At 42.5% G+C, this 143,815-nt stretch overlaps 5 protein-coding genes and 3 pseudogenes across 10 annotated transcripts; 4 read left to right on the top strand and 4 right to left on the bottom strand.

Moving 5' to 3' along the window:
* Positions 1 to 1,849: 1,849 nt before the first annotated feature.
* SHROOM1 (shroom family member 1) lies at positions 1,850 to 10,140 on the bottom strand. Of its 3 annotated transcripts, XM_070417172.1 has the most exons (9): positions 10,059 to 10,140; positions 9,487 to 9,645; positions 4,526 to 5,528; positions 4,380 to 4,432; positions 3,936 to 4,145; positions 3,201 to 3,740; positions 2,975 to 3,101; positions 2,595 to 2,867; positions 1,850 to 2,511 (listed from the first exon to the last, which is right to left on the bottom strand). In XM_070417172.1, the coding sequence occupies exons 3-9, from the start codon at positions 5,486 to 5,488 to the stop codon at positions 2,179 to 2,181; spliced, it is 2,499 nt and encodes an 832-aa protein (XP_070273273.1). In that variant the 5' UTR covers positions 5,489 to 5,528; positions 9,487 to 9,645; positions 10,059 to 10,140; the 3' UTR covers positions 1,850 to 2,178. The 3 variants fall into 3 exon arrangements, with proteins under 3 accessions (XP_070273273.1, XP_070273274.1, XP_070273272.1); XM_070417173.1 differs by lacking the exon at positions 10,059 to 10,140 and having other exon boundaries at positions 9,487 to 9,974; XM_070417171.1 differs by lacking the exons at positions 9,487 to 9,645; positions 10,059 to 10,140 and adding an exon at positions 7,609 to 7,755.
* Positions 10,141 to 26,909: 16,769 nt separating this feature from the next.
* On the bottom strand, positions 26,910 to 32,590 carry GDF9 (growth differentiation factor 9). Of its 2 annotated transcripts, XM_070417170.1 has the most exons (3): positions 32,188 to 32,590; positions 30,090 to 30,288; positions 26,910 to 28,247 (listed from the first exon to the last, which is right to left on the bottom strand). In XM_070417170.1, exons 2-3 carry the CDS (start codon positions 30,223 to 30,225, stop codon positions 27,286 to 27,288), a joined length of 1,098 nt encoding a protein of 365 aa, XP_070273271.1. In that variant the 5' UTR covers positions 30,226 to 30,288; positions 32,188 to 32,590; the 3' UTR covers positions 26,910 to 27,285. The 2 variants fall into 2 exon arrangements, with proteins under 2 accessions (XP_070273271.1, XP_070273269.1); XM_070417168.1 differs by lacking the exon at positions 32,188 to 32,590 and having other exon boundaries at positions 30,090 to 31,679.
* A 153-nt stretch (positions 32,591 to 32,743) lies between these two features.
* UQCRQ (ubiquinol-cytochrome c reductase complex III subunit VII) lies at positions 32,744 to 34,161 on the top strand. 2 transcript variants are annotated; one of them, XM_070417167.1, is made up of 3 exons: positions 32,744 to 32,842; positions 33,009 to 33,176; positions 33,959 to 34,161. In XM_070417167.1, exons 2-3 carry the CDS (start codon positions 33,023 to 33,025, stop codon positions 34,051 to 34,053), a joined length of 249 nt encoding a protein of 82 aa, XP_070273268.1. In that variant the 5' UTR covers positions 32,744 to 32,842; positions 33,009 to 33,022; the 3' UTR covers positions 34,054 to 34,161. The 2 variants fall into 2 exon arrangements, with proteins under 2 accessions (XP_070273268.1, XP_070273267.1); XM_070417166.1 differs by having other exon boundaries at positions 32,750 to 32,851.
* A 1,346-nt stretch (positions 34,162 to 35,507) lies between these two features.
* On the bottom strand, positions 35,508 to 37,300 carry LOC139011677 (ubiquitin-conjugating enzyme E2 C pseudogene; annotated as a pseudogene).
* A 3,844-nt stretch (positions 37,301 to 41,144) lies between these two features.
* LEAP2 (liver enriched antimicrobial peptide 2) lies at positions 41,145 to 42,077 on the top strand. Its single transcript, XM_070417165.1, has 3 exons — positions 41,145 to 41,269; positions 41,457 to 41,596; positions 41,898 to 42,077. Exons 1-3 carry the CDS (start codon positions 41,213 to 41,215, stop codon positions 41,932 to 41,934), a joined length of 234 nt encoding a protein of 77 aa, XP_070273266.1. The 5' UTR covers positions 41,145 to 41,212; the 3' UTR covers positions 41,935 to 42,077.
* Positions 42,078 to 43,762: 1,685 nt separating this feature from the next.
* Positions 43,763 to 128,397, bottom strand: AFF4 (ALF transcription elongation factor 4). 2 transcript variants are annotated; one of them, XM_070415009.1, is made up of 22 exons: positions 128,048 to 128,397; positions 105,388 to 105,479; positions 104,845 to 104,971; positions 101,700 to 102,494; positions 100,599 to 100,643; positions 96,714 to 96,800; positions 76,842 to 76,878; positions 72,401 to 72,449; positions 69,872 to 69,926; positions 69,083 to 69,120; positions 68,801 to 68,963; positions 67,204 to 68,121; positions 64,372 to 64,460; positions 63,535 to 63,775; positions 59,825 to 59,919; positions 59,174 to 59,237; positions 58,919 to 59,055; positions 58,021 to 58,092; positions 56,541 to 56,634; positions 55,659 to 55,702; positions 53,970 to 54,190; positions 43,763 to 49,520 (listed from the first exon to the last, which is right to left on the bottom strand). In XM_070415009.1, exons 3-22 carry the CDS (start codon positions 104,965 to 104,967, stop codon positions 49,393 to 49,395), a joined length of 3,495 nt encoding a protein of 1,164 aa, XP_070271110.1. In that variant the 5' UTR covers positions 104,968 to 104,971; positions 105,388 to 105,479; positions 128,048 to 128,397; the 3' UTR covers positions 43,763 to 49,392. The 2 variants fall into 2 exon arrangements, with proteins under 2 accessions (XP_070271110.1, XP_070271109.1); XM_070415008.1 differs by lacking the exon at positions 105,388 to 105,479.
* LOC139010495 (small ribosomal subunit protein eS26-like) lies at positions 78,476 to 79,328 on the top strand (annotated as a pseudogene).
* Positions 128,398 to 129,634: 1,237 nt separating the features above from the next.
* Positions 129,635 to 137,260, top strand: LOC139010118 (phosphatidylinositol 5-phosphate 4-kinase type-2 beta pseudogene; annotated as a pseudogene).
* The last annotated feature ends 6,555 nt before the right edge of the window (positions 137,261 to 143,815 follow it).

Here is a 143,815-nt window from a genome sequence, read left to right as displayed (position 1 = left end):
ACAGACCTAAGAGACCCTGTTCCACCCTGGGGGACTTTTTTATACTGATACTCGAGATCAACACCCCCGGCTTCCCTCCTCTTCACTTCTCATTAACCAACAACTAAGGAAAGCGAGACGGCCTTCCCAAGGGCTGCCTGGCCAGAATTGCTTTCCGACAGAAGCAAAATAGCCTAACCCCAGCCTCCAGGCCCAGCAGGGACGCTGCTCCCCGCGGCTGGCCCAGAGGGCCTGCTGGCTGGGAGGCTGCAGGTGGTCCAGTGAGGGTAGCAGCTTCCATCGTAAGGAGAACAGTGCCCTCTGCTGGCAGCGTCCTGGAGGTGAAAGTCACCCGGCTCCTGGTGCTTCAAGGCTGGGTTTGTGGTACCAACAGCGCACACCATGGTGAGCTCATTCTCGCTCTCTGAAAGAATAACGGTGTGGGCGGGAGAATAACTGGGGCAGGAGGGAGACCGGGACAACATGAAAGGACGGGCACAGTTGGTGTCCACCTTCTTTGGTGGCTCCCCCGATCTGTAGGGAAAAACAGAGAAGCCTTGTACTTCCCCATGGGGAACCGCAACACAGAACCAAAGTGCAATTTAACTGGACAATGGCAGACGCTGCTCCCCAGGCCCATTCCGGCCATTCCGCCCTGGAAGTGCTTTCCCTGAAATACACAATTTCCACGGGTCTAACGGACCCGTTAAGTGTGTTTCTAAGACTGCCACAATGGGATAGTGCAATGGGACCTGTACAGGGCAAAAGACAGAAATAAGTAGATCCCATCCAGAACGCGTCTAGAAGCCAGCTGCCCTGCTAGGCTGAGCCGGGGCTCCACAGTGTTCAAAGCATAATGTTAGAACCCGCAACTGCCTCTGCAGGAGCCCCATATGTTTTTTATAAAAAGGCACAATGTGAGCTTTGTTCTGTGCTCAATAGCGCCACTGTTGTCACTAACGCTTCTGCTATGAATGCCACCATTCAAAATTCCCACCCAGTTGCACTTCGTGACAATAGGCATCAGAAAACAAGCCCAGCAGCAGCGATTTCTCACTTTGGGGTCCGTGGCTTTAAATACACATGCTTTCTAGTGTGCCCAGCTTCCAGAAATACACTGAGAGTTTGCATGAGCCATGCTCTGAATCTCCCGGGTGTTTGCAGACTTTCATAGGTGTATTTGAGAACCTAACACCGATTCTGGGTACACTGGGCTGATGCACAAATGGAGGAGAGTGCCTGTCCTGTTTCAGCCCCTCCAACCCCAGCCCACCCCCCATCCGAGTCTCTAGCACACAGATGAGCTGCCTCCCCGGGGCCTCAGCCCTCACAGGTAGGTCTACAGGTCTTCCCATGCCTCACCTTCTGCTCCCACCCCCAACTGCCTCCTCAAGCCTGGCTGACCCAGGGGACTCTCCATAGGAGAGTGGGATAAAGTCAATGTTGATAACATAATTGGAAGAGGAAGAAAGCTCTTGGAATGACTGTCCCCAAATTTCCAAGTGTACTGGGCATCGTCAGGGTTCTTAGGCAGCAAAACATTGGAAAACATGGGGGACTTTATCCATATCCGTGGGGTCCTGAAGGGAGGCAGTACCCCACTTCCACGACTGAGGTTGGGGGCTTGGGTAAAACCAGCAAAGGAGACCTGACTCAGGCAGTCAGGCCTCGGCTTTGGTAGTGATACCGTTACCAGAACAGTTAGGGTTTGCTGGTCCCTCCTGTTTTCAAACCTGGTTCTCGTCTTCCTGATTCTCAGACCTCCCTGATATCCTCCAACAATTCCCCCGTCTGCTCCGGTCAGGTAAGGGGCTGTCTGTAATCAGTAAATAACACCCTTCCCCCAAACCATGCTCAGGTGGCGTCACACTTCTCACGTCCATTTTTATTGAGAGGAGAAAAAGGCTGTTTTGCATCTTAAGTTGAGACTCTGACTTGTCTCCTGGCCCTCCACCCAACCCTGACCAAGCCCATCTCTCATCACAAAAAGGGGGAATACTGCAGTTTGTAAAATCCCTAAGTTAATTACCACATAATCACACGGCTTGGGTGAGGCCACATGACAATTCTCTGAAGTATCCTGGGAGGGCCTGGCTGGGTCATCCCCACCCCACGGGAAAAGCACCGAATAAACCAGCGTCAGCCCCGGCCTCGTGAGTGAAAGGCAGGGGCCAAGCTCCCCACCGCCACCGCTGACAACTAAATAAGCAGAGGGGAGAAGGGCGGTTCATCCGGAGGACTGGCCCGGGGGGAAGAGGCCAGCCTGGGAGACGGGGGTTGGTGGCCTAGGCCGCTCCTGACGGCCTCCAGTTGGTCCTGAAGGAGCCGGACCCGCTCGTCCAAGCTGCGCTGCTGGGCCAAGACGGCGGCCTTGCCGGCCAGGAGGGCGCAGTAGGCGCGCAGCTCCCCGGCCGGCAGCGCCCGCACCAACACTTCCCGGAGGGCCCGCTCGCGCCGCGCCACGTGCTCCTTCAGTTCCCTGGCGTCCTCCTGCTGCCGCTGCAGGAGCCCGAGTCGCTGCAACAGAGAGGCCTGGGGCCGCAGGCAGAGGGTAGGTGAGCGGGGGGAGTGCACTTCGCCCACTGCCCTGCTCTCCTGCAGCCGGAACCCTTTACCTGCTCCTCGGGGTCGCCGTGTGCTCCCGTTCGAGCCAGGGCACGGCGCACGCGGGCCAGGCGACTGCCCAGTAGCAGCAGGAGGCCAAGCACACGCTCTAGGTCGGCCATGAACCGGCTGAACCGCTCTAGCTCGCGGGGTGCACAGGCCTGGCCTACCGCGGCTTCCAGCGCAGCCCCACGCCTGGCCCAGGTCTGGGCTGTCCCCTGCAGCTGCTCCTGCTCTGCTTGAAGGCTCCGCAGCATCTTTTGCAGGAGGTCCGCGAGCTCCACCTGCAGGGAAGGCGTGGCTACTGAAGGCTGCGGCCAGGCCCCGGACATCTCAGGCCAAACTCAGGTCTCTTGTCCCACCCAGCTTCCAGCCACCCCACCACACTCACTTTCTTAGCTTGGATGCTGCTTTTTGGCTCAGGCAGACCCTGGCCACATGGCTGGTCAGACACAGGGGGAGGGGTAAGGTTTTCAGGCCTTGCTTCCTCCTGAGAAGTTGGCAGGACCTGGGTGGAACTAGATAGATGGGACACTCGGATAAAGGGAGCTCCCTGGGTTGTCCTGCCCCAGACTGCAGGGCTTAGAATCCCTGAGTCCCTGGTGCCCCTCACTCACCCTGGCTCAGAAATACCAGCAGCCTCCTCTCCAGCCTTGCCACCGGCTGGTCTCATTGCAGCCCAGACCTCAGCTAAAGGAATCAGCCCATCCAGCAGATCCAGAGGTGGCTCTGGGCTGGGATAGGATGTGAGAGTGTCACTCAGAGAGGGATCCAGTCTGGCAAGCTCCTGAGCCAGCTGCTCTAGGCGTGGACTTGGCCATGTCGGCTTAGAACCAGGCTGGACAGGGCCCCAAGCCCAGGCAGTGTCATCGGGAGGCCCTTGGGTATCACTGCCTGGAGGTCCCAGGGCATCGACTGGGAGAGGTTTGAGGGAGTCACACTCTACAGCTGCAGGGAAGTCCGTCGTCAGCAGTCCAGTGGAGTCGTGGGTTGGGACGTCACCATTTGCAGTCCCAGCAGAACGACAGCATGTGGGCCAGCAGTCACCTGTCCCTGCAGTCTCTAGGCACTCACGTAGGGGGTGCTCTGGGGAAACTGTAGCCCTGCCAGGCCTTTGGCCCAAGCCAGCTCCATGTTGTGGGTCAGAGGCATGGACACTGGCAATGGAAGAAACACTGAATCAGAAAAAGTTATGGCTGAAGACAAGTGGTGGTCTCCAAGGGCCACCTGCCACCACCCCATCACCCAGACTCCCAGGCTCCAGCTAGGGGCGGTTCCCAGCCCCTCCAGCCTTGTGTAGCTATGTATGTGAAGGGATGTCTCACTCTGCTTGGAAGCCAGAGAGAATTCACCTGGCTGGGAGCCCCGGCGGGGCATGGGAGTCTGGAGGTGCTCTCATTCTGACCAGCGGGACTTCTTCCAGGAAGACATCATCATCAGGAAGGGAAGGGAGCCGGGCACACACAATGTGCGTCTCTGGGACTCTGAGCTGACAGTCAATGGGCCTGCTCTGGGGACCCTCTGCAGGACACACCACTGCAGCTTCCTTCTGAGTCAGGAACCTGAAGGCAGAGACCCCACAGTGACCAGGAAGGAAACTCTTGGTCTGCAGCAGAGAGACAGTAAAGTGTTGGGGATGGGGATTGGCTGAGGGGGTGAGGGGAGGTAGTTGGGGATTTGGTTTGCCAAATACAGAGCCCCCGAGGCTCAGACTGAGGGTAGGTGGGAGGCCTTCTCTTTTCTGGGGCAAGAGCTATGAGAGCTGCCTCCTCCCAAGAGTGATCCATGTCTCTCACCTGGAATGTGTGGTCTGAAACAAGGGTCTGGGTTCTGCTCCTTGAGGAACAGCCTGGAAAGGCAAACAGGTTAGATGTAATGTGGCTCAAGTTTTCGGTCTCCCAGCTGTGCCCCACCCCGAGCCTGCAGCCTTTCTCTTCCCTACCTGGACGATGGGCACGGCCCCTCCTGGGCCTCCCCAGGCACCCAAAGCTTCCCCTGACGCGCTCTGACTCCGAGCAGGCCTGTAGACGTCGTCGTGGAGCTTCAAGGACAGGGGTTCGCGGTCCTCTGTGCCTCTCAGCCATCTGCTCTGGTGACCTTCGAACTCCGCCACCGCCTGATGCTGCAATTCCTGGGTCTCGGGCCTGGCGAAGCCAAAGCCGAAGCAGGCCCCGCCCGAGCATTCCCCCGCCATCCCAACGCCCCGACCCAGGCCATCCAGCTTCCCTGGCTCCGAGAAGCACCACTGCTGCTGCTGGTTGGCGAGGCGGCCCGGGCCGTCTGTTCCAGGCGCGGGAGCCCCTGAGCGCGCCGGCTCCCCTTCCCCGCCCGGGTGGCCGAGCGAGGCGGAGCGCGGGTGCGCCGCCGGGGGCCGCCCGGGGGTCGCGGGCCGCAGGCGGGCGGGCAGACTCATGCGGAGCTCCTTGCGCTGGAAGGACGTCTCCCGGAGGACTCGCCGCTGAGCGCCTTGCAGCCGCTGTCGGTAGGCGGCCCTCGAGGCCGGCGGACTGGGCGGTTCGGCGGCCCGCGCTGCGGCCTCCGCCTCGGCCGCCAGCGCGTACAGCAGCGGGGTGGCCTGCCTGCTGAGCGGCCCCGGCCGCCCCTGGACCTGCGGGGCGCGCAGCCCGTTGCGCGCGGCGGCCGCGGGCCGGGGCTGCGGGGAGGCGCGCAGGGCGGCGGCGGCCGAGGTGGGGGCCGGGCCGCCCCACACCACGCGCACGTAGTCCCAGTCTAGGTAGGGAAGAAGGTCGGGCTCTGGGGACGGCGTGCGCGGCTCGGCGCCGCCCGAGGCTGCGGAGAAGGAGCTGTAGGCCGAGTCGGCGCGCACCGACAGCCGCCGCAGGTCCAGGCTGCGCGTGGATGAGGCGGGGGAGACGCGGTCGCCCCCAGGACCCAGGGCCTCCATGGCTGCGCGGATGAGCGCTGGGCAGCTAGCTCCGTAGGGCCTGGAAGAACATAGATGGCGCGTGATGGGGCTCCGGGTGCTTACCAGTCCCCTCTCTAGTCACACTGTCTCAAGTGCTGGCATTACCCCAGGTTAAGAATGGCAGGGGCAGCCCTAGCTGGTTTGGCTCAGTGGGTAAAGCCTTGGCCTGCGGACTCAAGGGTCCGGGGTTCCATCCTGGTCAAGGGCACATGCCCGGGTTGCAGGCTCCATCCCCAGCGGGGGGCGTGGGGGAGGCAGCGGAGCAGTGATTCTCTCTCATCATTGATGTTTCTGTCTCTGTCTCTCCCTCTCCCTTCCTCTCTGGAGAAAGAAAAAGAAGAATGGCGTGGGCAGTAGGCCCAACGCCAGGAAGCAACTCTGGAGGTTGAGGGTCTCAGCCCAGGGAAAGGAATTGGCCCCTGGCCCATTCCCTGCAGGGGCGCTCCTGGCTGGTACCCCGGGAGCCCTGAGAATGTACCCATGCTCCTTCCCTCCCCGCCCTGCCCCACCCGCCTGCTTCCTGGCACTTTGTTAGCTTCTCCGCGCGTGTTCTTTCCCTGATAAACAATGGTCACGAATGTTCTGGGGGACAAGAAAGGAGCCTGGAAGGCCCAGGTCAGGTGGCAGGGCAGCTTCACAGCCGTCCTCCCTCCCCCTGCCAGTTATGTTCCAGGTGCTTTATATAAATATTTATCTTGTTTCCAACTGCTCTCTGCATTTTACAGATGAAGACACTGAGGTTCTGAGGGGGAAATCATTTGCCCAGGGGCACACAGCTGGTAAGAGGCAGAGCCCTGCCTGGAATCTGGGCCTGCCTCCAAGCCTACTGCAGCCAGATCAATTTCCTAGAAGCAAACCCTGCTGAAAGCCAGTCCCGCCCCCCCCCCCCCCGCCGCCCCCCCCCTCCCCCCCCAGCCCAGCTGCCTGAAGCCTCCAACACAGCCCAGACTCCACGGTGGGAAAGTCCCCCCACCTTCCCTCAAACCACTGGCAGATTCCCTGCTTCTGGAGACTGCCTTTCGTCCAGTAATGACAGGCTCTCCCCCTCTTGTCCTGCTATTCCTGTACCTCCAAGGGGGCTCAGCTTAGAGGTCTCCCGGCCTTTTGGAATCTCAGTGTGCTGACCTCCGCCCACTGCAGCACTCACCACCCTGTGTTGTAACTGTTGGCTTGCCTGTGCCTTCTTCCCATCTCCACCCGGCGCTTCCTAAGGACAGGCGCTGTGTGTACACATCTCTGGACCCCCAAACCCAGCATGGAATCGATGTTAAGGAAATATTTGTTGAATGGCAAGGTAAGGAGCCAACTTGTAAGGAGTAGATGGAGGCGAAGGAAGAGGGCTCCTCTGCTTCTGTTCCCTCTTCTTTCCTCCCTAGCAGTCTTTTCTGGGGCGCACTGGGTGAGGCAGTTGCCACCATGGACACTGACCAGGTTACTCATGCTTTATGAGGAACCCGAAAAGCAGGCAAGCACAGCTTGGAGCAGAACTGGCCAGAAATCTATACCTCCCGGTGCTGGTTTAGGGGGTGGGGGTGGGGGTTGGGTGGGTATGCCTTGGTCAGGGGTAACAGCAGCTTTGAGTCTTGGGAAACTGGGGCTCCTAATGGGCTATGGACTTGGAGGGAGGGCTTGCCTTCCCTGAGCTGCTTGGTGGGGAGTGCAGCAGAGGGTGGCCCCATCTGGTGTAGGAACTGAAAAGGCAGGCTCATCTGAGCCTCCTAGACCAGTGATGGCGAACCTTTTGAGCTCAGCGTGTCAGCATTTTGAAAAACCCTAACTTAACTCTGGTGCCGTGTCACATATAGAAATTTTTTGATATTTGCAACCATAGTAAAACAAAGACTTATATTTTTGATATTTATTTTATATATTTAAATGCCATTTAACAAAGAAAAATCAACCAAAAAAAATGAGTTCGCATGTCACCTCTGACACGTGTGTCATAGGTTCGCCATCACTGTCCTAGACACTATTTGGAGCTCAGGCTCACTGTCCCACCCGCCTCCCTGAGACCCCAGGTGCTACAGAATGCCGGTCAGGGTCGGGAGGGAGGTTAGTGGTGGGAGGATATGCTGTTTCCTACCAGGGAGAGGCAATACCTGCAATAATCCCAGGAGGGGCTCTCAGCTGACATCTTGGGACCAGACCATCTTGACGTCACCCACCTGCAGGCATCGTGATGCCCACTCAGGCCAGCCCTGCAGGCTGGGCCTCACACTCAGGCATGGGGACCTCTTCTGCAAAGGGTGTCCACTCTCTGGACTTCAGGAAGACAAGAAGCTACTCTGAGCAGCAGCCCTGCCCTGGGAGGACAGTTGCCTCCTCTAGGAAACCCATCCTCGCTGCCCAGACACTAGCCCTCTCTCTTCCTACCCTTTTGGGCCCAGCTTGGGAGCACCCTGGCTCATGCCACCCCTGCCTGCCCATGTTGGCTTGTTGAATCTACAGGCAGGGTGACTGTTCAAATACAAAGATGTTTCCTCAACAAAGGCCTTGAAAATTCTTATTTGTGAATCACTTTGTTGACAAAGAAAACTCTGAGTTCACTAAATAAAAACAGCTTGAATGGATAATAGAAGTGTGGGTACAGATCTATTTTCTTATTGCTCTTAACTTGTCTCAAGGATGCTTTTGCAGTGGTGGCCCTACAGGCTGATACCCATGCAGGACGCTCACACCTTTGCAGAACCTGCTATGCCAGGAGGGTCCAGCTCCTTTTGTGTGTTTTGGGGCCTCAGCACAAAGAGTAAGGAGTTCTCACACTTGTCTGGCTGCAGGGAGCCTCTTGCAGTCCCTGTGGCTGGAGGTGGCCCAGCCCAGGAGCCCCAGCATCAGTGTTAGTGTGAGTTGTGGGCTGGGCTGCAGAGCCAGTGCCTGCAGCGAAGTCCAGGAGCTGTAGCTCAAAGAGCTCTTCTGCCAAGCCTCGCCAGAGCAGGGGAGCAGCATGGACTCCCCGCTAGAAAACCCCCAGACTGGGGTCCTGTGGTGAGTGGAGGAGGGCATTTGCAATGTACTTACCACCTAAACCAGTGGTCGGCAAACTCATTAGTCAACAGAGCCAAATATCAACAGTACAACGATTGACATTTCTTTTGAGAGCCAAATTTTTTAAACTTAAACTATATAGGTAGGTATGTTGTTATTAACTTAATTAGGGTACTCCTAAGGCTTAGGAAGAACCACACTCAAGGGGCCAAAGAGCCGCATGTGGCTCGAGAGCCGCAGTTTGCCGACCACGGGCCTAAACAAATGAGCAAGAGAGGAAGGAGAGAAAGATGACTTCAGCATGCAGAGCTGGGGGCCTGGAAGATGCAGGTGCCAAGTTCTGAAAGGAGAAAGCTGAGATGGGGGTTGACCAAGGGGTCCAGTGCTCATTCAGTTTGAGGCCTGTGGGCTTTAAGGTGTTTGTGGCAAGTCTGGCAGTTGAGAAGTTGGGATATGGGTCAGGGACCTCAGTGGAGAGGTTGGTCTAGGCCAGCAGGCTGACCCAGGTTTTTAGTTAGAGGTTGTTGGGGAAATAAACGAAGACAGCTTCCAGGGGGTAAAACCGTACCAAGCTAATGGGAGCAGATCCAGATCAGGTGACCAGAAAGGCGGACAAGCTCACATGACCAACAATGGTCAGGATTAAGTGGTACCTCTCTCAAAGACCACCTCACCTCGGGCCTTGGAGAGGTTGTGCAGGCCGCCCCTCCCAGATGGTCACCCCCCAGTACTAGGCTCACCGAGTGTCACCGAGGGGACACTCCTGCAAGGCAGTCTCCCTGCCAGGCTGAGTTTCTGGGTCCCAGGCATGGTCTTGCAGTCAAGCACCCCAGAGTAGGTCTGGCCGGGCAGTCATTCTGGGAAGTCCCAGGGCTCTCCCAGTCCCCAGCGCCCCTCCCCCACTCTCCCCGAGACTCGCTCCGCGCGGTGCGGGAAATGCGGGATGCTGCGGACCCCTGGAGGAGGAGGGGCGGTGTGGTCGGATCACATACCTGAGTCTTCAAGCCCTGAGAGTCCAGACACGCGAGAGAGGAGAGGCACCGGCCTGCGGCCGCAGGGGGCGGCAGAGTCACGTGGCGTGGCGGCAGAGCGGGGTCCCCGGGACGCTGGGGCGGCAGATGGCCGCGGGCCGGCTCATGTCGCGGCCTTTCCTGTTGAATTCGCCGTCAGGGAGGGATGGCTCAGAGCGCAAGCTGGGGGCAGCGCGATCATGGACGGGAGAAACCTAGACTTTCCAGCGGCGCCGCGGCCGAGGGGCGGGGGCGGGGGTGGAGTGAGACGCTCTGGGGTCTTTGGCCACCAGATTGCTCCCGCCGCTCCCGCCGATCCGATCGGCCGGTCTCGCCCCCGGCCCCCAGCCTTCTGCGAAGAGCACCACGACTCGCAGGGGCCCCCTCGACTCGCGCGACCCACACCTCCTTATCCAGGGCGCACCGGCTGCTCCGCGGCCCGCAGACACCCCGCGCCGGCCCCCGCCCCTTCCCGCCGTGGGGCCCCCCTGCCTTCTCCCGGGAAGCGGGTGGCGGACCCGGCCGCGCGATCTGCCGCCCGGACTCCCGCGTACCTGCGCTCCAGCCGGAGAGGTGCTGGGCGCGCGGTGACCTCAGAGCGCGGGCGCGGGCTCCGGCTCCGGACCCCACCTCCAGGCTCCAGCCGCCGCGGGGGAGGCGCCACGTCCGGCCACCGGGCGGGAGCGCGGAGCTGCGGCGCTGCCCCGGGAGCTGCCCGCCCCTTCGTAGGGTCCGAGTGGTGGCCTAGCCCCAGGCCCGGGGGATGGACGCTAGTTTCCCGTCTGGCCTCTTGCTCTGGGCTGTGTCATGTACGGTTTCCAGTGGTTTATTGTAAAGGGCTTGTAAAAACATTTCTCCCCGTAGGTACTTTTTTCAAGAGGTTCTGCACCTTGATTATTTTTTTAAATCCTCGTCTGAGAATACATCTTCACCAATTTCAAAGAAAGCGGAAGGGAGCAGGAAAGCGAAAGAAGGAAAAGAGTAAGGGAGAGGGAGAAACATCGATTGGCTGCCTCCCATATGCACCCCAATCAAACCCTAACCTAGGTATGTGCCCTGATGGGGAAGAAAATCCGCAACCCTTGGGGGTACCCGACAACGCTCCAACCAACAGCCACCAGCCAGGGTTGATTTTTGTTTGAAATTATATCTTGGGGCTCATTCAATATCAGTCCATAGAACTGTATCATTCTTTTTAACAGGTGCAGTTATTCATTGCATGGACACAGACTGAGTTATTTCACCCAATCCCCTATTGATGGGCACTTAGGTTAATCTAGTCTTTTTCTATTACTAATTCTGTAATGAATATCCTTGGTCACTATTTTGTTCACATTTGTAGGATAAATTCCTAAAAGATGAATTGGAAGTGAATCCTTCAGTGTCAGCCACCCCAGCTGCCACCATATATGGATCTAAGAAGAACTAGCCTTTCCTCAAGTTCTGGCCCTCAAAATCATAAGCAAAATCATTGTAAATGTGCAAGCCTCTTAGTTTTGGGGTAATTTGTTACACAGTAACAGAGTAGGTAAATTTCCAATTTTGGTTGATATTGTCTAATTTCATACAAAGAAGTTTACCAATTTACATTTCCATTAGTATAAGAGAATGCCTATTTTCCTACATCCTCATTAACACAGTACATTATCAAACTTTTTTTAAAAATATATTTTATTGATTTTTTATAGAGAGGAAGGGAGAGAGATAGAGAGTTAGAAACATCGATGAGAGAGAAACATCGATCAGCTGCCTCCTGCACATCTCCCACTGGGGATGTGCCCACAACCTAGGTACATGCCCTTGACCGGAATCGAACCTGGGACCCTTCAGTCTGCAGGCCGAAGCTCTATCCACTGAGCCAAACCAGTTTCGGCCATTATCAAACTTTTGATCTCTGAAATCTGAAAGGTTAAAATAGTAGCTCACTGTTTTAATTTCCTTTTTAAAAAATAAATGAAATTGCACATCATTTTGTACATTTAAAAGCAATTTGTATTACCTTCTGTGATCTCTCCATTTCCTCTGCTCATTTTTCTATTGGATTATTAGTCTTTTTCTTATTGATTTGTAAAATCTCTTTATATATTAAGGCAATTAACATTTTTTTCCTACTTGTGGCAAATATCTTCCCAAGTTTATGCCTTTTAAAAGTACACATGTTTTTATTGATTTCAGAAAGGAAGGGAGAGGGAGAGAGAGAGAGAAACATCAATGATGAGAGAGAATTATTGATTGGCTGCCTCCTGCACATCCTGATGGGGAATCGAACCGTAACCTCCTGGTTCATAAGTCAACAATCAACCACTGAGCCACGCTGGCCAGACACCAGGTTTATGTCTTTTGAGTTTGTCTGTGGTAGCAGTGAATCTATAATCCATGGTTGAAGTAGATGAATCTCTCTTTTAGATAGCAGCTACTAAGCTGTCTTAATAATTCAGAGGTGGTCATGTATTGGTTAAAGTACATTAGAGGCAGAAATCTTTCAATGCAATCATTTCTGTTTTTAGAAATACAATAAAGCATGAATCATTGCTTATACACAAATGTCTACTTAAATTGTTAAATGTTCCCTTGGGGCAAGTTTGTTTGCTTTTTAATTATGCACTGAATTCACCACATTAGTTCTAAGAAAGGGCTTTACAGAAAGGCAGCCACAGAGGAAAGCACAGGGAGCATGGAGCTCACCCTCTCCTGTAGGGGCTTCTGACAGGCAAGATCTGTAGGGGAGGTTGAATAGGGACTGGTTGTCCCAGGGATTGAACCAAAGTTCCCTTTCAGGTCGGTAGTTCCCGGAAAGGAATGTTGGGCAGTCACACTCCTATTGGGTACACATATATCACCTTTTCCCTACAGACACTGGGTGACACCCCTGCCTCTGTTTTGCTTTGGTCATAATAACTCAGCTTTTCTCCTCCAGCCTCTGGCCACAAGGCCCAGGCCCAGAACCATTCCATCCTGCTGGTCTACTCGCATTCAGATGTTACCTACCCATCTTAGATGAGAGGATAAATGAGATAGATGGATACAGGCCCTCTCCTGCCTATGCCTGTGGACCCAGGACAAATAAGTGGTAGTTAGGTGAGCTTTTCTACTTTGTTATTCTGGTCTCTTGGTACCCAAGTGAAAAGTGTCTCTATGCTTTATTTTGGTCTGAAAGCATATAAATCAACTCAGGTTCTGAACTAGACTCCCACCCCCCAACACACACACACACACACACACACACACACACACACACACCTGTCCAGAGAGGGCAACAGCTGGCTCAAGGCCAGGACTGAACAGACTGCCCCTTCATTGTTCAGGCCTGTGCATATGGTCTCCCAAATGCCCTGCTCCTAAAAGTGCCCTTCCGTTTGAGCCAAACCGCCCAGGTCTCTGTTTGCTAGGGAGTCACCTACTTCGCATTTTCAGTGGGAGAACAATTCAATTCTAGAGCTCCAGGCCCAGGCCTGTGCAAAGAAGCTGTGCACTAGACGTGGGGCCGAACTGGCTCAGAGCATGCCACGTGCACATGGGATGAATTTTTTGGCCATTGGCTCTGGAAACAAATAATGCATGTCCTTAATGTTCACCTAGAAAATCTTGGTGATTTTAACCGACCTGTCTGGTCAGGTACTCACATGAAGGAGACTTTGTTCCACAACCTCTGGGTGCATATGTCTGGTGTCCATCATGGTCTGTTTGTTTTTAGGACCCTGCCTAAATGTGACCACACACACACACACACATGCACACACACAATCTAGCTGGCAGTTCTTTGGACTTCAGGGAAGCATCAAGAGAAATTGAAATAACAACAAAATAGAAAGTTACTTCTAAAAGAATTATTTGTTGATTGATTTTTAGAGAGAGAGAGAGAAACATCGATTTGTTGTTCCACTTATTAATGCACTCATTGGTTGAATCTTGTATGTGCCCTGATCAGGGATCAAACCCACAACCTTGGCATATCAGGATGGTGCGCTAATCAACTGAACTACCCAACAAGGGCCTTAGAAAATTACTTTTGACTTCCCTAGCAAAGCACATAACAAGAGGAAAGCAGGCTATGTATATTAGCTGGGTGACACCAATGAAATTTGGGGGCAAAGAGCAGCTAGTAGCAATTGCCTGGAAGGGGCAGAGATGGATTCACACAGCCTCGTCGGCCATCCTGTGATTTCTCACCATGGAACGGTATCCCGGGGAAAGGGAAACCAGCGTATGGAGAGAGTACGAACCCAACACCTGGCAGGCCTATGTGTGAATGCCGGTAGCTGCAGGACCCTGGAGAAAGCCCACCCTTCCTGAACCTCCATCGCCTCATGGGTAAAGCCGCCAGGGTACTACTGCATGCTCCTGTACTACTGTATTCAGCTCCTGGGAGGCCATCTGTAAATGAGGTCAGTTATTATCATTCCTCACCTCAGCATCCCCTGTGGAGAATATAATCTTGACTAAATCTCGGCCCCATTTTATCTCTAAGGATTGCCTTGCATACCAGGGATCTCCCACGAGTGTTGTCCCTGCTGTTGGTAGCCCTGCTCCTAAACTCAGCTCACTCCTCCCATAGACAGGGTGCAGTGGTCATCTGAACACTTCCTTGGGGTGGGGGTGGGGGGCTCCCATACTGTGTGGGAGAGACAGAGCCTTCCTCCCACGTTGAAAGTCAGCCCAGCCCCCGAGCGGGCGTGAGGCCTAGACTTGATGCTTCTGCCAGGGACTGGCACTCTCATGTGAGGGGCACAGAGGCAGGGCCAGGTGAGAAAGTATCAAGTCCTTACCTCAGTGGTGCTCCTAACACGTGTCCTGCTCTTGCTGCCCAGCCTCCTGCCTATTTTCATAGCTTGGTCCTCCTGCCTTCTAGTCAGTTCTGTGAACCACCAGACCTCCTTCCGATACATTCCTTTTGGAGTGACTCAGGCACAGCTGATGGCTGTTATTTAAAGCTAAGAAGTTTCATATATAGAACCTATTAATATTGAGATGGCAGTGTTAGGCAGGAGGGAAATCTAGCCAGATTTGGGTTCCAGAGCTACTCTTCCTTAGAGGAAGCAACCACCAGGCCAGAGGGCAAGAGAGCTCTCCCATAGCTGCCCTGACTTGGATGCGGCTGGCTACCCTCTAACAAGTCTTACCCAGTCTCAAAACCAGCAACGCAGGAAACAGGATAAAGCAGTGCAGGGGAACACCAGGAGCCAAGTTCCTGGTTCAAAGTCAGAAACATTGCTATGAAAACAAAAACAAGATGTCCTTAGCTAAACATAAAATCAAACGTTAGACAATTTAGAGATTGGTTGCTTTTTCCTATTCCTGCACTAAAGAGGGTTGGCCGGTTCTACCTGGTTTTTTCACACCAGCATTGGCCAAGAGACGAAGCTGGGGTCAGGCCAAGGTGGGCCGGCCTGCCTGGAGACCCAGAAGCAGAGGCTCCCACCCATATCTAGCTGCCCCTCGTAAAGGCTGGCCATACGCTGAAGTTGCCTCTTTTCCTCCCTCTCCCACTAGCAGATGTCCTTGGCAAAGGACCCACCGTGATCCTGTCACACAACCCCGAGCCCAGGATCACCTCCTTGGCAAAGCCTTTCTTGATCTCCCCGGGCAGAGTTTATTCGTTCCCTGTTCCACCTAGTACTACACACTGTACAACATACGGTTATTTACTGTTCTCTGTGCCCTATTAGACACGTTGTGAGCTCCTGCAGGAAAGGACCAAACCTGGCGGTACCAGGCTCAGAACTCCCATCAGTGCTGTTGAATGAGGGCATGTGGGAGCCCTGATCTCAGGGGAACAGCTGTGCGTTCCTCCAGTCTGTGAGTTCAGTTGACAGCAACATTCTAAGGATGGCCTTGGTCTCCCTGTGCCAGTGATGTGTGTGTGTTTTGGGGCGGGGGGGGGGGGGGGGGGGGGGTAAGAGGGAGTCTATACGAACAGCATTCTAGACACCAAGTGGCCCTCCTACGGAAGTGCTGTGTAAAAGGAATCATTCAATCAGCAAGCAATTATTGCGTGTCCATGTACCAATCTCCCCACAGCTTAAGATGAGAGACAAAGGACACATATCCTAAAGGCCAAGAGTTGAAGGGAAATCAGAAGCACCCTTCCCTTCCTGCTGCTGCTGGCAGCAGTCGCCCTGGAGGGCCTGGTGGCTCTGCCCATGGTCAGACTCCTGTCAGCCTTCGCCGGGAAAACAAGTTTAGAGCAATATTAGATCCTGCACTGCTCATCTCCTCCAGGTCTCTACAGTTCTTTTTTCACTTTCTCCTTCGGGTGGTTTTAGCGAAAAGATGTGACTTACCATGCTAGAAGGGACTACTCACTTTTCAGAACAGATGGCTTCAGTCACTTCCCCGGTACAGCAAACAGAGGTCTGGGGAACTGCTGCCATGGATGCGAGCAAGGATTTCCAAGAGAGTTCATTTGGATTTCCAAATCCTCAGCTTTGGTTCTGAGGATTAATCATCTTTATTAGCGATGGCCGTAGGTTCTAGTTCATAGTCTGTGACCACGGGTTCTTTTCAAAAGGCTTGTAAGTACTAGAAAAGAACTAAAAACAAAGTCAGCATTGCCCAGTGTGGCTCGGTTGGTTGGGTGTTGTCCTGTGCACCAAATGGTTGCTGGTTCAATTCCCAGGCAGGGCACATGCCTGGTTTGTGGGCTCAGTCCCTGGTAGTGGGTATGTAGGAGGCAGCCGGTTGATGTTCTGCTCTTACACCAATGTTTCTCTCCCTCTCTCCCTCTCCCTTCCTCTCTCTAAAAATCAATAAAAACACAACAAAGTCAAACTGTAACCTTCTTATCTTTCTAGAGCAGTGAGTGCTTTATTTAAATTAGATTCAACTTAATATGCTAAACAGCTTACAACTCAACAATAAAAAGGCAAATAATCTATTTTTTAATGGTCAAGGGAACTAGAATAGACATTTCTCCTATGAAGATGTACAAATGGCCAATAAGCACATGATAAGATACTCAATATCAAATACAAATCAAAACCATAATGGGGGAGTTGTGTGGGAAGAGATTAACCAAAGAACTTATATGAATATTAGTATATGCATAGCCCATGGACACGGACAATAGTATGGTGAAGGCCTGGGGTGGGGTGGAAGCCAGGTTAAGGGGGGAAGAGGAGGAAGTGGGGGACATCTGTAATACTCTTAACAATAAAAATTTAAAATTTTAAAAATAAAAACCACAATGATTGGGCGTGGTGAGCACACAGTATAATATTCAGATGATATATTATAGAATTGTACATCTGAAACCTATATATAATTTTGTTAACCAATATCACCCAATAAAGTCAATAAAAAACCATAATGAGATACTACTTTACATCCACTTGCATGTCTATAATAAAAAGGCAGGCAGTGTTTGTAAGGATGTAGAGGAACCAATCTTCATGCACCCCTGGTGGGAATGTAAAATGGAGCAGCTGCTTCGGAAACAGTTTGTCAGTTCATCAAACAATTAAACTGAGTTGCCATGTGACCTAACCATCCCACTCTTAGGTAAATAACCAAGAGAACTGAAAACATATGTTCATGCAAAACTTGTAAGTGCATGCGTACAGCACCGTTATTCATAATGGCCAGAAAGTGGAAACAACCCACATGGCCATCAACAGATGAAGAAACAAAATGTCACATTTCCATACTATGGAATATTATTCAGTCATAAAAAGAAATTGCTGGGGGGGGGGGGGGATAAATGGTGATGGAAAAAAAATAAATTCTTTTTTTTTAAAAATATATTTTATTGATTTTTTATAGAGAGGAAGGGAGAGAGATAGAGAGAGTCAGAAACATCGATGAGAGAGAAACATCGATCAGCTGCCTCCTGCACATCTCCCACTGGGGATGTGCCCGCAACCCAGGTACATGCCCTTGACCGGAATCGAACCTGGGACCTTTCAGTCCGTAGGCCGACGCTCTATCCACTGAGCCAAACCGGTTTCGGCAAATTCTTAAAAAATTAAATACTGATACATGCTACTACAACCTGGATTAATCTTGAAACCAGACAAAAAGACCACATGTCATATAATTTGATTTATATGAAATGTTCAGAATCAGCAAATCCATAGAGACAGAAAGCAGGTTAGTAGTTGCCAGGGGCTGGGAGAAGGGGGGATGGGGAGTAACTGGTATGAAGTTTCTTTTTGGGATGATGGAAATGTTCTAGAATTAGATAGTGGTACACAACTTTGTGATTTGTGCTAAAAATTACTAAATAATCAATGTTTCTCTCTCACACTCTATCTCCCTCTCTCCCTTCCTTCCTTCCACTCTCTCTAAAAATTAATGAAAAAAATATCCCCGGGTGAAGATTAACAAAACAAAACAAACAAAAATTACTAAATACTAAAGATCACTAAGTTGTACATTTTTATTTTATTTTTTTAAATATATTTTATTACAGAGAGGAAGGGAGAGGGATAGCAAGTTAGAAACATCGATGAGAGAGAAACATGGATTCAGCTGCCTCTTGCACGCCCCCTACTGGGGATGTGCCCGCAACCCAGGTACATGCCCTTGACCGGAATCGAACCTGGGACCCTTGAGTCCGCAGGCCGACGCTCTATCCGCTGAGCCAAACCAGCTAGGGCAGTTGTACATTTTTAAATGGTAAATGTAATGGTGTGCATTTCTCTCTCTGTATGTGTATGATGGAGAAACGTGCTGACATTGGCCCATTCTTGAAGATCTTCACATACAAAGCAAGAGATGGCCTCCAAGGACTCTAATCAGCCTGACATTTTAAGTGTGTGTTTCTAAATGCAGAAAGACAGCTCACGCATCCTCACACTAATTTACTCATTAGCTTAGAGCACCATGTGCCCACAGACCTAAAAGCATCTTGCAAGCCACATGATCTGTTTTACCTGTGAGCCGTATTTTTCGATATGCACATGAGTCACACGACTTTTGAAAAATTATTGAGCTCTGGCCTGTGTGGCTCAGTTGGTCTGAATATCATCCCATGCACTGGAGGGTTGTGGGTTCAATTCCCAGTCGGGGCACATACCTAGGTTTTAGGTTTGATCCACAGTTGGGGCATGTTTGGGAGACAACCAATAGATGTATCTCTCTTATGTTGATATTTCTCTCTCCCTCTCTCTCTCTCTCTCTCTCCCCCTCCTTCCCTCCCTCCCTCCCTCCCTCTTCCTCCCTCTAAAATCCATTTTAAAAAATTACTATTGAGGGTGAATTTATGTCTACTAATTATTTTAAAAATAACATTCTTTAGCAGCAATGCAAATGGAGTCCATTCAAAGGTATATAGCATAGTGCTACCTGTTAACCAATTTCGATCTGACTTGAAATCATAAGTAGAACATATAAATTATTCTCAGGACCCATCATGTCAAGGCATAGCCAATCCTGACACCACCTGTGTATCTACATGGTAGTTCTCAGCTTCATGGGTGTAATTTCATGAAAGATAAAGAATCTGGGCAGAATTGGGCTGTGTCTTCCTGGTGGGCAGAGTTCTATGTTCTATCAGTTCCTTCCGCTTGAGTGAGCAGATAATCAGACAGCGCCCCCGAGAACTACACTCCAAAGGCAGCGACAGCATATTATAGGCTGTTTCACTTAGATCTCAGTCTGTGCCTCACTCCTCCAACAGTGCCTGTTCTCTCCAGCGAGAGCCAGTTTGTTTTTTACCATCAGTGATCCCACTGTGCTTGGGCAGTTCCATAGTGGGAAAGAAGTACGAGTATCACTATTCAAAAGAGAAAGCTACTGCATAGGAGGAGGGAAATGTATCAGATTAAGTAATAAATATATAATGTGTGTACTTTAGAAGTGTCACGAGCTCTGCCTTGGTTGGGGGGGCGGCAATATCAGGGTGAAGTTTAGAGGGAACTCATATGAGGAAGAGACATTTATGCTGTCCAGCAGGAATATAATGTAAGCCACATATGAAGTTTTAAATTAGAGACTACGTATGTAATATATCCAAATAGATCCAATATACCAGAATATTACCACTTCAACATGTAATCAATGTGACAAAATGAGATATTTTATTCTTTTCTTCATACTCAGTCTTTGAGATCTGGTGTATGTTATATTTTACATTCACAGCTCATTCCAATTTTGACCAGCCACGCTTTACATGCTCTATCACCACATGTAACCAGCGACTACTATATTGGAGAGCACAGCACTTAGTGAATCTATTTGCTAGACTTTGTTCTAAGCTCTTTACATGTACTAACTCACTTAATCCTCACAACAACCCTAAGAAATAGGTTCTATTGTTAGCCCCATTTTACAGATGCGGAAACTCGCTTGCCCAAAGTTACAGACGGGGTGCTTCCAGAGCTCATGCTGTTAATTACTCTATTCCTCAGGTTGTGCCTACAGTTTCTCTCTCTAGTATGATCTTGATGAGCGGTAATAAGCCAAGTGCTGCTCCATTGGGGATTTCCCCCACCTCATTTGCATGTAGTTTTGTTGCAAAAGGATCTAGGTGAGCTGAAGCCATGAACCCTTTAGATCCAGGAAGCAGTCACTGTGTGGCATCAACTCAGCACCTCTCCGAGATCCCTTAACCTCCACGGCCCTGCTCTAGCCCTTTACAAATATTTCACAAACTGGTAATGTCAAGGCCATGAACACAATGAAAACCTGTGCTCCTGGTCACTTCTTCTCGAATCATGCAATGATTTGCAAAGTTCACAGCACACATTTTCCTGGCAAATGATGCAATGGAAGCTGGGCACATTAACCTTTATTTTGACTTTAATAAACTGTTAAGCCTGTTTATCCCTTTTCTAAAGGTAACAACTGAACTCAGTTTTCCTACATTGAGGCAAAACTTCAGGTTACTTATTGGCAAGTAGCTTGGTCCTGCTAGTTAAGACCATCTAATGAGGTACTTTTTTATGTTAAATATGGAATGCAATCCAAACACTGGATGTGCTCCTGCCTTAGATAGTTCTACCTTTCTTACCCCAGACTGACTGGACAAGGATGACACGCAGAAGTTAAAGGAAGCTATCAAACAGAGAGCATGTTGAAAGTTCTTTGAGATCACAAAGGGGTTACAATTTGCTATAGGCTTTTCTTACCCATTTTCTCTAAGCAGAGGTTTGAACAAGGACTTTCCTTGGTGCTTATAGCAGTACCTCTTTTTGACTCGGAGAACTGAACACAAATTTATCTCTACTTCCTCCCATTAACATTAGAACAAGTGAATATCAAATATGCCCACAGAGGCAAAGAACAGGTGATGAGAGCATAGACTCCTGGGAAAGCTCAGGAAATGAAGATGCCATGTACCCTGGGAGGCAGCGGTGCCAGCTAGGACTGTCAGTGGGTATTGGCTGAGTCTGTAGATGAAACCATTGTGCCCCAATGCGCACTCCCCCATCCCAAGCCGCCGGGAGACCACCCCTCCCCAACCCAGCAGGAGACTAGTGGTTGTTTCTGTGGAGAAGTTGAACAGACAAGTGAACTCCAGGTGTGGTGGAGGTTGGGGGAAGAGGTGCAATATTGAGATTGAAAGGGATTAAGGCAAAGCGCACAGCCCCTTGTACTGCTGAGCTCTAAGACCACCAGCAGCTAAGTGTGTATCTTTGCCCCCTCCTCCTCCCACCAGAAGATTGGATAGTAGTTCTGTGGAGAAACCTATAGATAATGATAGAAACCTCAAACCAAAGAGTCTGTTAATTAACACAGCCCACCCTCTCATGCACAGCTTCCAAGAGCTTTCTAGGCCTTACACGTTTAGATGGACAACAAAAGATAATTGAGAAAAGCCTCCAACATGAAAGGGAACGACCAGAAACAAAACAGAAAAGAACAGAACAAAGAAATGTGATGGCCCAGCTTGTGTGGCTCAGTGATTGAGCATGAACCTATGAACCAAGAGATTACCAGTTCGATTCCCGGTCAGGACACATGCCTCGGTTGTGGATTCAATCCCCAGTAGGGGATGTGCAGAAAGCAGCCAATCAATGTTTCTCTCTCATCAATGTTTCTCTCTCCCTTCCTCTCTTTCTAAAAAAAAAAAAAAAAATCAATAAAAACATTAAAAAAATAAAAATGGCCGAAACCGGTTTGGCTCAGTGGATGGAGCGTCAGCCTGCGGACTGAAGGGTCCCGGGTTCGATTCCGGTCAAGGGCATGTACCTGGGTTGCGGGCACATCCCCAGTAGGAGATGTGCAGGAGGCAGCTGATTGATGTTTCTCTCTCATCGATGTTTCTAACTATCTCTCTCCCTTTCTCTCTGTAAAAAATCAATAAAATATATTTTTAAAAAAATGATTAAGAAGCACCTCCTGTAGGTGGAAATATGAAACCAGGAAATGATGTTTTATCCTTTCCTTTCACCATAAGAACCTAAGTTTCTTCTCTTACTAGAAGGTTGCCGTTCTACAACCTCAGAGGCACAGGCCAAGTAACAGAGAAGAGCCACAAAAAGAAATCCCAAGTTCACTTCTCTGCATCCCCATCTCCATGTCATAGTCCATGACAGCATCATCTCTTAACTGGACCACGAGAAGAGCCCCCGAAAACAGTTTCCCTGTTTCAGACTAGTCTCTGCCAAACAACTCTACAACGAACACTCAGAGTGACCTTAAAAAATATCCAATCATTTCAGGCCCCTGATTCAACATTTTCAGTGGCTTCCTATTGATCTTGGCATAAAATCCAATCCCCTCACACTGGCCAATAAGGTCTTGTATCATCTTGTCTGTCTGCTTCTTCAACTTCATCTCCTCCCACCCCACTTGCCATTCCACTTATTCCTTCTCCTTTCCCACTGGCCAGTCATACCCAGGACTTTCTGATGTCAGATGACCAGTTTGTTCTGCCGGGAGGCGCCCGTACATGGCTGCTCATGTTGTTGACCTGCTCATTGTCTCTGCCCGCACTGGAACATGAGCTCCACGACAGCAACTGCCTGTCTCTCTGATTTGTCACTATTACACCAGCCTCTAGAGCAGCGGTTCTCAACCTGTGGGTCGCGACCCCTTTGGGGGTCGAACGACCCTTTCACAGGGGTCGCCTAAGACCATCGGAAAACGCATATATAATTACATATTGTTTTGGTGATTAATCACTATGCTTTAATTATGTTCAATTTGTAACAATGAAATTGGGGGTCACCACAACATGAGGAACTGTATTAAAGGGTCGTGGCATTAGGAAGGTTGAGAACCACTGCTCTAGAGGCATACCTAGCATGTAGTATGTGCCCAATAAACACTTATTGAATAAATAAATTTGTAGTTTCAAAGACTCAAAGTTTCCAGGGTAGAGGTGAAATGGTAGAAGATGAAAAATACTGAACCATTAATTCCATCAGGGGATATCAAAACTTTATGGATGTTAAGATCAGCATTTCCTGTGACCCAACAGTTTCAATGTGAAATATTCTTACCTATTGTATCAATGTCAGTAAAGAGTATGCTATGCTTTTGCACAATGTTATCATTGAGGGGACTGGATAAAGGCTACATGAGATCTATTATTTCTTACAGTTGTATGTGAATCTGCAGTTATCTTAAAATAAAACATTTAATTAAAAAATTCTAATCTAAAGGTAAAATAATTTAGTATTTATTCAGCCTGCTTATATAGTACTCACCCCAAAATGTATTCCTCCACAGAATACTCTGTGATGACAGATGCTTACAGACAGAACTTAGGCTAGTTCTGTCTACTACTAAAGGAGTCACCATTTCTGGGAGGCGCTATCTCTTTCCTGGAGCCGAGAACATTAGACTCTGTTCTTAACCTCACACGGCACCTGGCCCATAGTCAGTGTTCAATAAATATTTATTCAGTGAGCTAATTATTTCTGAGAAAGCCAAAATGGCATCCAGGTACAGCCTGTGAACTGCCCATCATAGCATTCCAACCTGGCAAGACACCAGCACCAAAGGCAGGTCTATAAATAACTCTGTAAACCACTCACAAAGCATTTAAGATGTCCAAAACGTACAGTTGATCTTGTTCGCACATATCTACTCACTCAACTCTCCCATGAATACCGCATTACATAGTAAGGTAGGACAGAGAAATACTGTTAGGCCACCTATAAAAATAGTTTTTTCTGTTTTTAAGAAAATATATTTCTTTTTTAAAAAATATATTTTATTGATTTTTTACAGAGAGGAAGGGAGATAGAGAGTTAGAAACATCGATGAGAGAGAAATATCGATCAGCTGCCTCCTGCACATCTCCTACTGGGGATGTGTCCGCAACCCAGGTACATGCCCTTGACCGGAATCAAACCTGGGACCTTTCAGTCCGCAGGCCGATGCTCTATCCACTGAGCCAAACCGGTTTTGGCGAAAATATATTTCTTTATTGATTTCAGAGAGGAAGGGAAGAGGGAGAGAAAGAAACATAAATGATGAGAGAGAATCATTGATCAGCTGCCTCCTGCACGCCCCCTACTGGGACCAAACCCGAAACCCGGCATGTGCTCTTGGCTGGAATAGAACCCGGGACCCTTCAGTCTGCAGGCCGGTGCTCTATCCACTGCGCCGAACTGGCTAGGGCTATAAAATCATTTTTTAAAATGGATACTGAAATAGTCCTGGTCTAATTAACCAAGACCCCTTCCAAAAATTGAGCAGTAAATCAGTGGTTTGGGGACAGTTACACATGGAGAACCTATTTGACGTGTCAGTTCTGGTAAAGGATGAAGTATCAATCTCCTGGTTGTGGCTGTTTTTCCTTCTAATTAGACAACAGTTCATGGACAGAAGAGCATACTTTTCTATTGTATCAACCCATCCAGCCAATCTCTATACTTAAGGCATGTTTCTGGGACTAACATCCTCTAAAAGAATATTTACATGTTAACACTTCACTTCACTTACTATAAGTTACAATCACTCCAAAGTTACAAATTATAATGGACTAAGGTTTGACATAAACCAAGTTCTTCTATCTGAGCACTTTTCTTTTATCACTTATGTAACCAGGAATACTTCCTCCATGAAAGAGCAACTTTATTTCCCCCCAGACTGTCTACACTGAGCTCTAAACAAAGCCCAAGCGGCTACTGCGCTTGAAACGGATTAGTAAAACACAAAGCATTCAACGAAACACAGGAGTTGATTTAAACCGATAAAAAGCAGGAAACTCGGAGCTGAAGGTAAAAGCAGCTCCTGACATGCCCCGTTGTTCCCTGGCACACTAAGACACTCAGCACATTAGGTGGCCTCGTATCTCATCTGGACTAAATACCAAAGCTGAATGCATCTATTTAAGGCAGATGTGGCCTCATCCTTAAATTTCCAGATTTAAATCACTGCTGTCCTTTGTCATTTATTTTCTAAAGTGGCAGCTTTTGTCAGAGTAACCCAAGAAAAAGAGGTTTTATATGGAGGAGGCAGTTGGAAGACTGGTATATGCTCCTCAATTGTGTAGAAGAGAATCTTTGAAGTTTAAATTTAGCAGACACATCAGCCCTGAATATTAACACTGTCTTATGAATGAGAGAAACTAGATTTACAAATAAAACCTAAAAAAAAAAGTTATTCAAGCTAATTCTTAAGTAAATCCATTTTAGAACTTACCTGTAAGGATGAACTATTTTTTCTGTTCCTAATTCTGGCACTGACCATGATATTTCATGTCCATCAGAACTACCCTTTCATTTTCTTCTTTTCCAAACCTCTAGATTGCAGAGCACATTCCACACTCAGCCACAGAACGAAGCCATGAAAACAAAACAAAAAAACAAACAACAAAACAAAGTTCTGCTTCAGAGAAACAAACATTAAATTACTTGAAGGTAACTGAGGAACTATAAGGAATTCCTTGAGTTTCTATTTCACGTGGTCCATTTGAAAACAGCCATATCTAAGGGAGACTTACTTTCAAATAAGTTCGGTTGTACGTTGCCACCCTTACTCATGGCCTTTCCACTCTAGGTATGTTTTATTCCTAAGAATGACAGAAGTAACCCCTGAAAAACCATTTATCTCTTAGGCTTGCAGCCTCCTTTACCAAAGAATAATAATGCCTTCAAAGTTACACAACAAGATGGTAAAGTTATTTGGAAACTGGGTCACCTAAAATTTCTCCCTCCATTTCAGTACCTCTTTTCTGAAACGTTTTCAAGGGGAAAAAATCATGAGCAGAAAACAGAGCATTTATGTCAGTATGTGCAGGTTTGTAATGTGTATGCATGACAGCACCAGGCAACAACCCCAAAATAAAATAAACAATTCCATTCATAACATCAAAAGGAATAAAATTCTTAGAAATAAATTTAACAAAAGATGCAAAACTTACTCAAAAACTACAAAACATTTTTGAGGGGAAAAAAAAAAAAAGACCTAAATAAAGGGGAAAACATCCCATATTCATGGATAGCATTAAGATGGCAATACTCCCCAATCTGATCTGCAGATTCAACACCATTATATCAAAATCCAAGCTGACTTCTTTAGTCAGACATTATGCACTAAGAAAACATCATTTACAAGAATGGTTAAATACTTCTTGTACCTAGGAATTACTTCTGGTTTGTAGATGAAGGTTTAGAAACTCTGAAACAGAAATCAACTGCATCAGCCCTCCATGCCTCTAGGACTCTCTTAAGGTAAATTGATTGAAAACCCACATATAAGCCCTCATATCCAAACAAGGCCCCCTCTGTAATATAGCCTCCTCACTGCCAGCTTGGACCAGTGGAACAGTCCAAAGTCCACCTGAAAAAAATATGTGGGGGTGGAGTGATGGGAGCTAAGGGAAACTGGGAACAAAAAATGCTCCCTGACTTCCTCCCATAGCGTCAGAGATCTAAATACATAAAGAAGAAAATGCATTTTAAAAATCTTTAACCCTGCAATTTCTTGGGAAAAAATCTGCAAGGCAATTTCCTTTAAATAAATGGAACAAATATTATATTGTTTGATGTGAATCAATTTATACAAGTCATCTAACGAGCAGGATTAATATACTGTGTACCAGTCACATTAATGCAATAGAAATGTTGCATACACTCCAGACCTAGTGAACCTCACTTCATCAGGATGTAGGTAAAGAAGTTAGCCTCTCTCAAACTATAGCGGGAAGGCCGGGGAGGGTTGGGGGTGGTGGTGGGGGGGTGGTAAGAGATCAACCGAAGGACTTGTATGCACGCATATAAGCATAACCAATGGACACAAGACACTGGGGGGTATGGGAGGCTAGGGGAAGGTCAAGGGGAGAAAAAAAAAGGAGACATATATAATACTCTTTGTAATACTTTAAGCAATAAAACAAAAACAAAAAACAGCAACCCTAAAAAAAAAAAAGTTAGCCTCTCTTTTACTCTGAAAGAGATCAAAGGTTGAGCCAAGACTAGATTTTAGACATGCTCCCTCTGCCTCCCAAATCACCATATAAAAGCAATCTTTATTTAATAAACACACATATAGAAAATTTATGCCACTGACAGGAATTTATTCTTCCATTAAATAAGACTACAACACTCTGAATTGTCTACTTAGAGCTGCAATTCCATTCAAAATTAATGCTCATTAAGTTTTTAACATTAAAAAAAGACTTATGAAAAGAAAAAAAATAACTGCTTAGGGGGGAAAAAAATGGAAAGTGCACCAAAATAATTACACTCATTTACATTTGTAAATAAAAAAGGCAGATGTCCCTTTACACTGACAGATACCACAGAATGTGCTAATCTACACAGACTCCTCCTTATACAAGACGCACTGCATTATATTTAGAGGTTCGACACACGAAGGCACAGGTGGGCGCAGGGCATTTACTTTGCCAAAGAGGCTCAAGGTTTTAGTTTAGAGGATCATCTGTTAACGACAGGTGCACTTAGTGGCTATCATATCTTCATATTCTTTATAAGCTATTGAGCCATCAGGCTCAATGGTCAGCACACTCAAAGGGCTGTATTTGGCAGGCACACACGATGGTCTTGGCACCGAGGAGTCAAGCTGCTTCTCATAGATGATGTTCTGCACCATGGTGTGAACTGGAGAGCCATACCGATGCCCGACCGCCCTTGGACAGTCCCCTTTACAGTACCGGGGGTTGTATCTGTGCGGGGCCACAATCCAGTTGTCCCACTTCAGCTGACTAAAGCTAAGTCTAAAGTCATGGAGCTCACACTCGTTTTGGGGAAAAAGGAACTGTTTGAAGTATTCACTCAGGTTGAAAGCAGCTGGAACCAGAGGCTTCTTCAATCCTGAGCTGACAGTTTCCTGTCCTCTCCGGTGACGGGAAGATCTTACTCCCTTAGCAGCCTCTTCTCCTATAGGACAGGCAGGCAGACCTCCCTGGTCAGGAACCTGTGAAGGGCTCCTTTTATAGTGGAGGGAATACCGCCTGTGATGAGCCTGCGCACTTGTGTCGTTCAGGTACAGAAGCAGTGAGGGGCGCGCCAGGTTGAGGGGACTGTCCTGTGCTGAGGGGGGCTGCAGCTGGTCTTTCACGCACGTAAAGGTCACAGACACGTGAACACTTCTCCTGTCGGAGGCCACTAGAGGCTGAAGCAGGGCAGTCACATCAACCTCAACCCATTTGTATTTCTTTTGTAATTCAAACTGTGACTTAAAGGTAACAGAGTGTGGAGCTCTAGGGAGTGTCTTGCTGGAACTAGCCGCTGGCTCTTTCAGCACCAGGTGGCACACACATTTAGCAGCAGAGGGGAAAGAAACTGAGTTGTTGTTGAAAGTATATAGCAAGACTGACTTGAGTAGGTGTTCCACAGCAGTAACTCGATCCAGGTTAAACAGCAGGTCCACTGATGGCACGGTTCCTGGGGAGAAAAAAGTCACCAATAGTGCCTGAATACAATCGAACAGAACAGGAAGTCAAACCAAGGAATTAGTACTTTTGAATGTGCTTTCTCCCTTCTCTTTTCCCATTTCCTCAAACCTCAAAAAATGGAAAAATGGGGGAGGGGGAGAGTGTATACAGAAAATACAGGTAATTGGGGCTATAAGTAATTCCCAGCAATTACAAGTGGATATTTTCTTACCAGAAAGTCAAAACAGCTTTGGTGGTGAATTGAAATAACAGGGAATTATAAGACAGTTTAATTTTTAGAATCTTAATAATTTGTTCCAAACAGAGGACGATAAATAAGGAAAATACTATTTTTCTCATGGGGAGTCTCTAGAGGGAAAATTATAATAAAAAACAAAACACTAGGTTTGGCCCTAGCCGGTTTGGCTCAATGGATAGAGCACCAGCCTGTGGACTGAAGGGTCCTGGCTTCGATTCCAGTCAAGGGCATGTACCTTGGTTGCAGTTTTCCTGGCCCTGGTCTAGGTGCGTGCAGGAGGCAACCAATGGATTTTTTTTTTAATATATATATTTTATTGATTTTTTACAGAGAGGAAGGGAGAGGGATAGAGAGTTAGAAACATGGATGAGAGAGAAACATCGACCGACCAGCTGCCTCCTGCACACCCCCTACTGGGGATGTGCCCACAACCAAGGTATATGCCCTTGACTGGAATCGAACCCGGGACCCTCCAGTCGACTGAGCCAAACCGGTCAGGGCCCAATGGATTTTCTCTCTCTCTCTCTCTCTCTCTTCCACTCTCTCTAAAAATCAATGGAAAAATATCCTCAGGTGAGGATTAACAAAAAAGAAGAAAAAAAAAGCCCCACTAGGTTTGTTAAGCAGACATTCTAAGCCTTAATGCAGTGGTTCTCAACCTTGGCTGCACATTAGAATCACCTGGGAATCTTTTTAAAATCCTGATTTCTGGCCTCATCCTCCGGAAAGTCTGTTTCTTTGTTGTGGGGTGGGGCCACAACATTAGTAACAAAGAAACAGAATTTCCAGAGGATGAGGCCCAGAAATCAGGATTTTAAAAAGATTCCCAGGTGACTCTAATGTGCAGCCAAGGTTGAGAACCACTGCCTTAATGGATGGCGTCAATAAAGAAAGCTTAATTATCTAAGTTAATTTGGAACACTTGAGATAGACAACAAATGAGGATCTAAAACCACCAAAATAAAATAGGACAGCAAGAAAGGAGGAAGGGTTTCAAACAGCCACCTCTGGCCTTTTGGGTTAAAACCATGACCTAGTGAATATAGATTTTTTTAAAGCACTGCTCCTTTCACACACACTCACCAAGGTGCTGAGTCAAACTGAAGACTGTTCTTGTGAGGACCTACTATTCCACATCGGCACTTAAGTTTTCCTCCCACAGAAAGCAACAAACAAGGGGAAAACAGCATGTGTGACAAAGCATACCAATAGCTATGAGGTGTCTTAGGCACATTTTCAGGCCAGTATTGGAGAATGGAAAGAATAAGCAACTGGAAGTCAAAATACCGGGTTTCCAATCTTGATTTTGTGACCTTGGACAAGATGCTAACCTTCTCCAGCAGCACTTTCCTCGGCCTTCAGAGCCATTACGTCTCTTCTAGCTCTAGCATTCTAACATATCAGTCCCCCTTAACCCACGAGGGCACTGGAAGAAACAGTAAGACCAAGTACCAGATTTGTTTGAATTTGGAAACTGAGTATCATGAGAAGTAAAATGCAATTCAAGAAGCAAGGCCCAGCTCTTTCTGTAACTGAAGTGCAGCCCGGTCTCTCATCTTCCCTCCCCCCACTGACCAATCTGCTCCCACACACCTGTCACCTGGTCCACAGAAGCCTGCTTGTCATGCTGGACATGAGGGGTGAAGAGCCGAACAGTGTTGTAGAGGTGACTTCTGTTGGATTTAGGGATCCCCTCCTTGGTAGCATAGGCCTTATAGAGCCTCTTCATGTAGCGCAAAGCTCTGGAGTCTGGCTGCAGCCTAGGGACCCCACCTTGCCCATCACACAGAACCTTGAAGAGAGGGGAAAGGAGGCCAGATCTGTCCCTCCTATCTAGAGGCTGCAGCAAGGCCCAAGGCTCGGCCTCAGGTTCCAATTCAGCACTGGCTGCAATCTGAGCCTCTCCCCGAGAAGCCAGAGAACCAAGGCTACTAGGATAACACAGCCAGGAAAGGCAGCCAAACCATAAAAAGAACGTGCTGGGAAGCGCCATGGCTTGGAAGAACTATCAAGGAACCCAGCCATACCAGTCTTCTTCCTAAAAGCCAGGAGGAACCTAGGTTGATCTCTTAAATAAATTTTAGGTGTGTGGGCGGGTAGGGTCACTTCTGTAATCAGACCTCAAGGATGCCTAGCTGAAGATAATTTTTATCAGCTGTATGTCAAACAGCTGATAACATCCTACTTTATCCTCATTAGACACGGATTTGTTTTGTGTGTTTTTTGCTTTCCTCTGGCATTTATTTTAAAACCTCTTAAGTTATTGTTATACGAACGCACCAGCTATGTAGCTGAAAGGCTAAGAGAAATTGAGAAATGATCTTAAAAGAACCCATTTTTTTTTTTTTTAGAGCAATTCGGGTTCTTAAAATGTTCCTTAGGTGCTTGCTGAAACTTCCAAGGCACGTGGAAAAACTAACTAATTATTCATGATGATACAAAGATCTGTTGATATGCAATTTATGGTATTGGTTTACTCTTCCAGTCTCTTCATCCTCACCGCCTCTCCCACTTTTTCAGGTGCTTAGGATAATTATTTATCACATGTTGATTTGGAGGGTGAGAGAAAGTCCCATTCGGTATTGAAATTCTAGAGAGCAGAGAACTGTTAGGTTGCTCACATCTTCCAGGTGGCTTCCATAGAATATGTACTTGGAATACAGCAACATGCTTAAAAAAGGAGGTTGTCACCTTTAACCTTGACTCATTTTTAGATATAATGTCCTGATGTCTTTGCTCTGTCTGCACATTCATCGGTACATATTTTGGTTGAAAGGTTTAGAAATGTTTGCAGGTGCTAGAAAATACATGGAAGTTTTATGTACTTACTGTTTCATTCATCACTCAAATGGTGGTAGAATTTCCTAGGCCCTAGGGTATTATGGTTCTTAACTGTTATGTTCTTGCCTTGGAGCTGAGACCAGGCTAGAGGTCATGTTTTGGGAAAATGAGACAAAAGTGCGCCAGGAGTAGCCGAAATGAGGGGCTATCCAGTGCCACTCCTAAGGAGACTCTGTGCTGCCCAAAAAGCAAACACAGCCCTAACCGGTTTGGCTCACAGCGTCGGCCTTTCGACTGAAAGGTTCCAGGTTCGATTCCGGTCAAGGGCATGTACCTTGGTTGCGGGCACATCCCCAGTAGGGGTGTGCAGGAGGCAGCTGATTTATGTTTCTAACGCTCTACCCTCTCCTTTCCTCTCTGTAAAAAATCAATAAAATATATATATTTTTTAAAAAGGCAAACACACTCCTGGTACAAGATACAAAACCAGTCCGTGCAGTACTCAGGATAACACGGAGGTGTGTTTGCAAATGTAAGTTCCTTGCCTGCCAAGCCTCCCTAGCGTGCGGCTAGGAAGCAGGGTTATAAAACGCACCCAAACTGTTGAACGAGGCCTTGGTCTATATACTGACCACATGGCCAGCAATCCCGTGAACAGAACATCTGCAGACACCGCAGCCAGAAGCCAGACGGCTGCACAGGGCAGCGGCATCCGCCAGTAGAAAGCACCTTCCAAACACACGGCAACGCCTCTCAGCCAACGTCCCTCGCCTCTCCTCCAGGAAAGCGGAGGGGAGGATGTGGGCATCACCATCATCCGCCACGCCCTACCCCGCCAGACCTTCTCGGGGAGGAGGAAGCGGGGGGCTGTGCTGGATGCCCTAGGGGTGGCCCCCTCCTTCCCTCTTACCACCACTTAACAGCCCTTGATCAATTGCTTGACAACTATTGGGGGCTCTGTGGCTGCACCTCCGGAATGTTTTTATTCTAATTCAGGAAAGTCTACATCCTGCCAGCAGATTCTCAGGCGGCGGTGGCCGAGAGGAGCCGGGATCTGAGTCCCGGGTTTGGTGCTGGGGCCGAGCCGGTGTCAGCTGCGGCCCCAGGCGGTGTGGGGCCGCGTTCGCAGGCGCGGCGGCTCCACCGGCCTCGGGGGCGCTCTCCACCGGTGCAGGGCCGGCTGGCAGGTCGGCGCCCGGCCGGCGCGGCCCTCCAGGTCTCCTGCCCCTTTCTCGTCACCTCCTGGTTCTCCCGGGGACCGAGCGCTTCCTGCGGCTCCACCCAAGGCGGAGCGCAGAGAGGAAGCGTGAGCGCGCGGGAGGCGCCCCGAGTCCCGCACTAGGGTCACACGCCCCAGCCCCGGCCCCGGCCCAGGCCCCGCCCACCCGCCGGCACCCGGCCAGGCCACTTCTCTCCAGAACGAAGGGGGGGCGACCGAGGCTCCTCCCGAGACAGCGGGAAAATGGTACTCCCCGGAAGTGACTTCAAGGCCTCCTAGACCGGCTTCCGGTCCTGCCGGAAGTGGCGGACGGAGGCCGGTGGATCCCGCGACTGTGGAGGGCGAGGTGACCCCGGTGCGGGAGTGGGGCCGGGTGGCGGGGTCCTGGTGGCCGCTGGGGGGGTGGGGGCGCCGCCTGGGCGGGGGAGGACGAGGAGCGCCGGGAGGGCCTGCGGGGTGCGGGTGGCGCGGCCCGAGACTGAGCCCGGCGCCTGTCCCCCTCGGCCCCGCAGGCGCCGCCGCCACCATGGGCCGCGAGTTCGGGAAGCTGACCCGGGTGCGGCACGTGATCACCTACAACTTGTCGCCCTTCGAGCAGCGCGCCTTCCCGCACTACTTCAGCAAGGGCATCCCCAACGTGCTGCGCCGCATCCAGGCCTCCATCCTGCGCGTCGCGCCGCGTGAGTGCCCCGGCCCGGGCCGGGGGCGGGGGGCGGGGGCGGACTCCGTGCCCGGCGCCCCGCAACTCGCCATGCACACCCGTTCTTCTCATTGAAAATACCGCAAGGCCCCTGAACTGTCATATCCTCGTCTCCTTTTACGGACGAGGAACCTAAGTCACAGAGAACTTGAATGGGCGGCCCAAGGTCACTTGTGTGACTCCGTCTTCCTCTGCGGTCACTTGGCCCGCTACTTGCGTGGCGGCAACTGCTTTGTGTGACAGTGAAGCAGATAGGATAGTTGCACAACATTGCGAGTTTGGTTAAATGGTGACGTTTATGCTGTTAATTTTATTTCCATTATTTCATTAAAAGTTTTAAATGTGCTGCAGGGAAGAGATGGGGAAGGTTTGGTGCCAGTTTCTCAGGTAGACCCTTTTGGTCACTTATCAAATGGGTATGTCATGTCACCCTTCTTTTGTTTAAATCCTCACCTGATGATGTGTTCATTGATTTTTAGGGAGGGAGAGAAAGAAATATCGATGTGGGAAACATCGATCGGTTGCCTCCTATAGGTGACCCAACCGGGACTCCAACCACACCCTTTGTGGGTCCGGGGACCGCGCCCGCCTCCAGAGCCACCAGCCAGGGCTGGCGTCACCCTGCTGGGCCGTCTGGTTTAAAAGGGTTTGTTGGAAACTAGAAACAGGAGGGCAGAATCTGTTGTGATGCAGAAAAGAGGATGGGGACTCCGTTGTCTCCTGTGTGCTCACTGCTTTTTCTCTCACTTTTGATTTTTAAAGCATTTGTCGCGTTTTATCTTGTCTACACATGGGGGACTGAGGAGTTTGAGAAATCCAGGAGGAAGAATCCAGCCACCTATGAAAATGACCAATGAGCAGCTCATCTGGAGGATGGTTCCCGGTCTCTGAAAGACCCTTCTCTGGGAGAGGAGTCTGCATTGTGTAGTGTCTTGAAGACACAATAAACTTCTTATGGGCTGCCATGTTGTGATTTTGCATTTTTGTGAGCAGAGTCCTTGGTGTGACTTGCTAATCTTCAAGTTAATGAACTCCCTTCCCCAGAAGAGCCCTGAACCGTTTTGGCTAGCCTGGGGATTTGGTGAAGGAGTAGGGCTCACCCCTTGTTCTACAGTATAATCTACAAGAAAGTAGCTGCAGCTGCTCTTGCAGGCTGGCCAGCTGTGGGTGGCATGGACTGTGGGGAGTGTTGGTTCCCCTCCCTCTGATCCTCTAACAATAATAAAACCTCACTATGTTGTAATTTCTATGTGTCAGGCACTCTTCTTAGTCCTTTACACAAATGAGCTTTTAAACCTCACAACTACCTTTGAAATATTATTACACTCATTTTGCAGATGAGGACACAAGCACAGGGAGGGTTAACAATTTGGCCCAAATTATATAGATAGTGAAATGGTGGAGTCTGGCACTATAGTTTATGTTCTTAAAGTTACACTGTACTGCCTTTTCTCCTAAGGCAGGCCTTCCTTAGTAGCCTGAGGGGAAGTCAGCTATAAAAGGAGGGGTGAGGTGACCCCTTGACCTCTAGAGCTGGGGCAACACCCTGGCTATTTGTACCAGATTGCTAACAGCGGTTATTAACCATATATGCCCCATAAAGCCTAAAATATTTACTCTCTGGCCTTTTATGGAAAAAGTTTACTCCTGGAGCCTTTGAATATATATTTTGGTAGAAAAGTTTTATTTTTTTAACAAAATGTACTAAATATATTCATCACTGGGGCTACAACAAATATGACACCACAGCTAAAGATGGAGTCCTATACAGAAATAAGTCAAGGACAGAAAATCTGAGGAAAAAGGAAAAAGCACAGGTCCTGGCCAGGTAGCTCAATTGGTTAGAGCAGTGGTTCTCAACCTGTGGGTGGTGACCCCTTTGGGGGTCGAATGACCCTTTCACAGGGGTCGCCTAAGACCATTGGAAAACACGTATATAATTACATATTGTTTTTGTGATTAATCACTATGCTTTAATTATGTTCAATTTGTAACAAAATACATCCTGCATATCAGATATTTACATTACGATTCATAACAGCAAAATTACAGTTATGAAGTAGCAATGAAAATAATTTTATGGCTGGGGGTCGCCACAACATAAGGAACTGTTTTAAAGGGTCAAGGCATAGCCGAAACCGGTTTGGCTCAGTGGATAGAGTGTCAGCCTGCGGACTGAAAGGTCCCAGGTTCGATTCCGGTCAAGGGCATGTATCTGGGTTGCGGGCACATCCCCAGTAGGAGATGTGCAGGAGGCAGCTGATCGATGTTTCTCTCTCATCGATGTTTCTAGCTCTCTATCTCTCTCCCTTCCTCTCTGTAAAAAAATCAATAAAAAATAGATTAAAAATAATAATAAAGGGTCAAGGCATTAGGAAGGTTGAGAACCACTGGGTTAGAGCAAGCATGTCAAACTCAGGCTAACACGGGCCAAATAAGGTTTATGTGGGCTGCAAAAAAACAAGCTACAATTTTCATAGAAACGTAGGTTTATTTTGATAGAGACATGCTGAATACAAAGGGCTGAAATAAATGAGTAATCATTAACAAAATAATAGCACATTTTAATAATATATATATTTTTAAGATATCTGTATTGATTTCAGAGAGGAAGGGAGAGGGAGATAGAAACATCAATGATGAGAGAGAATCATGGATCAGCTGCCTTCCTGCACGCCCCACACTGGGAATCAAGCCCACAACCCAGGCACGTGCCCTTGACCGGAATCGAATCCAGGACCCTTCAGTCCACAGGCCAACACTCTATCCACTGAGCCAAACCGGCCAGGGCAAAATATTTTTTCTTGAACATTAACTTAGCAGACATTGAATAACTGCACAAATTAATAAGCATAACGCAAATAAACCTATTTTGTTCTCCGAAAGCGAAGTATTTCCTGTTGTGGACACCAAACAAGTCAGTACAAGACTAATGATGTGGCAATCGGCTGCTAAAACATTCCCAGCTAGTACTAGTGAAGAAAAATGGTGTGCCTGTGCATAAGGTGCATAAGGGAAATGAATGCAACATGATTATACTAATCAGTCATTAGCAAACGTAGCTCATTAATAATTATGTATAACAGGATGTTGTAAAAATTAAGCTATGAGGTTTTTATTAAAATGTTTCTTGCATACCATTATATTGGCTGGGCCGCAAAAATATTCATTGTGGGCCACATGCAGCCTGCAGGCTGTGAGTTTGACATGCTTGGCTTAGCAGGGGTGGGCAAACTTTTTGACTCGAGGGCCACAATGGGTTCTTAAACTGGACCGGAGGGCCGGAACAAAAGCATGGATGGAGTGTTTGTGTGAACTAATATAAATTCAAAGTAAACATCATTACATAAAAGGGTACGGTCTTTTTTTTTTTTTTAGTTTTATTCATTTCAAACGGGCGGGATCCGGCCCGCGGGCCGTAGTTTGCCCACGGCTGGCTTACAGCATCCTCCCGATATGCCAGGGTTGTGGGTTCTATCCTCAGTCAGGGCACACACAAGAATCAACCAATGAATGCATGAATAAGTGGAATAATATGAATGTTTCTCCCTCTCTAAAATCAATAAAACATTTACAATAATGTTTATTTTAGAAAGCACAAGGAGAGAGACTGGACAGCAAGCTCAGGGCTCTGGACTGGAGTCCTGCTTTGCATAGGTTTCTTGCAGGTACTTACAGGCTGTGAGGTTCTTGGCCATATGTGTGTTCAACAGGCTGTCCATGTTGGGTTCTCCTAGCAGGCCCTGGACGGGGAGCAGGATGGTCCTGATGTCGTACAGGGCAGACCACAGATCCTTCGGGATGTGCAGGCAGATGTTACCCGGGGTGTCCGCATCAGCGTGGTAGCAGGGGTAGGAACTTTGCCACGGGTGTGTTGGAAGGGTGGCCACTGGGAGCTCTAGGGAGAGCTGGGACCTCATGTCTTCATAGAGAGTGCCAGCTGCTCCACGAATGGTCCTCACCCATTTGAAAAGGTGGTCTGATTCAGGGAAGGCAGAAATTCCTTTGTTGCCAGACATCATGGGGTCATCAGCTCCTGTAACCTCCACACCATGCACCTCTTGCCCACGGGGCCCTCCTCTGGGCTCACTCCTTCACCGGCAGCAGCGAAGCTGGCGGCAGCTGGGTTGTGGTTCTGGGAAGCTCTGGGAGGGACACAGGAACTCGGAGAACACCACTGTAACTCAAAAAGGTACCTTTTTCCTTCCGACAGCAGTTAGTGTGGTAAGGGTTGGCAGTTTTATGCTTATGCTTCCCTGCTCTGCTTCTAGAAATTTCCCAAGTACACTTGTTGCTGGTCCAGAACGGCAACTTTCACTGTAGTTCAGCTTCTGTCTCAGGCTGCATCTTTCCTTCTTATTCTCATGATTGTTCTTGCCTTTTAGGAACCAAAGTTAAAATACTTCCAAACCTAAAAATAAAAAATTGGTAAGGTAAGCTGCATTCATTGTGAGGCAGGATAAGGAGGAATGGCTGAGTGGCAGACTTGGGCCCATACCCTTTTACTGTTGCTTCCTTCCTGTGATAAAGGCAAGAAACCTGCATTCCTGAGCTTGGAACTTGCTGCCCATAAAACAAATGTGTTAATAATTTTCCTGTTTGACTCTTTGTCCAAATTTATTCTCAGGGCTTGCCTGAGATGCAACATATTCGGGTTGTGGGCTTTTTTGAGAATGATGAGAGCTGTGGACCTGAAGATATAAATGTACCCATCCATAACTTTGCATAGTTTCAACAGATGCATGCACCAGGGGAGAGGACCACTGCCATTCATGACTCTCTCCCTCTCTGGTTTTAGCCCCAAGCTTCCTAGGGGAGATGGCCACCCTTTCCCACCTTCTGGGCTTCATTTTTTAAAAATATGTTTTTATTTATTTAAGAGAGAGGAAAGGAGAGGGAGAAGAGAAACATCGATGAGAGAGAAAAAATTGGCTGCCTCCTGCACGCCCCTACCAGGTATGGAGCCTGCAACCTGGGCATATGCCCCTATGAGAATCAAACTGGCAACTTCTGGGTGCATGGGACGATGCTCAACCAAGTGAGCCACACCAGTCAAGGCATTCTTGGCTTCATTTTACCCTAAGACTTTCTTTGACTCCTTTGGAGGTACCAGCTCAAAATCAAGCTTGCCCTTTCCCAGCACTGAGCCTGTTGGTCTGAATCCTTTTTATATCAGGAGTACCCTAAGAAGCCCTTGCTGTAAGCCCTATACAGGCTGAGCTTCTGCTTTTAGATAAAACTGTGAAAGGCTGCTTTGAAGCCCGTCTCTTATTAAAGAGCTGCCTCTCTAAACTTGGAGGCACAAAGCTCTGTAGCAGGGCGCTGAGGTGGTGGTGGCTGAATGTGGTGAGTTGTCATAGCTCAGTGCTCCTGTACATGATTTGGGATCTGGTATCATTTTAAGGACTATTTGTAGAAATCCATAAAGAAAAGGAAAACTTGGGTAAAGTATTTTGAGGGACCACTACTGTGGGCCTCAGTATCTATAACCCACCCACCTGTCCCCTCCAGCCTTCGTGCAGCTCCTTCACCTGCCGCTGGGGCACAGCCAGTTAGTTGTTCATTTTGCCCTTCTTTCCCCCAGCAGTGAATGCCAACAAAGGCATTCATTTCTGGGCAGCAGAATGGGAACTCTTCAGTTGGCCAACAACAGTCCTGGAGATACAGGTTGGCCTAGTGCAGGCACAGAACTCTGCCAATTCCAGCCAGCAAAAAAGCGAATACATTTTGACCCTTTGTTGAAATTTCACCTAGAAAAGTTTTTCCATTTCAGGAAAGTCATTTTTTTATTAGACGCCTCCTGCTCGGGGACAGCACAAAAGTTTCCAGTTACTGTTAAGCCCTAATGATCTCTCCTGAAATGTTCAAACATCTGTTTGTGTCCTACACCCTCTTCCTCATTTCATCCCAGGCACCTACCTCCAAAGCAGGAAATCCCTGGGAGCTGTGTTCAGAGTTATCCATGCTATAAACGATCAATGCTTCAGTCTCAATTTCTTCTTGTAAATTAATCACGTGAACCCCCAAATGTCAGTGCCTGAGAGGCCTCAGGGATCTCCTCCCATCTATCTCATGGACAGAACAAGAGACTAAAGCCCAAAGAGGGGCTGGGCTGGCCTGTGGTCAGTTACCCTCCCGAGACCCCACTCCTGCCTCCTAGCCACGCACGCTTCTTACAGCTGAAATTGTTAGAGGCTGCTTAGGCCTTTCCCTGGAGGGAGGAACACGTAGTTATGTACTTTATTCAGCGAAATACTTGATTGCAGGGGGCCTGTGACATTTAAAAATTTTTATTAAAATTTTTTAATTTGATTTTGCTTGGAGTACAGGAAGGCAGAAATGGAGGATTAGGAGAAAGTACCCATCTTTGGAATGAGCAGGTTCCGAATCCCATGTGGCACATCACTCCAGGCTGATAAAGGAGAGGCTGGCACTGAGTCCACAGACCCAACTGGCTCTAGGACATCACGTTGCTCAGTCTTTTGCTTATCTAATCAGATTTGTTCTTACCCAATGTTCACTAGGTCACCACGTAGCCTCTTCTCCACCCTACAAAGTTCCTAGTTAAGCCCCTACCTGAGGTCACCCAGAGTAAAGGGAAGGAGCAGCTAACTGGTCACAAAGTCGCAGAACTGGTTAGCTGAGTTTAGCAGAGATCTACTTCTCAGTGTTTCAGAAAGTACAGGCAGTGGTGCCTCCTTCCAGGCCTGGAACCAGGACAGACAGCTGTGGTCACAGCCTGCCCCACCCAGCTTTGAGGTCCACCATACCACCTTCCTCTCCCTTGGCAAGAGGATTGGCGACCTTCTGTTTCACCTTCAGCTGTGCCACATCTCCTCTTCTTTTCCTCGGAGAACAGGCAGTTTCTTACCAAATATCCAACCTCGGAAGATGAGAAGGGCCTTGGAAACAGATATCAGCAAACTTTTCCCAGAGACACCAGGCAGAGAAGAAATCTTATTGCATTTGTCTTGTTGGCTAACCTTTCTAGGTCACATGTAAATCTAAAGTCCTATCAATCTCTTTACTCAGAATTCACACCTTTGCCCCCAAATGTATTAAAATGCCCATGTCATTTAATGAGTACCCATAGCTACTCATGGTTGCCCTGAGAAGCCAGCAGCAGTTCCTACTTTGGGCTTTGGAGACAGCTCAGCTTAGACCTGCTTCCCTGAGGCTGCAAGAAGGACATGCTCTTTAGGAGGCCCCATGGCCTCGTGGGAGGGAAGTCCATAACTCAAGGCTTTGCAGTGTGATTTATCACCACCACCTCGCTCCCAACTCATTCACAGAACAAAACAAGACATCAACCTATACTCATTCATTCGAGTCACTTGTGGTTCACATAAGTCCCACATCAGTCCTGATGGCCTTACCCCCAGGAGAGGGCAGGTAGACAAGATTTTGAACTTTCCACAGCTGGGTCTCTGTTCTTCCGGGAAGATGATCTAGAGCAGAGAATTAGGGTGACAGTCAATCTACATAAATGAGGGACTAGGGCATTGTAGACCCTGCTTGCCAAAGCATCCTCCCACAGTAGGGAGATGGGGGCATTATCCAATTGCCTATAACACAATAGCTCAGTGCCTCTTTCCTGGACAAGACTGAAAAGGGTCAGCGCTATTTCTGAAGACCTCATTATTAGAATTCTATTTTGATATAAATGATCTCAGTGAGCTATTTCGGAATCAAAATATGGCTAGGTGCCTGGCCTCCCTCAATGTCTTCACGTGGCTTCCACAGGGAAGGGTAGTGCTGACTTTTGCTAAAATGGGTGAAAGGGTCCAAGCAGCCAACATAATCACTCAAAGTCCAGATGAGAGATCAGTAAATACAACGTGCCTGAAAGGCAGGCCTTGAGCACATTCCTCGGGTAGACATTAACTTATTAAATCGATCCTGATTGCAAAAATAAACTTTGCCCCCATCTCACCTGGCATCCATAAACGAGGCACATTTCAGTCTATAAAGGTGGGAACTGTCCCTGGCTTTCAGGCTCCAACATTCCGTGTCAAGATGTGGCACCTTAAACTCGTTGCAGTGCTCATGATCTGCCTGTTACTGTTGGGCCAGGTAAGGATACGAATGTGGGCGTGCGGGGACGGTGGCACTGTAAGCAGAGCCCGAGATCCAGACTCTGTCCTGAGGAATGATTCTTCTGCTCTCAGTCTGCAGCATCCTGGGAATGACAATTCCTCCAAGATGTGCAGCAGGGTGTCAACCTTTCCACACCTGAGGTGAATTTGTCTTTGCCCCACAGATAGATGGCTCCCCAATATCGGAACTGAGTTCAGCAAAGAGAAGGCTGCGGAGAATGACCCCATTTTGGAGAGGGGTTTCCCTCAGGCCCATTGGAGCCTCCTGCCGGGATGATTCCGAGTGCATCACCAGGCTATGCAGGTACTCCACAAACTTGGGAGCAGGGCTGAGCCAGAGGCCTGGGAAGCTGGGCAGAGACCAGCACACTCACAGACCTAAGAATAAAGTTGGGATGGAGGACTTGAGGCTGGGAGCTCCTTGGCGAATCCCTCAGGAGTTAAGAGCCAAGGACAGTTACACAGGTGCCATGAAAGAGCGGTGCCTTCCTCTCTGCAGTCCTCCCTGAGCTTGGATATCTCAAACCAGAGGAAGGAAACAGATTGGCTCTGGGCACTGCTATCTTTATTCTTTATCTTAAAAACCACCTTTTCTTTTCCCTTAGAAAGAGACGCTGTTCCCTAAGTGTGGCCCAGGAATGATGTACATACCAGGGAAAGAGGAACCGCACTCACCTACAACAATGCTCCGTTCTATGGAATATTGACTGACTGCGCATTGGCTGGAGACACTTAAGGGAAGCAATCTTGTGTTTTTAATATTTAAAGACAGATTATGCTTTAAATTGGTCTCCGTTTCTTCTTAGAATGTTATTTAGATGAGCATAACTAAACTTGTCAATTTAGAGTTTATTTTTCTATGTATATTATTAAAGGTCTCAAATTTGAAAATTTGGCAGTCTGAAATTTAAGCCTCTGAGTGGAAGAAGGGTCACTTTGTATACTCTAGGAAAAATACCCCAGCATTGCCTAATAACCATGTGTTGTTACTGTTCACACTTGATCTTAGCCAAAAAGCTGAGAAGTGATGATGTGTTACTTCTCGACCCTGGAAGTTAACAGTAAGTAGCAACAAAAGTAGTGAGAGTTAACCTTTTTTCAAGAAATAAAGAACATGCCTTGGCCAGTGTGGCTCATTGGTTGAGTGTCAACCATGCACTGAAAGGTCACAATTCCAGGTTGCAGGTTCGATCCCCAGTTGGGGTGCATGCAAGGGACAGTGGGGTGATGTTGTTCTCTCACACTGATGTTTCTTTCTTTCCCTCTAAAACGAACAAAAACAAACAAAAAACCCCCGAAATGAACACAGTGGCAAGCTACAGGCATCAGATTAGTAATAGCTATGTGATCAGCAAGTTCCTAAGCTGTGGTCCAGGATCCTAGCCCTTCACTCCCTGTACAAGAACTCTTCAGTAAGGTGCCCAAAACGGGCAATGCTGGCATTGGCTACCTGATGATGTGCTCAAGTTTGTGACTGAACAGAAGGCAGAAGTGAAAGAAAATCTAGCTAAATCCTATATAATAAAAGGCTAATATGCAAATAGACCGAACGGTGGAACAACCAAACAACCGGTCACTATGACATGCGCTGACCACCAGGGGGTGTGCGTGGAACATGGAAGGCGTTGGCTGTGGCCGGATGGTGGAGCAGGTAAGCGAGGGCGCCAGACCAAGGCGGGGCACCACTGTCATCGGGGAGTGCCTCTGGTGGTTACTGAAAATTCTTTGCTCCCATGTCCCGCGACCCCACCCAGCACTCTCACCTGCTGCCGGCACCGGCCCTGCTCGCACTGCAGCAGGCGCCAGAGCTGCCGCTCATACCTGGCACCAGTCCTGATTGCTTGGGGCCATCAGCGGGTGGAAGTGGCGGCTGTCGGCCTGATCGCCCCTGAGGGCTTCTCCACCTCCCCCTGCTCCTGAGGGGTGATCGGGGCAGCAGCCGCCACTCTCACCCACTGACAGGGCTGGCCCCCTCCCACCCACTGCTGGCACTGGCCCCAATCACTCCATGCTGTCAGCGGGTGCAAGCCAGGCCAGTGCCATCAGCAAGTGGGAGCTGCGGCAGTGGAAGCAGGACTGCCAGCAGATAGGGGACTAGGGGCCTGGCAAGGATGTGGAGGATGGGCCAAGACCAGCCCCTGCGCCCACTGCAGCCTCGTGGCCCACAGTTCCTTTCAAGGTGCACAAATTCGTGCACTGGGCCGCTAGTAAAACAATAAAAGCCCAAGGCACATAGAAACAGCCAAAAGTGTTTGTCTGAGATTTCTGTTAGTGCAGGGTGAATTCCGATCTATGCAAAAGGACCCATGGCTAGCAAAAGTGCAGAATTTCTGTAATGAGAAAATGAGACATGGACTAATAGACCAGACTTTTAAAGAAAAGTAGCACTGGACCCTAAAACACAAAACAGAAATTACATATAAAGGGTAAACTGAGAATTGACAGTTTATAAACTTTAATACAGAAAATCTATTTGATATTTATTAAACTTAGTTTCTCCAGCTATGGTTTGGCATTATACAAAGCATCTTAATGACACAGTAGAGTTAAAAAGATCTTTACAAATTGAAATGTGATACCCTTGTCTCCAAATATTTTAATTGCCATAAATTTGTTTAAAAATACACATTAAACGCATGTTTGACACTCTAAACTTTCTATAATCTCAATACCACAAAATACATATAATATACTATACAGATGTGGAAAAATCTAGTTAGTATATAATACTTTGCTCACCATTAACAGCTTTATTATGTGAAATGCACATACTGACTTAGAAATCCTAGTTTTTGAACCCCAAAGTACCTCTGAAATTTTGACATATTGCAACAAATAAAAATCACAGTATATAATTGAAATTTTGGTTGAAAATGTCAGATGCCTAAATATTTTGGACAAAAGAAATGTAAAACAAAGATCTGGTTCATGTACAAAACAACGGCATCCAACAGACACTAACAGTACCTTTCTGTAGAATCAACAAGCCTGATTTATCAGCGGCATCACCTCCCCTCCAAAACCCTCCCTGGATATCAAACCATTATTAGCCAAATAATTTTAATTTCAAATAAGATAAAAGGACTTTCAATAAATATATAACCATTTCCATCCTCCATATACAAAGTTTCTTAAAACCATTCAAAACGGAGGCTAGAGGGTAGATAGAATTTTTCCTAACTGTGCTTACCAACCCCACATCTGGTCCTCAACAGTGGTGCCTTTTCAGGCACTGCCATTTGGGCCAGCTCTGTTGGTGAGCCCCACCCTAACCCAACCCCAGTACTGTTGAATGCTCATGTCAATGATTTGCCAGGTGTGTGCATAAAACTGTGAAACAGGGACACTTCTTGAACAGCTATAACAAACTCAACAGTATGGATAATTATGGCATTGACTTAAAAGGCAGCATTTCCAAAGAAATATTTTCCTAGAGAGAAATACAAGCAGGTAGAAAATTCCAATGGTTAAAAGCTGAAAAGAAACTCCACATGGAAGCAGATAGAGGTCAAAACTGAATTATTTCTAGAATTTCTGGGAGTTCCAGCCCCCACTCCCTCCTCACTTTGCTCATTTAGAGAGCTCTTTTGTTTCTTTTTAAGAATGGCAATGGCAATTTACGCTTAGCTGAGCAATGGTGGCAAGGAGAGGTCAGTGGCAACATTCCCGAAAGTCAACTTCCATTACAGGATGATGATTTAGGCTGCTATTTTAAGATGCTAAAGATCTACAAGACTTGGTTCAGATTTGATTCTGATGCCTTATTCTGTGACCAAATTCTATCAAAAAGAAGAGACTTAAATATTCTTTCCTTTCCCTTTTCTGGAGACAGTAAGTTCTTTTTAATTAACCATAGGGTTCAACTGAATAGAATCAGCATCTGCTTTACCAACTATTAATAACTTGCTTCCTGTCACTTACCAGCTTGGTTCTAGGGTCCAGGGTGTCTAAAGTGAATTTCTCCTTCAGTGAGTATGTGAAAGATATACTCACAAACATGATCAATTTGGTCTCTCATCACTACATATTCCAAGTCATTCCATACTTCTTCTATTTATCTTATGGAATAGCAACCTTAAATGTGCAATATTATTATTGGAAAAAAATCAGCCTCTCCAACACATTGATATATGACCTGAAATGAAATCTGTGTTCCACATTAATTAGGGAACACGAGTTATAGGAGTCTATATGGATTTGAAATGCTTTCCCAATTTTCTTAGGTTTTGTTGTTTTTAAAAAAACATAACCACAATCTGCCTAAAATCAGTCATTCCAAGTAGATGTTCCTGAGACCCAGAAGCAAACTACTATAATTCAAAATACATGAGGCCATTCTGTCCAAATAGCAACTGGAAAATTAAAATCCTTCCCACCCTGTAAGAGCCCTAATATACTACAAAGGGCTCTATATATTTTAAAAGTTAATTTACTACAAATCATAGTAATTAAGCTTTAAGATCTAAAAGGAATACACATTGCACCCTTGAACATTGTTCAAGGTGTCAACAAGAAAGTGTCTTAGATCAATTTAATAAATAATGTGGAAATAGTTGCACTAAGCTAAAATACTAAACACACAATTTTTGACAAACTAAGTTCATGTTTTCATACATACATACATACATATATATAAAGTGTGTATGTGTACATAGTTTTAAAATCCAAAGTTGCATACCCTCACACCTAAAAGAGTGCACAGCTACCTCTCCTCTGCACACAGGCATCTCGGACTGGAGAGACCACTGGCCGCTCTGAAACTCTATAGAGTCAAAACATTAATTTAGAACAGGTGCCTTTTGCAAGCACTTGCTTCACAATGCAAGCTCATTCAAAAAAAGGTAACTTTGCAAAGTTTCTGTCATAAAACACAAAATGATGCTATCTGAGCTGATTAAACCTTTCTTTACTCAAAAGAAACAATGAAAAACAACAACAGTGAATCTAATAAAGTCACAAGTGTATCAAAGTGCAGCCCAGATGCCTAAGGAGCCATCAGTGCGAAAGCTCCTCAGCGCACAGGCATGTATGGGCAAGTACACGTTACTCTACATTGGTTTTTACTTTGGAGAATTAAATTAGTGATGGTCAACCTTCTCCACTCTTCAGCAACTATAATTGTAAATTTATTGGAAGTATTCATTACTTTTAAAGTCAGTTCTTGGCTACTTGCCCAGAAAAAGGTGGCACTGAGGCAAGAAGCAGGCAGAATGCTCTCCAGCAAGACTGGGCCTAGGCTGGACTGTAGAAGTTTGAGAATCAGCTGGAGGGAAGTGCTCCCCATAGCCCAACCCAGACTGACCGAGACTATTATGTAACAACTTCATCCACTGCAATCTGCTGGTTGGTTGCCTATAGAGAGTCCAATGGTGTAGGCTGCTAATTCATACAAGTGTGGTCATAAAGAGCAGTCAACAGAGTAGTTTTTAAATAGTTGCTATTTCTAGAATTAACTATATATTAAGTACAAGTCTCAGACTACTAAGTAAGTTTTTAGTCACTTGTCAAATACAGTTTTAAATGGTTGGAGAACACTGAAGACACCTACTGATGAAGGAGGAATGGTCACCTGTAAAGGAGTCCGAAGTATGTGCTGGAGCAGATGAAGACGCAGACAGAACTTCTGAGATGGACTCAGGAGAGGAGTGGTGTTTCCAGAGAACATTACCTTAAAGATTCAATTCTTTAGGATAGGATTTTGATCCACTGCCCATTATTACTGGTGGAAAAAACCCACCACAGTGAAAAGCTTGACAAACTCACTCTCCCAGAACTGACACAGTTTTTAGAGAAAGAGTATCTTAGAGCAGCACCATAAAACATGCAGGAAACTCTGCTTTAACCAAACGCTGGTGTGACCCTAGAAACGCTCCTGCTGCCTCTCAGGACACAGAAGAGATTAGAACATACTGGAACTCAGAGGTGCCCACAGGCTCCTGTTGCTGACTATCTAAAAGCTCAGAGGATACCTTTTCCATTTCTAGGACATCACTGCAAATAAAGGAATCAGGGTCAGAGAAGTCAGAAGGCCAGGACCTATGTCTACTGGATTAACAGTGGCAAGTTTCTCACTGAATAACTACCATGCTCACTGAGACGTTGTCCTCTTAAAGAAAACTGTTCCTAAAACATGAAGATATCAGAGGCAATTTCTCCAAGGGAAAAAGGTGGTCAACGCAATTTATAGATATCATTCTTCAAGGATATGCAGAAACAATTTGAGGTACAAAACAGTTAAGCAGCTCTAGAAATATGAAGCCACAGGACAATGAAAGTTCTCTAGCTTCAGAAATAAGTGTAAAAGAGACTCGAAAACAGAATTCACTGCACCACTGGGCTTGGAGATTTTCTATCCCTTCTTTCCCATTTCAAGCCTTAGCAATCATCTATAAATATCAGGATAATCCTTTTTTTCTGACTGGGTGGATTCATTTTTAGAATGGGGAGAAGGACAAACTATTTTTTGAAACAGCATTACCCAATAGGTTTGACTAAGTCATGTACAAAAGCATTAGCTTTTCTGAAATAATTAATCTTTATGTGACCCTAAAGATGTAAAAGAAGAGAGAATTTAACATTGTTACTGCAGGAGACCAACCATATGGGTGATCTGGTCCTAGTATAAAACTTCATCTGTAAACAGTCCAGAGTCTTCATTTAAAGGTAAGATTTAAGGCACACCAGACATGATAGGGGCACTAAAACAAGATAGAGGAAATATTTCTCACCTTTGACTCTTATATGCACCTTATAGGAAAAGGTACAACTCTTATAGAGCTGGCTTCTTAAGCAATACCCCTACTCCCCACCCCTTCCCAAGAGCTCACATTGAACCAAGTTAGGTACTTTTCTAGTGTGAATTTTCTGATCCTATCAGAAACATATATAATTGATGAGGGCCTTCATAGTACAAAGGGACTAATTACAAAACAGGTTTAAAAGGAGAAATTCATCATCTCTACATCAGGCATTAGAACTCTAAGTTGTAGAACAAAAGCACACACACCAAAGCTCTAGCCCATTCCTGTATCAGTCACTGCATGCTCCTATCAGAGCATCACAATCTAGTGTGGAAGAATATTTATATAAGAATTCTGAGAGAGATTTTACCCTTTAAATATCATTAATGAAAAAGATATAGGCAGCAACTTTCAGGAGTTGGATCACCCTTTGCTCAACAGTAACTTACACTATTTAAATTTTAATAATTAGCAAAAAAAAACAAAAACAAACAACCAAACCCACCATCACCACATGGTTTTAGTAAAATCCATAAAGTTCAAGATTGTCCTTTTATAAAACCCTTCATTTGATATGCTTCTCCTAGAAAGTCTGCCTGCCCTCTTCTGTAATGCATTAAATGCAAGTTGTAGTCACCTTGTGATTATTAGTGTTATCAACACACGTTCACAGTTCTTGAAATAATGCATACCAAATCAGACATATTTTACACCCACGTAGAATGCTATCTTCTCATATTTAAGTGATTTTCATATGTAGAATATCCTTAATACTAAGTATAAATTCTGCATTAATAAAATTGTAGTTAATATTTGAAATATTATCAGGTAGTAGGTATAGAAAGAACATGTCCATATTTTAGATGAACCCAACTGTTACTCTTAGAAGAGCGACCACAAAAAGACATTAATTGGTAACAAAGCTCCCAAAGTATATAAATAAAAATGCCTACATTACATTTATGCTAAATATTTAACAGGATAAATTTATAAGCAGAAATAATGAAGTTTTAAACTAGCCCCAATGTGGGATCTTAAATTAAAAAAATTAAAATAAATAAAATTTCGATTACTTAAGAATTGCAATTGGAATTTCAATCTTATTAATAAAGATCACTGAAACCATCTTATCAATATGCTGCAGATTTAAAAGCATTTAAATAATTTTTCATATTGGGAATATTGACAGGGTCAACTGACATGATGGCTTTGGGCTATAAAAAACAATAACACATGAACAAGGGAGGAGAACACCATTCCTCATTCTTAGTGTTGACTAGGTGGCATGTTATGGCAGTTTTCCTTCATGATGTAACACAGTGTTGTGGAGAGAATCAGAGGCAACAAGAATGTGTTCAGTTCAAGATATCAACTTGGCATCCTGGCGAAGCCAGTGCAGTCCCTGCCGGGTGTAACGAACTAGGTCTGTCATGATGCTTGCGTTAAAGATGAGAGGGCCCATTACTTTATCCAGTTCAGCAAAGAATTCTAGAAAATGAAAAACACTCATTAAATGATGTACATTGCTTTAAAATTTTTAGTCTAGACTGTAAAATAGTATTCATATGAAGTAAAAAAACACACCCTCTTATACTAAAATAACTCTCCGTGTCTTAGAACAAGCCATCCCATAGTCTCAAGTTATATTTCCCCCTAAGTCACAAAATATTTAAATGAACTGTATGATCAGGAATTAAGTGTTATACAAGTAAGCAGAATTTCACTGATGGAAATTATAAATTGTTAGTATGCAGTAAACGTTATTAAAATAGAGACCTAGTACCACAATGTGCTATTATTACTCAAAAACAATCTCTGTGTACTGTTTTTGTATAAGAAGCATGTTTCCCCGTAAGAGCTCCTGTGAAGCTTATTTATTTTTATTTTTATTGTGTTAATCCTCACCCAAGGATATTTTTCCATTGATTTTTAGGGAGAGTGGAAGGGAGGGGGAGAGGCAGAGAGAGAGAGAGAGAGAGAAACACCAACATCACATTGATTGGCTGCCTCCTAGCCCAGGGCCAAGGAACAAGCCTGCAACCGAGGTATGTGCCCTTGACTGGAATCAAACCCGAATCCTTCGGTCCGAAGGCTGATGCTCTATCTACTGAGCCAAACTGGCTAGGGTGCCCCGTAAGGTTTACACACTTTTGACAGCCTGTATCCAACCTTTCTGCTGTAATCATATGCCATGCAACATCCCATGTTATAGACAGTAGTTTAAAAATATAAGGGACAGAAATAAAAGGATTCTTCCTATGTGAACAAATACAGGCTGATGTACATGTGAGGTGGGTGTAGAGAGGAGGAGAGTATAACAGTATCCTAACATTTGATCCCAATGCAATTTTGGGAGAAGATAAAGGGATGTAGGACTCAGACAACAAAGACAGTTGATATACATGCACAGAAAAAGGGGTCATTCTCACGATAAAGCTCTCAGCCTACTTAAATAAGGCAAGAAGTAATCAAATAGTTGAGAAGAAAAGGGTCCTCTTTATAGAATTCCAGCTAATTAATGTAGCAGGAATATCAGAACAGAAAATTCCTGATGCATTTTAATAAATATAAGTAGTGATCATGAATGAGTGCTAAAAGCATGAAGTTAAAGATTAATAGGGAATCTTACACTATGATGTAATAGAAAATCTAGAGTGCCACCTATGAAACATTCTTATCTAAAATAATAAACTTGAGTCTAACTAATCAAGCTTCAAGATATAACTATCAGCCCTGGCCAATATGTTTCATTGGTTGAGCATCATCCTATATAGGTCGCAGGTTCAATTCCCGGTGAGGGTACATAGCCAGGTTGTGGATTTGATCCCTGCTTAGGGCACATGCAGGAGGCAACTGATCGATGTTTCTCTCATACCGATGTTTCTCACTCACTCTCTATCTCTCCTACTCCCTTACTCTCTCTTTAAAATCAATGTGAACATATCCTTGGGTGAGGATTAGGAAAAAGAAAAAAAACAGATGTTAACTATCAGTATGAAGGAAATAAAGGGGACAGAGAAGAGCAAACTAAATGATACCATAAGAAAGCAATCAGTCAAATCCAGAATATGATATAGTCTATGGCCCAGTTTCTCCTTGACATCAATGGCATGACCAAAAACCAAAACAAAATACTTGAGACTGATCAATGAATGTTTAGATCCTGTCTAAACCAAATCCAATTGTTAAAAAAGGGGCATATTTGAGATAACAGAAAAATATGATGGTAGACTAGATAGAAGATGATTTAAAATAATTATTATTAATTTGGGTGGCTGTGATAAAGGTATGGTGATCATGTTTTTGAAAAGTCTCTCACCTAAAGATGTATATCAAAGTATTTAGGTGCAATGTCATAATTGGGTATGCCGGAAACCAATTCCAGCATGACAGGAGGGCTGCATCTGGGAATGGCTGAGGGCATTTCCCCAAACCTGAAAAGGGATTATTGCTTGGCTGCCAGACAGCTAAAGGGCATCTTAATCGACATGTTATTGCCTCCTACTGGCCAAACACCTGAACAGCCGTAGGCTAATTCCCCCATTCTGACAATGGACTCTGTATGAAACCCTGACCCTTTGAAGTGTGTATCTCTGCCTCACCTCAGGACAATTTGTGTTAATAAAAAGCATGGGGTCCTGAGACAAGGAGACCTTTTAGACCTTAGACTTTAAGAACTTAGACATTAGATCTTAGTTTCCTTTAAGCTAAGCTCCTCTGACTCCCAAATGCCTTTCAAAATTATGCTTCTGTCTCTAGACTCTTGATACTGGAACAAGAACCCCAGCATGGGTATTTATTTTAAAATACTCCAGGAAAAGAATGAGGGGCAAGGAGAGATGGAACATGGTTAGCAAAATGTTGTGTTGTTGAAGCTGTTTCCTTTAGTCCAGCGGTTCTCAACCTGTGGGGCCCGACCCCTTTGGGGGTCGAACGACCCTTTCACAGGGGTCGCCTAAGACCATCGGAAAACACATATATAATTACATATTGTTTTTGTGATTAATCACTATGCTTTAATTATGTTCAATTTGTAACAATGAAACTGGGGGTCACCACAACATGAGGAACTGTATTAAAGGGTAGCGGCATTAGGAAGGTTGAGAACCACTGCTTTAGTCAATGTTGGAAAACTACCATGCAAAAAAGGGGAAAAAGGAAGAAAAGGAAAGGAAGAAAGAGGCTACAAACTCACATCAGGGAGAATAGAAAGTAAAGCTGGGGTGCCAGCCGGCGTGGCTCAGTGGTTGAGTGTTGACCTAAGAACAGGAGGTCACGGTTCGATTACCGGCCAGGGCACATGCCCAGGTTACGGGTTCAATCCCATGCAGAAGGCAGCCGATCCATTATTGATGTTTCTATCTCTCTCTCCCTCTCCCTTCCTCTCTGAAATCAATAAAAATATATTTAAAAAAACAAGTAAAGTAGGGGTGACTGAAGAATTTCAGATTTGTAACCTTTCCTGAGCAGTACTGACAATATTTAAAATATTAGAAACAAATTAAAAACACAACTTTGTTAAATATTGAGGTTCCCCTTCCATTGTGCCGTCACACCCCTCTTTAGGGATAGGAATCTTTCATTTTCATCTGATTATCTGTTCATACTATCAGTATTCAAATGTACTTTGTGACAAAAGGACACCTGATTGACTACTTTAGTATTTTTTTTTTAAATATATTTTATTGATTTTTTTACAGAGAGGAAGGAAGAGGGATAGAGAGTTAGAAACATCGATGAGAGAGAAACATCGATCAGCTGCCTCCGGCACACCCCCTACTGGGGATGTGTCTGCAACTAAGGTACATGCCCTTGACCGGAATCGAACCTGGGACCCTTCAGTCCGCAGGCCAACGCTCTATCCACTGAGCCAAACCGGTTACAGCTCTTTTTCTTTTTATATATTTTTATTGATTTCAGAAAGGAAGGGAGAGGGAGAGAGAGACAGAAACATTAATGATGAGAGAGAATCATTGTTCGGCTGCCTCCTGCATGCCCCCTACTGGGGATCGAGCCTGCAACCTGGGCATGTGCCCTTGACTTGAACCCGGGACTCTTCAGTCCACAGGCCAATGCTCTATCCAATGAGCCAAATCCGCTAGGGCTACTTTAGTGTTTCTTTACAAAGGATCTATCTGAATAGATGCCACACACACATACATACTAATAACGTCTACTAAAATAACATGGTATTTATATAGTACTTTTTCTTAAGGTCTTTAAATTCTTTATAATTCTCATTGTTTTTAATTTGGGAGATAAACTTGAAGTGCAAGCCTCAAATGATCTAATATTATAAAATGCCCTAGATGCCCTGGCTGGGTTGCTCAATAGTTAGAGTGTCGGCCCAAGCACTAAGCGTCTTAGATTCAATTCCCAGTCAAAGGCACATAACCTGGGTTGTAGGTTCGGTCTCTGCCCTGATTGGGACTCGTGCAGGAGGCAACCAATCGATGAGTCTCTCTCACATCAATGTTTCTTTCTCTCCCCTCCCCGCACCTTCCACACTCTCTCTCTTAAAAAAAAAAAAAAATGGGAAAAATATCATGTGAGGATTAAAAATTAAATTTAAAAGAAATGCTAGAAATCTATTCATTTTGTAGTCTCTTTCATCACATGAAGTTTCTTACAATATACCTAAAAATCTAATACAAACATGCTTTCTTATAATATCCAATATGTATATGTTGTCTGGATGTGATCCTATCCTATAGCTAATTTTACTGTTAATCATCCTAGAACAGAACATCCTATTTTATTACTTTTATAGTACGAACAACATTTAATATATCAGAACAAAGGCAAACTGATTATCATTAACTCTACTAATAAACTAGATGATAAGCTAAAAATGCAGACCAGACACTTACTTAACTAGGCCATAAAAGTTCCTTTTAACAATTCCACCCCTCAAAGTTTCTCCAGAGACCGTCCTACCTTTTTGTTCTTTGGAAAGCTGCTCAGCTTGGTCCCAGATTTCTGTGGCATAGAGGAAATTAGATGTAACCTGAACATAGCTGGCTGCCATCTGGTGGATCCTGTGTGGAATGGTCACTGAAGAACCACTTGCTGAAGCACTACTGGCCCCAGAAGAATAATTTCCTGAATTGCCTGGCGACAGCTTTGGAGAAACAGGGGAAGGCATCCCAACAGCTTTGCTACACACACAGAAACAGGAAATTTATTCATATGGTTATAGTGAACATGACAAAATCAATGTAATACGGGCTTTTAGGAAGAGCCCATATGAAGGTTTTTAAAATTTAAAGATTCTTTCAAACTTCAAGGGTTCCCAGGGAAGTACAATTTCTTTTAAATAAGTACTTCACTCACTAAAGACCACTGTGAATTATCATTTTATCTGGATGCTTTGTTTTAATAAATGGCAACAGAACAAGAGATGGGAAAGAAATGCTAGTACTATAGTTCATAAGTTAGATTGCCTCACTCCCAGTCCAAAACTTTCAATGGGATTATATATTTAGGTACTTTTCAAACTGTTTTGTGAAAAGTTGGGTGGAATGAATAATTTAGCACCAAAGAAAAAAAATGCGATAGTAAATGGGAACATCTTATTTTTAATTCCATAATTTCTGGTACTTTTATAGTTTAACCAAGTTATTCAGAGCTGTTGAAGAGACAGCTTTCCCAATCAACTGTAATCATCTCAAGATTCTGTCAATTAAATATTTTTTAGAAAACACATCTTGAAAGCTGGCAGGTTCATTTCAGTACTAAACTTTGTGAAAATGCCCAAGATCATAAACAAAAAAAGAAAAATCAAACAAAAGTTGGAGGTGGTGCTGGGGGGAGCTATTTGTTAAGAATATTTTTATCTAGCCCTGGTGTGGCTCAGTTAGTTGAACAACGTTCCGAAACCAATAGGTTGTGGTTCAATTCCCGATTCAGGGCACATATTTGGGTTGTAGGTTCATTCCCCAATTGGGGCACACCCCATATAGAAGACAACAGATAGATGTTTCTCTCTCATCTTGATTCTCTCAGATTGATGTTTCTCTCTCAAATAAATAAAAACATATCCTCAGGTGAGAACTTTAAAAAATTGTTTAAAAAAAAGAAAAATTTTTATCTGCACTTTTGGCACTATAATTTGGTTAAGATAATACATAAGGGCAGAGACAAAATGTCAATTAACATAAACATATTAAGTGAACAAACTTATCCCCAAAAAAGAAGATTTATATATTTTTCCCCTTTTGGGGGGAGAGTGGGATAAAGTGATGTGGAGGTGGAGGAGAAACCACAATCATACCTCAGTTATTAAATTCTGGCATTGTCGAGACTTTAGTAAAGATAAACCCACTGTGATATAAACCCAAGTAGTTACAGAAATCAACCTGTGAGAAGAGTTAAAGTGCTGTAAAATAACTCAGATTTCTGCAGGTGAAATGTCCCCTCCTCTCTAATCTTTGTAAGATTATGTTTATTATCCTATTTCAATTTATAAAAAAGATAAAATATTTAAAAATACTTAATTAGAGATAGTTTTCATTTTTTTAAAAGGTTGTCATCTTACCATTTTTGGAAATTAGACCCTAACTATTCCACTTTTATATAAAAATAAACTTGTCACAAATAATATTTTATTGAATAAAATAGACGTACCTTCCCAAGCCAGGTGATGGTGCTTGAGAATTATTATAAGAATTCTGTGGAGAAAATAAAATGTACTTAACAAAAATTTAAAAAACAACAACACTACTTATAAAGTACTAAATATATTCAAGCACTGGGCCAGAACTGATCTTAAGAAGCCTTGGAAATTAAAAACCAAAATGTGTGTGTGTGTGTGTGTGTGTGTGTGTGTGTGTGTGTGTGTGTAAACGTCAATAGAAAGAAGTTATAGGTAAGAGCTGGAGTGTTCTGCAGGGCTTAAGTGAGACACAACGAACGAGTAAGAGACTGACAAAGAAGAAGGGAGAAGGGAGTCATTACACATGCAAAGGCGGCAGAAAAGATAATGTATGAGACCCACAAAGTTAACCTGGAGCACAGGTTTAGATAAGGAACAAGAGAGAGAAAGATCTTGAGGACCTTAGACGTCCGGGTAAAAAACTTGGGCTTGATCCTGCAGGCAATGGTAAGCTACTGAAGGGCTCCAAATCATAATTAGGGCAGAATTTGAGGAAGATTTATGTGTTGCTATTAAAGGAAATAACAAAGACATTTTAGAAAACTCTAAGTCGTCTAAGGAAAGATGGTAGGAAAAACAAGAGACCATTTTACAAGTATAAATTAGGTTTCATGATAAAAATAGCCTACATCTAGTGAAATGTTAAGAGCTACTGAATGATGCTACATAGGTTCTACAATCAGATATATGTGCATTTAAAAATTTACAAGAAACCTCAAACTTATTTGAAAGTTCCCAAACAGTAGCTCCTCCCTTGCCATGGCAGGTAAAACATGAGGGCACTTCTGGAGTAGGGATAGAAGACTAAACATTTTGTCTCCTGGCAAATGGACCCTCCTCTTTGGCACACTTACCTTCAGGTGCTCTGTCAATGTCTTTGAGTACTTCAGAGCATTTTCCTTCTTCAGTTTGAATAGCCTCAGGTACAGCAGAGACTGGCATCTCAGGCTAATCAATGGAAAAGGGCAGTTTATTTACAGGACAACACACTCTGGCCTCATCTGTACAAGCTTTGAATCATGTGCAAGAGTATAGAATTGGCTCATGTGAGCAGACCAAGGCATAAAGTCAACAGCACTAACTCTTAGGCAAAACCAAAAGATAGTTTTGACACATGCCCTAGAGAGGAGAAGGAAGGGAAAGATACCTAGGACTAGCTTCCTATTTGCTGACATTCAAAAATTAAAACCTCACCCACAGGACCCAACATGTCATTGTAACAAATGCACTTAAAAATTGAGGGGCAAACTCAATAGATCAAATTATAAGTAATCTAAAATTAAACAACAGAAACTAGGAAACTCAACTATAAATATTACAATTCTGAGGAAATACATATAAGCCTTAACATAGCTTCGGTCACTTTCACTTCTCACTGGTCTTCTTTTTTTGTTGTTGTTAATCCTCACCCAAGGATATTTTTCCATTGATTTTTAGAGAGTAGAAGGGAGGGGGAGAGACAGAAAGAGAGAAACATCAATCTGAGAGAGACATACCAATTAGTTGCCTCCCACATGTGCCCCGAACAAGGGCCAGGGAATCGAACCTGCAACCAAGGTATATGCCCTTGACCGGGATCAAACCCAGGATCCTTCAGTTGTAGGCCTACATTCTATCCATTGAGAGAAACCAGCTAAGGCTCACTGGTCTTCTTTTGCTTCTTCTATAGTTTCCAGTTTCTTTCCACTATTCAGCCCTTGCATATGTTCCCTCTACCTAAAGACTAGGTCTCCCTATACTCTACTCTTACCATTACATATACTTTTCTTTCAAACTACTTAATTCATATAGTTGTGATTATTTGATTAATGTCTGTCTCCTCACAGTAGACAGACACTATGATAAATAGGACCATGTCAGTTCTATACACAGCTATATTCCCAGAGGTTAAACATAGTGCCAGATAAATAACTATAACAAATGAACTGCTACATCTCCCTGAAATACAAGCAAACAAACCACTTTCTTTATTCTGAGAAAATTAAACATTTGCTTCCCAAGGAAAGGTATATGTGAATGGAGAGAGAGGATACAAAATAAATAAATAAATAAATAAATAAAGAGCCTGGAAAAGTAACCATTTAAGACAATTAGAGTTCGTATTAATCCCACTCTGCCAAGACTTTTGTCAAGAGGGCAATGGATCAGAGACTGACAACTATTAAAACCTTTCAATAGGAATTTTGAGTTATTTTCTACCTTACCCATCAAGAATAGATTTATGACTGGGTTATAGAATGTTGATTCAAGGATAATTTTCAGAAGCACATACACAGCACAATTTACTAGAGAACTGCCTGACATTCAGCAGAGGTTAGAATACACAACACTTACCAAAGTACTGTGAGTCTTTTATCTGCAGCTGTAGCATCTGGTGCTAAGTAATTCTTTAGTTTCATAGTGTATCTGTGAGTTAAAATAACAAACAAGTGACACGGTATTTTAACTTAATCTTCTGACTACCTTAGTCCTTAAAACATTAGACTCTAACCTACATAAAGGCAAAAGTACTCATTGAAGTATCTAATTCTCCTTATCCAAGGACAATAAAGGATTAAACATCCTCCTTAGCTCTATTATATATAGTCATGCTGCTTAACGACAGGGATATGTTCATGTCGTTAGGCGATTTCATCGTGTGGGAACACCACAGTGCTCACTTACACAAACCTAGATAGTATAGCCTACCACAGACCTAGGCTACATGATGAAGCCTATTGTTCCTAGGCTACAAGTCTGTACAGCATGTTACTGTACAAAATAACACAAAATTAAATCAAGTGCAAGAGAAAACAATGCAATCAAAAGATGGGGTAAACATAAGACATATAACACGTCATACTTTGTTTTACGGTAAATTTTTTTTTAATGTAAGTAGAAAGAGTATACTTTAAAATAATGATAAGGAGTAAACACATAAACCAGTAACATTGCCATCATTAAGTAATATGTATATGGTATACTTTTATACGAGATGGGCAAGTGCAGGTTTGCTTACATCAGCATCACTATAAACAAATAAGGCATTGTGCTGTGACATTATCACAGATCCACAATGCTAGGTGATAGAAATTTTTCAGTCCCACTATAATCTTATGGGACCATCATACATGTGGTCTATCATTGACCAAAATGTTGGTATGCAGTGCATGACTATATAGTTATATCAACCCCTTCCTAGATAGACCAGAGAAATAATATTGCCAATGATATGGCAAGTTTCCCCACTTACTTGATGAGCTCCACTGTCTCTGAATACATAGGAAATGGGGATTTGGATTCCTGAGCATTTTTCTCTAATGCATTCCCACATTCAATGAAAGATACCACAGCATCAAGATAGTATACAGCTTTCTCAAACCTGTCAGACTGAAGAAAGAAGAAAAAAATAATGAGAGCTCCACTGATGTGGTATGGAAACAAACAACAAGTGAAGAGTTAGTTAAATCTAATTAAATATATAAATGTGAAGAGAATGTTTACATACCAATGCATCTGCATTGTGCTTTAGCTTTTTTGCTTCTTGTAAATAATGGTCTGCTGAATAACTTCTGCAATGTAAATTTTTATTGTAAATAATGTGGTAAATTTTTCATAAGATGACAATAGTTCATTTAAATCTCTAGCATCCCTCAGTTTTCATGTCCACAAGAAAATGAGCAATTACTAAAACATTTGATTCACTATTTTCCTGATGTTTACATTGAGCATAAATAGTATTGGCCAACTCATGGCAAAACAGAAATCAAGCTCCCTAATATTAAATACTAACTTACCCAAGTTGTTTGAGAACTTTAGAGTAAATAAAAGATTAAATAGGAGAAATAATCTCTTATCAAAATGGAGGGGAAAACCCAACATTATTCTTACATATTTAAGAAAACCCTTATTTTAAACAGTCATATCAGCAGCAATAAGGTTCTACCAGAAGACACATCATTCACATTCCCAACAAGAGTCATAGAGTTAACTCAGAGGAACAATACTTGGGGCTAGTGGGTGCCTTTCAAATTAAAAGCCAATTATTCTGTAGATCACAGTATGAATTCTTCTAGTCAATGACAGAAATGAAAATGAATTTCTTATATGCTGACTGGCATGATTTCTTGAATGCATAAAAAATCTTAATTTATCTCACCTGTCATCAAAGGTAAGCTTTGTTCTCCGAGGCTTTGAAACTTCAGGATTTGGTGTAGATGTCGGACAGTTAGAGGAGCTATTTGAAGCCTTTTCCTGACCAAAAAAATATATAACCTATGTTTTAAATTGTGAGGAGATTGGATAGCTTTTAGATTTATAGTGCCTAACTTCAGATTTATTGAAGGAAAACTGAAGGTTCTGAAAATTAAAAAAAAAAATTTCCAGATATTTCAACACTTTCTTATGTAAAAATTGTATGTGTGTGATATATAAAATCACTGTGTGGTGACGGATGCTAACTAGACTTACTGTAGTGATCATTTAAAAATATATACATATATCAAATCATCTAAAACTGATGTAATATTATGTATAAAATATATGTAAATTTTAAAAAAATGGTAAAACTGTAAGAAATAGACAAATCCTATATATTTGTAGAAATAACAGAAGTAAAACACAATTCTCTCAGTAAACAATAATAGAACTGGTAAAATATCAATCAGCATAGAAAAGGGTTGAAAACATGATTAATCTAATAAAATTATATAGATCCCTATCCCCAATATATGTAGATGCTTCTTTTTAACCCCTAGAGTGCTGGGGAGCGCAATCGCGCTTCTCCTGTCTTTCACCAAAAGTGCTGGGAGCGCTATCAAAGCTTTGAAATGGCCCTAACCGGTTTGGCTTAGTGGATAGAGTGTCGGCCTGCGGACTGAAGGGTCCCAGGTTCGATTCCGGTCAAGGGCATGTACCGTGGTTGTGGGCACATCCCCAGTAGGGGGTGTGCAGGAGGCAGCTGATCCGATGTTTCTGACTCTCTGTCCCTCTCCCTTCCTCTCTGTAAAAAATCAATAAAATATATATTAAAAAAAAAAAAAAAAAAGCTTCGAAATGGCGTCCAGTTCTAAGTGTGCTTTTATTAGTGATGATGATATTGCTAAATATGTCAATGTAGTAAAGGTTTCCTTAAGTTTTTGAATATGTAACTTCATTTACTCGCTATTCCTAATTTTCTTTTCCTAAACTGCTGTAAAATCAGCAAAAATGCCTTGGCAATTTTAGCATAGTTCCTAGGATATTGGTTGGCACTCAAAGGGTTAAGCAAATATTTAATATTAGAAAAATCTTCCATGTACTTTAGAAATATAAAGCAAATCTTAACAAATTTTAAGATTGCTACCCTGCAGATCACTCTCCAGTTCCAATGCAATTAAGGTAGAAGGACTAACCAAAAGATAACTAGAAAATCTCTGTATGTTTGGAAATTGAGTAATGTACTTTTTTTTTTTTTTTAAATATATTTTATTGATTTTTGACAGAGAGGAAGGGAGAGAGATAGAGAGCTAGAAACATCGATGAGAGAGAAACATCGATCAGCTGCCTCCTGCACACTCCCCACTGGGGATGTGCCCACAGCCCAGGTACATGCCCTTGACCGGAATCAAACCCGGGACCTTTCAGTCCGCAGGCCGACGCTCTATCCACTGAGCCAAACCGGTTTCGGCGAGTAATGTACTTTTAAGTAACTCTTTGATCTAAGATGAAATCACAATGGAAATTAGAAAACATTTTAAATTATGTTATAAAAACATTATATACCAAAACTTGTGCAATGCAGCTAAAGCAGTATTTAAAGGTAAATATATAGTCTAACTGCTCATATTGGGGGGGGGGGGGGGGAGGCTTAAAATTAATTTAAAAATTAATGAAATATTCATCTCTAAAAGTTAGTAAAAATAATAATAAAACAAACAAAAAGAATAAAAAAGGAAATTATATAGATAAGAGTATGGCGTGGTTGGTGTGACTCAGTGGTTGAGCATCGACCCATGAACCAAGAAGTCCCCAGTTTGATTTCTGGTCAGGGCACATGCCTGGATTGCAGTCTCCATCCCCAATGCGGGGGCCTGCGAGAGGCAATCAATTACTGTTTCTCTCTCATCAGTTTCTATCTCTCTTTTCCTCTCCCTTCCTCTCTCTCTAAAATCAATTCAAAAACATTTTAAAAAAAGATAAGAGTATAAATTAATGAAATAGAAAACAAAATAAATTACAGAGCATCAACAAAAACAAAGGCTATTTTTTGAAAAGACAAGTAAAACTGATAAGCTTCTGATGAGACTGACTGATCAAGGGAAAAAGAGAGATGGCACACAGCTAATATTAAGAGCATGAGAGGAACATAAGTAGAGATGTTACCGATATTATAAACATAAGGAGACACTATTGAATAGCTATATGTCATTTTAAAAAATTTGATATGAGCAAATATCTAGAAAAAAACAAAATAAAAATTATATGAAATTTTGGTCTGTCATATTAATTTTTCTTTAGTTGATATAAGAAATAGCATGTTTTCTAACTAAATTAAAGATTTTTCTTTCATAAATCCATATATAATTGTTTAAACTGGAAAATGCCAAGACTAACAGTAATTTTAACAACTTCCATAAGATCTTAAAATTAAAGTGATCAGGGCCTCTATTTTATAGTTTGTCGATAACAACAGAGTACCAAATATCCCCATTTGATTCAACAAATATTTCTTGATTACCCAGTAAGTTCAACACTGGATAAAACACAAAACAAGTAAGATACAAATCCCTGCTTTCAAGAAGCTAATGAACCAATAAGGAAGAGATACAGGCAGTGAGTTTTACCTATGAGATTAACAGAAGCCAAATGAGCAGGCGAGCTATTGAGTAAGTGCTTAAAAAAAAAAAAAAGATAATACGTTTCACGAAATAAGCATATAGGCCTCAAAATCCTACAATTAAAGGAGAAGAAAATAGAGAAAGAGCCAAAAAGCAGGTTAGTAGAGATCTGGAGCAGTGAAGGAAGCCAACAGGACACTCAGGTTCCAGAGGATACTAGGACTAAACTACTACAGAAAGGTGTCCAGCTAGAGAAAAGGCCTTCTGTAAATTTCCATTTGAGACACTTTGTTCACAATTAAAATTACCTCAATTTAAAAGACGTAATTACCACATTTAGTGAATAGGACTAACTGCTTTCATCTAATTTTTCAAGTCTCAAACCTTTGCTACTTAAGTTACAAATAATCCAGTGAATTATATTCTTAAAAATATAGGTATTTTCTTAATTTTGTCATAGAGTTTGCTCCTGGATCAGAACAATTTAGAAAGCAATGCAAATAAAGATTTTTATTTATTTGCATTGAGGGTGATAGATCAAAGCAGCTTTTTTAAAACTGCACTAATTTCCATCCACATACATTAAGGATAGTCCCCTACATATGATCAGGCTTTAGAAATAATTCCAGTGTTAGCTCAAAGAATGTTTTTCTTCTTCACAAATCAAAGCCAAATGGTTGCTTTGTCATTTTATGTAATATGACTTGCTTATGAAATCCAATTTTTAAAAATCTGAAGCCAATTTCAAACCATAGAGAAGCAATTGGAACTATTTATAATTTGATCATAATCAACTGTTTTCCCACAACCAACTCTTCCAATTATGGTTTTCTATCTTAATTACTAGGCATGTAGCTAGCTGACTTGCTGCTTTCATGGTCTTAGATCACTGCATTAGTTTATTATCAAGAACATGACATTTTAAGATTAAAAATGCACGGATTTAGAAATTTAATGAGAAGTTTACAAAATTTTCAAAGTACAGCGTCACCTTGGAGAAGTCACATGGCAATGAAATTGATTTTCAAGACTAAGGCCCCCAGTTTCTTACCTTGGCCTCCTTAGAGCTACTGGAAGTCTTCCCTTCAGTTTTCTTCTGTTTTGACGTGGAGGAACTGTTTTTGCTGCTGCCACTATTCTCCTTGTTGCTGTTATTACTTGACTTTAAGGAAGAAGACTGACTAATGGTCCTCTTCCGAGAGCCATGCTCCGTTTTTGGATCTTTTGAAGGAACAGGCCCAGCAGGAGAAGGCAACAGATCTTTTTCTTTTGCCACACTCTGTTTAGATGACCTGCCAAACCAAACAAATGCCCTCATTTCTCCACACAGTCATAGGGGCAATGGAGTTTTTTCATTTCTCTTTGCTTTCAAGACAAATTTGCTGTTACCTATAACTAGGACATATGATTTTTGCAAAACAAATCTGTAAATTTCATGATTGCATGCATCTTGTCAGGCTTTCCCCTGCCATGGTTATACACCAATGCCTAACCCTTGGCCTGCCACACAACAAGTATTCATAAATACTAGTTGAATAACAACAAAAAGATGATGGTGAATGAAGATATTAATGCTCATAAATTAGCAATTAGTCTCTTGCAAGTTACAGATAAACTTATCTAGCCAGAAAGTTGTAAAGCTTTACTTTCTTACCATACTCACCCCTAACTCCACTAAAAAAAGAGCAGAGAAAAAAATGACTAAACCTTAAATACTTTCCATCCCTGTTAGATAAAAGCAAAAGCCCCCACTATTTGGTGTATGTTATGTGTATACATGTATATGATATATACTTGCTAAAAGGAACATTCTAAGATAATGTTAGGAAGCCCAAAAGCAAATTACAAACATATAGTAACACACATGTAACATGTTTTAGGTACATACTCTCTGTTGCTGGGTGGCTTGTGGCCTGCTAAGTTCTTTTCCTCTGTTTTGGGTTTCTTGCTGTCATTGGCTCGGTTATCATCTTCATTCTGGATGAAAACAGAAAGAGCTGCTAGGTTTGAACTTTATAAATTCCAGAACCAGTCACCCCCAAACAGTTTATCCCTGAAAAACTTCAGTAAGAGGACAAATGTGAAATAAAAGAATTCATTTAAACAATGTTTAGTGAAGAAGGTTTTAAGGCTGAGTAGAAGTCACCTATTTTAGATAAACAGAGCCCAAATATTAAAACAAATTTCCTGTAGTCTTTTGGGGTGGGGGGAGGGTGTGTGAAATTAAAATTAAGATGTAATTCACATACCATAAAATTCAATCTTTGAAAGCACACAATTCAATGGCTTTTATTATATTCAGAGTTGTACAACCAGGGAAACAACCAATTTTAGACCATTTTCATCATCTTAAAAAGTCACCCTATACCCATTAGCAGTCACTCCCTATTGTCTCCACCTCCAGACACTAGCAATCATTAATCTATACATTTTGTCTTTATGAATTTGCATATTCTAGACAGTTCATATAAATGAAATCATATACCGGTGCCATTTTGTATCTGGCTCCCTTAGCATAACATTTTTATTTATTTTTAAATATATTTGTATTGATTTGAGAGAGGAAGGGGGAGAAAGGGAGAGATAAAAACATTGATGAGAGAGAATAATAATAATAATAATTGATTGGCTGCCTTCTTCACAGCCCTACTGGGGATCGAGCCCACAACCGGGGCATGTGCCCTGACCTGGAATCGAACCAGCAACCCTTTGGTACACAGGACAACACCCTGAGCCACAGTGGCCAGGGCTGACTTACAAGTATTGATATAGAAAACTTGGGAGGAATATGTAAAAGTGAGATTTAAGGGAGGGAAGGAGATATGGGATACTCCTTTAGAGGAAGGAGATATTTTCTTGTAAATAATACAGCTTTAAGCAAAAGAGTAAAAAAGGCTGATGTGGCTCAGTTGACTGAGTGCCCTCCCATACACCAAAAGGTTTCCAGTTCGTCCAATTCCTTATCTGGGCACATACCTAGGTTTTGGGTTCAGTCCCGTCAGGATGCATACAGGAAGCAACTGATGGATGTTTCTCTCCCTCTTTCTCTCTCTCCCTCCTCCTTTCTCTCTCTCTAAAATCAATAAAAACATATTTAAAAAAAGAATAAAAAGGACCTTCATTTTCTCTACTATATTTTAAACATTTGAAAATCTTATAAAGAACATGTATTATGTGTTAAGCATAAAAGGACCGTATTTTTATTCAATATATTAGCTTTCTAAAAAGTACAGCCTATCATATACAAGCTCTTATTTCATGTAATTCTATGAATTAAACCCATAATCATATCTAACAATTCAAGGCTATGGACTATAGAGGCCAGTAGCCCTAAACAGCTTACTAGTTGAATAAAGCTTCCCTACACTACAATAAGGGAAATCATTAGCTATACCGTAGTACTGAAATCCAAGTTTTCTAGAAATTCAAATTTTAAAATATCTTCACCTTATGAAGATACAAAAAAAGGAGACACAAGTATTATTCTAATTTGTCCAAATATATCTCATCATGCACATAGTACCGTGGTTTTTAGAAAAAGAGAGAAAAAAACCTCTAACTCACTTCATTTTAAGAAAATGCAGGGGGTAGGGGAGGCTGGGGGAAGGTCAATGGGGGGAAAAAAGGGGACATACGTACTACTATTTGTAATACTTTAAACAATAAAATAAAATTTAAAAAATATATAAAAATTTTTTAAAAAATTAAAAATTGAATGTTGGATTCGGGGGGAAAAAAGAAAGAAAACGCTGTATTCTTCCTATCCTCCTACATGAAATTCTCAAAGTCAAGTGGGGAGTATTGTTCTGAGACCATCTGGTACCTATCTGTTCACCTGTTCACGCTTTCAGTCTTTTATAATCATATTCACATCTATGTTCAGGAAATTACACTATTCTTCAAAACAGATTATTAAAATTTACTTTCCTCTAAAAATTCCTAACTAGAACTGAAAAATTCCTCACAAGAACTGAAAAGATTAGGCTGCTTTTCTCCATTAAATATGTAAGTTGTTCAACTCTCTATATGTCTATTATCCTCCCATTATATATCTATTATCCTCCAATCTTAGACATTGTGAGTTTTTACATTTCCTGGGTCTAAAAAAAGCTGACCTTAAATATATACACCAAGCTTCATTTCTAAATCCAAATTATCTTGGAAGTATTTAGAGAGGTATGTGCCAGCAGAAGTTTTAGTTCTGAACTTGCAGATATGGGTGTTTGAAAAGAGCTGGGCAGAGTTATGTACAATGGATTGGTGAAATTCTTAAGGATGTGTCAAAATCGGTGAGACAATTTTTTAGCTGGAATTAGTAATTTAAAAGATGCAACTTGGTTTGCGTATAAAAGAGAAGTGTGACAACCTGGAGAGTACATATCCCAACTAAAGACATTTCAACCCAAAATGTGAAGGACCCTGTGAAGGCCAGTTTACAATCTCTGCTTCTCTCTCACCTCTACACTGTCCAGCACACTCTCTGGACAGCAGCACTGGCTCATTTCTGACCTAATTAGAAACTATGCTGCTTTACAAAAGGAGACAGGCAGAGGCACAGTGGTCTTTAGAAGACTGTTCTATCTGAAGCCTCAACTGGGCCTTGGGTTAACCTCTATTTCTCTCATAGCTATGACTCAACTAGTTATTTTTGGCTGAGATTTCCACTGCATTTCAGATTCTGATGTTGAAAAACAAAACAACAACAAAACTCTTTACAAACCTTATGTTTCCTCTTGCCTTTATTGGAAACTTTTTCTGAAGCTTGTTTCTGAGCCTCTCTTGTGTGCTTCTCTGGCACATTTTTCTTTTCCCCCTTCGGTGGCTCTGTTTCTTTGTAAGGCTTTCCTGGTATTCTAGTCAAGAGATTCAGGTCAATCTTCACAATAAGTGGATACCTATCATCAGGCTCACTGAGGGGTGAAAGAAGTTCCTTCTCTTCCATAGGAGAGAACATTCGTTGCCGAAAAAAGCTATCTTCTTCCTCCACTGAGGAGGGTTTAACGGGAGTCCTATTACTCTCAGGGTACTTAGGAGTTTGTGAGGAAGGAGGAAGGCTCTCGCTTTCATCTGAATCTGAGGATGAGGTATCTGTTTCTATGATTTCCCTTGACTTCTGGGAAGATTTACTTGTTGACTTGTATTTCTTTTTCTCTGCTGAAGGGCGAGGGGAAGATTTGGACTCCTTTTTTATGTTGGGTTTCCTTGAGCCTTTGGTGGCGGCTTTGTGTCTGCTGGAGGGTATGCTGGTAGCCATGTCTACGGGAGTTTCACTTTCTATCTTCAAGCCTCCTCGGGGCTCTTCAGCAGCTGTCTTCTCGGTCTTTTTGGGTTGTTTTTTGCCTACAGTTCTCCTCTGTGTTGTACTGTCACTCTGTGCAGGAGACTTCTGCCTCCCACGCCCACTTTCTGATCCCTTTTGAGCAGTTTTAGAGTCTCGTCCAGGAGTAGCAGAACTTGTTTCTTTAGACCCACCTGGGTCAGCGTAGCTATTCCCAGTGCCCTGTTCTCGGCCTTCCTTTTTATAGCCTTGAGATGATGGGATGTTACTGTCCACAGAAGAAGCTGGTGACACTTTATGTGGATTCACTTTATTCAACCAGTTATCAAGTTGCCATTTGTTTGTTGGTGGTGGTTCAGGCTGAAAAACAGAGAAATAAGTATGCTTTTTTTCTACACTGAAGCTTTCTCCCTCCTTTACAATCTCAGGAAGAGGAAAAACACAATGCCTAATGCCTCAAAGGTTATTTGTTTTTTCATAGTTCTGTGTGAACCAAGGTATAGGGCAGAATATTGCCTATCACATCTAAATACCTGAATGAGAAGATATAAGCTGAATTATATATATTTTATATATATATATATAGCCTTTAAATATTAAGTATTCCTATCAGGAATCCATCTTTAAAGGCAAAATTTTAAAAGATCATATAGTAACCAGAAAGTAAACAAATGATGTAGGTACCAACAGAGATTTTTAATCACATTATATCAAACTACAATAAAATTATACTATAAGACTCTTTTTATCTACAATGACTACAATAACATAAATTAACATGTTAAGACACAAAAATAGAGGCCAAACCAAAAAAAATCCAATATTTTCATGACCTGAAATATGACTTCAAGTAATTCCTAACTAGACCAAATGTTTGTTCAAATAAAAAGAAAACTGAAGTACCTAGTTTTCCTACAAGATAGTTCAATTTCTTTTTGTCAGAATATGTAACCTACTTTCCTTCACCTTTTATATTGGAGTCAGGCATCACCAGGGGCCTTGAGAGGGCCTATGGAAAATACCCCTGCCTCCTTCTCACCTCAGGAGATGCACTCTGAGATGGCTCATTTGCCTCACTGTCACTGGAACTACTTTCACTCTCTGAGTCAGATCCAGAGCTGCTTTCAGATCCACTGTGGCTGCTAGAATCATCCCTGGAGTTATCTGCTCCTTCACTATTATGGTGTGAAGGTTCAGAGTTACTAAAAGAGATAAAACATATAAATGACCAAACATTTCTTTTCTTTTTTACAATGACAACAGGAAAACATTCAAATCTGACAACCAAACAACCAATTTTAAGAAATAAAAGAATGCCTACCTTCCTGGTGTACTCCTTGGCATTGTCTTGTCACAATCCTAAAATTAAAACATGAGAAGAAATCCATGAACGAAAAAATGTCATTCCATCTACTTAATATGAACAATATCTGAAAGTTTCATAAAAAAAAAACTGGTTGCTCTAATGTATGCATCAATGTTTACTTAACACAACATACTGTTTTAAGTTAAAGAACAACTAATTACAGTGGGGCCTTGACTTACGAGTGTCCCGACTAACAAGTTTTTTGAGATACCAGCTGTCTCTCGGTCGATTTTTTGCATTGAGTTGACAGTCTCGAACGAATTAAACTCGTAAGTCAAGGCCCCACTGTACCAGGATAAGAGGAAAAGCTTTGTTAACAGTTCTTGTCAACAATCTCATGCTTCATGAGTATGTTCTGATTCCTGATAAGTATTAAGAAAAAGCCAAGTTTTTGCCCTGGCTGGGTGGTTCCGTTTGTTGGAACGTGGTCTCACACACCAAAAGGTTTCAGATTTGATTCCCGGTCAGAGCACATGCCTAGGTTTCAGGTTTGATCCTAGGTTGGGGAGCATATGGGAAGGCAATGGATGGATGTTTCTCTCTCTAAAATCATTAAAAATATATCCTTGGGTGAGAATTAAACAACAACAAAATTTTTTTAATGGAGGTGTAAAGACAGAGCCGAGAAGTACAACATTCCAATGTTAGAAAGCAGAATGTATTCTTAAATTAGAATTCTTATTAAAAAAACAATGAAAACAAATACTGTATGAGACTGGCAAAATCATGTAGTAGTAGACACACCTGTTCCCCATCACTGTCTTCACTGCTGCTTAGCTTTAAGTCATCTTTTAACATACTAGAGGGAAAAGGCAGAGAGGGTTATTATTTTTGGAACAGTTTATCATGGCATACCAGAGTATTAAATATCTACTAAGAATTCTACAAATAATCACTGTGGTAGCCAAATAGTCAATTGAAAAACAAAGAAAAGAATCAGTAAGTCTTATTCTGTCTGGTTTGGTTCATATTCAGAGTAATAATTGAGAAATAAGTAATTTAAAACTTCAGAAACTCCAACTTTTCCATAAGTAATATATTCATTTTTCTTTTCTAATTAAACAAAAGCCACCTTCTAGAAACTCTTATACTCACTTTTGTTAACTCTAATTTTTCTCTAATTGCATACACACACACACATTATTTATTAAAACAAATTATCATACTCATACCCAACAGTCCACTAGAGAGATATAGCTACTAAAAAGAAGGAAGATAAAATAGAAGCACCAGCAATTCTCTTTCATTGTCCATAATGTTCCATAAAGAGATTTGTACAATTGGGTAATTGTGTAAACCAGAACACAAAAGTCAAAGTTCTAGTTCATAAATGCTTCACTATGAAAGATGAGTGTCCTATATAAGAAGTAACGATTATGGGTAAGAAACTTGGCTATACCATAAAAATGACCATGTATATGTTAAAAATAAACTCTAGATTCCAAATCTTCCTTGATTAAAATTCAAATAAATTTAGAAAACAAAAAGACATTTTTTCTTAAGGCCATAATATCAAAATTAAAATCTGAGCCCAGTTGGCATAATTCAGTGGTTGAGTGTTGACCTATGAACCAGGTCACGGTTTGATTCCCAGTCAGGGCACATGACCGGGTTGCAGGCTTGATCCCTAGTGTGAGGTATGCAATAATTAGCTGATCTATGATTCTCATCATTGATGTTTCTATCTCTCTCCCTCTCTCTTCCTCTCTGAAATCAATATATTAAAAAAAAAATTAAAATGTGAGAAAACTCCTTGTCTTTTTACAGAAGAGGAAAAATTAATACAAAGATTAGGGAGAATTACAACTGGAAAAAAGTTTTAATTTTTCATTACTAGTAGTTCCATTACTTTTCTTAAAATTTTATGACAGTCTCTAATCAGTGGGAGAAAAGTTTTTTTACTCTAATAACTACTTACACTTTCCCCTCAAAGCTTAACCTGAGTTTCTAAATCTGACCCCAAATTCTGATTATCACATAAAAAAATAGAAACAAAGTTAGCAGATGATAATAGAATTAAGTGTTTTAAGACTGGCCCAATTAAATGGGACAGAAAAAAAGTTTTCTTTTGGACAAGGGCTTAGTGCATTTCTATGACTGATTTCCTCTAAGCAAATAACTTACTTTGAATTCCCCTCAGCCTTTATAATTTAATAATGCAGCTCAATGAACCTATTCACATGTGAACATGTCAAAGTTTTTACCAGACTACTCAAGGTCCCACTTGCTTTTCCCTCAGTAACCCAAAGTGACATGCACATATATGGTAAGCCCCCATTAGTTCTTTGCATATAAAAAGGTATGATAAATAGGAATATAATTTGAATTCTTCAGCAGTGAAGTGGGACTTGTTGCATTCATATATTTTCATTCTCATTCAGGTCTCATCATGGTCATCTGAAGAGGCTGAGATTATTAATATAAATTGTGGTTATGGCATAGAGCTGACACTATTTCTGGCCACAGTTTCTTTAGAACTTTTTTTTGTTCACACAAATGACTTGTGGTCTCAGGAATTCATTTTTTTCGATTTAAATTCTTTATTGTTTAAAGTATTACATAAGTCACCTTTTTCCCCCATTGACCTCTACCCAGCCACTCCCATCCCCCAGCACATGCCCTCACCCCCCTACTATCTGCGTCCATTGGAGGAGTTCATTCTGGAATTTATTATCACCTAATACACTATCCTATTAAATTTTGATGTTTTCTCCAGGTACTGCCTACAAAATGAAAGTAGGGAAACTTAATAACAGTTCAAACTACATTGTTTTAATATTCTATATTTAGAGGTTAAATGGAGGGCCTACTAAGAAGAATCCAGTCTTTTTTAATGTCTTATTAAAAACAAATTATCAGCACACACTCAGCACAGTACACACATGCCTAAGAGATGGAAATAAAACCTGTAATCTCAGAGGTGATTAGAGCAGAGGTGAGCAAACTATGGCCCACAAACCAAATCCAGACCACCACCTATTTATAAAGAAAGGTTTATAGAATGCAGCCATGGACTACGTTCATCAACACCCATGATCTGTGGCAGCTTTCATGCTATGATGGCAGAGCTGAATAGTTGACACGGAAACCACCTGGACCTTAAAACCTAAATGCCTAAATATTTCACTCTCTGGCCCTTTACATAAAAGTTTGCCAAACCCTGCCTTAAAAGATTAAGTACATATTTCTAAGTATTGTTCTAAATATCCAGATGCTACATGCAGACGTTTAGCAAAAAAGACAAACACTAAACTTATTAAGCAATAAACTTACGATTTAGACTGATGCCCATTTGAGGTTTTAGAAGAAGGATTATATCTTTCTAGAATAAAAAGAAGGCAGAAATCAGCAACTGAACTAGGGCTATTTAGATTATAAAATATCAAAATACCTTCAAGGAAATATAAATCAAAATAACAAGATATAATTCTTCATTCATCAAATTTGTAACACTTTAAAGTCCAATAATATGAGATACTAGTGGAAATAGGCATGTTCATATGCTGTTGGTAGAACTAAAAACTCACGCAATCTTTTTGGAGGGTAATCTGGTAATATTATCTAATCAATACTGTTAAATACACATATCCACTAACTTAGCAATTATGATAAAAGAAATTTACCTTGCACGTTTATCTGGAGGAATACATAAATATAAACGCATACATGGATGTTTATTATAGTATAGTTTGTAACAGCAAAATCTGGAAACAAATGTCCCTCAAGAAGGGACTAGTTAAATTATGGTACTTTCATACAATATAAACACAATTTTAATGCTAAAAAGAATGAACTAGAGCTTTATACTGATACAAAAACAGCTCTAAAATAAATTAAGTGAACAACACAGGTAATAAAGAGTAGGTGCAGCTTATGATCCCATTTGCCAATAGTCAGCTTTGGGGAGAGACAATGGGGGTTGAGGGTAGAACTAAGAATGAGATATTCTTAAAAGATTTTAAGAGAGAAAATGTAAATTCTCTGCTCTATTTTCTATATAATCACAATGTCAGGTCCCTTTTTCCTTTAACTACAGCTTTAACACTGAAGTAAGAAATAGATACATAAACTTTGTTAACATTAAAAGGGATATTCTTCTAGTTTCGACTTTAAGATCACTAAACATAACACAATAAGTATCAAAAGTTCCATATTTTTAGCTCCCAAAATAGCTTATTACTAGTATAAATCTATCTTACTTAAGAAGGTATTGCTCTTGACAAAAAGAATCTTTGTTTTGTTACAGAACTATATAATGAAGCCTAGACATTTGCTACAGTTCGTGACCTTACCCTAACCTTACCACCAGCCATCAGATCTTGGGACCATGCCTGAATTCCCTAAGGCAGGGGTGGGCAACCTCTGGCACGCGTGCCAAACATGGCACGCCAGTAACTTTTGCTGGCACTCGAAACCCTCTCTTATAATCTACCGTTTATAATTTTTTCTTAATATCGACTTTTTTATTTTTCAGATAAATTCAGTGTGGGTGCATCTTAGATAAATAAATAATTTTACATAACAAGTTATCTTAAAGACTATAGACATGAATTTACGAGATAGGGGAAGAGCAATTTCTATGCCTCTGCCTTAACTCTCCCTGCCTTCCTAGATCCGACCAGTGTTTTGGTTTCATCCACATACGCTTGTGAATCTTTGTTCTCAGTGATGAATTTTGTTAAGTCTCATAATAGGAGTAGCCTGACGGATGAAAGTAGTAGCTCATGCATATCTCTGAAGTTCACGAAATATAAACCTGATGTAAAATCTCTGTCATCAGTGATGCAACAGCAAAAGTCCCACTGATAAAATCAAACGGAGTCATAAAGTTTTCTGTCGGACTATCAGTGTACATGTATACATTAAAAAATAAATGGAGAAACCAAGATGGCGGCATAGGTACACACCGGAGATTGCTGCCTCGAACAACCACTTCAAAAATACAACTAAAAGACGGAACGAACATCATCCAGAACCACAGGAAGGCTGGCTGAGTGGAAATTCTACAACTAGAAGGTAAGAGAAAAGCATACCGAGACTCAGAGGAGGCGCAGTACGGAAGTAAAATACTAACGGCGCGGCTGTCGTTTTCAATCGGGAGGGAGTCTCAGGCTCTGAGCTCCAGTTCCGGGAGAGTCTCTAGGGACCCAGACTCATACAGGAGAAGCAGGACTGTCTGGCATCGGTCAGAACCCTAGGGCAGCTTTCTCTCCGAGGGGCTTGCAACGATTACTGGGACACTGAGAAGCAGAGCCTCTGAGGGCAAGACTGAGAGCAGCCATAACTGCTAGCCCCGCCCTGTTGATCCGGTGGGACCTGCCCCGCCCAAGCCCTGCAGGATGGCTTTTGCTGGATAGCCTCAGGCAAAGGCTAGATTAGCACCTCCCTAGAGATCCAGGAGCCAGGAAGCCCAGAGGTCAGAGTGGGACCATCCAGTTTGCAGCTCCATGGAACCATAAAAGACACACTCAGGGGGCAGACTCAGTAAGCACCAAAGCCCCATTGAAGCAAGTCTTGCCCCAGAGGGGTGTCTCCAGCACAGAAGTTCTCTCACTGCAGACAGAGCTGATTCTCACAGCCAATTGGCCTGGAGGTCAATTCCTCCCAGTGATAACTACAACAATCAAGGCTTAATTACAACAAGACTGTGCACAAAGCCCACAAGAGGGTGCACCAAGAGTGTCTACCTCAGGTAATTGGGACACTTAGCACAGAAAGGCACTCTATCGACACAGCAAAACATGACACAAACCACAGAAATGGAGGAAAGCAAACTGCTGGATATAGAGTTCAAAACCACACTTTTAAGGTCTTTAAAGAACTGTCTAGAAGCCACCGATAAATTTAATAAGGCCCTCGAAAAGACTGGTGAGACCGCTGATAAATGTAGTAAGATCTTCAAGAAGACTGGTGAGACCGCTGATAAATGTAGTGAGATCTTCAAGAAATCTAGTGAAACCCTCAATGTTGTGATAAAGAACCAACTAGAAATTAAGCATACACTGACTGAAATAAAGAATATTATACAGACTCCCAACAGCAGACCAGAGGATCGCAAGAATCAAGTCAAAGATTTGAAATATGAAGAAGCGAGAAACACCCAACCGGAAAAGCAAAATGAAAAAAGAATCCAAAAATACGAAAATAGTGTAAGGAGCCTCTGGGACAGCTTCAAGCGTACCAACATCCGAATTATAGGGGTGCCAGAAGAAGAAAGAGAGCAAGATATTGAAAACCTATTTGAAGAAATCATGACAGAAAACTTCCCCTACCTGGTGAAAGAAATAGACTTCCAAGTCCAGGAAGCGCATAGAACCCCAAACAAAAGGAATCCAAAGAGGACCACACCAAGACACATCATAATTAAAATGCCAAGAGCAAAAGACAAAGAGAGAATCCTAAAAGCAGCAAGAGAAAGAAAATCAGTTACCTACAAGGGAGTACCCATACGAATGTCAGCTGATTTCTCAACAGAAACTTTGCAGGCCAGAAGGGAGTGGCAAGAAATATTCAAAGTGATGAATACCAAGAACCTACAACCAAGACTACTTTATCCAGCAAAGCTATCATTCAGAAGTGAAGGTCAGATAAAGAGCTTCACAGATAAGAAAAAGCTAAAGGAGTTCATCACCACCAAACCAGTATTATATGAAATGCTGAAAGGTATCCTTTAAGAAGAGGAAGAAGAAAAAGGTAAAGATACAAATTATGAACAACAAATACACATCTATCAACAAGTGAATCTAAAAATCAAGTGAATAAATAATCTGATGAACAGTATGAACTGGTGATTGTAATAGAATCAGGGACATAGAAAGGGAATGGACTGACTATTCTTGGGGGGGGGGAAGGGGTGTGGGGGGGTGCGGGAAGAGATTGGACAATAATCGTGCACCTATGGATGAGGACAGTGGGTGGGGAGTGAGGGCTCCGAGGGTGGGGTGGGAACTGGGTGGAGGGGAGTTATGGTGGGAAAAAAGAGGAACCAATGTAATAATCTGAACAATAAACATTTAATTTAAAAAAATAAAAAATAAATAAATGTATTTTTCAACATCATATACTGTGTTTTTGTCGCTCGAATGAATTTTATATTATTTCTTCAAGGTTCTTCACATACGTACACTTTAAGAGATATCAAGTAGGCGTAACATGTTCTCAAAGAATTAGGGTTGGCACGCAGAAGAAATTTGAGTCAGAGATTTTGCTGGTTTTGGCACGCACTCACAAAAAGGTTGACCACCCCTGCCCTAAGGCTATCTTCCTCTCAAGTTCCTCTCAGAGGCCAAGAGAGAGTAGGTAGAGGAGGATTGTGTAGCAGACCGCAGACTTTATTCCCAGACAAAAAGAATAAATAAAAATACAAATAGGAGACGAGCCATTATAAACTACAGTGACCCTATGGAATTTTGCTATCATAGAACCAAGTATCTTCATGAAGAAAATGGAAAGACAGAATGGCTCTTAGTTTTATAAGGTGTCAATCAAATTGAATTCATGAACTTTGTAGTTCAAGTACTTAGTAATAAAAAGTTTTGATCTCCAATGATCCATAATTCTTCATTTTTTAAGCATATCAAGATTCAGTTGAACCCATTACTAATCATCAGATGATAAAATTGGGATAAGATATGCAAAAAATTATTAAAGCAATATATGCTGTACCATGAGAAAGGAAAAGTTCAAGAAAACCAAAAGTAAAAGAAATACTCACTTTGTTCTCCAGGGCCAAAGTTGGATTGCTGAGTCTCCTATAATAAATGGGATATAAATTATATAGTAACATTATATGAAAAAGTTTCATTAGTGAAAAATGCTTCAAATTAAATTATTCAATTCCAGCTAATTCAACGAAAAAGTATGTTGAGTTCCTAAGAATACATAAAAGAAACACAAAAGAATTTAATGATTCCATCTGATCAGCCTCAGCAATTTTGTAGTCAATAATGCACTTTCCCAGAGCTTAATACAGAAAGCAACCTAATAGTGTTTCTTTAGCATTCATTTCTTTCAGCAGCATCCATGATATACATATCCTAATTTAGAGGCCTGGAAAAGCAAATGATTTAAATTTAAGATTCTTGATCTTAAGAAAGTGTTTATTTTATTTTTATTTTTAAAAAGGTAATACCAAAGACTGTATACTAGGGTGAAAATAGCTATACAACCTATACAATCTCAAAATATACCACTTTTACAGACTAAAAAACCCTAAATGGTATTCCCATGTAATTTTACTCCCTTCCCCTCTCTGCTTCCAGAATCTTACAATTAGCAACTTGAAGAAACTGTCATGTACTTATTTATATGCCCTATACTCACACAGTACCAAGTACTCAGGAAGCACCAGTAAAAAGGAAGCCAAAATGTCACTGTCATTGAAACACAAATTTCCAAACTCAACTTTCACGATCAGAATAGCTGTCTCACATGTGTAAATTATCCATTTTTCTAGGTTAATTCTGGGGTACACCATATAGTGCTGAAATCACATAAACATCCCTAAATGCCTATTTAAAATAAGCACAATTGCCCGGCCGGTGTGGCTAAGTGGTTGAACATCAATCTATGAACCAGGAGATCACAGCTTGATTCCTGGTTGGAGCACACAGGTTGTGGGCTCAATCCCCAATAGGGGGGTGTGTAGGAGGCAGCTGATCAATGATTCTCTCTCATCATTGATGTTTCTATATCTCTCTCTGCCTCCCTGCCTCTCTCTGAAATCAATAAAAACATATCTTAAAAAAAATAAATAAGCACAATCTTCCTTTAATGACATAATTATCTGTGAAATAAAAATCCAAACAGTATGAAACCTAAAATATAGTTTTGCTATTAAAAAAAGTTATAAAAAAACTACATCTGTGGTCAACTGATAGTCAAGAAGGGTACCAAGACCACCTAATAGTGAAAGAAGAATCTTTTCAACAAATGGTACTGGGACAACTGAACAGTCATATGCAAAAGAATGAAGTAGGATGCTTACTTCAGATAATATTTTTTAAAAATAAATTAAATCAAAGATCTAAATTTAAAAGCTAAAACTACAAAACTCTTAGAAGATAATGTAGTGCCAAATCTTAATGACTTTAGATTTGGCAAAGAATTCTTACATATGATACCAAAAGCACAAGACACAAACCAGATAAATTAGACTTCATCAAAATTAAGAACTTTTGTGCTTCAAAAGACACTATCAGGAAAGTATAAGACAACCCACAGAATGGGGAGAAAATATTTGCAAATCATATTATCTGATGAGACTGACATCTACAACATATAAAGAGCTCTTACCACTTAATGGTAAAAATACAAATAATCTAACTTTCTTGGTTCCTCACTTCCAAGATGACCAAGAATAGAAGGAACAACAGTCATGCCAAAAAAGGACACAGGCATGTGCGGCCTATTCATGGCATTAACTGCACCTGATACATGCCCAAGGACCAGGCCATTAAGAAGTTCTTCATTCAGTCAGGATGACTCAAGAGTTGAGCATCAACCTATGAACCAGGAGGTCATGGTTCGATTCCCAGTCAGGGAATATGCCCGAGTTGTGGGCTTGATCTCCAGTGTGCAGGAGGGAGCTGATCAATGATTCTCTATCACTGATGTGCTCTCTCTCTCTTCCTCTCTGAAATCACATAAAAATATATTTTAAAAATTAATTAAATTTAAAAGAAGTTAGTCATTCAAAATATAGTAGAGGCCATAGCTGTTAGGGACATTTCCAAAGCGACTGTCTTGATGCTTACTAGTATGTGCTTCCCAAGCTGTATATAAAACTACATTACTGTGTGAATTATGCCATTCACAGCAAGGTAATCAGGAATCAGTCTCATGAAACCCAGAAGAACCAAACACCCTCACCCCAATTAAGACTTGCGAGTGCTGCCCTGCGACCTCCACCAAGGCCTACGTATGGAGCTAAGCCATTAAGAACTAAAGAAAAGTTATCTGGGAAAAAATAAAATGGAAATTATATGTAAAAAAAAAAAAGGACAACTCAATTGAAAAATGGGCAAAGGATCTAAATATATATTTCCCCAAGAAAGATATTCAGATGGCCAGTAAGCACATGAAAAGATGTTGTTTGACATCATTTCTCATCAGGAGAAATACAAATCAAATCCACAATGCGATAGATACCACTTCATACTCACTAGGATGACTAGAATAATAAAGACAGATAAGTGCTGTCAAGGATATGGAGAAATTGAAAGCCTAGTGGGAATGTAAACCGGTGTAGCTAGCTGCTTTGGGGAACATTCTGGCAGTTCCTTAAATGATTAAATATAGAGTTACTATATGAGCAAGCAAAATGAAAACATGACCACGCAAAAACTTGCACCCAAATGTTTACAGTAACATTATTCATAATAGCCTAAAGCTTGAAACAACCCAGATGTCCTTCAACTGATGAATGTATACAAATTGTGATATATGTTATACAATAAAATATTATTTGGCCATAAAAAGGAATGAAGTACTGTTACAAGTTACAACTTGGAAGAACCTTGAAAACATTTTGCTAGGTGAAAGAATCCAAGTGTAAAAGACCACATATGGTATAATTCCATTTATATGAAATGTCCAGAAAAGGAAAATCTTGAGGTAGAGTAGATTAGTGCTTGTGTAGGGCTGGCAGGGGACAGAAGAAAAGGAGGTAATAGCTAAAGAATAGAGAATTTCTTTTTTGGGTGATGAAAATGTTCTGAAATTGTAGTGATGGTTGTAGCACATGTCTATAAATATACTCAAAACCATTTAATTGTATACTTCAAATGGGTGAATTGCATGGTATGTGAATTATATCTCAATAAAGTTATAAAAACTTATAAATAAAGCAGTGTCCAGAAGGTTACTCCTGTGAACTGCGTCAAAAATGAAAAGAATTGTTCAACCAGTGTGGCTAAGTGGTTGAGTGTTAACCTATGAACCAGGAGGTCACAGTTCAATTCAATTCCTAGTTAGGGCACAAGTCCAGGTTGTGGGCTTAGTCCCTGGAGAGGTGCATCCAGGAGGCAGCTGATCAATGATTTTCTCTCACCACTGATGTTTCTATCTCTCCCTCTCATTTCCTCTCTGAAATCAATAAAAATATACATTTTAAAAAATGAAAAGAATCCTCCATTCCATTGAACTGCTAATTTACCTAAGTGGTCTAAAAATTAATAGCCCAAGCTTTTAGGTAATTTCTGACTCCTTTCCCTCACGTCCCACAATAACTAGTCAGTCACCAAGTGCTACTGGATTCTATCTTCAAAACATCTACTAAGTGTAACACTATCTCCTCTCCATGCAAAGATTTCATTCAGGTCCTCAACTACAATGGCTACCTAATGCATCTACCTGACTCCAGTCTTTCTTCTTTTCTTCTTCAGTCAACTACAGCCTCTAGCTAACCTTTCTAAAGTTCAAGTCTTAGTATGTGACATCATTACTCTCCTATTTTTCCTTTTTTAAAAAATTGATTTGAGGGACGGAGAGGAGGGAAGGAGGGAGGGAGGGAGAGAGGGAAGGAGGGAAGAGGAGGAAAGGAAGGGAGGGAGGGAAGATCTGTTGTTCCACCCATTCATGCATTTACTGGTGGATTCCTGCACATGCCCTGACCAGGGATAGAACTCGCAACCCTGGCACACAGGGAAGAGGTTCCACCCGAGCCACCCAGCCAAGGCTCTCCTATTTTTCATAGAGTCTCTAATGCAAAGGTGAGGAATCTATTCTTTGCCAAGGGCCATTTGGATATTTACAACATCATCTACAGGCTATACAAAATTATCAACTTAAAAATTAGCCTGCTATATTTGGTCAAACATTTAATTAATTCACCCCTGATGCCTTGGCAGGTCCAGATCAAATGATTTCATGGGCCGTATACGGTCTGCAGGCAGGATGTTCCCCACCCCTGCTCTAATGGATGAAACACAAACTCTCTGGCATGACATTCACTCACATCTAAGTACTGGAAAAATAGAATGATAAGCAAAAACAAACAAGGGCCTTGTCCTCATGGAGCTTAACACCCATCTGAATAATGTCAATGACTATCTTTGCAACTACTCATGAAAATATAGGTAAATTAGAAATTATGAAAGCATAAGGAAGGGCAAATACAAACACATTATTAGTCCAGAAGGAAGAGTGGTGAGAAATGAGACTCAAGACCCGAGAAGCTGGATTATATATCTTGTAGCTGTTACAGATCATATTAAAGATTTGTGTGTGTGCATTTTCTAATGAGCAGAAGAATTATACAATGACAAATACAATGACAAATGCATGCTGGGAAGATCAGTCTTGCTATTAAGAAGTGGAGAACAGCTTTGGAAAAACTAGAATGAAGTAATGATATTAGGAGATTACTCCAGTGGTCCAAGTAGATGATTACAACTGAAACAAATTGGTATTCAAGCTTTTTTGTTCATGCACTCCCCATCACTAAGAAATTTTTGCATTTTTATCTCCAAAATATGTATAGTTGATCCTTGAAAAACATGGGTTTGAACTACATGCATCCACTTAATAGGCAGATTGAAAAAAAATCCTCATAAGGATCAACTGTATATTTTATTATTAATTTTGATATATATAACTAAAATATTGACATTTTAAAGGGCTCAGAAAAAAGAATAAATAATATTTTAGATTAACTTTAAAATTATACTTATTAATGGCAATAATACTTTTCCTACACACACAAAATAGTACTTCAAAGGTGTAACACTAACATTGGCTTATTGAGGGGTGGAGGTAGGTAGATAGGTAGAAGAGGATAAAAGGTGGATAAATGGTGATTGATGGAAGGAGACCTGACTTTGGGTGTTGAACATACAATACAATGATGTATTATAGAAACCCACACTTGAAACCTGTAGGAAGCAGCTATAGGGTTAAAGCCTCGAACTGACCTGTTGACAAAGCCACAAACAAGTCCCAGCTTAGAGGGCACAGCCCTCTTAGCATAATTAGGCTTGACCTTATGACTCTCCTTAGATCTTATCTGGGTAGCTAATGGGCTGAGGGAGATGTAGCAAGTGCTGCCAAAACAAGTGAAACTCACAAGAACATTATAACTATGGTGACCACTACCTTGTTTACCTCTGGCTATTAAAAAAAAGGCTCAGCTTGCTGTCTGGATCTCTCTCTGTGGCCTCAGCCAGGCACAGGAAGATCCACCAGACCCACCTTATTCTCTTTGTCTGTCTTTTCTACATCCTTCACCCCCCTCCCCCCCCACCAGGCTCACCGAACCACCCTTGGCTGTGCTGGCCTGGCACAGAAACCTATGTAATTTTATTAATCAATGTAACTTTAATAAACATTTTTAAATGGCTTATTTTGATGTTTGGCTTCATTGGATATTTCAAAGACACTGCTACACAAATAAAAGAATTGCAAAAGTAAAACTAATTGCTACACTTACTAAGTCATGATACCAAATTTCAATCCTATACCTTAATTATGCAAAAGTTTCTATTGAAATTAAGCTAGATTACCAATGTTCACTGATATAAATATTTTTAGAGAAAACAAAAAGATTCCATTTTAATATTTTTAGCAAATAGGTTCAAAATCCACTGAAATTAGAAAATTGTTTCCAAGTCTTGAAAGTTTGCACATATAAAGTCATAATAGTTTCTGTCAACAATAAAAAATATATAGTAATGACATTCATTGTTAAAACATCATCTCTACCCTGAAAGGACAAGAGGGTTTATTATTTTTAAAAAATGTTATGAAAAGATTTAGCATATTTGGGACTTGTGTGTGAGGGAAAGAAGAGAAAGGGGGCTAGAAGGGGGAGGTAGGGAGAGGGAGAAGGGGAGAGAAAAAGAGAGAGAGGTGTTAACTCATTTTTAAGTGAGATAACTAGGGTAAAAAATAACCAGTGAACTTCTTCCTCTTCTAAAAAATATTCAGAAGTGTCACATAGATTCTCCATGAAAAAAAGAGACAGGAGTGGGGAAGAAGGAAAAGAAATTATACTTTAGGATTTGTTTTTCTAATATATATATATATATATATATATATATATATATATTTAATTTCAGAGGGGAAGGGAGGAGAGAGATAGAAACATTAATGAGAGAAAATCATTGACCAGCTGCCACTTGCACGGCCCCTACTGGTGATCAATCCTGCAACCCGAACATATGCCATTCATAGGTGGATGCTAAATCTCTAAGCTATGCTGGCTGGGCTATTTTTCTGTTTTATCTTTCCTTGAGTGGTGCACAAAATAGTACCTGGCTCTTCAAATATTTTATAACTGAAAAAGAATCTAACAAATATCATAAAGAGACTAACATAAGCACCTGTATTGCCATCCATTATAGCTAACTGTACACTGCATAATTTATTTCAATATATGTGTCCTGAAGCTTCAGCTCTTTTTTTTTTTTAAATATATTTTATTTATTTTTTACAGAGAGGAAGGGAAAGGAATAGAGAGTTAGAAACATCAATGAGAGAGAAACATCGATCAGCTGCCTCCTGCACACCTCCCACTGGGGATATGCCCACAACCAAGGTACATGCCCTTGACAGGAATCAAACCTAGGACCTTTCAGTCTGCAGGCTGATGCTCTATCCACTGAACCAAACTGGTTAGGGCTCAGCTCTGCTTATTAAGCTTGTTTCAATAGTTTCCTGACAAAGAAATGCATTTTAGTATATTCTGTTTTCTCTCTGAACATGATTTCAGTCATTTTCACAGAAGCAGAAAGACCAAATTTTTGGACAAAGGTATAGACAGTGGCTCTCAACCTTCCTAATGCTGCCACCCTTTAATACAGTTCCTCATGTTGTGGCGACCCCCAACCATAAAGTTATTTTCGTTGCTACTTCATAACTGTAATTTTGCTACTGTAAACAATATGTAATTATATATGTGTTTTCCAATGGTCTTTAGGCGACCCCTGTGAAAGGTTCGTTCGACCCCCAAAGGGGTCGCGACCCACAGGTTGAGAACTGCTGGTATAGAACATTGGGGGCAACCTCAAAAGAGATTTTAATAAAATTTTACTAAATTTTGATGTATAAGAACAGAACTGAATTATCACATAACTCAAAATATCACTGAGTATAAATTGTGATGCTTGCATAATTTCATTACAATTTTGTAAGTACATTATACACAAAAAGCAAGGTTAGAGATATAAATGCATATTCATATTGATAATGTAGGTCTGTTTATGGCATACTTGTTTCTGCTTTGTACCATGGCAGATAAAGAGTTCATAGTAGGAGAAAGAAAATAAAAACGCTGCCATTTTCTTGCGTGCTCAGAAATGCATTTTATTGTTATTTTCATTCAGTAGTTTCACTGTAGTTATTTTTTAAGCCATGTGTGCATTAGTGAAGATTGTTGAATTAAGACCAGTTAATGTAATTTGTAAATAATCTTAACCAAGCCACACTTAAAATTGCAATATGCCACAGCTAATAGCAAATGAATGTGAGCAATTCTATCAACTTTTCCATATTGAGAAGACCTAAACTGTTGGAATACCTCACATGCCAGAAATAACACAACACATACTAAACTTTGTGAGTTGCAGATAAAACATTATTTAGGAAGAAAATTATAACACTAAAAGCATATACTAGAAAGTGAGAAAGATCTCAAAACAATGACATTAGTTTCTGCTTTAAGAATTTTTTTTAATAGAGCACAATGAACCAAAAGAAAACAAAAAGGTGATAAATATCAGAGTGGAAATCAATGCAATAAAAGAGAAAAACAATAGAGATAAAAAAAAAGTTTTTAAAGATCTATAAAACTGACAAATCCCTAACCAGAGGAAAGAGAAGAAATAAATTACCAATAACCAGAATAAGAAATATAAAAAGTATAAGGGAATATTATAAAAACCTACACCAATAAATTTGATGTCTTTGACAATCAGTAGATAAAATGGACAAATTCCTTGAAAGACACAAACTACCAAAGCACATTCAAGGAGAAGTAGATAACATGACTAGCTCTACATCTATCAAATAAATGTAATTTTTACTTAAAAACTGTCCTACAAAGAAAGCTCAACAGTCAAAGGGTTTCACTGGTGAATTTTAATAAATGGTCAAGGAAGAAGTAGTATCAATTTTATACAAACTATTCCAGAAAATTGAGGAGAAAGTTATGTCCCAACTCACTCTATGACATCAGAATTACTCTGATACCAAAACCAGACACAGATATAACTACAACAAATTACAGACCAATATCCCTCAGGAATACAGATATAAAAATTCTTTTAAAAAAAAGTTTTTGAAAATCAAATTCAAAACTACATAAGGCAGAGTGAAGTTTTTTAACCAGAAATGTAATATTGATTTAAAAATTTTAAATAACTGAGGTAGCTCACATGTTACAGATCAAAAATGGGAAACTCCTGCCCTAGCCGGTTTGGCTTAGTGGATAGAGCGTCGACCTTCGGACTAAAGGGTCACAGGTTCGATTCCGGTCAAGGGCTTGATCCCCAGGGGGAGCGTGCAGGAGGCAGCCAATCAATGATTTTCTCTCATCATTGATGTTTCTATCTCTCCCTCTTTCTTCCTCTCTGAAATTAAATATTTTAAAAAATGGGAAAATCCTTTTATATCAATAGAGTCAACAAAACATTCAACAGACTCCAAAATTCATTCTTTTTAAAAAATAAGTTTTTATTGATTTTCAGAGAGAGGAAGGGAGAGGGATAGACAGAAACATCCATGACAGAGAATCATCTATCGGCTGCTTCCTACACACCCCCTCCTGGGGATCAAGCCGGAACCTGAGCATGTGCCCTGACCAGGAATTAAAAATTCAACAAAGAACAAGTGTTGGCAAGAATGTGGAGAAAAGGGAAACATCATGCACTGTTGGTGGGAATGCAGATCCATACAGCCACTATGAAAAACAGTATGTAGGTTCCTAAAAAATTTTTAAATGGGACTGCCTTATGATCCAGCAATTCCACTTCTGGGTATATATCTGAAGAAACCAAAACACTAACTGGAAAGAGTATATGTACCCCTATGTTCATTACAGTTTTATTTACAGCCAAGATATGAAAGCAACCCAAGTGCCCATCAATAGACTGGATATAAAAGCTGTAGTACATATATAACAATGGAATATTACTCGGGCATATGAAAGAATGAAATCTTAGCATTTGTGAGAGCATGGATGGGCCCAGAGAGCATTATGCTAAGTGAAATAAGTCAGACATTGAAAGACAAATACATTGAAAGACATTGAAGTACAATATGGTAGTCAGTGGGTGCAATATGGTAGTAAAGTACAGCATAGGGAATATAGTCAATAATAGTGTAATAACTATGTAGATGGGCATATGAAATGCCAAGAGATCACTTTGTAAAGTGTATGATTGTCTAACCACTATGCTGTACATCTAAAACTAATCTACACTAATAAAGAAGAAAGATGCAAATTGACCATACCTTCGCAACGCCCCACAGCCAATCAGGAGTGAGTATGTAAATTAAACCAACAAAGATGGTGGGTTAATCTGCATATGCAGGCGCCGAGTGGCCGAGGACGGGGCGGCCGCTAGTGTGCACGCTGGTGCCAAGCGGCCTGGGTCCCGGGGACAGGTGTCCTCGGGACCCAGGCTGCTCTGAGCCTGTAGGCCCGCGCATAGGCCCGGAGCGCCCAGGGTCCCGGAACGACCCCGGCCACTCCGGGCCTACGTGCACAGGCACTGAGTGGCTGGGGGTGGGACGGGAACGTCCCCTGCAGTGAGTGGGCAGACAACAGGGTCCTGCTTGCCCCTGGCCATGGCAGCAAGGGGCAAGCAGTCCCTCGCAGTGAGCGAGCGGACAGCAGGGCCCTGCTTGCCCCTGGCTGTGGCAGCAAGGGGCAAAGCAGTTCCCCGCAGGGCCCCCACAAAGAGCAGACACCATGGCCTGCGGTAGCATCAAGCAGGCAGGTCCGCAGAGAGCAGAGAACCACAGAAAGCAGGCCTAAGCCGTCAGTAGGACATCCCCTGAGGGCTCCCAGATTGGAGAGGGTGCAGGTCAGGCTGAGGGACCCTCCCCTCTCCCCGTGCATGAATTTCGTGAACCGGGCCCCTAGTATAAAATAATACTGAATGTAAACTACATTGAAAAATAAAAAAGGAAAATAAAAATATTTTTTTAAATATAGGAAATAATGTATTGTGAGGTTTATGACATATAATTAAGTAGCATGTATGATAAAAGCACAGGTAATAAAAGGAGGAAATTCAAGTTATACTGTTGTAAGGCATTAGGCTATATGTGAAATGACGCATTACTGAAAAGTAACTGTGGGTACTGTGGCCATGCAGCCTAGGGTACTGGATAGTAATTGTGATTTGGTAAACCCTAGAGCAATCACACAAAAACAGTTCTGGAAGGCTCACATTTTCTGATTTCAAACTTACTACAAAGATGTAGTAATCAAGACAACAGTATTGGCATAAAGATAGACAAACAGATCAATGAAACAAAATTGAGAGTCCACAAAAACACACATTATGGTCAACTGATTATCCACAAGGGTGTAAAGATAATTCAATGGGGAAAGAATAGGGTTTTCAACAAATGGTGGAGAGACAACTGGACATGCCCATGTAAAAGAATGAAGTTGGATCCCTGACACTAAACACAAAAACTAACTCAAAATGGATCGAAGACCTAAATGTAAGCTTTAAAACTATAAAACTCTTAGAAGAAAATATGTGTAAATATTTGTTACCTTGGATCATACAATGGTTTCTTAGCTCTGACACCAAAAACACAAACAAAAAACTGATAAACTGGACTTCATCAAAATTAAAAATTTTTATGCTTTAAAGAATACCATCAAGAAAGTAAAAAAAAAAAAAAAAAAAAAAAAGGAGAAGAGAAAGTAAAAATATCCCAAAGCATGGGAGAAAAACTTTGCAAATCATATATATGATAACGGACTGACTCTAAAATATATAAAGAATAAATAAATAAATATGTATATAAAGAACTCCTACAACTTAATAATAAAAAGACAACCCAATTTAAAAATCAGCAAAATATCTGGATACATCTCCAAATAAGATATACAAAGGGCAATAAGGCCATGAAAATATTCTCAGCATCATTAACCATCAGAGAAATAAATATCAATACCACAGTGACATACCAATTTGCACCTACTAAAATAGCTATAATCAAAAAGAAAGTAACAAGCTAGCTGGCCAGGATGTGGAGAAATTCAAACTCTCATCAACTGCTAGTGGGTTATGTAAAATGGACCAGCCACTTTGGAAAATTATCAGACAGTTCCTCATATATTAAACACAGAGTTACCATATGACCTAGCATTTCTACTCCCGGGTATATAAACAAGGGAATTAAAAACATATGTCTATAAAAATATTTACAGCAGTATTTGCCTTAATAGCAAAAAACTGAAAACAACCCAAATGTCAACTGAACAGTTAAACAAAATATGATATTTCCATACAATAAAATATACTCAGCCATAAAAAGAATGAAGTACTGACACATGCTATAACATACATGAGCCTTGAAAATATCATGCTAGGTGAAAGATCCAGTCACAAGACTATATATTGTATGATTTCATTTACATAAAATACCCAGAATAGATGAATCTATAGAACTATAATTTAAGATTAGTGGTTGCCTAGGGTTGGGGTGTGAAGAATGGTTGGAGGCTATAGAAGGGTAACTGCTAACTCCCTTTAGTAGGGTTTCTTTTTGGGGTGATGAAAATGTTCTGAAATAATTGTCTTGATGGTTGCACAACTCTGAATATACTAAAAAACAGTAAATAGTACATCTTAAATGGATGAACTGCCCTCCTGCAGTGGCTCAGTGGTTGAGCGCCAACCTATGAACCAGGAGGTCACTTTTTGATTCCCGGTTAGGGCACATGCCCAGATTGCAGGCTTGATCCCCAGTAGGGGGGCATGCAGGAGGCAGGCGATCAATGATTCTCATCATTGATGTTTCTATCTCTCCCTCTCCCTTCCTCTTTGAAATCAATAAAAATATATTTAAATGGATGAACTGAATGGCATGTATATTATATCTCAATAAAACTGTTATCCTCAAAAAGAAAAAGTAGGTATTAACTATAACTATGAACTTATATTCAAAATCTTCTAATAAACTCAAGCTGTAATTTTATAATTAAAAAGAGGCATAGCTATTAAATAACACAAGAAATAGAATAAAAGAAAGCTGTAGTATCTATATGAATATCAAAATAGACTTTGAAACAAGCATTAATACCAAATATAAAGAGGGACATCTCATAATGTAAAAAAAGGACCAATTCATCAGAAAGACACAGCAATTCTAAATGTTATGTACTATTTGACAAAGCTGCAAAATACATGAACTAAAAACACACAAAACAGAAAGAGGAAACAGATCAGTAAAAACAGATGAAGATGTCAACACTCTCCTTTCAGTAAAGAGTAGACAATAGTTAAATATAGATTACTTTATCTAACTGATATATATAACCATATTGTATCTAGTGCACATGAAACAGTCACCAAGAGAGATCATATACTTGGCCATAAACATTTAATTTTAAAAGGACTGAAATTATACAGCATATATTGTCTGAAAAGAATGTAAATAAATTATAAATCAATGAATAAAATGATATCTGGAAAATTCTTAAGTATTTGAAAATAAAACCACATATTTCTGAATAACCCATGGGTCAGAAAAGTCACATAGGAAATATTTTGCAATGAATAATTAAAACGTAATATATCATAATTTGTGAGATACAACTAAAGCAGACCTTAAAGGAAAATTGGTAGTTTTAAATACTTAAAACAAGAAATGTTTACGATCTATGATCTAAGTTTCCACCTTAAGAAGTTAGAAGTGGCTCTCCCTCCTGGAGCATGCCCTTCCCCCGACCCCCCAGGCATGTTACCATTAGCTTCCAAACTCAAACTCCAAGGGCCCTGCCTTTACCTCCATAATTTGTCTCCTAAGCCCATTTCTTCTAGAAATTACATCTTCTACCTCTGCAATTTACCAAATAAATGTTCTCTTACAGTTTGGGTCTTGGCTCTGAATTCTTTCCTAGTCAGAACTCAAGTACCACGGTTGCTGAATCCAGGTTTGGTCTGACCCCACCAGTTCCTGTTGCTCTGCACGGTTCCTGTCGCTCTGCACGTAACATAGTGGTGTCTACCTGGATTGTTCTTACAGTGACTCAGATGGTTTCATCACTGTTGTATTTCAGCTCCAGGCCCAGATAAGCAACAAAACCAGCAACTGCTGACGTTAGGACCAGCTACTTGGAATAATTAACTCTTCACCTGGTGGCGGCCAATCAATCAGTGGAGACCACAACCCTGTAAGGACACACCTGGAAAGCTGCTTAATAGTCTATTAAGATCTTCCCTTAGAACAGTGGTTCTCAACCTTGGCTGCACATTAGACTCACCTGGGAATCTTTTTAAAATCCTGATTTCTGGCCTCATCCTCCAGAAATTCTGTTTCTTTGTTATGGGGTGGGGCCACAACATTAGTAACAAAGAAACAATTTCCGGGGGATGAGGCCCAGAAATCAGGATTTTAAAAAGATTCCCAGGTGATTCTAATGTGCAGCCAAGGTTGAGAACCACTGCCTTAGGACTTCCTATAAAATCTTTTTTTTTTTTTTTAAATATATTTCATTGATTCTCCACAGAGAGGAAGGGAGAGAGACAGAGAGCCAGAAACACCGATGAGAGAGAAACATCGACCAGCCGCCTCCTGCACATCCCCCACTGGGAATGTGCCCACAACCCAGGCACATGCCCCTGACCGGAATCGAACCCGGGACCCCTCAGTCCGCAGGCCGACGCCCCATCCACCGAGCCAAACCGGCCTCGGCTTCCTATAAAATCTTGACCCTTAAAACCCTTAGGAGGACCCAGTGAGCTCTCTTACCCCCTTCACTCTCCCTCCCTGAGGCATGTTACCATTAGCTTCCTCACTCTCAAGCTCCAAGGGCCCTTCTTTTACCTCCATACTCGTTTTCTAAGCCCATTTCTTCTAGAAATTACTTATTTTACCTCTGTGATTTACCAAAAAAAGTCCTCTTAAAAAAAGTTAAAAGAAAAGCAAATAAAACCCATTATAAGTAGAAAGAATCACCATAAAAGCAAAATAAAAGAAATAGAAAACTGAGAGAACCTAAGATGATTCTTGGAAATGATTGATAAAACTGATAAACCTCTAGCTAGAATGATCAAAGAAAACAGAAAGAGAGAAAATACAAATCACTAATATCAGGGGGAAAAGACTTCACTACAGATCCCATAGACACTTAAAGAATAAGTATACACCTATCTATATATATAAAACCCTAACATGCAAATAGACCAAATGGCAGAACAACCAAACAACCAGTAGCTATGACGTGCACTGACCACCCGGGGGGCGCACATGGAACATGGTGGGCATCGGCCATGGGGGGATGGTGGAGCAGGTGAGTGGGGGTGCCAGACCAAGGTGGGGCGCCAGTCGCTGTCATCGGGGCGAGCCTCTGGTGGTTACTGAAAATTCTTTGTTCCCACACGCTGCAGTCCCGCCCGATGTTCGCACCTGCTGCCGGTGCCCATCCAGATCACTAGACACTGTCAGTGGGTGCGAGCGGTGGCTGCCGGTCCCGATTGCCCCTGAGGGCTTCTCCTCTTCCCCCTGCTCCTAAAGGGCAGCAGCCGCTGCTCGCACCCACTGCTGGCACCGGCCCCAATCGCTCTGCACCGTCAGTGGGTGTAAGCGGGGCGACACTGTCAGCATGTGGGAGCGGCAGCAGCACGAGTGGGGCTGCTGGCAGACAGGGGGCCAAAGGGTCATGGCAGGAGGGGCTGGGCAGGGGCACGGAGAACAGGCTGAGATCCACCTCTGTGCCCACCACAGCCTCATGGCCCACAGTTCCTTTCAAAGTGCGCGAATTATTGCACTGGGCCCCTCGTCATCATATCTAATAAGGCAGGAATATGCTAATTGACCCTCACACCATCACAAAGATGGCAGTGCCCACAGCCACAAGATGGCGGCACCCAGTCTCCTCAGCCCTGCCACGCGCCTGCCTCTGGAGTCTCCCAGTCCCCTCAGACCCCCAGCCGCAAAGGTCCGGCCTGAGGCATAGGCAAGCCTCGGATGGTGGCTGCCCAGCTGACCAGGGCCGGCCCGAGGCACAGGCAAGCGTCGGATAGCAGCTGCCCAGCCGCCTAGGGCCAGCCTGAGGCTCAGGTAACCAGGGCCAGCCGAGGCTTGCGCTGCCAGCAGTGGCAGAAGTAGAGTTGTGATGGGGCGTCGCCTTCCCCTGATCGCCAGGTCACCTCCCACCCCTGAGGGCTCCCAGACTATGAGAGGGGGCAGGCCAGGCTGAGGGACCCCCCCTTCAGTGCATGAATTTTCATGCACCGGGCCTCTAGTTATCAAATCTATGCCAATAAATTTGACTACTTAGGTAAAATAAAATTACCAAAACTCACATAAGGAAAAAAATCTGAATAGTTCTATATCTAACAAAAAAATTGAATTTGTAATTTATAAACTTCCAATAAAGAACTCTCCAGGTCTAGATAGTATCACTGTTGAACTATATTAAACATTCAAGGAAGAATTAATAATATTCCAAAATCTATTTAAGTAAAGATAAGGGAATACTTCCTTGCTCCTTTTAGGAAGCCAGTACTACCCTGATACCAAAACCAAGACATTATAAGAAAAAAAAACTACAAACACCTCCAACCCTGCCACCACCACCACCACACACCTAAAAGACAAATGATTTGAACTGACACTTCAAAAAAAAGAATGGTTAATTCACTCATGAAAAGAAGTTCAACATCATTCATCATCAGGGTAATACAAATTAAAACAAAAATGAGATCTCTCTACATGCCCAGTAAAATGGTTAAAACTAAACAGACTGACAATACCACATGTAGGCACGGATGGAGAACAAAAACTACCATACACTGCTGGGGAATGGATGTGGGGAAAAATAGGAGTGTGATACAATCACTTTTGAAAATAGTTTTCAGTTTAGTATTAATTTAACATGCAATCATCAGATGACCCAGTAATTCTATTTTTTACCATATGACCCAGTATTTATCCATACAAAGATTTGTAAATGAATGTTTATACTTAATTCTTAATAGCCCAAATCTGGAAAATACTCAATTGTTTACCAAGAAGTGAATGGGTAAGTTTTAGTATTTTCATACAACAGAAATAAAAAGTCAAAAATAAAAAGGAACAAATCACTGATATATTCAAGAACATGGAAGCATTCCAAAAGTATATGCTGCCCAAAGGTAGTAAATAATGAATGGATTCCATTTAAATGAAATTCTAGAAACAGCAAAACTTATCTATAATTACATAAAACAAATAAGCAATTGTGTGGGGCCAGTTGTAGGTGTGAAGTGGATTGCAAAGGAACATGAGGGAACTTTGGGGGTGATGGAAATGTTCTAATTATTTTTCTTAAATATATTTTTATCGATTTCAGAGATGAAGGAAGAAAAAGAGAGGGAGATAGAAACTTCAGTGATGAGAGATCGGTTGCCACCTGGAAGCCCCCCACTGGGAATGGAGCCCAAAACCCAGGCATGTGCCCCGACCAGAATCAAACCTGGACCTCCTCGCTCATAGGTCTATCTATGCTCAACCACTGAGTCACACAAGCCAGGCTTATTCTTGATTAGGGTGGTGGTTACAAAGGTGCATACATCTATCAAAACTCAAACTGTATATTAAAAACATGTGCAGATTTTTATGTAAAAGCTGATTTAAAAAGTAAAAGAGTGGCCCTAGCCAGTCTTGCTCAGTGGAGAGAGCATCAGTCTGTGGACTGAAGGATTCCGGTCAAGGGCACATGGCCAGGTTGCAGGCTCAGTCCCTGGTAAGAGGCATGCAGAAGGCAGCCAACCAATGATTCGCTCTCATCATTGATGTTTCTATCTCTCTCTCCCTCTCCTTTTATCTCTGAAATCAATCAATAAATATATATGTACACACAGATATGTGTGTGTGTGTGTGTGTGTGTGTGTGTGTATGGGGTGGGGAGAGAGAGAGAGAGAGAGAGAAACCTTTCTTAAAAAAAAAAAGGAAAAAGAGTACCCTGGCTCTAGCCAGTTTTGCTCAGTGGATATAGCAATGGCCTGCGGACCAAAGGGTCCCAGGTTCAATTTCAGTCCAGGGCACATACCACGGTTACAGACTCCTCCCTGACCCGGGCACATGCAGGAGGCAACCAATCGATGTGTTTCTCTCACATGATGTTTCTCTCCAGTCTTTCCCTCTCCCACTCTCTCTAAAAGATCAATGGAAAAATATCCTCAGGTGAGGATTATCAAAGAAAAAAAAAAAGAGTGCCCTGACATTCAGTGGTTAGAATGTCAGCCCTCAGACCCAAGGATTGTGGGTTGGATTCCCGGTCAAGATTCCCTATCCCCAGGAGAGGCATGTGTGGGAAGAAACCAATCTATGTGTCTGTCTCACATCAATGTTTCTCTCTCTCTCTCCCTCTCTTCACTCCCTTACACTCTCTCTAGAAATCAATGGAAAAAATATCCTTGAGTGAAGATTAAAAAAAAAAAAAGCAAAAGAGTGGCATGGCACATATATGGGCAGAAAGTTATATCTCTATGTAACATCATTCACAAAAATAAACTGGGCTACATATAAACATAGAAAACAAAATTGCAATCACATTAAAAGAAAAATAAGAGGATATATTTGTAATTCTAGGGAATGAATAGTGTTCTTTAAAAAGATATTAACAAGCAAAAGCTATAAGAAAGGTATATTTATTCATCAAAATTAAAACTTCTAGACCATAAAACTTAAAAGGACTCTGGGAAATATATCTGCAACATATAGTAAAAGGAAATATTAGATTCCATAATTCAAACAAAACAACATAAAATAAAAAAAGAAATACTCCTAAAACTCATAGGTGAAAGATGCAACCCTAAGGGTAGAGGATGTGGGCAAATTCATCCATACAGAAATCAAATGGATGACAAATCTATAAAGATGAACTTTACTAGCAATCTAGGAAACGGAATGCCATTTTTCACCCAAAGGATTGGTGGTTAAAGTAACAAATGGGGCCGGACCGGTTTGGCTCAGTGGATGGAGCGTCGGCCTGCGGACTCAAGGGTCCCGGGTTCGATTCCGGTCAAGGGCATGTACCTTGGTTTCGGGCACATCCCCAGTGAGGGGTGTGCAGGAGGCAGCTGATCGATCTCTCTCATCGATGTTTCTAACTCTCTGTCCCTCTTCCTTCTTCTCTGTGGAAAATCAATAAAATATATTTAAAAAAAAAAAAAAAAAAAAAAAAAAAAAAAAAAAAGTAACAAATGGGAGTGTGCATATGAGGAAAAATAGGGAATACAAGTGGGAACACTGACTGATACAATCACTTCAGAGGGAATTTGAGAGTATATATTAATCATATACTTTCAATACTCAGTAATTCTACTTCTTGCTTTTTATCCAAAAGAAACCTGCATGCACAAAGATATCCACTATAGCAGTGGTTCTCAACCTTCTGGCCTTTTAAATACAGTTCCTCATGTTGTGACCCAACCATAAAATTATTTTCGTTGCTACTTCATAACTGTAATGTTGCTACTGTTATGAATTGTAATGTAAATATCTGATATGCAGGATGGTCTTAGGCGACCCCTGTGAAAGGGTCATTCGACCGCCAAAGTGGTTGCGACCCACAGGTTGAGAACCGCTGCACTATAGCACTGTTTATAGAAATGAAAACTTGCCAACAACTTAAATAATAAAGGGAAATGGCTAAATAATAAGGTACATTTACACTATGGATGCAATTTTAAAAAGTGAAATACATCTATATGTAACATATTATCTATTTATAATCTATAGATAATACATATGTGTAATAACAAGGAAAAGTCTCTAAGGCCTATTTCTGAGTGATTAAAAATACAAAGCAATAATTCTGTAAAGAATAATGAGAAAATGCTTATATGTAATATGATTACTAATATGCATGTGAATGCATATGAAAAGTCTTACAAAGCTATGTATGAAAGGAGCTCGAATGAGATGGAGGAGGCAGAACTGAGGAAGGCTATTATTAGAAGTCCTAATCAAACTACACTAGGAGAATGTATTCTTGTATAATTTGTATAAGTTAGATTTTAGTTGAGCTTGGGATTTTTGTCTGAGGAGCCTTTTCCATACAACATAAATATGGTTTCTATGTCGTATGGAAAGGAGTTTCTCAGACAATAGTTTAAGAAGACCTTACTGCCTGTAGCCTAGAATACCAAAAGAGTTTGCCAACAAAATTAAAAGTTTCTTCCTCATATTGCCTTAAAAAAAAAAGTACCTCTCAATTTAAATCACTTTTGATTCTACTATCTGGTTTTATTTCTTCATAGCAGTTATCACTAGCTGAACTTATCTGTTTATTCTCGTTTATTGTCTGACTCCGACTAGAATGGGAATGGCAAGACAATTTTGAATTCATATGATTTTAGTCAAGCCATTAAGAGTTTTCTTACAGTATCAAAGATACATTTTATTTACTTACCTTAGTTGGAAAAGGAAATTTGGAAGGTTCTGTTTTGCATGGTGTATGAATAGCCGTTAGAGGGGGAGGCCATGAATGCGTCATCTCCTGAAATGTAATTATTACAGTTTGTTTTCAACCAGGTCAAGGATAAAAATTACACAGCTAAAATCCAGATCTGTATTATAAATGCTGGTTTCATGATTGTTCCTCCAAAGGTATACATATTTAATCATAAATATTAATTAAGCACAACTGTGTGCAAGGCACTATCAGGTAGGTAATATGAAAATAAATAATATACACTCTCTGGCGTCAAGGAGCTTGGAGTTAAGATGATATAACCTTGTGAATAGTTACAGAAATTAGCCCTGTAGTCAAATACAAGGCACACAGTAAAATGCTACTGAGGAAGAGCTTGCTGTGGGAGTGGGAGGAGGGGGATAATAATAAAAGTAGCTAACATTGTGTACCTGTAATGAGCCAGACATTTTGCTAAGTGTTTTACATGTCTATTACTCATATAGTGCTCACAATCACATTATGAGGTAGATACCATTATTAACCTAAGTCTATGTAGGATGAAACTGAAGCACAAAGATTAAGATATTTATTCAAGATCACACATTTAGTAAGTAATGAACACAGAATTTCATCCTAGGATGTCTGGCCTCAGAGCCTATTCATTGATAGGAAATATTGGTCAGGAAAATCAGAAAAGAGATATCAAAAGCACATGAGCAAGAAGACAAACAAGCAAGACCATAAGTCTGATTTTGTTCAATACCTGCTGTCTAATCATATGCCAAGTATGTCCAAGTGGAGGTTTGGATAAGATTACAATGTGAATGTTAGGGGACCAGGGGAGAGAGAGGTATCAGACATGGAATAAGGAGGGAGTGTTTTAGTCTGGCATTTAGCTCAAACTAAACCATCATGTATACAGAGAAAATATAATAAAGGTGGTATAAGTTTTAAGAATTTACCTTATAGCTTATACCCACATAGTTATGTAAAGACACATGTTCAAGCAGCTCACACTAAAAAAATGGAAGCAACCTAAATGTCCAATAACACAGGAATAATTAAATAAATTACCAGACATCAATACAATGGAACACCAAGCAGACAGTAAAATAAGAAATTTAAATACTGACATGAAATGATGTCCAAAGTATATTTCTAAGTAACAAAGACAAATCATAGTCTATGTCCTATTAAATGTTTATATATGAAAAAAATCTCTGGAAGAGAGTTAACAATAGCTTCCTTAGGGCAACAGAATGACAGAAGGGACAAAAGACAAGGGAATTTGATACAGTCTTTACTACTTGAATCTCTAGAATCACCACCTGCCCTGTAATTGCTCTTTACCTTCTTACAATGCTTTATTTTTTAATAGCAATTCACTTACTGAAATATTATATAGTTGATTTCTTACATCCTGCTATAGAATGTCAGCTCAAAGGATGCAACAGTATCATTATTATCACCACTGTATCCCCATTGTTTGATACATAGTAGGTGTTCAATTAGTAAGACTTGAATTAATAAATCCTTTTTTTATAGTGAACACATATTACTTTTAGATTACATTTTTTTTCTTTAAGTTTGTTCCTAGAAACAAACAGCATGTCTACAAATATCAAGAAAACATGAAGGGAATTCAGACCTGAAGTTCCTTGCCCACTGCACATAGGGAAGGGGAAAGAAAACAGAAAATCATATACCCCAGGTTTTCAGTGTTGGCATTTTACACCTCAACTACCAAAATACCCTGAATAAAAAATCCACCATCAAATGACTGAGCACTTATTACACCCAAGGCCATATGCCACCCTGAATATATAAAAATGCAGAATGAATTGTCAATAATATGAAAGGAATAATTAAATATAAAAAATCTAAGATTTCTTCTAAGTATTAGAATGCCATACATTTTTGAGGATTTGGGGAAAGGATATATGCTCCCTTAGACTTTGGCAACTGAAAAATGAACACTATGTGAGAAGCAAAGGAAAAAGCTTATTACTATGGTCTCTGTTGGTCGGATAAAGGGGGAAGAAGAATTTCATTAGGATTCTAATAAAAAACAGAATCTATATATAACTTAAGAGGAAGGAGAGACACATTCCATGAACGTTTTCTTTAAAAAAGGTAAAAGAAAGAGAACATGTATGGCTTAGGGAAACCAGTTTGGTTAATCTGTAGTGGGAGAGGTTAGGACTGGCCTATGGAAGGTCTGGAATGTTAAATTTGGGCACTATTCTTTGTATGGGCCTTAGAGAGCCACTGAAAATTTCTAGGAAGTATATTAATTTATGAAGATAAAAGGATTGAGGCAAAGAACCTGGTAGCAATACAGAAGACAGATGAGCAGGGAGACTGAAGGCAGAAAGGCAGAGTGAGGACTGTACATTGCAATTATTGAAGCTCAAGGTGGCAGAAATGGAAATAAAGGAAATGAATATTTTCAATGAATTTTCAAAGTCTACATATAGTTTGTGATTAAATAGAACATGAGAGAAAGAAATGAGAGATTATTAGAATGCTATACTTATAAGCATGGGAGAATGGTGGTACTATTAATGGAAGGAAATCTAATAAATTTAGACATGTTGCGTCTGAAGCAGGGAAAAATCTAAATGGAGACCCAGCTAAAAAAAAACAATTAAGAAACATAAACCAAAACCTAAAGGAGACCAATGCAGAAGAGAAAGACTGAATAGCTGTCTAATATATAAAGCCAAAAAAAGGAGAAAAGGACAACTAAATGAGCAAAATGAAGAGGAGAGGCTAGAAAATGCACCCATACTTAAAAGGTAAGAGAGGACACAGGGTTCCCCAAAGGCAGAGAATGAGAGACAAGAAAAGTGTATGGGAAATAAAAACAATGAAGCATAACAACAGTCAAGGAAGAAAAACATAAAAATTCTTTCAAACAGCTGAAAGAGCAGAGAACTCAAATGAAGTCCCCAATGACATTACAGAACAGATTCAGCAGAATGGTAGAGATAAAAGAGATTATAGTGGACTAAAGGAAAGAAAGAGGGAATAAAGTGAAAGTGACCAATGCAAGTAATCTTTCAAAAGTATCCATATTGAAATGCTACTATAGACATAAAAATTTAGGAGCTTTTGCAAAAAGTACAAGTAATATGATTCTGACGGTTTTTCTCTATTGAGTCAAAAGCAGTCATTTTGTCACTCATAAGTATGAGTGACAAATAACTTTATATTTTTCAAAAGCTTTAAAATATCTTTCTTATATTTAGATTAGAAATAATTTTTAAATGTAATTATTCAGGTGACCAGCTTGTCAAAAAATTCAAATATTTATATACAAAATATACCATGATACTGAGATACATCACTGGACTTCCTCTTTTTCTTTTCTCCATGGAGAAATATACTTTTTGGTCATATGTCACTTTTAAACATTCTATTAAACACTCAAAATATGCAGTATTCAGAGGAGGTCTCTCAGTGTAGGATTTGATCAGTGTGTACAGATGAATTACAAAGCAAGCTATTTTCAATGTGATGGTTTGACTGATAACTATCGAGTTTTTTTAGTACTTCAAATTAACAGATAAACCAGAAAAAGTACAGTTATATTTGGTTCCTTCCTCTTTTTAAGGCCAACAGTTAAGATTGAAATTTGTTTTACTTAAAAACAAAAACTGCTCTTTGAGGACAAATAGTAAACAAACCAAGTGATTTAGAACCTAAGTATGAATATAAGCATAATAAATAGAGTCAATTATTTTTTATGGACATAATCAAGTTACACATGTGCAATCTGTTGCTTCAGATCCTTTGTGAAATAAACGGGTAAATAGGGTAGGAGAGTGGCAGAGCATAATAAGAGAGCTGAGCCTATTAAAAAGAAAATATACAACTTACTTTAAGAATTTCATCCACACAGCTCACATCACCAGAAGCAGATGCCTTAGGAAAGAAGAAATACACATTAGATTTGAAGTCATTTACTATTAGAATTTTATCATTTGTTGTACAAATTCAATAACATTATTAGAAACAAACCTTAAAGAAGTACTTATGCTCCCTCTACTCCACATCAGAACACTTATTAGAATTCTTGGACTACTTTTCTTAAATACAAAATTTCTCAAAAACTAAAAATATCTTAATCACCAAACTGTACATGACTTTAAAAACTTTTTATTTTTCAAAAACTTTAGAATATCTTTCTCATACTTAGATTAGAAATTATTTTTAAATGTAATTTTTCAGATAAACAATTTGCCAAAAAAATTTAAAATTCTAAGGATCATATTGTTTGAAGAAAGAATTACCACTCTTTTTTCTCTCCAGAGGAGTAATTAGAATGGCAACTGTCAAGAACAATGAATTTTTTAAGGCTACAGGAAAAATTTTTGAATGTTCTCGACATAGCATTTTACCTATACCTGACCCCAACCCCACTGTTTTAAGCTATGAGCTGTCATTTTTAGCTACAAACATTATCTTTATTTTTCTTTCTTTTTTATCCTCACCCAAGGATATGTTTATTGATTTGAGGGAGAGAAGAGAGGGAGAAAGGAAGAGAGGGAGAGAGAAGGGAGAATAGGGGGAGAGGGGGAGAAAGAGAGAGATCTGTGTGCCCCGATCAGGGATGGCACCTCCAATTTAGGTATGTGCCCTGACCAGGAATGGAACCCACAACCTTTTGGTGTATGGGAAGATACTCCAACCAACCAGGCCACCTGGCCAGTAGGAAATCTAAAATATTCATAGATCATACTTTTATTCTATAACCAACTCATCATTTTAATGTTTGAAACATGAATGATATTTTCTCTACTGCACAAGAGGGCAAAGCTAACAGCTCTATGGATCTACTTGGAAGTCAATCACAAGTCTTCTTTTAAACTTTTACATTCCTTACTATTAAAACAAAGAAACAGTTCAAGTTCAACCATAATTTCATGGTAAACTGTTTCACATAGTCACAATGTTAAAAGCTCTAAATGTGTGACTTACATCCAGTGGTTGGGAAGGTATTTTCAGCTTGGTGAGATGTGCTTTGCTGCTAGACTTCAATTCAGCCATGCTGTTGCCATGGGATTGACTGCTGTAGTGCTCAGAGGACAGCTTTGGTTCCATGGACTCCTGTCCGTCCATAGGCCGTACATAGGCAGTGGGTTTCTGTAACATTGAACTGGACTTTGACATCAATGAAGGTGGGAAAGACTGATTTGAGTGCTGCCCACTTGAAAAAGGTACACGGGAAGGAGAATCCCAATTTGCATCAGGGTCCCGAGGTGATTTGGAACGCTGATGTTCCTTGCTATGGTGATCATTCCCGTGAGACCTGGAATGACTGGAGCTTAATGAAGAAACAGCCTGGGGTTTTCCAGGGCTGGAAGAGCGTGATTTGGAGTGTTCTGATCCATGCTGGCCTTTTTTCCGGCTACTGCTCCCACTGCTGCTATATGAATCACGGTCATGCCTCTGGCTACTACTATTAGTGCCACTACTGCCACCTGCACTGGTCCGCTGGCTACTGTGTCCACTCTGTAAGCCTGAGGACCGTTTCTGAGACTGAGAAGTGCTGGGTGCAGGTCCTACAGGAGTCCATTTGCTACTCTGATGAGAGCTCCCATGTCTCTGTTCAAAGAAATTTGGGTTAGATTTTTCATCTGCTGTCGGTGGTGCTGCAGGCTTGGGAATTGCAACAAGCTTTGGTATAGATCTGTCTCCTATGAAATCCTTCATTTCATCGTAGTTTCCAAGCATACTCTGAATACGACTTGATAGCTTATCTTCTTTACTAGTCTACAAAGAAATGTAAAATATAATTATACAATTAGTATAACTTGAAATAAGTGATGCTTCTAAAGTGACTTTCCAAACTTCAAATGGAAAGGGTCTTTCATCATATCTTAAGGTTAACAACTCAAAGCAAACTCCAAATATATAATTTTTATAGTGAAAACAATGCCCTGAAAGTGAAAAACATTCATGCTAAAACACTAATATTCTATAGGACACTGAGAAGTATATATAATAGGTTCAAGGAGGGGAAAAATACAAATTTCACTAATAAATATACTGACACAGTGCTGAAAATTTTTTCAAGAATAGGAAAAGTAATCTGCCTTTATGTAATTAAATTCCAGGTCATCAGATTAGTCATATACTGGCAGTCTAGAAAAACATTATATTCCTAATAATTCAAAAATTTAGTGAAACAAGTTATACCCAACTACTGTTTTTTAAATTTTAATTCCTCTGTTACTTTGACTCATCAAATTAAGAAAAGTCCCAGCAACAAATTAAGCACAGAAAATCCACTGGTAAAAGTTTTAAATTCTCCCCAATAAATTTAATTTAAATGAATAAATAAGTAAGTTTTAAAATCCTAACTACTAATTCTGACCAATAAATGCTCCACTATTTGAAGTCAATAGTACATATTTTAAACTTCAAGAATTATTCTTGGATAATAAGAAAGCCCAAGATATATCCAAGTTTTAGGACTCTTTCACATTCATACACATGGAAGAAAGAAAGTCTACCAATTACATCACTACTATTTTATTTTGTGGTTGGCATGAATCAATAAGTACTTTAAATCTTTGAAAATCAGTATGATCCCTACTAAACAAGAGAGTTAAATATACAGCAACTTATAGACAATATCAAGATTAGAAAAATCCAATTCATTACAGCGCAATTACAAAATAAATGGTAGTATGATTTTCATTACTAATTCCAATCTCAGGTTTTGTGTTATACTCATATAAATCATGTCAGTGTAACTGCCTTTATTAGAAAATCCTTAAAAGCTCTGAATGCATGGCTTTTATAGATCTCATATAATTTCCATAAACATTAAACGTTCTAAGGGTAAATCCAGGATATGCTGTTACATTTATTTATTTATTTGTTTATTTTTATTTTTTGCTGCTACATTTATATTTCATCAGAAAAAAGTCTAACACACTTCTCAATCTCATACTATGACAATAATGGTCATTACTGCTGCTATACATTGTATTATAGCTATTATATAAAATATGTCATTAAAATGTAAAAATAGTTCAAATGAAACCCAAAGCCAAATCAAATATTAGTGGTCACTACAGCTACATTAGAGTCATCAGAAGTGGTACCATTCAGTGTTTTACGTCATCCCAAATCAAGCACAATGGTCGTTATAAAAATAGCAATTGGTTCCATTTATTGAACAACTCTGACAATATGCTTTACTCTAAATCTGATATTGTTAATTAAGCATTAATACATTAGAAAGAAAATCAGAGAATTTAGTATGTGACAATAGCAAAAGAAACAGATTGATACTGAAAATACATTTATTCAAACATACTAATAAGTCACTGAAACTTAGTTAACCAAGTAACGGAATAGGCAGAAACAAAGAATCTATGAAATATACTCATTTTGATTGATGTTATACCCAAAGAACCTAGGAAACAGCAGACAATGAAGATTGATTCACAAAATTTTAACTTAATTTAAGGCTTAAAAAGGTGAAACACCTGCCCAAAGTTAGTAGTAGAGCCAGGAATACAGACATGAATGTTTGAGCTAATCCAGATCACATTTTCAAAATTATAGGATAGCAATTGGGGGGGAGATGGGCAATGACAATGACTTTAGGGCCCTCATAATACTCCATTTATTGATCTAGATAGTGATTATTACCAGGTTGTTCATGCTGTGAAAATTCTTTTAGCTATAACACAATTTGTATACTTTTCTGTATGCATGTTATACTCCAATAAAAGTACCCCAACAAAATACATTCCACTCAGAGGAAATGGTATACATGATAACTCTTATCTAATACAAAAATTCAAGCTTAAACATTTTAAAGACAAAAATGTCATAGTATCACCCTAGCCGGTTTGGCTCAGTGAATAGAGCATCGGCCTGCGGACTGAAAGGTCCCAGGTTCAATTCCGGTCAAGGGCACATGCCCAGGTTGCGGGCTTGATCCCCAGTGGGGAGCATGTAGGAGGCAGCCGATCAATGATTCTCTCATCATTGATGTTTCTCTCTCTCTCTCTCCCTCTCCCTTCCTCTCTGATTAAAAAATAATAATAAATTTTTTAAAATGTCATAGTATTGGGGGAAAAACATTCAGAGAAGGACAACTTACAACTTTGTATGGCTCAGCAAAGAGAGGAGAGCTAGGTGGGAAGGCGTCTTCACCCTGCTGAATTTCCTGATTCCGCCTTTCCCGTTCTTTCATACGCAGCACATTCCGGTCTTCACGGTTCATGTTGCTACGGGGAAAAAACACAATCTTTATATCACAAAAAGGAAAAGGAAAAATTAAAACTTCTCTACTGATTTTGTCAGTTTAATGCTTCAAACGTAGATTCCCTTTCACCTTCCAAATAATAATAGGCATTAGTGCTGAAGTTGGGTTTTGGCAATGATTTTATCAATTAATACCACCCCATTGAAACACTTAACCTTATCAACTTTTAAAGTATTCTGCTAGCTAAAAGTCAGCTAAAACTTACACATTCAGAGGGAAGGTAATACTTAAACCCAAATCCTTAATGTTTCCTATAAGCCTTCCATGGCTTCCTCTTCAGAACTCTTAACTATTCTCTGTCATTAGAGGCATACAACCCACTCCCACCTACCACCCTCTCTCCCCAAGGTCCAGTGCTTGTCTCTACTTTACATCTACCTTATCTTGATTTCTTTTTGTCCCAAACACAGCTTCCTTGGTGTCCATCCTTATGGCAGTTTGACCTCAGCTTTGCTGTTGCTCTAGATTCCCTAAAAAACGACATTTCTGCTCTAAATACATTAATATTTCAATTAACACCTCAATAAATGGCAAAACTGAGGCTTTCAGCAATAGAATCTAAAATTAACTTGGGTTAGTAACAGTAGTTGAAATTGTGTTGGAAAAGAAAAATACTTTTATGGTGAAGGGAAAAACGAGGGTGTCATTTCTATAATCGTGACAGTACGGTGTCTTTTCACTAAGAATAGACTAAGGAAAATCGTTTATTTATAGCAGCAGGGATTTTGGTTAAATAGATAATGAAAAAGGTTTTCAAACCCTGGGACAAGGAATTACCAGGGACTCTGCAACACTCTTCCCTGGAGTTAGATTAAACCACCTGTCCTAGTTTTACTTATTTTTTAATTTTTATTGATTTCAGAGAAGAAGGGAGAGGGAGAAAGAGAAAGAAACATCAATGATGAGAGAGAATCACTTGACGGGCTGCCTCCTGCATGTCCCCTACTGGGGATCAAGCCCGAAACCCAGGCATGTGCAGCACTGACTGGTATCGAACCCAGGACCCTTCACTCCACAGACCGACGTGCTATGCACTGAGTCAAATCAGCTAGGGCTGTCCTGGTTTTGATTAAAAAAAAAAAAAAAAAAAAAAAGTCCTGTTGGAAGCCAAAGGTAAAAATCAAGTTATACTATGTGCAGGATTTTTAGACTTATGATTTATAAATCAAACCTAATCAGAAAATTAAAGGCCATAAAGATTGGGGGAAATTTAATTGTAAAATTAGAATGGACAGCAAAGCCAACATACTCTTGAGGACTTTTATAAGTGGTTAGAACAGTACAACATTCAAAGATAAACCTTTCTGATTTGCATAATTAGTACCTTACATTTAATATTTTTAAAAGTATTCTAAGTGTTCCAAATGTATATTCAAGTTGTTTCTTATTTGTACAATTTTCTAATAAACTTAGAAAAGAATATAAGTTTTTTGAGGTATGGAAATAGTGTGTGCTTTGTTCGGTCTCCCTAGTATTTAGCACCATACAGAACCACAAAAAGTGTATGATAAATACCATACAACATCTACACTTCAGTATTCAGAGAATAAAACCAAAGACCATATATTATCCTCCAGCTCACTTGAAACAACTAATAATTGTATATCACTAACAATCAAGTTTCAAGTACTATTAGACCTCTTGACTTAACCTATGGTGCTAGACCATACAAAGTTATTTGTATCTGAGAATTTAAGGGGCATGTTAACTAATGATTTCCTTACATTTCATAAATTCAATTCCTAAAAGATCAGAGAACAGAAATGCTTTCTTTAAACTATGATTTAATTTTATGTATTCAACAGCACTGAAATAATCATGCAAGAAATACTTTTTGTACATTTATGGCAAAAATAGGTACGATTTCCTAAATAAAATCCCTCCTATAGTTACAAAAAACTTTGTTTTCTTTTCTTAAACAGTGAAAGTCATCCAACTTTTAACAAAATGCCAAGAAGCTCAGAACTGCCCAGCCGGTGTGGCTCAGTGGCTGAGCACTGACCTATGAACCAGGAGGTTATGGTTTAATTCCCACTGTGGGGCATGCAGGAGGCAATCAATCAATGATTCTCTCATCATTGATGTTTCTATCTCTCTCTCCCTCTCCCTTAACTCTCTGAAATCAATAAAAATACATATTTTTAAAAAATAAGCTCAGAACTAAATTAACTGATTATTTAAAAGAACTAATATCCCAGTTGTAGTTCTTCTTTTCTAATTTTTTTTCTGATTTGACTTATTTTCGCATCTAATTTATAGCCTCCATTTTTTCTCTCCTGTATTTTCACATCAATATCTCTGCCTAAGGTAAAATAAAGTTTTCCAAAAGCAATCATTCCAGTAATCTGAGCTCTCCTAAAAGTACATAAAATGTAAATGAGTTCATTTAAAATATATCTTTGCAGTACAAAAACTATTTTATCGCATATCCCTCAGGATACATGCCAACTATTGTACTAAAATAGGACTGTTGTTGTTTTTTAATTAGCAAATTGCTATATCTCAACAAAACCTATGGGACTTCTAGATAAAAGAATTTTGAAAAGAAAACTTGTCAGGCACAGGCACGCAGGTGGGAAGATTGCTGGGTTCAGAACTGTGGAACCTCTGGAGTATTACATGAGATTTTTAAAAGAGAATTCTCATCCTGATGGAAGAGAACTAGGTGAATTGAGAAACACAACTGTCAACATGAGTTCAGTTAGTACTGCAGATGGTTCTGTTTCAGTGAAGCTGGAAAATACTACAGAAATTTTCAGTATTTGCAGCACTACAAACAGATGCCCCTGATAAAGGGTATGCTATTCCTAATGTGGATCTACCACCTCTGTATTCCTCGAGATTTCGATCTGGACCTCCTCAAGTCAAAGGTAATTCAGGTGGTTTAGTTATAAGCAAGGACTATTTGATAAGCTACATGGAGAGTGGCAACCTTGCTAGTAAAAATTCTCAAACATAAAACATCTAGTAATCAAAAACCAACACAGGCAATTCTCTCTTAATTAACTTCTTAAATATAATAACAAAGTAATGTAAGTTCTAAACTTCAATTGAACTATAAATAGTCAAGGTTCCAATTTAGTAAATGGGACAATTAAGGATAACTGACTTTTAGTTCTGGTTATATAACACTAGTGGCCCAGTGCACAAATTTGTGCACATTGAAAGGAAATTAATTAGAAGAAATATTTTAATATCACTATTCGCCCTTTTTTCTATAATAGAAGTGTCAACCAAATTCACGATCAACAATGACAGACTGAAATACACGTGTGCGACTGGCACCAGCGAGAGCTTTATATGTATTGTGCATGCGTGAGTCAACTTAGCCTTTTATAGATATAGAATAAACCTGCTTAATTAGACCTGCTTTCTGATGTAGCCAAACTTTTTCCAACCCAGTGAAGCACCCCAACTTCTCTTTCAGGTAATTGTCAGCAACACAGCAGTAAATATCAACAAGAAGCAGGTTATTATTATAAATCATGCAGGGAGAACAAAGGGTAAAATATTTAACTGCAGCAGTTTGACTATATACTGCACAGTGAGAAAACCTGAAGTCATTTTCAAGGTCCACCATTTCTTACTTCTTTTCAGTTGGGTCAAGTTTCTAAGCTTTCTAAATCTCCACTTTCTGGCTAATGAAAAGAAAATAGGATTCCACTGAGTCTCCTATCTATCTACTCCAGGACTTCTGTGAGGATCAAATGAGATGAGGCACGGGAAAATGCTTCATAGACATTTGGTTAAAGTGTGAAATGTTCTAACTCAAGATGGCGGCGGAATAGGCAGACGCATCCCAAGGCTTGTCCAGGAGCAAATAGAATGAGCAGCTGAAACTAATAACACCCACCCCGAATTGGCGAAGTATACTCATCTGGTGAGACAGTTTTCAGCGGGGAAGGGCAGAGTTCCCCTGGAAAGCAGACAAGTGAGCAGCACGCTCTTGTCCAAGGAACATCAGCACCGTGAGCAGCCTGCCTCAGGCCTAAGAGCAGCAGTCTCATGTGGCCTGCCCCTGTCCAAGGAGTAGCAGCTGTGTGAATGGCCCGCTTCCCCGTCCGAGGAACAGCAACCACGCGAGCAGTCCAACCTGTCTGAGGAGCAGCAGCCGCACGAGCAGTCTACCTACGTCTGAGGAGCAGCAGCCCTGCGCAGCCTGCCCCCATCCGAGGAGCAGTAGCTGCGCACAGCCCGCACCCTGCACTAGTCCGAGGAGCAGCAGCTGTGCAAGCATCTTGCCCTTGTCCAAGCAGCAGCAGCCACACAAGCAGCCTGCCCAATCCGAGGAACAGCAGCTGTGTGAGCAGCCTGCCCCCCATCTGAGGAGCAGCAGTTCTGCGAGCAGCCCGTCCCCATTCGAGGAGCAGCAGCAGCCCACCCCGGTCCAAGGAGCAGCAGCCACACAAGCAGACTGCCCACGTCCGAGGAGCGGCAGCCCTGCACAGCACGCACTGGTCCGAGGAGCAGAGCCACACACAGCCTGCACCTGTCAGACGAGCAGCAGCCGGGTGAGTGGCCCGTCCCCGTCCGAGGAGGAGCAGACTTGCAATCAACCTGTCCAAGTCCAAGGAGCAGTAGCCCCACAAGCAGCCCACCACATCAGAGGAACAATAGCAGTGTGCAGCCAGCCCCCATTCAAGGAACAGCAGCCACGTGAGCAGTCCGCCCCAGTTCAAGGAGTAGCAGCTGTGTGTGTAGCCCGACCCCATCCAAGGAACAGCAGCCTCGTGATCAGCACACCCTCTGTCTGAGGAACAGCAGCTGTGTGTGAAGCCTGCCCCCCACCAGCCAGAGAAGCCACCACAGCTGTGAACAGCACCCACCAGAGGAGCTGCTGCCAACTGAGGAGCAGCTGCTACCACAACCGCCCGAGAAGCAACCACAGCCCGAGGAGCCACTGCCACCCAAGGAGCAGCCCCTGAATGACTCAACATCTAGATATGTCAGTAAGATCAAATATGGGTAGACAAAGAAACCCCCAAAGGAAAGAAAAGGAGGACTCGCCAGAAAAGCAGCTAAGTGAAACAGAGGCATGCAACATGACAGAAAAAGAATTCAGATTAAGGGTCTTAGAATGCACAAACCGGATCAAGGAAAAAATCAAAAACTTATGCAAGAATCAAGAAGAAACGGATGAAAAAAATCAACAACTTATGTAAGAATCAAAAAGAAATGGATGAAAAAACCAATAACTTATGTAAGAACCAAGAAGAAATGAAGAGTGATATAGCTGCAATAAAAAACACCATCGAAAGTTTCAACAGTAGACTAGGAGAAGCAGAGGACCAAATTAGCGAATTAGAAGACAGGGAAGCAAAACACACCCAAACTGAACTGCAATTGGAGAAAAAAATTAAAAGACAGGAGGAGAGCCTAAGGGAGCTATGGGACAACATGAAACAAAACAACATACGAATAATAGGGGTGCCAGAACAACAGAAAGAGGAACAAGGGTTAGAAAACTTATTTGAAAAAATAATATCAGAAAACTTCCCTGAGGTGGGGAAGAAAAAAGTCACACAAGCACAAAGTGTGAAATGTTTCCACCTGGCTATAAAGCAAGTCGTGTTCCTGGGCTGAAGAAACTACAAGGAGGCTAGTCGTCACTAGGGAGAGGAAGTCGGGCATTGCTACATGACGTCATTACCTGGACGGTTGGACACTTAGCATATTAGCCTTTTTTATATATAGATGGGAGATGGCGACGTAACCACAAAACGACATACATCGAGTCCGACATAACCCGAGGAGTGTCTGTATACAAGATTCAAGTGTAAAACAAAATGACTGCAAATGGGCACAAATCATTTTGGGGTGATGAAAATGTTCTACAATTAAAAGTGTGGTGTTAAGTTGCATTACTCTATAAACTGGTTAAAAATCATTGAATTATACACTTAAAACAAGTGCACTTTATGGGCTGCAAATTATAACTCAATCAAGCTGTTTTTTTTAACGTAATATTATTAACCTGAAAAGGATCCTTGATTACTATCATTTGTTAACTCTTCCTCTACATCCTGACCTTCCTGATGGGCTTCACACCAGTAATTCCCTTAAATAACTGTAATGCTCCCCACTTTCTGCTTAAACCACCTGTTTCCCTATCAGAAACAACTGTGGGGAAAAGAAAACTGAGGTCTCACATCCTCCTCCTATACAATAAAAGCCTTAGATGCAAATTGTCTGCTTGACCAGGAGTTCGACTGCTTGCTATGATGTGCACTGACCACCGGGGGCGGCGCAGAACATGGCGGGTGTTGGCGATGCAGAGCTGACAGCGGGCAACAGTGGAGGCACTGCCAGCCCTGATGGGCCCTGATGAGAGCAGGACTGTGGCGGGGTGGTGAAGTGGGTGAGCGGTCGGTGCCAGGCCAAGGCAGATGCGAGCGGGGTCCCGATCACCCCGTCGATGGCCCCACAGATGGCAACCAGCGGTGGCGGCAGGGGGTGGGGCTGCCACCCAGCTCTCAGACACTGAGGGAGCCGGGTGGGGGGCCCAACCCCAACCAATCGCCCCGCAGATGGTGACCATCGGCCAGCAGGCCCTGACTGCCTAATCGGGTTTGGGCCCTGGGCTGGGATGGGGAACTGGGGGTGGGTGGTGGCGACCAACCTCCTGCAGCGCCCAGGCAGGGGGTTGCGACCTCTCGCTGGCTACCTGGGGACACAGGTGACGGAGACAGAAGTGTGGTGGAAAGGTGGGGTGTCCGCAGAGCTCGCTCTCACTCCCCCTGCTACCCTCCCCGGGATGCCAGAGCTCGCGCAGTGGGGAAGCTCCCATGCTCAGGTGCCGGGCGCCCGTGAGGAGCCCGCCCCGCACCGGCATGGCCTCTTCCGGGTGAGCTGGGCTGCAGCTGCCGGGACAGCAGGCGCCGGTTGGGCTCCCCGTGGGTTTGCGTAGGAGCCAGTCTAGAGTGCACTGCCCACCCGGCTTCCATGCAGCGCTGCTGGGTGGCCCAGAGGCCCACACTGCACCCTGGCCCATAGCGTCTGGCCGTGCTCACCCACATCTCCAGGTGTGGACTCGGGCACCATGACTCAGGAAGAGGGAGGTGCGCGGGGCCTGGGGGCCCAGGTGCTGCCCAGGGCCCAGAGGTCAGCTGGGACCTGCCCTTCCATGCCAGACACTCGTGCTTTGATTGCCAGCCAGGCCTAGGGACTGCACCTGTGCACGAATTTTGTGCACCGGGTCTCTAGTTTAAATAATATGGTGCTATTCAAAAGATAAAAGATATGGATGGAACAAATATTAGAGTCTATCAGGATCTCATACAATGAATTTGAACAACACTATAATAAACTAAACCTAACAGTTAAGTATAGAACACTCCACTCATCAACAGTGGAATATACATTCTTCTCAAGTGCACATGTAACATTCTCCAGGAAAACAAGTCTAAATAAGTTTAAAAGGATTGAAATCATACAAAGTATGTTCTCAGATCACAATGGGATAAAATTAGAAAAGAAGAAAAATTGGGAAATTCACAAATATGTGGAAATTAAACTATACACTCCTAAATAACCAACTGGTCAAAGAAAAAAATCACAAGGGAAATTAGAAAGTCCTATCAAATAATAAAAACAAAACCCTATACTAAACCTTATCAGATCAATTAAAGCAGTACTTAAAGAAAATCTTCCTATTAATAAAAGCCTAGTATGCTAAATGTCCAGTCGGCCATTCAACCAAAGTGTAATATGCTAATGATATGCTAAAAACACACTCAACCGCTAGCTATGATGTGCACTGACCACCAGGGGGTAGATAGTCGACCAGCCGCTATGACTTGCACTGACCACCAGGGAGCAGACGCTTCTACCGGTAGATTAGCTTGCTGCTGGGGTCCAGCACATCGGAACTGAGTGAAATGCCCAGACATGCCCTGTAGCCCTCCCATGGTCCCTCCCCGGCTGGCCAACCCCCTGCATCCCTCCTCAGTCCCAATCAGGCACCGGTGGGGTCCCTCAGCCTAGCCTGTGCCCTCTCGCAACCCGGGATCCCTCGGGGGATGTCAGAGAGCGGTTTTAGCCCGATCCCGAAGGCCAGGCCAAGGGACCCCACTGGTACACAAATGCATGCACCAGGCCTCTAGTATAACTACTAGTATAAACACTGATATTAAACAAGGGGAAAAATTTGAAATAATAAAGATTAGAATAAGTAAAATAAATAGAAATAAATAAATAAAATAGAGAATCTATATAAAAACCTAAGCGACCGGCCAAGTGGCCAGTACCTATAATGTGCAATGACCATCAGGGGACAGACACTCAATGCACAGACATGGAAACATGGAACAGACTGATGAATCTCAGAGGGAAGGGAGGAGGGGGAGGGCGGGAAGAGATTAACCAAAGATCTGATATGGATACTAGAGCCCTGGTGCACAAACTTGTGCACCAGTGGGATCCCTCAGCCTGGCCTGCAGGGATTGGTGGAAACCGGTTCTCCGACATCCTCCGAGGGGTCCCAGATTGTGAGAGGGCGCAGGCCAGGGTGAGGGATCAGGACCTCTAGTAGAAAAATAATAGAGAAAATAAACAAAACCAAAAATTGGTTCTTAGAAAAGACAAGAAAATTGACAAACCTTTAGTTACAATGACCAAGGAAGACTCAAATTACTGGGAACAACATTACCAACCTTACAGAAATAAAATTGGTTATAAGGGAATACAATAAAAAAGAAACTTGTACACCAACAAGTTAAATAATCTAGATGAACAGAATTCCTAAAAACACACAAAATTATGTAATTTTAAATTTTAAAACAGTTTAAAGTGGTGTTCAGAACCTGTTAACAAGGTTTTCTTCAATGAGAAAGTCTGAAGAGGTCACAAGGCAGGGAAACAAAAATGTACATCTGAAAATCAAAACCAATAGTGAAACATCAGGTCCCAATACATGATTTTGCACAGAAAGACCTTTGCCCCAAAGTTTGTCATGAGACTTCTATGGCCTTCAGATTAAAATGATGTAGTAAAAAACATGAAAGCAAAGGTAATTCCATACTATTTTTGCTTTTTTCATCGTCTTTATATTACTTCAATTTCTCATAATCATGTTTCATAATTGCTCTCAACTAGGCCCTCAAAGTTTCCCAGAAAGTTTACTATCTTTCTCTTTCCTATTTCTCACAAGTATTTCATGGAGTCTATGACTCTCCTTCCTAATTTCCATTCCAAAAATGACTTGTCTTACTAGACAAAGATTAAAAACAAGACTAAAAATCAGAGAGAAATTGAGATATGTTGGTTAGATCATTTCTTTCTGCTGGTGGACACCACCGAGTAAGCAACGTTGAAGTCTCCCCTCCCAAAGTCATCGTGTCTAAGTCATTCTTCCAAAGAGCTGGAACAGCTGGGGAAGCTCTTTATTGGAGGTTTGAGCTTTGAAACAACAGATGGGAGTCTGAGGAGCCATCTTGAGCAAGGGGGAACACTCACTATGTGGTGATGAGTGACCCAAACACCAAGCACTCCAGAGGCTTTGGGTTTGTCACGTGTGCCACTGTGGAGGAGGTGGATGCAGCCATGAATGCAAAGCACACACAAAGTGGATGGAAGAGCTGTGGAACCAGAGAGGGCTGTCTTAAAAGAAGATTCTCAAAGACATGGTGCCCACTTAACCGTGAAAAAGACTTGTAAGTGGTATTAAAGAAGACACTGAAGAACATCACCTAAGACAGTGGTTCTCAACCTTCTGGCCCTTTAAATACAGTTCCTCATGTTGTGACCCAACCATAAAATTATTTTCGTTGCTACTTCATAACTGTAATGTTGCTATTGTTATGAATCGTAATGTAAATATCTGATATGCAGGATGGTGTAAGGCGACCCCTGTGAAAGGGTCATTCGACCGCCAAAGGGGTCGCGACCCACAGGTTCAGAACCGCTGACCTAAGAGATTATTTTGAACAGTATGTGAAAAGCAAAGTGGCTGAAATCATGACTGATTGAGGCAAAAAAAGAGAGGCTTTGCTTTTGTAATCTTTGATGACAATGCCTCTGTAGACAAGACTGTCATTCAGAAATACCATACTGTATTGGGGGGTGGGAAGGAAGAGAACATATGTAATACTTTCAACAATAAAGATTTAATATTTTTAAAAGAAATACCATACTGTGAATAGCCACAACTGTGAAGTAAGGAAAGCCCTATTTAAGCAAGAGATGGCCAGAGCTTCATTCAGCTAAAGAGGCTGAGTGGTTCTGGAAACTTCGGAGGTGATCATGGGAGAGGTTTTGGTGGAAATGACTACTTTGATCATGGAGGAAACTTCAGTGGTCAAGATGGCTTTGGTAGTAGCCATGGTGGTGGTGGATATGGTAGCAGTGGGGATGGCTACAATGGTTTTGGTAATGATGAATTCACTGTTGTGAATCCACACAATTAACTTATCCATTCTCCAGTAGATAGATATTTAGGTAGTTTCCCCATTTCTCTGCTACTACAAACAATGCTGTAATGATCACTTTTATACATATCTCTTTGTACCAATGAGTGAGAGTTTTTCTAGAATAGACACCTACAGGTGGAATTGCTAGGTTGCAGGGTAGGAGCATCTTCAATTTTAGTAGATATAGACAAAATGTTTTCCAAAATGGATCCAATCACTATTCAACACTCTACTGTTTTCAACTTCCTACACTCCACCCCTTTGCCAAGATCTCTAGTGATTTGCAAGTTGCTAAAGCCAACAGACAGTCTATCATTTTAATTGACCTACCATTCAACACACATTCAGCCACTGAGTTCCTTAATACAGTACTTCTGAGTTCTGTAACCCTGGTCTTCCCAATTTTCCCAGTAATTCTGGCTCCTCCTCTTCAACCTATCAGACTTCTTAAGTTGATGCTCCTCTGTACTCAGCCATGGGTCTTATTCTGATTCAGTCTACATTCTCTCCCACAATTTCATTGCTTGAAATACCATCTATATGCCTAGAATCCAAATACCTAAATATTCTCCACATCAGATCTTTCTCTTCTGAGATACAGACCACATATCTAAGGACGTTGATCATGTTCTTTGAGGAATCTCAATCTTATTATATCCAAAAACTGATTTCTTGATCTGTTTTCCCCTGCCTCTACCAACTCCTAATCCAGTGATTCTCTCCTACCAAGCAACTGCTCTTGGTGAATCCTTCCTTCAACCTCTCTCCATATCCAATCCATAATTACAGCCTCCAACATATATTTTTAATTAATCTGTTCACTTCTTTCTCCACAGCCATTGTTCAAAACAAGCCATCATTTTATCTCCAACTTGGGAATGCTACAGCCTTCTAATTAAGGCTCCTAGTTCCCCTGGTCTCTCTCTACTCCACATTTCTTACTACAGCCAAAGTGATGTCTTTAAAACACAAACCAGATCATGTCATCAAACCCCTGCTTTAAATTTTTAAATAAGCTTTCACTTACCTTAGGATAAACCTTAAGGTCCTTAACATGGCCTACAGAGCCCTGATCTGACTTTCTACCTGATCTGATTCCTGCCTATTTCATCAGATTCAAATTGTATCTTACAACTCTTCCCTCCCAGTTCCCCACCAGGGACCTTTTAGGGGGCTTCTTGAACTTGTGATGCTCTTTCCAGCTTCAGAAAATTGATGCATACATTCCCTTTTCCTTCAGAATACTTGATCACAATTAAGTATATATTTATTTTTATGTTCATTAATATTTCCTCTCTCACTAAACAATAATCAGGGAATGTGTCTGTTTTGTTCAGCACTGCATATCTATACAATAACCTAGTAGACAATCACCTGAATGAGTAAACTAATGAATTTCACAGCATGGTTAGAAAGAAGACATTATCGCACTTACTAGAAAATAATACACAGAGATCATGGTATTATTTACCTAATGTCACAAAATACTAATATTTCACAATAGAAATAATCAGTACTTCATATTACATTAAAATCAGACACCATCTGCAACAAATTTTAATTGAGCACTGTAACATTTGCATTTAATGATTTCAGATAGGCCAGAACTGAAATATTTATTTGTCAAGCTCTACAACTCTTCCTTTAACTATAATTCAATTCACTTCCTCCATGAAGCTTCTCGGATAAATCAAAACTTTATTTCCTCATCTTAGAAGCCAAACTATCATAAGTAATGCTTATTATGTAGTTAAGCAGTTATTCTATTGTTCAATAAATAATTTGAAACAGTATTTGCCAGACTGATTACTGATAAACTGGTATGTTCTTTTAAAAATACTAGACAATGTAAAACCTCAATTCAAGAAATGTTTATTACATACACAAATGCTCACACTTAAGGGTAAGTCTAAGAACATATGAATATTCATATTACATGTAACCAGCTGCCTTCCTTTAGACAATGTTTCTCTCAGTAATACTAAATACTCTTTCCTCTTGTTGTCCTACAGTTATATACCATGTACCTATTTCAGAACCAAAACCAAATCAAATTATACTTCTTTCATTAATATTTAGAAATGTGTAAACCAAATTTAACTAGTGTAAACTTACCTTAAAAATTGTTGCTACCATACTCTAAAAGCATATGAACAAAACAAAAAAATCAGAGAAGCCTATTTTCACCTTCAAAGATAAATAAATGAGCATAGAAAATGGTTTAAAGTAAAAATTTACAGTTCTTTTTATAGAAAAAAATCAATCTTTTGATTCAGAGTATTTTAAAGCATACAAATATCTAAAACCCAAAAAGGCATCTTATTGGAAACTTCTGTAATGTATGCACTAGTAATTACTTTTACATCTTTATAAAACAGAGCTAAGAGATTCTTATGCAATAAAAGGATGTCAAGCTGTCTACAGTTCAATTCTTACCTATTTTTATAAAGCCTTCAGGATTTATCTGAGCCTGAAAATAACCTACATACATTCAGATCCAGATTTTTACTCAAATTGGCCCCTCTTAGTAGTCCTTACTTCTCCCCATTTCTAAATTCATCTATGTCAAAGCTAACCACATATACCTTCTTCCAAAAAACCCTCCAAGCTTCCTGACTTTTTACTATAATGTTAATAAAAATATGTAAATATAAAATTAGGTATGAACTCATTATGTTTATAGCTCTTACATAACAGTAAAACTAAAACAACTTTAAAATCTATATATAAAAGCCCAAGCAATCATCACAACCAAATGGACAACCGAACAGGCTGCGTGGGGTAACCAGGCCAACAGGGGGATCAGTGAGGGGTGATCAAACGACCGAGCAGCAGGTTGCGTGGGGCAACCAGGCCCGCAAGGGGGTCAGTGAGGGGCGACCAAATGACCGAGCAGCAGGTTGCGTGGGGCAACCAGGCCCGCAAGGGGGTCAGTGAGGGGTGACCAAACGACTGAGCAGCAGGCTGCGTGGGGCAACCAGGCCCGCAAGGGGGTCAGTGAGGGGCGACCAAATGACCGAGCAGCAGGTTGCGTGGGGCAACCAGGCCCGCAAGGGGGTCAGTGAGGGGTGACCAAACGACTGAGCAGCAGGCTGCGTGGGGCAACCAGGCCCGCAAGGGGGTCAGTGAGGGGCGACCAAACGACTGAGCAGCAGGCTGCGTGGGGCGACCAGGCCCACAGGGGGAAGGGGGCAGTGAGGGGCGACCAGGTCGGCACGGGGGGCAGTAAGGGGTGACCAGGCTGGCAGGGGTGCAGCTAGGGGCAACCAGGCTGGTGGGGGGGGGGGCAGTTGGGAGAGAACAGGCTGGCAGGGGGGGCAGTAAGGGGTGATCAGGCCGGCAGGGGGGCAGTTAGGGGCAACTAGGCTGGTGGGGGGGGCAGTTGGGGGTGGCCAGGCCAGCAGAGGGGGCAGTAAAGGGTGACCAGGCCAGCAGGGTGGGCAGTCAGGGGCAACCAGGCCGGCGGGGGGGTGGGGGGGGAGCAGTTGGGGGCGACTAGGCCGGCAAGGGGGGAGTTAGGGGCAGTCAGGCAGGCAGGCAGGTGAACAGTTAGGAGCCAGTGGTCCCAGATTGTGAGAGGGATGTCCGAGGAGTCCCGGATTGGAGAGGGTGCAGGCTTGGCTGAGGGGACCCCCCCTCCCATGCACGAATTTCGTGCACTGGGCCGCTAGTCTAAATATAAAACAAAATTTTAAGTAACATGAATATAACAGATTGTGTTAGTTTACAAAAACCATACCAATGACATATTCAATCCTGGAAATATGTAGTCTCAAATCTGGTTCTATATTTTTAAACCACTTCTGTAACTTGACTTCAATAATACTAATACAGAAAATGCTTATAAATATGTTATACAAAACTGTGCTTATTTGTTAGTTTGGGAAATACAACATTATACACCAGACCAACTAGTAGTCCTTAAATGTCCATTTTAAACAGGTCTCACTTGCTAACTCTGGCAATCTTGTTCACTTGTGTTTCCTACCTTATCAAAATCTACATTAAATATATATAAAGTATATAAACCACTGCTACAGTTGGAAACACAACACCTACACTGCAAACTGTTTTGTGTTAATTAATTACAAAGATGGGGTCCACCAGAAACATCTCAAGGTGAAAATATGACACCACCTACTATGCCAGAGTTCTTTCAGATTTGGCCTGCCAATAGTAACACATACTATGACATGGTCCAATTTTACTCTCCAACTTTCCCTTCTGAGCCATTCACTGCAGTATCATCTTAGTACAAGGGACTATAGCTTGGCACAAACACAATAGTAAACAAAATCTAAACACAGCAACAAACTCCCAAGGGAGTATTTGGCTATAAAGCAGTCCTTCAGAAGTTAACATAAAACTCATTAATGTCTAAGTATCCCCGGGTAGAAGAATACTACAGAAAATGGAACACTACTAAGGAGTTTAAAGTAACAAAATCAGATTTGCAGTTTCGAGGGAAAAATCATTCTGGTACAGGGTATAGTAGATCAGACTGGCAATAAGGAAACAAGCGAGAAGATTGTTGCAATAATCCAGGTGAGAGTTGAAAGCTTTGAATTAAGGCAGCAAATGCAGAGAAAGGGTTTGGATTCAAAGATGTTAAGGAAGTAGAATCTTGGGAAAGCCAGGTGTGAGAAGTAAAATAGAGGAGTCAAGGACAACTTGCATGTTTCTAGGAAAAGTGATGATAATGGTACATTCTCCAAGACAAGAAAAAGAGCAGAATTGGGGGTGAGGGGATTGAGAAGTGGCAGAATAGTTAATCTGTACATAATGAACACTTATAGGGACTATCTGACCAGCTTCTAGCTTCACTTCACCCCAGATTTTCTGGAAATTCTCCCCCCCATTTACATAGTTGTACTAAAGGCAACCATGTTACAATGTAACCGATAGTGTGATCCTCCTTTCAGGGTATAGAAGACCCCTCAAGTCTGATTCCCTAACTAAAGCTAGGCTAATGCCCAAATCCCACCTGTTTGTATATGTGTATTTGTATTTGTGTGTATACATGTATGTGTATTCTACAATAAAACAAAAACCTGTAACAACTACCACGGTAAATAGGGACATTATAACTAACTGTTCAACCCTAAGGCAATCCTCAGACCCAAATGTCAACTAAGGCTCATTTGATCTGCTAAAACAGGAGTCAACAAACTTTTTTAAAGCCCCCTAGTAAATATTTTAGGCTTTGTAGGCCACACAGTCACAACTACTTAACTCTGCCTTTGCAGCAGCAAAAGCAGCTACAGATAATATATAAACAAATAGATGTATTTATGAACATTGAAATTTGAGCTTCCAAAAAAAATTTGCATTTCCTATAATTTTCACATGCCACAAAATATTCTTTTGATTTCCCCCACCATTTAAAAATGTAAAACCATTCTTAGCTCACAGGCCATACAAAAGCACGCAGCACTATGTCAACTAACCATAGTCTGCTGACCCTTGTAGTAGGCGACATAGATCTGTCCTCCCCTAACACTACTTCCAAATGTCCTCTTAGTGGTAATCTTAACCTAAGACAAAAATCTTCCTAGTGGACAGAACTGAAAAATCATTTGGCTAAAAAACTCACTCCATTTTCAAGGAAGACAACAAATGAAGGCCCCTATAATTTGCTGGTTCTATCATTTACCTTATACCATACCTGTCCAGCAAGATATGATGTAAGTTTTGCAACAATATCTTCCTCTGCCCTCCTCTCATAAGAGTTTTAGTTATTTTGTTTCCCAACCACTGTGTATCAGTTATGTTAAGGATGATTAAATTTAGTTTTTAGCCACAATTTTCAGACATGTGACAAAGCATATTTAGGCCTGATTAACAAGAGATCTCACCTTTAGAACATGAACTCGGAGAACAATGACCTATGGATGCTGTAGCCAGATGTGAATTTGGGTAGTCTCCATAAAAGAGATAAGGTTGTTTGCTGATATATATAAATTATGTTTATAAAATATTTAATATACATATGGGAAAAAGTAGGACTAAATAGCCATGGGATGAATGAGGTGGCCCAACTAAGTTTATCTCTTCTTTTTTATTACTGATTTTAGAGAGAGAAGAAGGGAAGGAGGGAGGGAAGGAGAGAACATTATTGATTTGTTCTACTTATTTATGCATTCACTGATTGATTCTTGTATGTGCCCTCACCAGGGATGGAACCCACAACCTTGGCGTATCAGGATGACGCTCTAATCAACTGAGCCTACCCAGCCAGGGCCCCAAATATTTTTTGTTTGTTTGTTTGTTTTTTAACATATTTTTATTGATTTCAGAGGGGAAGGGAGAAGGAGAGGGAGAGATAGAAACATCAATGATGAGAGAGAATCATTGATCGGCTGCCTCCTGCATGCCCCCCACTGGAGATTGCGCCAGCAACCCTGACATGTGTCCTTGACCAGAATCGAACCCGAGACCTTAGTCCGCAGGCCAACACTCTATCCACTGAGCCAAACCTGCTAGGGCCCAACTATGTTTTAAGAGTATCCTTTACTGCACTTCTCTCTGGGATAGTGCAGCTAGAGCATCTTATTACAATGTAGCCCCTCAGCCAAAGTTATGGTCTAGAGGTGGACACATAATCTAATGAGTCCCCTTTCCTAGCTAGGATTTGGGATTGAGATTCAGGTCAGTCTCTCTCTGATAGCAGAAGATACAAGATTTCAAATTCAGAAGATATTAGTAAGTGTTAAAGTTGATCTGCAGCAAGAGAACTAGCTGAATATGCAAAGAGCCCCTTGATCCAGCTGTTCCTGAGTTCTATCTTCCTGCCTTTCTTGGAATTTGTGGGATACCCAATATGTTCCCAATAAATTCTTTTGGCTTAAGGTAAGTATATGCTACTTTCCTAAATAAAACAAAGTGCCTATTAGACAAACTAAATGGGGATATTCAGTTAGATGAAAGAGTTCTGGTGCCCAAAAAACACTTAGAGTGAAGAAGGAATGACAAGGCTAAAATACAGAATACCAATCTCAAAGGATTACCAAGAATTAAAACTCCACAAAAAAGCAGTTAGTAGGTAGAAAGGTAGTAATGAACAGTCATCAAAGTAAGGAAGAAAACAATATCAAGGATAAAATGATTAACTATCAAGTACAAAAAGAGGTAGTAAGCAATGATTACACAAGTTGGCAATATAAAAGACACAAGTGGCCTTGGTAAGAGCAATTTCACTGGCATGGTAGGATGAGAAGTCAAGCTGAAGGTGCACACTACCTATAAAGTATTCTTGCCATTAAAAAGGTGTCAAGCCTGATAGTCTAGCCAGTGTGCTAAGCAGTTAGAGCCTCAGTCAGAGCACTCGGGTTCCATTCCTGGTCAAGAGCGTGTACCTCAGTTGCAGGTTTGATCCCTGACCCTAGTCGGGGCAAGTTCGGGAGGCAACCAATCAATGCAGCTCTCTCATATCTCTCTTTCTCTTCTTCCCCATCCATCCCTTTCTTCCACTCTCTCTAAAAAGCAATGGAAAAAATAGCCTCAGGTGAGGAGGGAAAAAAATTTCAAGCCTGAATCAAATCAAGCTCCTAAATGTAACTACTAATTTAAAGGAAAAACAGGGGCAAAGGAACATCTATAATAATAAAAGCGTAATATACTAATTAGACCGGACAGCCAGATGACCTTCCAGACAAAGCCGGGGCTGCAAGGGCCAAGCTCCTTGCATGAATTTCGTGCATCAGGCCGCTAGCTAAGTGTCTCTCCAACTGATAGCTATGACGCACACTGAGCACCAGAGGGCAGACGCTCAATGCAGGAGCTGCCAAGCTGCAGTGACTTGGCAGTGGCAGTTCTCGGGTGACGCACCCGGAACCAGGGAGGAGGGAGCCCGATTCCTCGCTACGAGATTCCACCTTTGGCCGTGGGTAATGTTGTTTCTTGGGCACTGTCGGCCCCGAATCTGGTTTACTGCACACTTGTGTTTGCATTCCACACCCTGTACAACAGCAACTCTGTAGAGTGCCCTCTCACACTCCGGGACCCCCCAGGGGATGTTGGAGAGCTGGTTTCAGCCCGATCCCTGCAGGACAGGCCGAGGGGCCCCACCTGCCGGAGGGACCCTGCTCACTCCCCAGATGCCCTTCGAGCCACAGCACCACTCCAGGTGCAGCTGGCCAGGGAGGGACCCGGGAGGTTGGCTCCAGGGCGGGTCCAGCCCATCTCGCCCAGTCCCGCCCTGCCAGCCACCTTCTAATTAATTTTCTTTCAATGTGCACGAATCTGTGCACCAGGTCACTAGTATTACATGAAACCACAGCAATGCAATCAGCACAATCCAGACTGCGAGAAATCTCATAGGGCAAAAACCTGGTTTCTTTAACGAACCAATTGTATGGGAACAAGAACAAAAAGACAGCAACCAATAGAAGGAAGAAAAAAAAAAAAGGAGGGTTGAGACACATACCCAATGTAATATATGTCCCTTTATCTGGATTCTAACTCAAACTGTTAAAACAAAGTAAAGCCCAGCTGGTGTGGCTCAGTGATTGAGTGCTGACCTATGAACCAGGAGGTCACAGTTCAATTCCCAGTCAGGGCACATGCCTGGGTTTCAGGCTCAGTCCCCGGTGGCAGCCTATCAATCATTCTCTCTCATCACTGATGTTTCTATCTCACTCTCCCTCTCCCTTCCTCTCTAAAATCAATAAAAACACACTTTTTTTAAAAAAAAGCAGAAACTGTAATCAAGAAAATCTGAACACTGACTGGGTATGCAATGATAATAAAAAATTAGTGTCGCCCTAACCGGTTTGGCTCAGTGGATAGAGCGTCGGCCTGCGGACTGAAAGGTCCCAGGTTCGATTCCGGTCAAGGGCATGTACCTTGGTTGCAGGCACATCCCCAGTGGGAGGTGTGCAGGAGGCAGCTGATCGATGTTTCTCTCTCATCGATCGTTTCTAACTCTCTATTCTTCTCCCTTCCTCTCTATAAAAAGTCAATAAAATATGTTTAAAAAAAAATTAGTGTTAATTTTTTAGTAAAATTTTATATTGGATTATTGTTTTAATCCTTATTTTTCAGAGATACACAATGTAATAGTGTAACAATGTTTATTTTACTAGTGTGTCTTCGTTGTGTTCCATGTCACCCAGAGTTAGCTGCCTAACAATTAAGGGAGATACAAAGTGATAAAGGATTCCAAGGAGGTAGGTCACAATTGGAGTAGAGTGAAGAATTAAGCAAAACTTTAGGAAGGCAATGGTACTTGCCCTGGGCCTTAAAAGATGGTAAAGTTTTAACAGATAAGAACAAGAGAGAAAAGTGATATTCCTGATGGAAAAAATGAAAGCAAATGCAAAGAGGTGGGAAGGCCTGTCTATGCAGAGTATTCACCTGTACTCACCTCTCCATAAAACTGTCCCTACCCTGATGAGACATGAAAAAAAAAACTTGAAGTGAAAAGTCGTAACTCACTAGGCAGCTCCAAATTGGTAAAATCATGGGAGACCCATTCAGGCTCCAAGCAGTCCCAGGGGGAGTTCTTGTCCAGTCCCAGGACAGATTGAGACAATATCTGGATAGCCAAACCATACTGGCTGTCCAGGGCAATCTATTCTGTCAATCAATAACTGATTCCCACTCCCCCTTCCCTCCTGCCCCCCACCACACACATACACTTTGGGAAAAGAAGCATGGAGTTCTTTTACCTATCCTAGGAAATAATGATCAAAATGAGTAATTTAAAACAGGACCCACTAAAAGCCACCACCATGGCTCATTAGAGAGATAAAAGTTACATGAAATGCCTTTCCTCAGGTTACAGATTTTTTTTTAATGATAGCTGATGAAGCAAATATATTTTAAATAAGATTTTTTTCCTTCGAAAATAGAACAAGTAATCCCCAAATTGAAATGTTTTTGGAATATTTTGGAAATGGATTCAGTGGTTCTAACATTTTCTACATGCCAGTATCATTGAAATTCTCAGAATATGATGCCTGTGAAAATGAACATCAAGACAAATAGGAATGCACATGATTAGCCAAAACTCAGTAATTGGAATGCTTATTACTGCCCTCTTCTATGTACTGGAGTATCACTTCAAATAACCAATATAAGTGGGCGTAAGGAGATACTAGAAGTAGGGATGCTTTTCGTAAACCAAAGTAAAAAGCAGCAAGGTAACAGGTCAGATAAGCTTTAAGCAGTTTTAAGTCATGACTACACCTTATTTCACAATAACTGAGACTGGTATACATCCTCCCAGAAATCAAATGTAATTATTCCAACTTATCAGAAGAAATAAAAAAAGAAATGAGTAAAACATAATAATTGGGGGTTCAAAAACTGGGAAACCTTTATATTATATAGGAAAGATTTTGTGGTAAGGTATCTGTAGAACAGAGCTAAAATAAGAAATAAAATTTAAGTCAATTTTTATAATTCACACTGGGTCATTGCACAGGTGTGCCTTCAATACTTAAAAAATGCCTCTTTGATTTTCTGAAAAATACTACAAAGAGGACTCATATATTTTGGACTCCATTCTAAACCAGTAGATGGCCACAAAAGGAGAAATACCTGTTTTCTTTGTTCCTCTCAGGTACACATTAAACCATTACATTTACCTTAACTCTACAAAAAAGGTAAGATACATAATTTTTAGATGGCTTCATCTTCTGTAGCTGACAGTCATTTTTTCCTCTACAAATACTGATCACTTGCTCATATAGCTTTCTTTAGATTACCTTTTTGTAAAATCATAGGTTGGCTATTACATTCAAATTCAATCTACTAATTGTGTAAAATATTGGGGAGGATAGAGAGAGGTATAAATAAAGTTCTTGCTCTAAAGACACTACAACAGACCTATAAGAAAATTGCAATGCAAAGCAGAAAGTATCAACTGTTACAAAGGCGATACAATAACTCAAAGAGCACAGAAAAGAGAATGTATGTCATCTGACAAGTAGAAAGTGAATCTGAATGAAAATATTTTTTTCTTTAAGAATCCTTAAGTACAAAGCTTCACCAAAAGCACTGTAATCACCTTTAATACCCCAGAATTGTAGACACTTTCCCATTAACACAGCTAAGCTCCTTTTTTTTTTTTAATCAAACAGTAAAAGCTGGGTCATTCACAGACATCCTATCTTGTCCCCATTTGACACAAAATTTTATTTAAAGTAAAATTTGCCTACTGCTCCTGTAGGCAAACACCAGTCATCAGCCTGCAAGCCACCACAGACTGAATGAGACTGCTGGTATTAAAAAAATAAAAATAAAAATACATTGATTGCTTCCAGTAAGTTAACTCTAAAAGATAATTAAAAACAAGTTCCTGAGAATTTTTTTGTGTTTGGAAACTGAAAAACGCCATGCTGAATAAGAAAAATTAACCTGAGAAATTTAAGAAGCCAGCTTTGTTAAAAACCAAGGGGCCACTTGCCAATCCTTCTTTATGCACATATTGACCAAAGATGAGTCTAGGCAGAGGCCACAAAGGATCTTCACCAAATGCCAAGATCAGACATTTCTCATAAATATTGCAATTTTCCTAAGTTAAAGGCCAGTTAAATAAAAAGAAGCACTTCACAAAGCTTCGCAGGATGAAGATGGAAACAAAGCTTTGCGCTTTTAACACCGATGTCCTAAAAAAACACACACCATCACACATTTCAAACGTGACATTTACAAATATCCTATCCACACCCGCGCCTATAGCTGAGATGCCTCCCGGAAACTCCGGCCACCGGGCCAGGGGGCTGGCCCGAGTGTTCAAACCCTACGGCCCCGCAGGACAGAAACCCCCCGATCCTGCACTGCAACTCGGCGCAGGAACCCTCCGCGAGCCCGTCCTCTCGGCGTGAACTCCACACACCAGCGGTTCTGATCTGCCCTTTCAACTCGATACAAATAACATCGTCGGCGGAAGAGCCGGCCGTCAGGATCCTCCTCGACTCCTCTGCCCCGCGACCCATCCTCGGGGAGTGGAAGGAGCAGCAAAGTGGCAGGAACAAAGCACTGACGTCAATTACGAGATGAACCCCGGGCACCGGCAGCTGGAGCCCGAGGCCTCCACATCCACAGCCAGACACCAGCCGCCGGGAACCCGCGGAGCGGCAGGCCCAGGAGTTATGGGGGGGCTCGAGCACGGCGCCCCACATTCCCATGTTTAGTTAACCCCCTCTGCTGCCCGAAGGCGGAGTATTTTCCGCCCCCCCCCCCTTTTTTTTTTTTTTTTTGCAGAGGAGGAGGGTGACGGTGAGCAGGATCGCGAGAAGGAAAGCGAGAACTAGTTGGGTTCTGATCGCCAGAACCCAGGCCTATTTTCTCTTTGACTAGAAATGGCTTGGAATCAGAGATGAAAAAGTCACCCAACAGTCGGCGGGGTTTCTGAGGGAAGGGGCGGACTGAGGGACGAAAGGGGCCGGAGGACACGGCGAGAGGATGGGTTTCTGGGGATTTTTGTTAGGATGAGGTTAGTGGATGTCTCTACGTGGGGGGAAGGGAGTGGAACGCGGGGGTGACAGACGAAGGCGGATGGAGCAGCCCGGGCCCGGAGGGTGTCCCCGAGGCCCCCGGGGGACCCCGCGCCCCCGGCACCCTCCCCTCGCCCACCCCTCCCCCGCGGCCCGGCCCGGCCCTCGGGCAGCCCCGCGGCTTCTCACCTCCAGTCCCGGCTCCGCTAGGCCCGAACCATCTCCCGGCGGCGGCGGCGGCGGCGGCGGCGGGACCGGGCCTGCACCTTCACCCGACGCGCATTCGAGCCCAGCCGGGGGGCGGCGACAGGCTGCCAAGGACGAGGGGCTCCCGGGGCGCCGAGGGCTCGCAAGGTCTCAAAAAGCGCCGGCGGAGGCGACGCGCCTCACACGGAACAGGCGGAGGTCCCGACCCGGTCCATGACGGTCGGGCCCAGCCTGGGACGGCCGACGGCGGCGGCGGGGGCGGGCTGACGAGGACCTGGCGCCCGGATCTCCGCCCCGTCAGCTGGCGGCGGCGGAGACGACGGAGGCTCGACTCCCGCAGCCAGGATGACTGACGCAGCGGCCGTGCCACCATGTGACCAGGGCCGGCGGGCGAGGCGTCACGTGACGACGACGCGCCCCTCCCCGCCGGGGAAGCGGGGGGCTGCGGGCCGTGGGGCCTGCGGTGCCGGTGCTGAGGGCGGGGACGGGCGCCGCTGTCGGGCCCGACGACCCCGGGCGGGCCCAGCGCCGGCCCCGGTGGCGGAGGCCCGAGCCCGGAGCCCGGAGCCCGGAGCCCGGCCCGGCGGCCGCGTTCGGAGGGCGGGGCGGGCAGGACCCGACCGGCACCCGCCGACGCGCACCCTCCTGCGCGTAGCCGCTAGCGAGGTGCGGAGGGCGGCGCCGGGCCTGGCCGGATCTACCGGTTCTGGGGTTCAGGTGAAGGGCTCAGGCCATCTGCGCCCCCAAAGCCCCCAGGCCGGCTTCCCGTGCTGAGTCCCGAGTCCGGGGCCCTCAACAGGTCCCGCCGAAAAGGCTGTCCGTGGCGACTGTCCGCGGGGGTGCTCGCCGCCTCGCTTCAACTTCTCCGGAAGCCGAGACAGCACCCCACTTTGTTTTCGTCATCTAAACATTTTCTGCCACTAAACCTGTTCAGAGTATCATTTTAAACCCTTTCCTTCACCTCAACATCCTGCCAGTCAGGGCAAACTATCATGTAATTGGGAGTCAGATAATAGTTATGGACCAGACGGACTTTTCAAAGGGTCTCGTGGAAGCCAGTGCAGTAATTGTCCAGAGATCCTACCTCTGGCGCATCATTTGGAAAACACTTGGTAATCTGCCTCTCACCTGTTTTCTTGCCATGAAGGAACCCTTGGAGCTGTTCTGTGTGTGTATGTGTGTGTTTAACTTTCTACTAATTTTGAAATATTTTAAAGATTGTTTTTAATAAAAGTCAAAGAGTTTTGTAATAAATTACTGTAAAGACTGTGCATATGAAAATGTTTCTATTAGCCCTAAAAGCTGGTAACTCGCCAGCATCTATAAGTACATATTTTTCCTTTCTAAATTATTTAGCTGACTACCTATTATTTCTTTTAAGCTTCACTCTTTTTATTTATATCTACATAGATTTCATCTATATATCTGTGTATAAAGAAATGTATTAATGCAGACTCAAAATAGAATCCTATATAATAAAAAGCTAATATGCAAATAGACTGAAAGGGAGAACAACCGAACAACCAATTGCTATGACATGCACTGACCACCAGGGGGCGTGTACAGAATATGGCGGACATGGGCAGCAGACGGCAGAGCACGGAATATGGCTGGTGTCAGCCGTGGCGGGATGGTGGAGCAGGTGAGCAGGGGCGCCAGACCAAAGCGGGGTGTCGGTTGCTGTCATCAGGGCGAACCTCTGGTGGTTACTGAAAATTCTTTGCTCCCATGTGCCACGGTCCCACCTGGCACTCAAACCTGTTGCCAGTGCTGGAGCCACCACTTGCACCTGCTGCTGGTGCCCAGCACCGGTCCCGATCGCTTGGCACCATCATCAGCAGGTGTGAGTGGGGCCAGCAAGGCTGCTGGCAGACAGGGGACCTGGGGCCACGGTGGAAGGGGCTGGGCGGGGGTATGGAGGATGGGCTGAGACCCGCTCCTGTGCCCACCACAGCCTCGCAGCCCACAGTTCCTTTCAAGGTGCACAAATTCGTGCACTGGGCCCATAGTCTATAATAATAAAAGCATAATATGCTAATTAGACCAGACAGCCAAATGACCTTCCAAATATCCTTCCGGATGACATTCTGGACGAAGCCGCAGCTGCGAGGGCCGAGCCCCTTGCACAATTTCATGCATCAGGCCTCTAGTCCTATATAATAAAAGGCTAATATGCAAATCGACTGAACGGCAGAATGACCAGCCCCTATGATGTGCACTGACCACCAGGGGGCAGATGTTCAATGCAGGAGCTGCCCCCTGGTGGTCAGTGCGCTCCCACAGGGGGAGCGCTGCTCAGTCAGAAGCCAAGCTCACGGCTGGCGAGCACAGCGGCGATGGCGGGAGCCTTTCCCACCTCTGTGGCAGCCCTAAGGATGTCCGACTGCCCAGGGGAGCAGGCCTAAGCCAGCAGTCGGACATCTCCCAAGGGCTCCTGGACTGTGAGAGGGCGCAGGCCGGGCTGAGGGAACCTCCAGCATATATGAATTTTGTGCACTGGGCCTCTAGTGAAAAAATAATTGCTGCTCCTATCCCTAACCTTGTTCAGCTGCCTGGCTGTCTATAGGCCTCACCCACTTCTTCCTCACTCATCCTCCCTTCTCCCCAAGATATATATAGCCTGGATTTTGAGCTGTGGATTTGAGAATTAGTTCTCCCATCTTCTCAAGCTAGGCCTTCTAGATCAATAAACCTTTCCTTGCTCTAAAGTCTGATCTATTGAATAGTGACCTTTCTTTTGGAGCATTGGGCACATAAACTTTGTGCCTGTGACATTGGAGAGTATATTAACGTCCTATTGCTGCTGTACCAAATTGTCACAAATTTAGGGGTTTAAGACAACACAAATTAATCATCTTTCAATTCTGTAAGTCAGAAGTCTAAGCAAGTCTTCCTGGGTAAAGATCAAGGTGTTGGCAAGGCTACTCCTTTCTGGAGGCACTAGGGAGAAATCCCTTTCCTTGCCTTTACCATCTTCTAGAGCAGTGGTTCTCAACCTTGGCTGCACATTAGAATCACCTGGGAATCTTTTTAAAATCCTGATTTCTGGGCCTCATCCTCCGGAAATTCTGTTTCTTTCTTACTAATGTTGTGGCCTCACTCCATAACAGAGAAACAGAATCTCCGGAGGATGAGGCCCAGAAATCAGGATTTTAAAAAGATTCCCAGGTGATTCTAATGTGCAGCCAAGGTTGAGAACCACTGTTCTAGAGACTGTCCACATGTCTAGGCTGTGCCACCATCTTCCATCTTCAAAGTCAGAAACAGCTGGTTGAGTCCCTCTTAAATCACATTACTATGACCTTCTATTCTGCCTCCCTCTTCTAATTCTGAGTACCCTAGTAATCATTGTGTGCCATTTTAGATAATCCAGAATAATCTCCCTATTTTAAGGTCAAATAAATTAACAACCTTAATTCTATCTGCCACTTTAATTCCCCTTTGCCATATACCAGTAACAGCATATTCAGAAGTTCCAAGGATTAGTACATGGACATCTTTGGGGGGCCATTATTCTGCTTAACACACAGCATAAGCAGTCATTTAAAGTTATCTACTAAAAAGTTGAGTTCAATGTTCATTTAAATGGGATTTTGAGAAATTCCTCAAATGAACAATAAAGCTATTTATAATTTTTCTCTTTGTGGTCAAAATGTTCCTGGAATAGTAGTTATGTCGAAGATGACAATGAATTAATAAAATTATGTTAATGTTGACTGAAGGAACCAAAATTCTGCCACCCTGAAGCTGCTTTGGGAATATATATATATTCACCTGAGGATATTTTTTCCATTTATTTTCAGAGAGCGTAGAAAGGAGGAGGAGAGACAGAGAGAAATATTATGTGAGAGAGACACATCGACTGCTTGTGATTGGTTGCCTCCTACATGCACCCCAACCAGGGCTGGGTACTGAGCCTACAATGGGCATATGTGCCCTTGACCAGAATCGAATCCAAGACCCTTCAGTCCAAGGGCTGACACTCTAACCAGTGAGCTACTGGAATATTAATTTTAAGCTGTTTATTAAGAAAACAGAGACTCAGAAAGAATCGTTAACCCTCCCCCTTTTCCCAAAAGATTCAGACAGAGACACTTGCTTCAGGAAGGAGATCTTAGGAGGCAGCCTTAGTCTAATTTGAATTAAGTGTGGTAAACAAGAGGCTTCCAGGCCTCTTGTTAGCTAGCTACCCCCGGGTCCCATTGTGTCTGAGTAGCCTAGCAAGGATTTTCCTGCCATGTGTGTTCCGTTCTTCCTCAACTACCTATAAATCAACATCCCCATTTCTGAAAACTACTACCACATTCTCTCCTTTCTCCTTTGTCCAAATTTGTCTTATATAATCAATGTTGCCTCACTAATTTTGGAATTTTCATGGAATTACGATGCCTATGTGAATTCCCCGTGCACATGTATTAAACTTTAATTTTCTCCTGTTAATCTCTGTTAATTTGGTTATTAGCCAGCCCAGCCAGAAGAATTTAGAAGGTGGGAGGTAAAGTATTAATATGTTCTTAGCTCCCATAATTGTAATCTGTGTGGATGTAGATGGTTTCAGTTGTTTCTCAGTGTCTCATCTTAGTCATTCTTCAGCCTGAGCTAGGGACCATTAACACTTGGGGCCATGATCAATCCAAATCTTCACTGTTATTAGAAGAGGGAAGCAGAATAGAAGGTCATAGGAATGTGATTTAAGAGGAAGGGAGAGAGAGAGAAAAAAAACTTCGATCTGTTGACTTCCACACATCCCCCACCAGAGATTGCACCCCCAACCTGGGTATGTGCCCTGACTGGCACCTTTTGTTGTATGGGACGGCACTTCAACCAACTGAGCCACACCAGCCAGTACAGGTTTTTCCATTCTTAATCCTAGTAGGGAACTCTGCAGAATAGATACTTTAGAGTAGGGGTGAGGAATATCCAGCCTGCGGGAAGTATAAGGCCCATGAAATCAGTTAGTCTGGCCCTGCCAAGGCATTGGGGTGAGTTAATGAAATGTTTGACCAAATACAGCAGGCCAAGTTTTAAGCTGATGATTTCGTTGGCCCTCAAATGATGTGATAAGTGTCCAATGGCCCTTGGCAGAAAAAAAGGTTCCCCACCCCTGCTTTAGAGATAAGAATCGTTATCCCTAGGTGAAAAGCAAGGGACTGGTGTATTTATGCAACTACTATGGTGAGAGGCCTGCTCCTGGGGATATTAACTCCTCAGCAGCTCCAGCCTGTTGCCTGTGAACAGAGCAGACTCCAGCAGCCAGAGAAGGTTCTCTGACAAATAAAATCAGGAACATCTGCATAGTTAAAAGTCAGGCTGATATTCCTGAAATGGTAGCAATGAGGGATATGAATGGGCACCAACAGTGTCAGCTTCAATGATAATTACTGTACACAACTGTACAATACTAACCACTTTAGATGTGTTATTTGAATCTTCTCACCTTTTGACCTTTTCCTCTCTGTCTTGTCCTCTTCCACCACGCTGCTGAGACCACTCACAGAGATCACCAAGTCCCATGCTACCAAATCCAAAAGCTGAATCTTTATTTCTACCCGAGTGGCATTTAACACAGTTGACCATTGTCTCTTGTTTGAAACACTTTCTTCTCTTTGTTTTGGAGATGCCACTCTCTTGGAGTTTCCCTCCTACCTCCCTGGCGGCTGCTTTTCAGTCTCAGTTGCAGGAGCTCCTTTATCTTTTCCTGACTTCTGTCCTTAGACTTGGTCTTCAGCTCTTTTCTCTTTTTCTCTCTGGGTTTGGCAAACTTTTGCTGTAAAGACCAAATAGTAAATATTTTAGATTTTGTAGGACAAGTGGCAAAATCAAAGATTTTTTGTAGGTACATAGTATTAAATTTTACCTTTTTTGCATAATTTTAAAATATATTTCTTTATTGATTTCAGAGAGGAAGAGAAAAGAGAGAGAGATAGAAACATCAATGATGAGAGAGAATCATTGATCGGCTGCCTCCTGCATACCCCCTACTGGGGATCAAGCCTGCAACCCAGGCATGTGCCCTTGGCCGAAATCAAACCTGGGACCCTTCTGTCCGCAGGCCGATGCTCTATCCACTGAGCCAAGCCGGCTAGGGCACATAATTTTTTTTTTTTTTTATGAAATCCAAAATATAGTAATTGAGTAAGTTTTATAATTCAAGTCCACTAACGAGAATAATAAATTTGTGTTTTTGGTGGGGAATGGGGACATTTCACTTAACTGGGATTCCACATTAGTGTTTCCCATCATCAAAAGTGACTTCAGCCCTGGATGGTGTGGCTCAGTTGATTGAACGTGGCCCTATGAATTGAAAGTTTGCCAGTTGGATTCCCAGTCAGGGCACATGCCCAAAGTTATGGGATCCATCCCCAGACAGGTGCATACCGGAGGCAAATCGATCAATCTTTCTCTCTCACTCCAATGTTTCTCTCTCCTTTCCCTTCCTCTCTCTCTAAAAAAAAAAAAAAAAAAAAAAAAAAATCAATAAAAACATTTTTAAAATATGTTTTTATTTGAGAGAGAGAGAGAGGAAGGGAAGAGAGACACAGAAACATCAATGAGAGAGAAACATCAATTGGCTGCCTCTTGCATGCCCCCTACTGGGGACCCAGCCCACAACCTGGGCATGTTGAACTGGTGACCTCCTGGTTCATGGGTCGATGCTCAACTATTGAGCCACACCAGCTGGGCAATAAAATCATTTAAAAATATATTTTTTTAAAAGTGATTTCAAATATTCCTCTGTTAATGCTGACCTATAATAAGACGTTATATATTCCACTTTTGAAAACATCTTTTCACACAGACAGGTACTGGGAAACACTGCTATCATTCCACTGGCATGTGATATTAATATTATTCATTGCAAAGAGGATGGGCGCAACCATGGCACAGTGAGGCAGTGGGGATGGGGATTGATCAGGGGAAGTCCTGGGCCTGTGTGTGGTCTCGGCCACCCCTCCTTTAGTCACTACTGCCACCACCCGGAGCACATCGTCCAACTGCACCAGCACCACGGTGGTGGCAGTGATGCTGCTCAGCTCCACCAAGACCAAGACCAAGGGGAAGCATGTGAGCCAGAAACTGAAGCTATTCTGGCCAGTGAACAGTTCCTCAGCATCCTGATGTGGGGGGTGATCTACACAATCAATGAGTTGAGCAATGTCCCTGTCCCTGTCCCTGTCATGCGAATGCCAAATTGTTAGTTATTAATAAAGGAAGGGAGCAAATGGAATCAGATTAAGTCTAATAAACTAGGGCACCGAATTGGACGTTACGCCTGATTCACTAGGAAGCCATAGCATTCACAGTCTCCCCAGGGAACAGCCACATCCTCTGTTGAGGGGACTTAACCCCCGAAGTGGGCAGGGAGAATCAGCTTTCCAATCCCCCGAGGGGGACAACCAGCCACTAGCCAGATGGAGGGATAAAACAGCAGGGGAAACTCCTTTGCTGGAAGGATGCGCAGTAGAAACCAAGATGGCACAGGGAGAGGTTAGCGCCTACAGTAGAAACCGGATGAAGAGGCAAGACTCTGAGGCATGCACAGTAGGAGCCAAAATGGCAACATAAAGGGGTGGAATCTAGCCTGGGAAAAGGATGAGGTTAGATAAGGGACACCAAACCCCAGAAGATCCAGAAAAGGGATTGGTCAGGGTGAGGGCCCAGTATAAACCCAGGAGATTAGGAAAGAGATTGGTTAGTTTGAAAGAAAGCCTGCTCTCTCCCAAGCCCGAGATAATATAATCAAAGCTAACAAAGGCCTGTCATCTGGGAAGCACATGTGTGTTTGCCTGTTCCTTTCCTTGCCCTCTCTCTCTCTGTGGCAGCTGCACAGCTCCAAGCATGGCTCCAAGCACGGGCCTGCATGTGGCAGTGCAGTGCCAGCTGGAACACAGCCAGAAGCAGAGCCTATGCTGGACTTGCGGAGCCCAGGGTGATAGCATTACAGTGCTGGATCCTGACCCTCCTGGTGGGCACCAGGCCCAGGACTTCTTCCTCAATGAGACGAAGCTAAACCACCTGGTCGTGGATGAGACAGTGGGCACCTGGGGGCAGTCCTTTGTTTTTACTCCAATAAATCTTACCACTACATCGCATCTTCCTTTGTGTCGATCCCTGAAATGCTTTTCTCATGACTGTGTGGAAGAGCTCTATTTCCATCGGCAACAAGATGACCTCAAAGCATACAGCAAGATCCAGGTGGACAATCATCTCTTCAAGAAGGAGAACCTTCCCAGGATCTTGAAGTTCAAGGAGTACTGTCCCATGTTGTTTCGAAATCTTCAGGAGAGCTTTGGGATTGACGATCAGGATTACCAGAATACAGTGATTGGCCCCTCTCAATAGTGACAGCCGGGGCCAACACGGCACACGTTTCCTCGCCACCTATGACCAGCACTTCGTCATTAAGACTGTGTTGAGGATGTGCCTGAGACACACATCTTAAGCACCACCCATTCATAGCGAGTGTCACGGCAACCCCCTTTTGCCATAGTTCTTGAGCACGTACTGCCTGACTATAGATGGTAGGGAAACCTACATGGTGGTCACTAGAAACATGTTCAGCCATCAGCTCACTATGCACTGCAAGTATGACCTCAAGGGTTCTACTGTTGCCAGAGAAGCGAGTGACAAGGAGAAGGGGTAAGAGCTTGCCAACATTTAAAGACAATGATTTCCTCAGTGAAGGGCAGAAGTGCAGATAGGAGAGGAGGGTAAAAAGAACTTCCTAGAAAAACTGAAATGGGACATAGAGTTTTTGGCTCAGCTAAAGATCATGGACTGTAGTTTGCTGCCGGGCATCCACAATGTGGACCAGGCAGAGCAGGAAAAGGTGGAGGTGGAGGAGCGGGTAGAGGATGAGGAGTGTGAGAATAATGGGATGAGCAGTGACCTGCTCTGTTTCTATGGCACACCTCCAGACAGCCCGGCAGCCTCCTCAGCTTCCCTCGGTTCTTTGGTCCTGGAGAATTTGATCCCTCTGTTGAAGTTTATGCCATGAAAAGCCATGAAAGTGCCCCCAAGAAGGAGGTCTATTTCGTGGCTGTCACTGATATATTCACACTATATGATGCTAAGAAGAAAGCTGCACATGCTGCCAAAACGCTGAAAAATGGGGGAGAGTCCGAGATCTAGACTGTGAATCCTGAGCAGTACTCCAAACACTTCAACAAGGTCATGTCCAACATCTTGAGGTAGAGCCAGAGAATGAGATCTGGGGACAGGGACAGGAAGAGGGAGAGGGTGTATTTCAGCTAGATGGGAGGAAAGGGAGCAGAGTGAGGGGTCAGGGAGGGCTTTAGCAGTGAGACTGCAGCCAGTGACACTGAAAGAGATTCTAGGGAGGGGAGGATGTGCTGTGTGTGTACCTGCTCTCCGGGTGTAGCCTCACCTCCCGCTCTCTTTGATTTATTTTTTCCCCATTTGACCCAGGTTTAAAGTGGTTTCCTTTTTGCTACCTTGCAATCTTTTAAAATACCTTGGAGGTAGAGGTGACTGTGGGTTTATTCGGGTTTTTCTGAAATTCTGTTGCTCCAGGTTTGATGATGTGTCATCACCCTCGTCACCTTTCCCATCCCTGTCCCGAGTTTCCTTCAATGTCAGGGGCACCCCATAGACTCAGCCAAGGGTCCTCTCAGAGCCAAGTGCTCTGGTGCCAGAGGAGAGGAGGTCAGACGACTCATCCCTCCTGGATTAACTTTTCAATTTTATGAAGTGTTGTGCACAGCTTCCTTTCCCTTTCCTCCTTGGATCCAAGTGATTCTTCCATCTAAATGCTCTCCTCCTGAAGGAACACTCCAAATCAACATCAGGCATTTTGGATCAGAATCAAATATCTCAGAGGGGAGTGAGTTCATCCTCATGAAGTGGTGAGGGGTGGGGGTTGCTGCTCGGCTCTCGGACAGCTGGTTTTCAGAGAACCCCGTGACCATCATTCACACCCCTGGGCGCTCTCAGCTACAGGAGTTCTGATGTCTTCTCTATAAAGCCTGCCTCCCACTCGGTCAAGATGAACCAGAAAGGACCCTTGTGTTTAAATGGTTTCCCCCCTTGCAGAAACCCCAGAGTGGATGAGTATCAAATGAGGGCTGTGCCCTCCATCCATTTACTTTCTTCTGACCTTCTCCCAGGCACCCCACCTGAAGGTGAGCTTTTAGTTGGGAGCAGATCTCCTGGCACCTGGGGTACTCCTTGCAGAGATTCTTCTTTGAACCCCAGGACGACCATGTAGGTCATCTGACGCCCTGTGCCTGTGGCTTGTCACCTAGACGTTATGACCAGTGGGGAGTGATACCTCCCACCTTGGAGTGTGGTGCCCCAGCCTGATCTTGGTTCTGGATCACTTGAGGATGTGACCCAGGAAATCCACTTTGGAGGCTTGATGTGGGATTGGACCAGGCCCCAGCCTCGGGGCTGTTTTTCCTAAAAGCCCACATCTAGGCTTTTAGCAGATCTGACACCCACAGGCTTCCTCAGCAGCGATCCTGCAGCTTCCTTCAGGATCTCCACCCACCTCTGAGTCTCGCTCTCCAGGCCTCGGAATTGAGCTGTGAGTCATTCTGTGATGACATCAGAGCAGTCTGGTCTGCTGGGAGAGAAAACAGACACCTCACCAGGAACTGGGGATTTGGGATGAGACATGATAAACCATGTACAAAATACAAAAACAAAAGTTTGTGGAAGTGTTTTGGATGAATGGATTAGTTTTCTATGGCTCCCTCCAAACCTGGCCAAGCTCAGCTTCTGAAGCAGGAACCAGCACATGAAGGAATGGAGGCAGCATTCTTGGACTCCTCTTCGGATGCTGGGACCCTTCTGGGAGAGGCAGATGGGTCACACAACTGCCCTGGTCCCAAGAAGGGGCCATAGGTAGCTCTGAACATCAGCAGGAAGACCACAGCTGAACAATTTGAAACCAAGTGGCTCATGGAGAAAAAAAGATTGACTTAGGAAGGGATTATATCAGCATAATGTTTGGACTTGATTTCCCTGCCTTCTTATCAAGTATGAAAATTTGAATCTGCTCATAGTCAGACCCAGCATCTCCCAAGCTTGGCAGGCTGTGTCCTCAAGCAGCCTCCACAGCCTCAGGCTCCCTGCATTTATTTGGTCTGCTGATCATGTTGCCATAGTGTGTATGAAACATGTAACATCAGTTAAAGATGAGCTACCAGGCATCTAACTTCTTTAACATTGAGTTTTCAATTTTTGTGCACTTTTGTGTGTGGGTGTGTATTGATTACAGTTTAAGAGATAGTATCCTGTTTTAAATACTCTTGTGTTTCTGACAGTGTTGTTGATTGGGTCAGAACATTTGAGCTGTGGATTGGTGAATTTTAGATTTTTAAAAAAATATTTTTATTGATTTCAGAGAGGAAGGGAAAGGGAGAGATAGAAATATCAATGATGAGAGAGATTCATTGATCGGCTGCCTCCTGCACACCCCCTACTGGGGATCAAGCCTGAAACCCGGACATGTGCCCTTGACCAGAACCCAACCCAGGATCCTTCAGTCCGTAGGCCAATGCTCTATCCATTGAGCCAAACCAGCTAGAGCTTAGTTTTTTGTTTTTTTTTAAGGTAATTCTCTCCTGCCCTAGCCGGTTTGGCTCAGTGGATAGAGCATAGGCCCACAGACTGAAAGGTCCCGAGTTTGATTCCAGTCAAGAGCAGGTACCTCTGTTGTAGGCTGGATCCGCACCACCCGCCCCCCTTGGGAGGGAGGCAATCAATTGGTGTCTCAAATCAATGGTTCTCTCTCTGTCTCTCCCCTTCCCTTCCACTCTCTCTAAAAAAATCAATGGAAAAATATCCTCGGGTGAAGATTAACAAACAATCAAACAAAAGAAGGTCATTCTCCTCCTGGCTGGTGTGGTTCAATTGGTTGGGCATCGTCCGGTGCTCCAAAGGATTCCTGGATTCCCAGTCGGGGCACGTGTCTGGGTTGCGGGCTTAATCCCCATTGGGGGACATAGAAGAGACAGCTGTCTCCCTCTTCCTTCCTCTCTCTAAAAATCTATTTTTTAAAAATCTTAAAAGTTCATTTCATATATATATATATATATATATATATATATATATATTTCAGAGAGAAAGGGGAAGAGAGAGAGAGAGAGAGAGATAAAAACATCAATGATGAGAGAGAATCACTGATTGGCTGCCTCCTGCACACCCCCTACCAGGGACTAAGCCTGAAACCGTGCCCTTGACTGGAATGGAACCTGGGACCCTTCAGTCTGCTGCGCTCTATCCACTGAGCCAAACTAGCTAGGGCTTAAAAGGTCATTTTCTGTGCTATTTTCAAAATCTTGGCTTTGGCCCTCTAATTCTTTTGTCATTCAAATGTTTGAAAGCTATTTATCTTGCTTTATACAAGTTTTCTTTTTATAATGATGAAGATATATTTGGTCTACAGTCTGAATGCGGAGAAAGTGAACTGATCTTAAGTTTTTGTCTGCCCCCTCCCACCCCCCCCACCCCCCACCCCCAGAATACCACATTCCCTTTCTGAGCAGTAGAAGGCAGCTGAGGGGAAGTAACTACCCTCAACCTTACTCTTTGGAGCCATGAAACCCAACAGCCTTATGTCATTCTAGAATAATTGTGGATGTCTCAAGAACAAAGGGCCCGGCCAGTGTGGCTCAATCTATGAACCAGGAGATCACAGTTCGATTCCTGGTCAGGGCACATGCCTGGGTTGTGGGCTCAATTCCCAGTGTGGGACATGCGGGAGACAGCCAGTCATTGATTCTCTCTCATCATTAATGTTTCTCTCTCTCGTTCCCTTCCTTTAGGAAATCAATGAAAATATATATTTTAAAAATAATAATCAAGAACAATGGCATAAGAATAGGACATGGCTGACTAGGTGAGGTCTAGAATGGGATAAGGGCAGGATTCATCTCCATCTACCAACTAACCAGTCACAGCTTCTCCCATTCCATCCCTTTTCTAAGTCTACAACTAAGAGACTATAGTCGCCCAGGTTTTCCAGCCAAGGCGGAGGGGTTGTCTGAAAACCCCACTGAGACCACTAGATGAAGGCCTCTGGTCCTTGTTCCTATTCATAGACCACTGAGTCTTATCCTTCTAGTCTGGGCGCCTCCCTGTGCCAGCAGTTCCAGGAGCACAGGCTGAAGCAGTGCTCCATCCTTCCTCATCATGCTCAGGGGTTTCTGGTCTGTGGCAGGTGCCACAAGTTGTCCCTGTGGTCATTAGTGGCAGTCTCTAAACTCCCACCACGGGCAGTTCTTCCAGCTTCCCTTGTTTCCCCTGTCTGTGTTTTAGGCCTTGAGCAGGTCCCCTGGTAGTACTCAGGGATTGGTACTGCAGACTCCTCCCTAGTGACTTTCCCTTCTTCACAGTCTGCAGGGCTGCCCTAGGGAGGTGGGCCAAAGACCCAGGACTTTTCTCAGTAGTCAGTCCTACCCCACAATTAACTTTTTACCAATTCAATTTGGGAGAGAGAGAAAGCCTCAGCACTCCCCAGCATTTGAGCTTCTCAAGTGTTAGGGGCTGGAAGTGTTTAAAACCTTAAGCTCTGGCCTTAGACCTGTGGCTCCAAGTCTAGGGACCTCACCCCTTTCTGGTAGACATGTGTGCAGGGGAAGTCCACTCTGAGCACAGGAATCAAAGGGAAAAGTTTAAATAACTGCCCTCAAATGTACCAGCCAGCTGCAGAGGGCAGTGACACGGCCCTCGCCTTCCTCTGAGATGTGCCACAGATTTAGAATGAGACTCAGCTTTCCCCTAGAGCAGTGGTTCTCAATCTGAGGGTCGCGACCCCTTTGGCGGTCAAATGACCCTTTCAAAGGAGTCGCCTAAGACCATCCTGCATATCAGATATTTACATTACGATTCATAACAGTAGCAACATTACAGTTATGAAGTAGCAATGAAAATAATTTTATGGTTGGGTCACAACATGAGGAACTGTATTTAAAGGGCCAGAAGGTTGAGAACCACTGCCCCAGAGGGTTGTGCCAAGACCCTTCAGAGGTTGGACAGGAATCTTCCACAGGAGCCCCTTCCCCTTGCTCAGAGCCATTGAGTGAGGAAGTAGGAACCTTTAGGGGAAGGCCTGGTGCTGCTTAGCCCACCCAGGCATCAGGTTAGATCATTGTAATAAAAAAAATGTGAATTAAGTATAGATTCAGTTTTGGGGGGAGCAGGATAAACTATCACCCCACCATATGTGTGTCTTCTCCATTACCCACCACAATTTCCATTTTTTAAATAGGAATTTCCAGCCCCCTGTGCTTGTCTGTTGTCTGCTGGGAAGTTCAAAACCCTGCTGCTGTCTTAAAATGCATGCATGTTAAGATGAATCTCCAACCCAAGGAAAATAAACTCAAAAAGCTTTGTGTAAAACAAAATTATTGCTTTAAAGAAATTTATACAATTTTATTAAATTATTCTCTTGATAATGTCTTAGAACATATTACATTGAGGATTAATCATCTCCAATTGAAGATGGAATGAGAGGTCCTCAGTTGTACAGTTAAATGGATTTTGAAATATGAAAAATTTTCTTTACATTTGAAGTCCAAAAAAACACTGTAGGCACTACTTGAGCTCAGAAAAGATACACATTGCAAGTTTGTGTTCTAATTGATGTTTTGCTTCTTCTTGTAATTTTTAACAGCACAGGAAGTATTTAAAGCAACTTAACGTTGTGATTCAAAAAAATTATTGTTGCTAAAATGACTTTACTGCAGTAAAAGTTTCACATATAAACAGCTTGCCTTGTAATTTTAGGTTGAACACATTAAGAAGCATTATTGAGTGTTCAGTAAAAGTTAATTTCCTAACCATTTAGTGTTCAACAGTGGTTGAGGGAAGTTCTCACTCATAAAAAGTCCGCCTTTCAACATTATTCATTACAGCAAAAAGGTGGAAGCAACCCAAGTGTCCATCAATGGATGAATGAATAAGCAAAATGTACTATATCCATACAACAGAATATTATATAACCACTAGTACCCTGGTGCATGGATTCGTGCACATTGAGAGGAAATTAATTAGAAGGTGGCCAACGGGGCGGGACTGGGTGAAACGGGCTGGACACACCCTGGAGCCAAGCTCCCTCAGTCCCTCCCTGGTCTGCTGCCCTAGGTGCAGCACCGTGGCTTGAAGGGAGTCTGTGGAGTGAGCGCAGTCCCTCTGACAGGTGGGGTCCCTAGGCCTGGCCTGCAGGAATAGGGCCAAAATTGGCTCTCTGGCATCCCCTGAGGGGTCCCGGATTGCGAGAGGGCGGTTCTCCGGTAATACATCCCGGAATTGGGCTCCTTCCTCTCTGGTTCGGGGTGCATCACTCGAGAACCACAGTTGCCAAGTCCCCGCAGCTTGGCAGCTCCTGCGTTGAGCATCTGGCCCCTGGTGGTCAGTGCCCATTATAGCTACTGGTTGGAACGTCTGCCCCCCTGATGGTCATTGCACGTCCTACCGGTCGGCCAGTCGGATCGTCACTTAGCCTTTTATATATATAGATAAAAGGAAGAAAATTTTGATACATTCTATATTATGGATGAAGCTTGGGGACATAATGCCAGTCACAAAAATACTGTACTGTATGATTCCACTTACATGAGTAGTCAAATGTTTCTAGGGGCTGAGGGAGGGGAGCAATTATTGTTTAATTGAGTATAGTGTTTGTTTGTTTTAAAGATTTTTTATTGATTTTTAGAGAGAGAGAAACATCCATGTGAGAGCAAAACATCAATCAACTGCCTCCTGCACGCCTCCATCAGGAAT

This window comes from Myotis yumanensis, unplaced genomic scaffold (genome assembly GCF_028538775.1).
Source record: "Myotis yumanensis isolate MYYU_CA2020_CCGP unplaced genomic scaffold, mMyoYum1.0.hap1 SCAF_5, whole genome shotgun sequence".
Classification (NCBI taxonomy): domain Eukaryota; kingdom Metazoa; phylum Chordata; class Mammalia; order Chiroptera; family Vespertilionidae; genus Myotis; species Myotis yumanensis.
Note: the sequence above shows the minus strand (reverse complement) of the source record. Positions and strands in the feature narration are given on the sequence as shown.

Bases quoted from the DNA above. Each gene is read 5' to 3' on its own strand.
- SHROOM1 (XM_070417171.1), bottom strand. From the start codon at position 7,643: ATGTCAGCTGAGAGCCCCTCCTGGGATTATTGCAG. The intron at 4,146-4,379 runs GTGAGAGACATG...CTCTGCCTTCAG, and splicing joins TTTCAGACCACACATTCCAG to GTTCCTGACTCAGAAGGAAG. The intron at 2,512-2,594 runs GTAAAGGGTTCC...CTGCGGCCCCAG, and splicing joins ACGGCGACCCCGAGGAGCAG to GCCTCTCTGTTGCAGCGACT.
- GDF9 (XM_070417168.1), bottom strand. From the start codon at position 30,489: ATGGCGCTTCCCAGCACGTTCTTTTTATGGTTTGGCTGCCTTTCCTGG. The intron at 28,248-30,089 runs GTGTGTGGGAGC...TTTTCTCCCCAG, and splicing joins TTCTGTGGACCAGGTGACAG to GAACCGTGCCATCAGTGGAC.
- UQCRQ (XM_070417167.1), top strand. From the start codon at position 33,023: ATGGGCCGCGAGTTCGGGAAGCTGACCCGGGTGCGGCACGTGATCACC. The intron at 33,177-33,958 runs GTGAGTGCCCCG...TGATTTTTAAAG, and splicing joins CATCCTGCGCGTCGCGCCGC to CATTTGTCGCGTTTTATCTT.
- LEAP2 (XM_070417165.1), top strand. From the start codon at position 41,213: ATGTGGCACCTTAAACTCGTTGCAGTGCTCATGATCTGCCTGTTACTG. The intron at 41,270-41,456 runs GTAAGGATACGA...TTTGCCCCACAG, and splicing joins GCCTGTTACTGTTGGGCCAG to ATAGATGGCTCCCCAATATC. The intron at 41,597-41,897 runs GTACTCCACAAA...CTTTTCCCTTAG, and splicing joins TGCATCACCAGGCTATGCAG to AAAGAGACGCTGTTCCCTAA.
- AFF4 (XM_070415009.1), bottom strand. From the start codon at position 104,967: ATGAACCGTGAAGACCGGAATGTGCTGCGTATGAAAGAACGGGAAAGG. The intron at 69,927-72,400 runs GTAAGTTTATTG...TTTTCCCTCTAG, and splicing joins AATGGGCATCAGTCTAAATC to TATGTTAAAAGATGACTTAA. The intron at 59,238-59,824 runs GTGAGATAAATT...TTTACATTGCAG, and splicing joins AAGCTTACCTTTGATGACAG to AAGTTATTCAGCAGACCATT.